The sequence below is a fragment of the Lissotriton helveticus genome, chromosome 12, assembly GCF_964261635.1.
Source record: "Lissotriton helveticus chromosome 12, aLisHel1.1, whole genome shotgun sequence".
NCBI classification, from domain to species: domain Eukaryota; kingdom Metazoa; phylum Chordata; class Amphibia; order Caudata; family Salamandridae; genus Lissotriton; species Lissotriton helveticus.
The window spans coordinates 706,069,942-706,214,120 of NC_136073.1; the positions used below are offsets into that span (position 1 = coordinate 706,069,942).

The following is a 144,179-nucleotide window of genomic DNA, read 5'->3' on the forward strand; positions in this document are numbered from 1 at the left end:
ATAATTGAGGAACATGTGGCACAAGGAAAAGGTAAATAAATACAGGTCAAAAAAGACTATCATCCCTATTCACAAAAGTAGAAATACCGGCAATCGTGCACATTTACTCTTAGACTTTGTAGTAACTTTACTGCTTTTGGCTATTCACCGTTTTCACATGTAAAGTTACAACACAGTGGAAATGTGCATATCCTCGATCCCTGAAACTAGAGGGTGGAGGCAAATTTATAAGTGACTAGTTGCCACTGGTAACCTTTCACACTTATTTCACCAGGGCAGAGTTCTCCTTATGGTATAGTATTGGGGATTGTTATTCTTTAAAATAAGTTAATGAAAATATTTTAATGTATTTTATTTTTTTTTAAACCTAAAAGAAATTGAAAATAAATTCTACAGCAATACTATCTTGAAAGTATGTTAAAATATTTCCTGTAAATATAATAAGCTAATACAAAATTATTTATTTAAATATTTATTTAAAAAATCAACCAGAAAGTAAAATGTATATTTTTATTTAATCTGAATTAAAAATTACTAATTGTTTGTTGTTAAATGTATTTAAATTATAATAACTGTGTAGTTCGTTTATATATATATATATATATATATATATATATATATATATATATATATATAACATACACGTTTCCCACCAGTTCCTCTGAGCTCACAACTGGTGCCTCCAATTAGCGGGGGTGTGACCCATTTCATTCAACAACCAAAAAAGCAACTCGAACACTCCCGGGGCTTTCAACATAACTTTATTGGCCACATACGCGTTTCAGCAATCAGCCTTCATCAGTGTGGCAAAAGTAGATGTTCGACATAGGCAGAACCATGAGAATGTAAGCAATTTAATGTCACAATTGACTATTTTCTATCCAATCAGTAGACAGTAGTTGAGCCAGTAGGCAGATGGTGAACCAACATCTCCGTTTGTTATTTTAAGGACTGTGTGACTTGTATGCCCAATGGAAAATTAGAGATGTCAACAGTGATGTCACTGAGCATGTCACAAGTGATATAATATGTGACGTCATCAGCAGTGCATTGCATGGGCACGAGTTAAAGTTAGGTCTACTGACTATTTCTATGGTTTTGTACGAGTGGAATCTCCAACTAACTATAACGTCCCTGAAACCTATGTTTTTTTCAGTGTGGGGTCCAACTAGCCCACTCAGTACATCCAGTAAGTGCCACAGTGGAGCTTGCCTCTGATTGGCTGCCAACACTTGTAACCAGGAAGTGTTGACAGCCACCTTGTCACTTGGTATGAGGAGAAAGAAAAACGATTAAAAAAGAAGAAAAGGTGGCAGGGTAAAAGCACCCTGACCACATAGGCCTGATCAGAGGGTCCCGCAGGGCCAAAAGAGCATTTTTTTGGGGGCTGTATTTTCACACCCAGCGTGATTCCGGAAGAAAATATTTTAAAAAATGAAGCGCGGGAGCCTCATGTATGTGGCGCTCCAGAAGGTGGCAGATCAAAGGGTCATTAAGGGAACCATTGACTCCCATGCGTGCCACAGGATTAGGATATAAGAGCATGACCAAGGAGATGAGCGCGGTAGGGATTCCCAGTTTGATCAGAGCTTCTTTCAAGAAGGGCCACTCCAAGGGGTCAAACGTCTTTTCGGCATCCAATAGGGTAACTAAAGCAGGTGTTTGGCAGGAGATTCTGTTGACCACTGCAAAGAGATGTGGGTGACATGTTGTTTGAAAGCTTTATAGAAAGCTCTCATAAGGCCATCAAGGCCAGGGCCATTGGACCTGTCTAAAGAGTCGATCACCTGGGTGACCTCCTCGCAAAAAATCATCTTGCAAAAAAATTGTCATTGGCCATCAGTGGGCCAGACCTATGTCGATCTCCACCAAGTATGATGGGATCTCTGGTGCATTGTCAGGAGTGCAGGATGTACAAAGGAGTTCATAATAGCATTGGGACTCTGCCAGAACATCTTCGCCAGCAAAAACAGAGAACTCAGAGACGGTGCGCAATTCATCGACATACCTACCTAGGTGATTAGGGTGGATTATCCACACAAGAGTGCGGTCGGGTGCGCCCCTCACCATAGCACGGAGCCCTAGTGTGTTTCCCTAGATATGCGATTTCCCTATCAGCCAGATCGCGAAATTCAGTCAACAATACTAAACGTCAATGGAGTTGGAGGCCGCCACCTTAGGAGGCACTTAAGTCTATACCTTGGAGGTTTAAAAGCATTGCGGTTGGGAGTGGATATCTCATAGGATACTCGGATGCTTGGATATGCACACCCCATGGATATATGCTTTAAAGGCCTTCCAGAGGGTTGCCTGTGTGGAGACCGTACCCGAGTTCAATGCGAAGTAGTGGACGATGGAATGAAGGAGTTCGCTACAGAACACAGGATCATGTATAGCCTAGTGATGGATACTCAAGGTGCGCTCTGACCTACATCCATAGGGGACCTGTAGGGTTAAGAGAACAGGCTATGATCTGATAGAGTTTGCGGTAGAAGTTTTACCTTTGTAGTCCAGAGTGAAACATTAGCAGACAAGAACCAATAATTTAGCCATGTCAAAATATCATGTGGGGCAGAGTAAAAGGTATAACCAGGTGTGGATGGCTGTTAAGCACATCAGATATCCTGTAGAGCATAAGCGTCTGCAATATAAGGTGGAGTGCTTCCCATGATTGGGGATAACCATTCAGCTGGGTACTAGAGTCAATGCTAGAGTATGTACCATGTTGAAATCCCCACTCAGAAGAGCAAAGTTGGCATCTGCATGTCCCATATGGGCATAAAACTCCTGAAAGAATTGTGGATACTCAGTGTTCGGGGCGTATATGTTGACTAATAGTACTCGTTTGTCAGTGAAGCTGCCGTGTAGGATTAAATAGCATCCATTTGGGTCCGAGTGACATTTATGGAGGGAATAGGGGCTGCTTTTATGCATGAGGGGGCAGAATCCACAGGAATAGGAGCCATGAGAGGAGAAATAGCGGGGTGGGGGCCCCAAGTAGTCGCATATGATTGGGCGCCATTAGGTAGGAGACGTGTTTCCTGAAGGAAGGCTATGTCGTGACAGATATGAGAGGACTTGTTTGCCTTTACGTGGATTATTGATGCCACATATCTTTCATGTAAGGGAAGTAATGTCTATCACCTCTACAGGCCCTTTCTGAGAAGGCATAGAGTAAACAGGTGTTAAAAGAACAGCGCCATGTCATACGCTGGCATATAGTGTACCTGTTGTGCAAAGGGTAACAAACAAATACAAAACTGAAGAGAAAGCAGAAAGGGCCCACACCTATCCCCCCCCCACCCCCACTATATAGGAAAACATCCAATAAAGCCCCGAAAAGGAGAAACAAAGAACTAAACAATCCCAATGAGGCTACTGCAGTGTTCTCCATGGGGGAGAGTTGACGTGTTTGCTTGGTGTGGCCCGTTCCTAGAGGAATGGCTGAAGCAGAAAGGAAGAATCAACCACATATAAACAGCATTTGTATGGAAAAAGAAATATGAAAGGAAATGATGAGCAAAGCATACTGTCTGGGGCAGTCCACATGTGTTATGCAGAAGTAGTCCCTATTTTGAGGGAGAATCCAAATACTGCAGGCCATATCAGCTCTAAGGGGACTAAGGAGCAGGAGTCGGTGATCCAGTACTTTGTAGCGTGTTCTGTCTAGAAGAGGAGGACTTGAAAGCAAAGTGTTTGCAAAAGTCGTTTGCCTCTGCTGGGTTGTCAAGGAGCGAGGCCTCCCATTGACCTCAACTCATAGACAGGCAGGGTAGAGCATATCATATTGAAAGCCCAACTTGCGGAGAGAGTTCTTCACATCGCTGAATTTCCACCAGTTTCAAAACCTTCAAGGTGGGGAGTCATACCCTGGGTAAGGTCCCAGCTTTCTCTTACCTGCTGGTGCTATTTGATGCTAATATGAGTTTTAAACCCCTAGTTGAGGGTAAGACTTGTGATTTGGTCAAGACCACGGGGACTGTAGCTAGCGTTGCACAGAGGTTGGCCTCATGGTGACTGGACCCTCTAGTTAAGTATTTTAAGTCCAAGTGCTTCTCCAAGGAGCTATATGACAGTGATGTATGGGGTTACATGACGGTCGATAAAATTGAACTCACAGAAAATACATTTTAAGGTGTATTCTGCGGGTCAACAAAGTACCCCAGCTTTTTTTGTTCGTCAGGAACTTTATTTTAGATACATTGGTGACCTTGTTGCTCTCAGGCCCTTGCTGTGCTGGATCAAGATATAGACTGGAGAGGGATGCAAAATAAATAGACTGATTTTGTCTGATTGTCTGACCCTTGACAACATGCATCAAATCCCTTGGATTGCTTATATGAAGGCAGCTTTTACCAGCATGGGTTGGGTGAACATATACTGCAGTTATTAGTCCCCGTACCCCCTGGAACTCAAAAGAGGGAGAGACTTGTTTCTCAAAAGTCCCTTATTACAACATGAACACATAGAGCTTGTGAAACCCATTGTATAGGGGCATTTATTTTTAAAAGCTGTTCAGGGTATGGAGCTTTCCTTTCACTCCTATCTAATGAAAGGTATAGATTTTTGTTGGTACGATTCAAGGTTAATGTTAGACCTGTCAGGCCTAGGGTGGTCTTCCCTATTTTTTTTCGCCTTGGCCTCATTTTTCCCACCTACTTTTTGTTGGCCATAGGTCTCTGGGCACCTTCCCATTGTTTCCCAATGTTAAGGTGCAGGTGCTCTCTTCCCCTAAGATGGCTGCCACTGACCCCTGCTACGGCAGCGTGGTCTTTTTAGGTGCACTCTAGTAGCCAGGAGCTAACTGGAACCCTAAACAATGTACCAATGCCAGCCTTCCAGCCTGCCCATAGCTAGAATGAGGGAAGCTCCTGGAACCTTCTAGAACAGGGGAGGTGACACCAACTGCCACTGCCAACTGCCAACTGTCGCTATATAAGGAAAGGGAGGGTAACTTTCCAGTCAGAGCAGAGTAGAGAGTTGGGGCATCACTGACCTGGGGGACCCACGCAGGAGATTTAGCACTGGGAGTGACAGGGCTTAGGTGCTGCCTTCCAAGTAGAGTGAGGAACCCTGACCTAGCCCACTGATCTGGCCCGGCGGGAGGGGAACCCAGGGACCACCTGAAGTGACCTGCTGTAAAGCCTTCAACTCTACCCCCCCTCAAGAAACCAAGGAACTACAAACAAAGGGCGTCAGAACCAACCCGCGCCAAGAAGGTTTCCCGCGCTAATCAGGAATCTTGGGGATCAACCAGGTACTGATCTGCCTGCCAAGCGCTCTCCCCTCTCTGCGCCAACCCCCCCTGACTGAACTGCGAGCCTAAACCTGAAGTGACTTGGGCCACCTGAGAAGCGCTCTTCCCCCCCCTCAGCGCTAGAATGCTGACCTGCCTGATAGCTGCAACGGCTATTTTGCATGTATTATCTATCCAGCGCTCGTCAACTGTGCCCCCACTGGGAAGCGCTGTGAGGCCAGAGCCCCTGTCTTTCACGAAGCGCTGTGAGTCCAGAGCCCCTTTATTTCACGAAGCACTGTGAGGCCAGAGCCCCTTTCTGTCACGAAGCGCTAGAGTTGAGACTGCCCCCTCAGCGCTGCGGAACTCACCGTCGCAGCCTGGCACTCCCTGGGCCGGTGCTGCCTTCATCACCCCCTCAGTGGCCCCCGGGACCAGGAGAGGGCCGCCGCCACATTCCACAAGGCCGCTCCGGGCCCAAAGCCATTGCCTCCCCTGTCACATGGTGAGGGGACGCCTGCCGCGTCACCAGCCGCGCCCCCTCCACCACTTCCTGCTGTCGAGCGTGAGGCCTACACGCCCCCGCAGGCTGCTCTGCAACCGGCATCTGCGGGCGCGCCTCCTCCCTGTCTCCTACGATTGGTCCTGGGCCCAGTGAGACTCGGTAGGTCTGGGACCCGGGGCAGATCCCGCAGCAGCGCTCGACGAGAGCAAGAGATCCTCTCCTGCTTGCTGCACCCGCGGGGCCTCGTGAAGCCCGGCTGCACCTCGCGACTGCCCCTCACAGTGCCAGACCACCGGAGAGCTCCCGAAGGAGCCCGAGCCCTCCTACACCAGTTGACCCGCCGCAAGGGCCCCGGAGGGCCTAAGATAGAATGTCACCCCCAGGGGAGGAGGGCGGAATTCGCCCCTCCCCCGGGGAACATCGTGGTTGGGCCCTGTTGGCCTTAGATGACTCTGGGTGGTGGAGAAGTTCTTGCGAGACTGCCAGGTCTCTGAACTGGGCCAAGACATTGGTTAACCCCTGCCTGGGGTCCAGACGAATGCCAGCTGGTGTAGGCCCTGATGCTTGGGTAATGGTGGTATAAGGAAGTGCTTTTGCTGAATACAGGGGTATCTGTGCCTTAATGAATGCCCAGTTCTCTCACCTAATGAGCTGATGCCCAATCTTCACTGTGATGTCCATTAATACAGAATGAAATGTTTTACTCCTACTTAATGGATGGTTTACTCTTGCCTAAGGCAAAGTTTCCTGGATGCTTTTAGTCACTAAATGAGATGGTTGCTTACATGAAGAAATGGTTATTGATGCTTGATGCAATGTTATTTGAATGTCTTTATAAAGGTTGCCTTGCAGGTGCTGATTAAGAACAAGGTTGTTGCCAAGCCCACGGTTATCTAATATTTAATATTTATTCATTTAAGTATTTATTGCTGAGTGATGAGACACATGTGCTTTTAAGGGAAACTAATAAGTTATTGCTACTGTGAAATTTTGATTGCCCTGATTCTAATCTTATATAAAAGCTTAAAAATTTGAACCAAACGTAACTGGTGTAGTCTATGTCCTTGCCTGCACTTATTGTCTCAGTGGATGCGTGTGCTGTGTAGTCACTTAACACCTGAGCTTTCAGGTGCCTAGCTGCTCATGCCAGGCTACCCCCGGGGAACTGCTGACCTCAGTTCCTACATTTGGTGGCGAGCGGTGGGATCCAGGACCTGTGACTATACAGCACCCTCCAGTGGGACAGAGTGCGCTGCAATTAGACTGGACACCTATCGTGCCTACAACCTTTCTCAATTAACCCCCCCACTGTCTAGCCTGTAGAGTGCGTAGAGACCTGTGTTGACCCAGTATTGTACCCACGTCCTAATATCTTTCCTTGATTTTATCTGGGTCCCCACCTGGCAAAATGGAGCTCCAGCTAGCCGATCTGGAGGAGTACACAGTGGTGCAGCTTAGGGAATTTTGTCAGGGGATGGGGGTGCCGGTTGGGTGGAGAGCCGCAAAGGAAGAACTCCATACCGCCTTGAGGGCATGGGTAAGGGTCCACCCAGAGGAGAGAGGGGATGGGGAACAGGAGGGACAGGTCACTCAAGGGGAGGTGGGCACTCCAGAAGACCCAGGCCTGCTCAACATTGATATGTCTGACAATGTGTTGCCAAGAAGACGTTCCGGGGCAGGGAGTATCTGGGGGGAGTGCGTCATCCCAGGAGTATGAGGACAGGAGGGAGGAGAGGCGATTGAAGTGGGAGCTTGCCAAACTAGAGCACGAGAGGGAAAGAGAAAGGGAAGATAAGAAGCTTGCTTTGGAGGAAAGAAAGATAGCTATGGAAGAAAGGAAGTTGGCGCACAAGCTTCAGCTTAAAGAAATGGAGCTGCGAGCATTGCAATTGGGTGCACCAGGAAGTCCCAATGGTGGCAGCGTACAAGGGGTTCAACAGGAGCCCAGATTTTGGTTACCCAAGGAGGTGATCGCGAGCTACACACAGGGGGATGACATTGCTAGGTGGTTGGAGGCGTATGAAGTGGCCTTGACCGCCCATGGGGTGCCTGAGAAACACTGGGGAGGTGGCCTGTATTGTTATATACCTCCCAACATCAGGGACACCCTCCTGTACTTGGATAAGGCAGACCAGTTCAGGTATTCCCCCATGAAGGAGGCGCTCATTAAAAAGTTTGGCCTCAACCCTGAAAGGTATCTCCAAAAGTTCCGTGGCAGCCATAAGCTGTCCACTGAGAATTGGGTGGATTTCTTTGACTATGCCCGTAAGGCTCTGGATTGTTGGGTGCGTGGCAGCGAGGTGCATAATTATGAGGGCCTGTACAATCTTTTTTTGAGAGAGAACCTCTTGGATAAATGTTTTCCAGAGCTGTGCCAAAATCTGGTGGACCGCAAGCTGACTGATCCCCGTGAGCTTGCGGAGGAGGCGGATACTTGGGTCAGCACCCGGGTGTCACACAAGGCCCCCGGGGGAGATGGCCCAAAAGGCGGACAGGGCGGCCCCCAGAAGAAAGAGGGGGGAGATAAAAAGAAGGAGTTCTCACGAGGCCCACAAACTAGACAGTTTGGGAGAGGAGTAGGTGCCCCACCTCAGTCCAGTTCCCCAAAGCCCACTTACCTTGACAAGAGGCAGCAGCCAAAAGTTGTCCGGTGCTATGAATGCGGGGATGTTGGACACTACAAGGGAGATGCCCAGTGTCACAAACGACCACCAGCCCCCACAGGTGGCAAGAGTCCTGGGGTGGCTAGTTTAGCGCTTGGGATGGAGCTGCCCCTAGATAGGGAGGGGGAGTAGACAGGCCTGACCCTGGTTTCACTTGGGGATAGAGAGATGGTCCCAGTGACGCCCTTACCATGGAATACTGCTAAGTACCAGCAGAGGGTGAAGGTCAATGGGGAGGAGGTGAATGCTCTGAGGGACACAGGTGCCAGCATGACCACCGTAGTGAGGCGGCTGGTGTCCCCTGAGCAAGTACTACCTGATGTGTTCCATCCAGCTGTGTTGGCTGACGGCAGTCTGAGCTACTATCCCGTGGCTCAGGTTCCCTTTGAGTGGGGAGGAGTTCAAGGCCCGTTGAGAGTTGCGATAAGCCCTGCCTTGCCTGTGGACTGTCTGCTAGGAAACGACCTGGAACATACCGCCTGGAAGGAAGTGGAGTTTAAGGCCCACACTGAGATGCTGGGGTCACCAGAGTGGACTTGTGTGGTCACGCGGTCCATGGTTGCCCATCAAGAAACTCAACTCGGGTTGGAGCCTGAGACAATGGCCCAACCCAATGCTGGTCCTGAAGGGGAGAATGGAGTGGAGAACACACCCCGTGTGATAGATGGGGAGCCTGTGGAGGTACCCCCGGAGTCCGTGGAGGTGGATGTTGTTCCCGTGGGGGACTAGCCGACCCTTGCCGAGTGGCATGTGGAAGGAGGGCCTACCCGGGAGGAATTCTGTTGGGCGCAAAAGGAGTGCCCCACGCTTGAAGGCATGCGGCGACAGGCCGAAGCCCAAGTGATTCAACAGGAGACCGGCAGTTTTCACGTGTACTGGGAGAATGGCCTCCTTTACAGTGAGCCTAAGGTTCCGGTGCATGGATCCTCGAGGGCCTTAGTGGTCCCCCAATGCTACCGGGCCTTCTTATTGGAATTGGCGCATGAGATTCCTTTAGCTGGACACCTGGGCCAGGACAAGACCTTTGCGAGGCTAGTCCCACATTTTAATTGGCCCAGGATGAGAGTTGTCTCTGACACCTACTACAAGACCTGCAAGACTTGCCAGGCAAGTGGCAAGATGGGGACCAAAATGAAGGCCCCTTTGGAACCGCTCCCGGTGGTCGGGACCCCTTTTGAGCGGGCCGGTATCGACATCGTTGGGCCGATAGACCCTCCGACCTCTGCGGGACACCGGTTCATCTTGGTGTTAGTGGACCACGCCACTCGGTACCCAGAGGCTATTCCTCTGAGGACCATCACTGCACCTGTGGTGGCGCGGGCCCTGATGGGGATATTTACCAGAGTGGGATTCCCCAAGGTCGTGGTGTCAGACAGGGGCACAAACTTCATGTTGGCCTACATGCAGGCCATGTGGAAGGAGTGCGGAGTGACCTATCGGTTCTCCACTCCTTACCACCCCCAGACTAACGGGCTCGTAGAGCGCTTCAACAAGACCTTGAAGGGTATGATCCGGAGCCTGCCAGAGGAATTGAGGTGAAATGGGACATCCTCCTCCCTCCTTGCCTGCTGTTTTCATACCGCGAGGTACCACAGAAGGGAGTCGGGTTCAGCCCCTTCGAACTGCTCTATGGCCATCCCGTTCGGGGGCCCCTCAGCCTTGTTAAGGAGGGGTGGGAGAAGACTTCGAAGAAGCATCCCCGTGATGTCGTCAGCTACATGCTGGCATTCCGCAGCCAGATGGCCAAGCTGTGGAAGGAAGCATCAGACAACTTGGAGGCTAGCCAAGCCGTCATGAAGGAGTGGTATGACCGCAACACTCGGACGGTGGAGTTGGACGCTGGACAGAAGGTGTGGGTCATGGAGCCTGGGGAGCTTAGTGCCCTCCAGGACCGGTGGACTGGTCCGTACGAGATTGTTGAGCGTCGAGGCCAGACCACCTACGCCGTGGATTTGAAGACCCCCCGTCAGCCCCATCGGGTGCTCCACGTCAACCGCCTGAAGCTAACCCTGGGCGTAGTGGGCGTAGTGGGGCTTCGTGGAGCTACGTGAAGTGGGCGAGAAACTACGCCCACCTCCGCACTCCGCGTAGCCCCACTACGCACCGCAGGCCTCCCTCCCGCCCTCCCTGAATACTTTAAATTAAAAGTGGAAAAGAATTAAAAGGCACTTACCTTGCCCGCCGCTGCCCGCCGCTGCCCGCCGCGTCCCCGGGGCTCGCTATCTTCATGGCTTCCGTCTTGTGTATCTAATGCGCATGCGCGGGCGACCGCGCATGCGCATTTCTCGTGAGAAATGCGCATGCGCGGCCGCTCGCGCATGCGCATTAGATACACAAGACGGAAGCCATGAAGATAGCGAGCCCCGGGGACGCGGCGGGCAGCGGCGGGCAAGGTAAGTGCCTTTTAATTCTTTTCCGCTTTTAATTTAAAGTATTTAGGGAGGGCGGGAGGGAGGCGGGTGGCGGCCAGCTACGCTCCGTCTGCGGAGCGTGCATAGTGCCGGATTCTACGCCTGCTACGCAAAATGCGTAGAAGCCGGCACTACGCACACTCCGTGCACGGAACGTAGCCGCCCGCCCAGGGTTACCTGAAGCATCACCATGAGCGATCAGAGCATGCTATCCTCATGGTGACGGATGGGAGCGAGGAGGAGGAGAGTGAGCCTCTTCCTGACCTTCTGGCGGCCCAGGAGAAGGATGGTTCAGTGGAGGGAGTTGTCCTCTCCCCATCCTTGACCCCAGAGCAACAGAGGGACTGCCGCCTGGTATTGGCGCAGCACGCCTCGTTGTTCTCCCTCATTTACACATCTGTGTACCCATGATGTGGACACAGGGGATAGTCCGCCAGTAAAAACCAAGTCTTACCGGCTGTCCGAGAAAGTGAAGAACAGCATCCAGGGTGAGGTGGCCCAAATGCTGGAGCTGGGGGTGATCGAACCCTCCAGCAGCCCGTGGGCTAGTCCGGTTGTGTTGGTGCCGAAAGCGGCCCCACCGGGCACCACACCAGTACTTCGGTTCTCTGTGGACTATCGGGGATTGAACTTTGTCACCAAGACAGATGCTCACCCGATCCCACGGGCGGATGAGCTGATTGACCGGCTGGGAGCAGCTAAGTACCTCAGCACCATCGACTTGACATCAGGGTACTGGCAGATTGCCATGGCCGATGGAGCGAAGGAGAAGACAGCGTTCTCCACCCCGAGGGCCACTTCCAATTCAGAGTGATGCCCTTCGGGCTCAAGAATGCTCCGGCCACCTTCCAGCGGTTGGTGAACCAGGTGGTGTCTGGCTTGGAGTCCTTCTCAGCGGCGTACCTGGATGACATAGCTGTCTACAGTAGCACCTGGGAAGACCATCTGCAGCATCTCCAGGAGGTGCTGCAGGCTCTGTAACGCGCTGGCCTCACCATCAAGGCTAGCAAGTGCCAGATTGGACAGGGATCTGTCGTGTACCTGGGACACCTGGTGGGCGGGGGTAAGGTGCAACCCCTCCAGGCCAAAATTGAGACCATCATGGCCTGGGAGCCCCCCAAAACCCAAACTGAGGTCCGAGCTTTCCTCGGCATCACGGGATACTACCGCAGGTTCGTCAAGGGATATGGTACCATCGTAGCCCCCTTGACTGAGCTAAAGTCCAAGAAGCAGCCCCGCAATGTGATCTGGACGGCTGCTTGCCAGGAGGCATTCGAAACACTGAAGCGCGCGATGTGCACAGCTCCGGTGCTGGCCACTCCTGACTTCCAGAAAGAATTCATCGTGCAGACGGATGCCTCAGAGCATCTGTGGCCAAATCAAAAAATAAATAAACAAGTACAGTCTCCTGTGCTTGTTTTCTTTAATTCCCTGGGCGGGTAAGGTCCCATGTTTTTGTTTTTTTTACAGAGTTTTATATAGCGCGAACTTGACCCGAATCGGGTATCAAAGCGCTTTACATAGCACCAGTTGTATTACTTGAGGGCACATTAATTTTTGTATATGCATATAGGTCAGAGGTGTACGTGGCCCACTTCCCAAGGATGAGCCAACCCTGATGTCCCCATTTCCCGGGGACCAGCTTTATAAAATATTGAGAGGGCAGCTCATAGGCCCCTTACCGTTTTCAGCCTTGGACTCCATCTTCTGGGGTACAGATAAAGGTAAGAAGGGTGAGGGGGCACGCAGACCCCTCCCCGGGCTGATTCAAGCCCTAGGGACCCCGTTACCAATGGTCTGGCACTGTTACTAATGGGGAGTAACTATACCTTGTGCCCTAAGGCAACTATAACTCACAAGGTCACCATGCACCTCACATTTTACTTTACTCGTGACATCTTCTCTGATATTATTGATAATATCAGTGCAACTTTTGCTGTCAAATTGTTCATGAGATAACAGTTCATGGCGGGGTTGAGTTATAATTACCTTAGGCACAAGTTATAGTTACTTGAGATAACTCTAGCTATAACTGCTGAATTTCTATGGTTTTGAGTGTGGAAAATCTGAACCTAACTGTAACCTCCCTATAACCTTTGGTTTTTAATGAATATATATACCCTAACTACCTTTACCTAAAGCTCTCCCATTTAGTAATAACTATTACCTGTTTTCCAGCCACTCACTCCCATCCCTCCCACGAGTAGTACAAAATTATAGTTGTATGTGTAGGGCAAAGATCTCGTAGTAAAGATAAGAGAGGTGGAGGCAGAGGTCTTCAGACAAAGGTTTTGGGATAAGCATTTTGCAGTATGTTGCAGTTTGTGAATAAGTTCCTGATTGACTCTGTTAATCACATGTATGAAATGTACTTTTTCTTCCAGTTAACACTCATGCAGGAACTAGCCATTGTACATTCTATGTATACTACCATCACTCAAAGGGAGGTGACAATGAGCAACATGTTGGTGACTGCTGACACTCTGGATAGCATCTTGACGGACTCGGTAAGTAACAGGTTCTCACCGACAGATGGTGATCATTCATTCAGTCTTGGAAAACCTCAGAACCTTCAGGGCAAAGCAGAATTACTTCTGATCCTTCAGTCAGAACTTTGGTATTCCAGATAGTTCCATCATGGTCTGCAGCCGGTATGGAAACTAGCAGTGTTGCGATTGAATGGTTAACAGGGTTATACAGATGGCTCTCTCAAAGTATCTGAAAAATTTTGCACAGGATGATTAACTTGTCGCCACAATGGATGTGAGTAGAGAGCCTGGCAGAAGTAGTGCATGGGAGACGCAATGGGGCACAAAAAAACCAAGATATTACTGACATGAAAAAGTCTAATCAGTTACCCAAAGGAAATAGAAGGGATTTTGTTGGAATTGGGGATATCATGGGAATTACAAGAAATATAGCAGCTCTTATAATGAGAACACTGTCTTAGTTTTACAGTGGGTGGGAATGTAGAAATCAACAGAACTATATATCAGAATATTACATATAGAATATCATTTGACAGAGGCAAGATGGCGGCCCCCAGCTCAGTCCTGTGAGCTGGTAGCTCCTGTCCTCCTACACCCGTGAAGAAGATGTACTGTGGATAGTGAGAGGATGAGAGGGTGAAAGTGGGTCTGAGCACTTCCCGAGGTGTGCGAAGCTTAGTCCTTGTACTATTGGCATGTTCAGGTTATCTCAGCAAAATCCGATTTAGATACATTGTAGCCACAAGGGGCCGGGCGTAGACGCCGAGCCGAGAAGCAGCAACTGTTGCAGGCAAAACTACTGGAGAGTCGAGAACAGGATATCGCAGAACACCGAAAATGCCGCCTAAAGGAGCTAGAAGGAAAGCCCAGGCCCTGGCTGATGGTGCTACTGCTGCTGCTACAGTGGCAGCTGTTGGAACTGTCTCCGGAACGGTAGGAAAAACCGCGGAGCTGCTGAGCCGTAAGAAAGCCTCTAATCTCAATGGTAAAACAAATAAAGGCGAGAGCTGTGCCCGTGGTAACTCTACGGGCATGGTCAGTCCCGCAAAATGCACTATCCCGCAAATTTTCTCACAAGGCAAAGGTAGGAAGAGTGGGAAAACGGGGATCCAGGGTGTTCCGAATCCCCAAACAGACAAGCTCCTAGGAACATTGAGTGTTGAAGCTGTTGTTGGTTCCCCCGGTCATCATGAAGGAGAGTTCAGGTGCTCAGCAGATTTCTCTGTATGACGCTGTTGCCTTGGACAATTTAATATCTGGCAGCAATATGGATCTGGCTAATGGCGCTGGTAAAAAGGATGGGTGCAATCCTGCAGGAGTGAACAACAGTGGGGTGAACCCCTGGAACTGGGTTGCCAAGATACTGAACCAGTTGTACCACAGAAGCTTTGTAATGATAATAACATTGTGGTTAGAAGTGAAAATGGCTCGGTTGGCTTGGCTGGGGCTCTTAATAGGACAGAGTCACTCAGTCTAGATTCACTAACGAAGGAGGCGGAGTTGGTGGATCTTGTGGATAAGTTCTTGTCATTATCAGATCATTCGGATATATCCAATGAGGAGATGATGAGAAATGGGAAAACGCATATGGCTCAACATTGGGATGAACTGAGTGAGCATAGTACTACACCCCCTGAGGATACGGAAAGGGATTCATCGGAGGGGAGCCCCCAGACAATGCAGAATAAAAGGGCTTTGACAGAGGAGTCTTGCTACTTTGCCAATTCCTCTTTACCGGTGCAAAAGTCAATGGTTAGAACCCCGGATAAATCTGACCCCTCTGTGGTGCGAAGAACACTAGAGCCATCAGAAGAGGTATCCTTGAGTCTTATATATCGAACAGTGATTACTCACAGGGAGGAAACGCGATTAGAAAGCCAAAGGACACAGAATGTCTGTCGTAAATTACAAAATTCAGTACGGCGTATCGCCAAGACTTGCTCAGAGTTTACTGCAAGAATTACCAAGGCAGAAGCCAGTATTTCTTATTTGGAGGATAAACTAGCTTCACAAAAGACGATGAATGAGACTTTACGTGCAGTGAAGGATGATATGCTATGGAAACTTATTGATTTGGAGAACAGAGCTCGGCGGAACAATCTGCGAGTCTTTCAAATTCCTGAGGGGGTTGAAGGACAGGATCCTTGTAAATTTATTATTGAATTGTTTACTGAGGCGTTTCCAGAATGAACTCAATGGGTCTGGCAGACAGAGGATTCAGAGGGCTCACCGTTTTCCCTTTTCTGTCCGGGCCCGGCCAGGTCAGTCGGCAGAAGTGGCTAAACCAAGGGCCATGCTGATTTAATTTAACAACTTTTTTGGCATGAGAAGCAGTTTCCGATCTGGCCTGTCCCGATAGGAAAAGAGTTGGCAAGGGGGTTGAATTTTTTGTTAGGGCAGATTACGGCCATCAGACGGTAGAGAAACGCTGACAATTACCTCAGTTTATTCTACCATTTCAAACTAAGGGGACCCAAGCTTTCTTACTACAGCCAGCCAAACTTAAAACCATCCATAAAGGGAATACTAGGTTTTTCACCTCTGAAATTTTGGCGAAAGAGTTTCTGCAAACCCTCAAAGAAGGATAAGGAGGGATTAGGCTTATAGAATTATTATCAGATTTGCAGCTTCCTTTTGTGCTCTTATGCCTAATTATTTGCATAACTCTTGTTTATGAAGTTGTATACCCCCCAGCTGTTGATCTGTAGGTTAATGTTTTTTTTGTTAGGTTCAATTGTTGGGGGACTTCACGGGTGTGGGAGGGACTTTTAGGTATAGGGAGCATGTCACCGCTAGGACTAACAGTCCTAAAGCCTCAAGGTAGTGGGGCTGTGGGGTGTGCTGTAGGGGTGGTGTTGGGGGGAGGGTGGTGGAGAGGGTAAAGAGGAGGGCAAAAGTCAAAGAAAAAGGAAGATTCAAAGCAGCAAAGAAAAGTACAGAGGGTTAAAAAGATTTGCGTATAGGCCTGTAGGTATGGCAACCTTGAATTTATGGCAAATTTAGGCCTTCGAATATGGACACTGAATGTGTGAGGGTTAAATAATTATAATAAAAGGCAGAGGGTCTCCAGAGAGCTTCGGGTGATTCAGCCCGATGTGGTGTATCCACATCGGGATGATTTTGGGCCATTGTGGAATGTAGGACGGGGGGTATATTTACCCTCTGTACAATATACGGTTCTAACCTTGATGAAGCCCCAATATTGGAATATTTGAATGGGGAGCTTGCTACATGGCCCATTCTGTTATTCTTGTGTGGGGATCTTAATATAAATTTGACCTCTGACGCTCTTCAAAATTGGAGGCAAAACTATAAAGGTAGGAAACCCCGGATCATCAAGGCTCTATTTCAATTACTAACTGATCATGGGCTATTGGATGTGTTGAACAGCTTGCATAGGCAAGACCCAGGATATATATTTTATTCACAGCCCCACAACAGGCTTGTACATCTTGATTATTGTTTTGTACCTACATCAGTGTTTACTGGGCTGAAAATCTGTGTATACCCAAGGGTGACCTTGGACCATGCACTTGTGGTAGTTGAAATCCCGGCACTTGCTCGGTGTGTAGCCCCGAGAACGTTTACATTTACAGGAAGCATTTGATGGATAAAAAATGTATTGACCACATGACGGTGTGGATAAAGGAATTTTTGCAAATTAATAGACACTCCGCGTCCTGAGGGACTGTATGGGATACATCCAAAGCTGGATTTAGAGGGGAAACACAGAGCCTTGGGTATTTAAAATTTAAATTAGTGAAACAGGCATTGCAGGTTTTTTATGATGAGCTTAAGATTGTCGAAGAGGAATTAGTTAACGGGTTAGCTGCAGGATATAACACCACACCACTTCAGAATAATCTAGCGAGATGTAAGGCCAAAATTAATCTAGAATGGAGCAAGGAGAGCACCATAAAATATCAAACATATAGAAAAGAGTGTCACGAGTATGGCGAGGCCACGGGCCGATGTTTAGCCTAGAAATTGCAAATATAAGAGGACGAATAAAGAATGGATGGGGTTATTGTGTCTGATCCCTAGGAAATTCTTATAGTGTTTCATGATTTTTATACAGAATTATATACAGAGAACGATACTGGGGGCCTTTCTCTGACAGATATGGGACTTCCAGACACTTTATGGGGCCAATTGGCTCAAACGGATGTTGAACCTATTAGGATGGGGGAATTAGAGGAGGCCATAAATTCTCTTGCAGTAGGGAAAGCTGCGGGACCAGACAGACTCCCCTTGGAAGTATTTAAGATCTTTTTTCAGGAGATAAAAAATGATATGCTTAAAGTTTATCAAACTTCACAAAAAGGGGAGATTCCACGAACCTGGTCCGAGGCCAATATTTGTGTGTTGAAGAAAAAGTGGAAACCATCTGAATTACCGGGGTCTTATCATCCAATCTCTCTTCTTAATGCCGACGGTAAAATCTATGCAAAAATCTTGGCCACCAGGTTGGCAAAAATTATACCATCAATAGTATTGTTAAAACAACACAGCTTTATACCTGGGAGAGGGACCGTAGACCATGTGCGTAGAGTAATTACTCTCCAAGATATCGTACAGGTAGAATCTCGAGAACTTGGCCTGATTTTACTCAATGCCGAAAAGGCGCTTGACCGGGTTTTGTGGCATTTCTTCTCATGGGGACTGCAACACATGGGTTTCAGGCAGGGCTATATACGTGCTTTAAACGCCCTTTATCATCTCCCCTCAGTGAAAATTTGCTCAATGGGATATTACTCAGAGACCATCGCGATTTCTAGAGGCACACGACAAGGCTGTCCTTGTTCACCACTTTTATCTGCGCTGTATATTAACCCTTTTATTCTTAGGCTAGAACAAAGTAGAAAGATTTTGCCCTGTAAAGTACAACAAGAACAGTATTCTGTAATGGTTTATGCCAATGATATAGCGATTGTTACTTGTAATCCCTGTCTCGCTATACCTGAAATAGAATCCCTGGCGCAGACTTTTGGGGCACTTTCTGGGTATAAACTTAATACTGCTAAAACACAAATTTTATGTACAAGTCAAGCAATGGATGGGGATGCTATGTGTGTTAAGGAAGCTATCTATCTGGGTATTAAGATCCGTACCTCTGTTAAAGAGATCATTGAGGTTAATTGGGGCGATATTATTTGGGGAGTAAAATGCTCACTTGAAAGGTAGGAGAATCTCCATCTGTCATTAGTGGCAGAGCTAACGTTCTGAAAATGAATGTCTTACCGCAAGTTATGTATTTTTTTAGGGCTGTGCCCCTGGAGGTATCCTATAAGCAAATTCAATATTTACATATTTACAATCTCTCTGTACTAAGTTTATGTGGGCCCCTTGGAAACCTCGTAGGGCTGCTTGATATATGACTCCTTCTTGAGAAAGAGGAGGATGGCCTATCCCTGACTTTGCTTTGTATTACTATTCCTGTATTTTGGTTAATGCACGTATTTTACGTACTGGAGAAGAGATTAGTAATCTGGCCAAAGCCCCCTCAATTTGTCAGATGATTCTAGGGTCAAAGGTCAAGCATTGCCTATTCAAAAGAGTGGACAGCAGTTATTTTAAAAGAACGCACTTCAAGGTATTAAATGCTGTGTTTAAAGTCTGGAAGACTGTACGGAAAAGCTTCGAGATTCCAGTACTTTCCATGTATACCCCCACTAATGCCACAGGAGTGCTGCCCCCGATCTTCTGGGACCAGGTGGCCTTAGGCTTGGGAAGGAAGGGGATTACTTGACTTGGCGACTTATATCATGATGATGGGAGATTACACTTATTTGCGGAGTTGGCGGATAAATTCCATCTACCCACAACTCAATTTTTTAAATACTTACAAGTAAGGGACTTTCTGGGAAAACACCCTATTTGCATTATGAAGTTTAAAATTGTAGAATCTATTAGACAGCAGGGAAACATCGAGCTAATTTATAAAACACTGTTAGAGGGCAGAACGGATGATCTAGAAAAATATAATATGAGATGGAGAACATGGTTGGGGAACCCTGAAATCTCATTGGAAAAATCCATTGATTTGACAGGGAGGATCTTTCCTGCAGCCAGCCTTAAAAGTCATCATTATAAAATGTTATAAAATTTGTATCATACCCCTCTTAAAATGATGAAGTGGGGGGGGGTCAGCATGGTGGGAAGTGTTGCCTCTGTGGAAAGGATAGTGCAGACATTGTGAACGTGTTTTTTGCATGTGCGGTATTGGACACTCTGAAAGAATCTATAGAGAGGTTTTTGTCAGAAATAACCGGAGACTGTGTTAAAATTTCTCAGTCTATGATGTTGCTTGGTATTGGGGAAGATTTCCGCCAGGGGCAGCTACTATATGAACACCGTTATCCTATTTTTATGGCCACGGTGGTTGCTCAGTTGGCAATTGCCTCACTTTAGCTACAGCAAGAGGCTCCGCCCTTTGAGATGTGGCGGGCCAAGTTTCTCAATGAGTACCACATGGAATACAGTTTATATCCTGTTAAAGGATATAGAAAAAGGAGATTAGGGTTAATGATTTGGGGGGTGGAGAGGGAGGGGGAACATGCTTTACGACACGGATGTTACCCCGCAGTACCGTTACAACGCGTATTTCAGAACGCAAGTCGTAACCACGACTTGCGCTGGAGGGCGCTAAAGGACAAGGAATAGTAGATCTACTAGTCCAACACCTTCCCTACTGTACATAGGCTGGTGTTGGCATAGTAAATTAAACTATTCCTAAGTCCGCACCCCTACAGCGCAAGTCGTGGTAACGACTTGCGTTGTAAAAGACGCGTTGTAACGGTACGCGTGGTAATACCACACGTCGTAACACGTACATCCGTGAGGGAGTATATGACGGGGTAATTAAGTCTATTATCTATCATATAGTTTGTACCTCATGTTAACTTGATGTCGAGGGCATTGGTTAGGATTGGGGCTTAAAATGGGCAATGGTGGAAGTCTTGATGTATGTGTTCAGTTATGTATTATTTACTTTGCTGCTATGGAATTCTAATAAAATTTAAAAATAGTCGATCATTTGACATAAAAATCATGTCCTAAATGTGGCAATAATGTTTATGAACAATGTTTAGTACAGAGTAGTATGTCAGTCAATATTCTGACCATGCTATTCAGGTACAACACATTCAATAGAATTTGACAAAGGATGACAGATTTAATAAATTAAGGGCTGTCAGCTGCAACTGTGTCATAACATTATGTCAGATGGACCTATATGATAGATTAGGTGCTAGTTCAGCTGTGTCTGCAGCAAGAAGTTATATTTGATTTCACAGAGTTTGAAATTCAGCCATAGTATTTCTATTTCAATTAACCTGCAAACACTTAACGTAACACTGTATCCATACACATTATTTTTACAATGGTCTTATTAACTAAGTAAGTTTAAGTAAGTCCGTTTTATTTGTAAAGTGCATAGTTAATTAAAACCATTGTACAGATAAAAAAGTAATTAACTATAAAATATGGCATGTTAAAACAGTTTTGTTATGTACACACCGGTTTCTCATGTATTTCCATTAAGAATTCTTTAGGAAGGAGTAAAATGCAATGTGCTGATCTTTTTAACTACCATCTCTGATACTATTGTGGGTGCAGTATTAAATTATTCCCTTTTAAAAGTTTTAGTAAGGAGTTTCTCTGCTGTTAGCACTCAAAAGACAACAGTTAATTTTTTGTTATCTAGTGTTTGAATGTTATGTTTTTTATCATTCCAGGTCCTTTAGTTTGGTGTAGTAGTACTTTAGAGTTGATAGTGATGAATTATTATATTGATATTAGGGTGTGTCCTGAGGAAGAAAGAAATAGTGTGCCTTAAATGGTCTGCCTGTAGAAAATGAGTGTACTGAACATCATTATGCAATGCACATTAGGGTAAGCATGACACTCTCATACTTTTGTAGGGAAATCTGACACCACCAGCTAAACTATAACCTGCATCTACACTGCACTTCCATACCACACCTTCACTACCTACATCGTACATGAAACCTACATCCCAATGTTTACTGTTCTACACTCCTGCATCACAAAAGACATCAGTTTCAACTAGCTAGCATATACTTCTTTCCCTATCACATGCAGCCTAGAGGTCAATTACACTCTTTAAATCAGGAGTCTCAAACCTTCCCTGAGCTACTGTCTAATATAGGAATTTTATAAATGCACACAGAGACCAAATAACTTAAACACTGCCCCTAGAGTACCCTTAAGTTCTTCATTCCAGATACAGGGAGCATAAAGTATTAATAGAACAGGAGCTGTAATGCAAAGGTTTACAATTGGGGTCCCTGAGGATCAGTGTTGTCCCTTTGCTCTTGAAACACCTAAATAGAGAGAATGAGAGATGAGTATAAAAGAGGAAGATAAATAAAACAAAAAGAAAGAATGACAAAATAAAGAAAGAAATCAGGAAAGAAAAACAGAAAGAAAGGAAGAAAGAAAGAAAGAAAGAAAGAAAGAAAGAAAGAAAGAAAGAAAGAAAGAAAGAAAGAAAGAAAGAAAGAAAGAAAGAGAAATATAGGAAAACAAATAACAAAATAAAGGAAAAAAACAACGAGGACAAAATACCCAGAGAAAAGAGTCAAATGCAGGAAATGAAGGAAGAAAGCAATTAAGAAGACATGAAAGACGAAGATACAAACTAGGAAAGGAATGAATGAAAATACAGGAAGAAAGAAGGCATGGTAAAAAAGAAGTACGCGAAAGAATGAAGAGCACAACAGAGAAAGAATAAAGGAAGAAGGTGAGAGAAAGAAAAAGACAGCGAGAAAACAATGGAAGGAAAGAAAGAAAAAAAATAAGAGAAAAAAGTAGAAGAAAAAAGAAGGGAGAAGATCAGGTCAGAGGTGGAATTAAGAAAAGATCCTTGTGGATGAAGAAAGGAGCAAAAGAAAAAAACAGAACAATAAGTAATAACACCAAAAGGAGAAATACAGAAAAAGAATAACAGAGGAGGGAAGATGAAGGCAGGGAAAACAGATAAGACTGAAAAAAAGAAGGGAGAGAAGGAAACAACCAGAGAAAGAAAAACATTTAGAAAGATGGAGATAGGACAAAAGAAAAGAAGGAGAGGGAGGAAAATTAAGTAAGAGTAGAAGAAAGAATAATAAACGAAGAAAAGAGAAAAACAGAAATTGGAGAAAAAAGAAAAAATGAAAGAAGAAAGGAAAGAATTACTGAGAGACACAAGATTGAAAAAGAGAAGAAAGAAATAGTAAGAAAGATATAAAGAACTGGAAAATGGAGGAAAAATTGAAAAAAAGGTAAAATGAGAAAAAAAGAAAGAAAAATATCAATTAGAATATTAAGCCAAAAAGAAAGAGAACTGAAAAAGAATGCACAACAAAGGAGGGAAGGAAAGAGATAGTGTAAACAAATAGGGGGGAAGCGGGAAAGAGGGAAAAATAACGAAAGAGGACAGCAAGAAAGAGAGAGTAAAATACATTGAGAAATGAAAGAGAGACATAAAAGCAAGGAAAACAGAAAGACATGTAAAAAGAGGCTAGAAAGAAGTAGAAAAAGAAGAAATTATTTTCAGAAAAGGGTAGTCTGCATCCTCAAGCACTGTCAGCGTTTGAGTAAATCATAGGAACGGGAGCTGTGTTTGAAATAGCTGTGTTATCAGGTGGGCACCTGTATATTCTCAAGCTTGTTGACAGGCAATTATCATATGTGAGCTACTCAATGGCAGAGTGCGAGCTACTAGTAACATGTGATTGATTAGTTAGAGACCATTGCTTTTAATCCACCAATAGGAAACACGCCACTTCCTACTCTTTAAGTCTCTCTTACTTCTGTACCTACATTCCTCCTCCTTCGGTGCCCTACATTAACACCTGCACCAGACATCCTATAAGTTTTGTATTTTTTTTGAAAACATATTTTATTAGGTTTTCATGCAATGCACAAACAATTCACCGATACATGCAACTTCATTACCTTAGTCTCGCAACACTTGACCAATAATTGTGTCCCCATCCAGATTTTGCCTCGCCCCGCCAAGTCTGTCTTAGTCCATCCATTTGTTCCACATATAGAGTGAGGCCTTTCTAATAGCAAGAGTTATATCCCAGTGAACCCGAGACACAGTTCTACAGGGCTAAATTGTGTTGCTCTTAGCCTATTCAGGCACTTTCAGCCTCCATGTTTCATCATGTATAAAAATGAACAAAATCCCCCCTTCAACTCAAACTCCCCGCCCTCTACCCCCCCGAACCCTACCACCTACCTCCCCTCAGACATGTCGCTTTCCCTAGCCGCGCATGTAATGCTCATAATGTGTTCTGCATACTCCACCCTAGTCCTATGTCAGTAGCCCACATCTCCGCCGGAGGGACACTCCCACTTCCACGCTCGGTCCTCCCATTCTCTCAACTCACTACCTGTTGTTGCAGTCTCATATAATAAAGAGGGCACCAATAGCCGGCGAGGTCAGTCATCATCCTCAGTTGGATTCTTTTGCAAATCCACCAACGCCACACAGGCTCCCGCTGACTCCCAGAATTTGTTGTTGTCAGTCCTCCGAGCTAATTGGAGGCGGAGCGTCCCCTCGCAATCCTCCCACTTAGTAAAGTCACTTAGCCAGCGCGCAACGCTAGGGGCCGTGGACGCCTTCCAATGGCTAGTGATTTCACGCTTGGCTAGAACTAACCCCAGGTCTAGGAACTTACTGGTGGTTTTGTTGCGGGAAGTGTGGGGAAACCAGTGCAACAGGCACACCCCTAGAGTATTCTGCAGGTCCCTCTCCGTCACCTCCGTCAGTTTGGCCAGTACCTCTCCCCAGAATCCACGAAGCAGCGGACAATCCCAGAACATGTGTATGCATACCGCACCCTCCAGTCTGCATCGTGGGCAGGTAGCGTGGGAGCCAAAAAACTCATTAATTTTGTGAGGTGTAAGATATGCCCGATGAAACACATAAAATTGAATAAGTTGGAATCTCGCGTTTCGGGAACATTTCCAGGCCCGTTCCATTAACAATTCACAAGGTTTCTCCTCTATAGGCGTTCCCAGGTCAGTTTCCCACATAATACGCAGTCCCTCCAGAGGTGTCTTCAAGCCCTGCGTCAACCTCCGATACAAGCACGTCACCGCCTTGATCCTACCTACAGAGGTGACCACATATTGGCAGGGAAGTAAGACCCGTGGTTTCTCTAACCCTTTTTTCCAGTGCTTGCGCAGAGCAGCGGTTAATCCCGCGTGCAAGAGAAAGTCCTGAGCAGAAAGTTCGTGCCTCTGCATGAGGTCTTGAAATGGTAAAAGTGCACCATCTTTATACAGATCTCCAATGGAGGAGATCCCCGATTCCTCCCAGTCATGTAGCCGCTGTCAATCTCCTCCATGGGTGAGCTCCTCACAGAACCACACCGGGATCTCAGGGGTATATGCCGGGCTCCCTTTATTGCGTCATATAGCCCTATACCAACATTGCCTCAGGACCCATAGATCCCTGGATACCTCGCGTTCCCGCATCGGGAACGGTAGCAAAATCCGACTCAAGTGACGAAGCTCAAGGTCCCTTCTTCTCTGGTTTGTCTCCATTCCCAGCTTCCCTGCCAGCCGTTGTGTGAGCCATTGGAACTGGGCTGCATTGTAGTAACCCGCAAATCCGGCACTGCAAAGCCTCCCTCCCAACGCGGGAGCATCATGGTCGGCAGAGACACTCTTCTTCGTCCCGTTCCCCACAGGAAGCTCGAAACCATGGAGTTGAATTGGGCAAAGCACTTTCCAGGTATCCAAATCGGCAGGGTAACAAAGTAATAGAGTAAACGGGAGAGGGTTATAATTTTTAATAATGCCACACGCCCCGCAACCGACAAAGGCATGGAGGCCCAGAAGTCAAGGTTACTCCTGGTTGAGCGCAGAGCCCTCCCTATCTTACCCTCAAATAAATCAACTGCCTTGTTGTAAATTCTAACCCCCAGACCATACATCCTCTAATTTATACCTACATACTGACCAACAACTCCTGCACCACCACTGTCACTCTCAATACCCGCCAAATCATAAGTCTCACAAACTTTACTCTATACAGCTTATCTCAAACATAAACACAACATCCCACACCGATACCCATAAAAAATGCAACAATAAAACTGTTCTGCTTTATCTCTGATTCTATTGCAAAATAATGGTATACTTGGTTTTGATTTTTGTAACTATTAAATACATTTTTTGCATATTGTGTTCAGAGGTTTTGAATTGCGAATACATCTAACACACCTTAAACAATAGAAAAACATTAATCTGGTCAAATGGAAAAAGTCATAACATCTCAAATGTTATCCACTCTATTTTTTCTGCACATTGACAGTAAAAGAAAGAGAGGTTTATTTTACAACTAACGACAACAGAAAGCTGTAAATACATAGATCAATTAAAAAGTAAATGAGCATTCATCAAAGTAAATATTTCTTTGTAACAATATGATGCTCAATATATATCTAGGAGAGAAACCGGTGGATTTCAACGCAGGTCTATGATTGTTTCACCTCTTTATATATTTTGCAGAGCCTTTAATAAGACTATAACAAACATTAGGCCCCTGATTTAGAGGTTGGCGTACAGGTTATACCGTTGCAAATATGACGGAGTACCCTGCCCTCCAAGCTTTTGTCCACCTGCCTTATTTACAGGTGGGCAGACTACAACTTTCCAATCAGTGGATTTCTTGATGGCTCAGTCGACCAAAGCCTAGAATCATTTTCTTTTGCCAATCACTGCAAAAAAACTTGTCTGTGAGGGACAGGAAAAAAACAATAATGATCTCCACACCTTGGGAGAAAACTCCCAGAGTGTGGAAGTCATGAATGTTTTGTTTTTCAGAAACTGCCGCTTCATGGGTTTCTGAAAAAAAAAGTTAAATAGTTGGTGAACTGCTGTCAAACCGAGGATGGCCATCCACCAAACCTTTTGTACCTTGATGGAAACAGCTGTGACAGTGGTTCCTTTCAAAGTACAGAGATGATCGCTGGGCAAGAGGTCAGCTTGAAACATAACAACTCAAATACCATTGGGGTGGCGGACGCAATGTCCTCTGACACCCTGGAGGACACTGCTTTGCCTGTAAAATACAAAATCAGGCCCCAAATTCCATATTTTCACTCCTAAAGAACTTCTGAAATATCTTAGCAAAGGTAGCAATATTGTAACACCGAGAATCAGATTCTTCTTTACATTCCACAGGTAGGCAAGGGCTGAGAACACAAAATAGAGTCAATCCGTATATAACAAACTAATAGATTCAAAGGTAAAGCTCTCTCATAGATCTTGATTTGTATTTTGTAGAATGAATTGCCTATTTTAGTACCAGATTTGCACACAGAAATGTGTGTGCAAGTCTGTACTGGTTTGTGTGTGTAGTTGTTTATGTGTGTGAGAAACTGAGAGAAGAGAGAGTAAGAAAGGGGATGAGAGTTCGGGGCTGCACTCATTTAAAATCATGGACTACATTGGCAAAAACCACAGGAGGTAGGTGGTGTTTGTTTTGCAGCAGATTCTGCCAAGGCATGTGCTGGGCCTTTTGTAACAAGCATTGTACTTGCACCCATTTCACCCCCACACTGTGTCAAGACGCATTACACCATTTGCTAGGAGGCTAGGGCCCATACAAATGAGGGAACACTTTTGTCCAGGTCTTTCTGTCAAATTACTAAGCACTGGCAAAGGCAAACTGGATCGCAGAAGATGTCTAACTCTAAGGGAAGCGGTGGAAAGGTAGCACGCCTACCGAGGCACACTTTGGGAGGTGCTACGGAGAGTCTCAGAAACCCAGTCATCCCCATGAAAATGAAGTTAAGTAATATACTCACCTCCAAATGTGTTTAGATATGCTGGCAGTACAAAACAGAACAGCAGCTTGGAAGTGCCACACATCTTTCACTGTTGCACCCTCTCTGGCCTCTGAGACTTCAGGACTTCACTAGCAAGGTCATGTTTTTATCAAGATATACAAGGAGATGAAACAACTGTAGACCTATTTCGTAACACACCACATTGTTATTAGCATGTAGTTAATGTATTATACCATTACAGTACTGTTGATTTATTGACATTGTGCTTTATCATGTATTTCCATGTATTTTTATCTAAGACAGTCCATCCTAATAAGAGTGTTTAAAATACATTTGTGTTAGACTTAAAATAGGTAAAATATTTGTAAATATAATCATTCAGTGTTTTTAAAGCCAGTTTACTTCTTGTTCTGCTCAAAAAGATATTGCAGTCTCTAAGGCCAGTATTGTGTTGAAAAGAGGTTAAATATTTCACAAACTCATACCCCTAGTACATATATTTTATAAGTATAAAACACTAAGGTAATCCAGGTCTAGAGAATAGCCAAATAGAATTAATTATTTCTGATGATATATGCCCCATGCCAATACAGAAAGCGACTGGGTTGAATAGCTCGCACCTCTCAGCCTGTACCAAGCAATACACTTGGTGCACATCCTAAATGGTATCAGTCACTTTTGGATACCTCTGCAGTGCAGAAAGACATTCATTTATAAAAAAAGAAAAGCCTTTTTGATGTGAAATTAAGAAAAGACAAGAATTTCTGATATTTTGATGGACTTATTTATTCATTCATTGGGGGTACCAATATATTTATAATTTTATTATGACCCATTTTTATCCTGTAAACTTTCTTGCTGCTAGGGGTCAAGAAATCTCAGACTACAGCCTTATTTTCAATCTGTTTTGATAACTGCTGGTTATACTTGGTCTATTTCAAGGAGTGATTACATTGTTGTTATTTGCTCCGCTTCTATCTTATTGATAATTGAGTCTTAGGGCCTGATTAGGAGTTTGGAGGACAGGTTTACTCCATAACAAACGTGAGGGATATCCCGACCTCCGTATTACAATTCCATTATATTCTATAGTTGGAACATGTAATATGGCGGACGGGATATCCGTCACGTTTGTGACGGCGTATCCCATCCACCAAACTCATAATCAAGCCGTTATTGATTTGTTCAAGCATCTCCTGTATTCACAATGTTCACTCTATACCTGATCCATGGTACTTAATACTTGTTTTGGATTTGTTTTTCTCCTCTTGTTCGTCACAAATGTTTCAAATTACCAATATTTCCTATTTCTGCATATTTAGGAGAATTCGCCTGAAGTTGAAAGGATGGCTTTAATGTGTCAAATTTCTCTTACCAAGTGGATACCACAGTCAATATCTTCTAAGATTGTAAATCTGTTTACGGTGCCTTCTATTCCAGAGGAGATTGTTTTTTGGGCCATTCATCAAATGACAATTCAATACGGTAATTTGAAAAAATGCTATGTTGTTATCAAACACTGTGCTCTGTGGCAGTCTACCGGATTCTACATTCATTTTAGGTCTGTCTGCAAATAGTTTTATCTGTCTATGGCTCATGTCATCACAACACTCAAATACACAGAGTGGGCTCTGAAGCATGTGGCAACATGTTCTTTCAGTTCCCTTACTCCATTGTTCTTTCAGTTCCCTTACTCCATTGCTTGTTTAAAGTATTTCTACATTTTGTACAAAACCCATAACAGTATGGTGAATTTATGCATTTTACAGTGGTGATTGAGAATGGATCAATCACTAGCATTGCATATACAATGCAAATTGAAAGTGGAAAGAAGCCACAGGGTATATTTAAATTATTTTCTACATATATTTCAAACTGATTGTGGCATTCAGAATAGAGTCCCATGCCCATGCCTTTGCCATTTCAGCCCACATAGTTAAAACAATTAATTTTTTAAGGAAGTGACAATTAATTGGAAGGAAATACAACAGCACCACTATGTGTTGCAACCCCATGTCATAATGGTAATTCAAATAAGCTCCAAAACGATTACTTTCTGTACAGTGCTAATTAAAGAAAGAAGCATCTCCGTGCTAATGCCATCAGAAGGCTTCAAAATATGGAACTCCAGCAAGAGGCCTTAGAAGTGAATGGTTGCATCTTAAATACAGGTCCACTGACAGCCACTTTTGAAAGATGCAAATGTATTGCTGCTATTTTGGTTATTATGTTCAAATGATACATATTGTTTTAGATTTGTTGAAATTTTGTAATTTCACATTTTAGATTCACATTTTAGCACCACATACCAGTACCAGATGTCCCTTACAGGTTTTGTTTCATTATGTCTCTTGAGGAAAAACTGTTAAAAACAGAAACAGCTCTACACCAACCAGCTACTTAACTATTAAGCCTTTATGTGTACAAGGATTTAGAATTTCTGTAAATGCAGCAACTCTGCTATAATGCCGAACTCCTTCATCACCGTCATAAAAAGGTACAAATGAATCCTGGGAAAAGACAATTTGAAACGTTCTTTTCCGCTTATTGCATTACGTTTTATGTTCTGCTGGGTGGAAAATATACAAAGCCATGCATCAAGATTTTTTTACAATATGTTTCATGACCAACACCACCTTTGCAGCACACTCATCATCTTAAGTTGGTATTGGTGTTTAGTTTAATTAATATTGTTTATCCTATTTTCTCTTACAGGACCGGAAATGGAACCATCTCTAGATCTGATTCTCAGAACGCTCTTTCCTGTAATGAAGACTGCTTCTACAATCAACCAGAAATATTGGTTTAGTCTTGGTGTGCACCTGCGCTGGTGGAGGGGTCGCGTTCGGTTTGATGGTTGGGAGAGTGTTGGGAGAGGACACCTTTATTAAGTTCACTTTTGTAACATTTCCTGAGAGCACCCTTCATGCAAAGAGATGCAATTTCTTATGTCTGATTGGTGCAGAGAATAACAGTCCCTATTCATCCCATTGTTTTCAACAACTGATTACTTATCTGCACTAAACTTTCATTTGTGGCACAAATCAGAACTCAACTGCAACAATGGTCTGCATAATGTGTAACTCCACTACTTTCTAGTACATTTGCCAATTGAACTGGCATGCTGAGCTGCTGTGTCAAGTTTGCCATGTAATGACTGGAACACATCTCTAGTCTGTATAGTGCACTTCCGGGAAAAACCCTATTCTTTTCAGTAATAAAAAACGAAGGGCTTGATTTAGAGTTTGGTGGACAAGTTGTATCCTATTGTATGTGTAATAAGAGGGCCGGGCTATCCCATCACGTTTGTGATGGGATACCCATCTGCCACAGCCTGAATCAGGCCTTATGTTGTGAACTTACCTCCCTAGGAAGTAAAGCATTAAAACCTGTAGAAATTGTACATCATTTCCCAGAGGTAATTGTTCACTTCAATGGCACAGACATCTTGTTGCAACCTAGAGCTCGCACAATTGCAAACTAGTCACCGTGTTAAGTAAAGATTTAGACTGGTGCAAATCATGGAGTAAACATATTTTTACCATTTTTGCCTCTTGAAAAATAAAGAATGCAGGAAGAAAGATTTGCTCCCAACTAAACATTTTCCATATTAGGACAGAAAAAGGGGCAATGTGATTTCACACGTTTTGCTATGCTTAATATAGGAAATTGAATGAATCAGTGTTTATTTAGATGTGAGATTAAAACCAGTGTAGTGTCTTCCTGCCTGATTAGCAGAATAGTGCAAAATCATTACACCACTTTTTACTCTGGTGATATCTGAACCAGCACTTCTTTGTTAACCACATGAAATGATTCACAAAATTACTGATAAGGAATGCTCGGTTGCATCATCTTTTATATTTTTACATACTTTTTTTTATTTTGCCAAGAGGGCAAATATCGTCATACAGTAATAAGTTGTGCAAAATCCGATTTCTCCACTCTTATTTCATAAACAACAAAACTGTACAAACTAAATTGCTTTGTTGCTAATTGAATGTAAAAAGTACTCTGGTGACACATATTCTGCCTTTCCTTCATTTTAGTTCAATACAATGAGATGCAGTAATGTGGAATTATTACCATATATTGTCTAGAATGCTTCAAAAGTGCAATAGGATGCATGATCGAAATGGATACCATTACAGTATCTATGAGAGTCAGAGAATACCTATGTGAATTGAGTCTAATACCTGCTAAAAAATAATTTCCTATCAGCAGAAACATTGCACTGTTTTTCCTCAGTATGTCCTATGCACTACCAGACAAGGTGGTACATGTGTAGATTAATGCAACACTTAAGCCTTTGAACTTAACTGTAATTTTTTTATTTTTGTGCAGTCATTGAGATGTTATCAGGCCAGTTTGCTTCCAGTGTAGACACTCCTCTAGTCACACTTTTCTTTGAAGCCTACTCAACCTGTAAGGTATTTCTTCTTGAAACCATCCCCAGTCTGCAGGAGGTGAGTTGGTAAAGTGGGGAAGGAACAGAGTGCAGTGGATGAAGGTTTAGAGCTGTTACGTTTTGTGAGATAACTGATGCATACACATTGACTACCCCTTCCTCTGCCTTTGCATATATACTTCATTTGATGAAATACAAAACAATATGAAATTCATTCTCTTGACCCAGACTTGTGATCTCTATTTATGTAGCTGAATAAAATGTGTAAAAACCTTTATTGTACCCGACCAAGTATCAAATTCCTATCAGGTCAGATATATAAAACAAAATCAAAGCTAAACCATGCTATAATACTTAAGTATTAGGGAACAGTAAGTGTAATAAGTATTTTTGAAAAAGAAAGTGACAGAATTAGATTCTAGGGCAATTTAATAAAATCGCAGCTGCAGTAGTGTATTTTCTATGTCTACCACAACCTGTCCATATATAGGAGGCAGGGGAAATATATTTTTTTTAAAGAGCTGGGCAGAGGGAGAAAATAGAGAGAGTGGGTGGGGAACCCTCATCCAAATAAGACAAGAGCGAAACAAATTCATGGATAACATTTCTATTTTAGAGAATCAGTTTTGTCTATTGGAATATTCTGCCAGTGAAACAAACCACTGCCTTTGCATGACAGAATCACTTCCTAGTGAACAGATGTCAAGTGCAGCTGCCTCTCCGGGGAACCCTCTACTTCCACATGTGGCTCAGCTTTTCTTAGTAGTTAATGTCTAGTGTGTGGAACTGAAAACCTGGTGTAATTTATCTTAACAGGTCTGGGGGCAGGTCATCACCACTCTGGGAAATTTGGCCTCTGTTCTGCCAGAGGAGCAACTAGATAAGGAGCTTCCTTGGTTGGTCAATGAAGTTGAAAGGCTCCAGCCCCAGCTGCCTGCTGATATGGCATTTCGTTTGCTCACGGTGAGTGTGACCTTTATTTGCTGTCCATGCTTGCCACTTCAACCAATCCCAAATGATCCACTCATAAGGAACACTGTATCCCATAATGAGAGATTAGCTGCAATGAAACACTACATTATTGAGAAATGAGGGTTGAATACAGAACTACAGGATTCCATTGGTGAGTTAGTTACACCACAGGTGGAGTTGTGAGATGGTTCAGGCCTCCATCATGTGTACATTGGGCCACCATATTGGCATTCCACTCCCAACAGTACCAATGTTGTGGGTATCAGAAATTTTGGGATGTAGGAAAAATTTATGATTCCAAGTTTGCCCCTTAGATACCCCTGGGAAATAGAACCACCACACCAATTTGGACAGTAATTCCCCACTATTTGACACATTCACGCCTGGTAATTATTTCAGTTTTGAGCTGGTGTATTGTTTTGGATTACAGGGACTATAGTTTTCCAACATTAATTCCAAATACTGAACCAGCTCAATTGTGATTAGTACACAATCCATGAAGGCAGCCAGAGAAGCAAAATGCACATTTGTATTTGTTACATATGAAATCGGGATTAATAAAGGAGAAATGTGTACCGAAGCAATTGTGCTAGAATTTAAATAAACATCAACAGTGCTGAAATGTGCTTCACCTGTTGTTGTGATACTGGGTAAGTAAAATTGGTTATAGAAGTGAAATTGAGCATACTGTTGCTCTATCTTGATGTGTTAATCATAACAAAACAGCAGATCGTCAGTCACTAGAGCCCTGATATAGGTCCCAAGCAGTAATTGGGCTTACTAAAGCCCTAGTGACCTCTTATAACAAACAGTGTGCCATTGCATTTTCTCTAGTCTGAGAGGCTGCTTACACCCTGTGAAATACAAGTAAATTTACAAATGACCTTCACTAAGGAGCCCAATGACTTTGCATTGCACTCCTGGTGACCGAACATACAGGTAAAACAGTGAAGTCTTGAGAGGAGCACTGGAAATTTATCATGTTGGTAATCAATAATGTGTTGGAATTATAGAATACTACTTTTAGTTGCTATAAAAACAAATATTAGCAAAGGAAAGAGTCCGTAGTTAGAGACGTGCGAACTGTATTAGCTGAAAAGGCAAGAGTGACGTAGACCTTGGTGGACACACTATTAGAATCATTACGTCTCCAATCTGCCAATTTTCATTTACACAGAACTATTATTTTTAAGGCTTGAGAATTGTAGATTAATGTTGAGGCCCAAAGTGGAACAGTTTCTGCTAGGTCTGAGCACTTACAGTTAAAAGGACAGGATGTTCAAATTTCCTTACAGGTCCTTCTTTTGACAGTCTCCACTTGTAATAAAAATTTGAATACCAGCTACAAGCATAAAAACATGACCGAATTTTGTTGTATGGCATATTGAACATATACATCATTTGAGGTTGTTCCCCCAATGAGTCTTACAAGCCTTAATTGCAGGTGATCATTCTCCTCATTAGCATCTGTGTAGCTAAATGTGTTCCTAAAACTGCTTTTAGTCGTCACCTATCTTCTGTGTTGCAGCTCCTGCCTCCACGTTGCCTTTGATTCTCATAAGCAAACACTATCCTTTTAGGCTTCTCTGTACTCCCATGGTTCACAGTGTGCAGGGGTGCAAGAGGGACATTGAGCAATCCTGGTCCACAACTGTTAATAGTGAAACAGATGTAGCGGCGCATACATGGATCCAGGTTTTAGAGGAGCACCCCAATTATGTCTGTATTTTACTATCTAACAGGAAAAAAGGGGGAAATGTATTTCCAATAGTGTTCATCCACCCATGCTACATCTAAGTGTGCCCTTTGGCTTGAGGGTGTATTTTGCTGACTTTGGATGAGACTACATTAGTGGAGTGTGGATCACTTGGAGAAGCAGGAAGATAACTAGAGGACCTGTAGGATGAACAGGGAGAAACAGGAGGGTGAAAGGGAGGTCAAACAGAAGAGGAGGACAAGGGAACAAGACTCTCCAAAAAGTTCAGTACAACTGAATGGAGGAGCAGGAGGAGGACCAAGATCACTAGCAGGATTAGGAACACAAGGAACTGGATTTCCAAGATAATGACGAGAAAGCAATAGCAGGAGGACCATGGGAAAAACCTGGAGGATCAGGCAGCCAAAAACCACAGTCGACCAGGATGACTGAGACCCCAAGGACATAAGGCCCAGCATGCCCAAGACAAAGAGGAGGATCAGTAAAACCAGGAGAATAAGTAGAATGAAGTAGACCAGAAGGACCAGAACCAGGAGGCCAAAGAGGAGAAGATGTACAAGTAGCCACTTTATTAAGCGCCATAGAAGCCAGAAACTAGCTGACTCCAAACCCTTTCGGTGATATAACAATGAATTTATGCAAGCAAGAATTGCCCTTGGCAATGCTATCAGGGTTGGGGAAATGGGTACTGTCCGTACTGCAAGATATGAATACATAAAAGCTATCCATAAAGCCAAGTGCCTATGGGATGAGCTTAGATGGCAGGACCTAAAAGAATCTAGTTTGCAAAATAATACCAAATTATTCTGGAATATCATTAAGTGAGGCAGAGGGGGTCAACCTGATCATCCCCTAAGTCATGTCTCTCATGAAGGATGGGTTAATTACTTTAGGCCCCAATATGCGCGTAACCCTTTAGATGATCAAATGGAAGAAGTTAGTTATGTTTTTTATACTGATGAGGCTATTAATGACAAAGAAGTTTGAGCAGCTCTTAGTGCAGTTGCTGGAGGTAGAGCGCCAGGACCCGATGGTGTCCCTGCGGATGTGTTCCTCTACGACAAAATACGATGGGGTAGATACATCTTGTTGATGGCAAATGCAACAGCCCAGGGTGCCCGATCCCGGTTTCCTGGAAAGGGGCCGTGATAATTCCAGTATATACAAAAGGAGATAAAACTCAACCGGGGAATTACAGACCTATCAGCTTGATAGATACGATTCAGAAGGTAGTTGGGAGGTTGATCCTGAACAATATCTTAGACTGGATTGAAGAGAATTGTATATTGTCCCCTTTCCAAGAGGGTTTCCGTAAATACACTAGCACCATTGATCAAGTCATTCATTTTATTCTTTTATAGTGGAAGACTGTGACATTGGGCAAGGGCAGCCTTTACGCTTCCTTTGTTGATCTACGTTCAGCTTTTGACCTTGTCCCCCGTTCCCGGTAATGGGTGACGTTGAGGGAATTAGGACTTTCGGACAACATCCTAACCTTCGTAATGAGGCTACACGTGAGCAATCATGCTAGAATCCGCTGGGGTGGGCAGGGTAGGGTCACCACCAAGTTCTGGTTGAACGAGGGGTACGGCAAGGCTGTGCCATGGCACCAACGTTATTCTCTTTGTATATTAATGGAATAGTGGACCGTTTGTTGCCAGTGAATACAGATGCCCCTTCTCTAGCAGGTGTAAAAATTCCGACTTTAATGTTTGCAGATGACACATTAATTATTTCCAAGACTCCTAATGGCCTCCAGCGAGCTCTATCAATTTTTGAAGATTTTTGTGCTGCTCGAGGCCTGGAAGTGAATGTGTCAAAAATGAAATTAATGGCTTTTAATCCGCATCGAAGTTTTAAGGGGAGGGTTTTTATGAATAAACAAACACTTGAACTGGTCAGGGCTTTTACCTATTTGGGTATACAGTTAAAGAAGAACCTTAAGTGGGACTGCCATATAGATAGCAGCCCTGAAACATCGACAAGTTACGGGAGCTTTAAGTCTGGAGCATAAAAGGTCTCTAACAAAACCAATTAGACCAGTCCTCCAAGTTAATGAATCTAAAGCTGTTAGCTCCGCGCTTTATGGTGCCAAATTATGGGGGTTTGAGAAAGCAGCTCCTTTAACTCTTTCTGAAAATAAGTTCCTCCGTAGCATTACCAATCTCCCACAAAGCACCCCTCTTAAGCCACTTAGATATGATTTGGGTAGGAAAGCTATTATTGATGTCCCCAAGTTGCGTCCGATTTTATATTGGTGCAGGTTGTGAACGACATCTGAACTCTCATCATAAATCTGATGCCTTCCACAAAATCGGTTGGTTAAGAGGTGTTAGGAATAGCCTGATTGGCCTGGCAATGAGAATGCTATGGGAGAACCCATTAGAGGCTTCTTTTCCCTCTGAAAACATCCTAAAAGAAAAGCATTGGGAGTGGGCTGCTTTTAATGCTTGGAGTAACTCTGACTCATCTTCTATGGTGGGAATCTTCTTAGAAACAAAACTCACACCCAGATTAGAATCCTATTGGGATAATATCACCAGGCCGAGAGATAGGAAGCTTTACTTCCAACTCAGGGCAGGCTCCTTACCTTTAAAGTCCCTTATGTCCAGGTGGACTCCCACAAGTGATAACATCTGTCCTGACTGTGGGAGTCATAGCGAAACAGTTGCCCACGTGCTTTTTGCCTGTCCCGCCTATGCACTCCCTAGGCGAGTTTGGCTGGCTCCAGTGTGCAACCTACTTTGCACATTTAGGAGTGCCGAAGCGTAAAGGCTTATGCGCACCAACACTTTACCATTTATCACAATAGCGGTAGCCAAATACCTAGGATGGTCGTGGGCTATAAGGCTGAAACCTAAATCTGGGTAATTCTTTAGTGAGCATTAATTTGAACTTCCCTAGCCTGGCCACTGCATGTGATTGATTATTTTAACTGGGTGTAACTTTTATCTCGTCCATTTGCTCTGAGATCTAAGTTTTATCAAACATTTTAAACTATCCAGCCAAGGCATTTTTAACTGTATCTAAATGTTGTTTGTTTTGTGCTTTTATGAGTATACTTCGAATAAAGCTACTTTGGAATGGAATGGAATGGAGAAGAAGGATGTGCAAGTGGAAAGGGAGGGTCATCAGGAGGACCAGTACCACCAGAACAAGAAGGAAGAAGATGGGCAGGTCAACATGGAGAACCTACACCACTGTGAAGACCCTACACAGAATGAGGAGGAGGAAGATGGCCATGAGGATGAGTAGAAGGGGAGGTGAGGGTCCAGGACAGCCAAGAAGTTTAGAAACTCCAGGACCACCAGAGGATTTGGAAAACTTAAACCAACAGGGGACCAATACCATGTCCAAGAACTAGGAAAACCAAGAGGATCAAGACCAGGAAGAATAGGAAAAGGATTTCTAAGAGGACTAGGAAAATAAGGAGGAAAACCAGGAGGAGGGAGACCAGTAAGAGGAAGAAGACCATGAAGAGAAAGCGGAGGCTAGGAGGTCCAGAACAGCAGCCACCACCATGACCACCATGAAAAACCTGAAGGCCAACACCAGGATTGCTAGGAGTAACAGCACCAGAGGATCCAGAGGACCTTGGAAGAGGATGACCAAGATTAGCTGGACCATGAACATAAGGACAATGAAGATCATGAGGACCAGCAGGACTGGGACCAGAAGAATGAAAAGATTGGAGAACACCAGGGCAAGAGCACCAGAAGAACAACTAGGAGGGACACAGCAATAAGCACCATGGTAAAGATAATCCTTTTAACAGAAGTAGGATCTCAGGAGGATAAGGGCTACTTATGGCCAATGACCAATACCTAGAGACCAGGACCAAGAATATGTAGATGAAGCCTAGTAGGATGATTTTGAGGAAAATATGAGTTGACAGAAGGGAAAGAAGAATAAGAGGATGATCAGGAGGAAGAGACCTAGAAAAAGGAGAACATGAAAATCAATACGAAGATTAGGAGAACTATGAAAAGGAAGACCTTTTAAACCAGGAGCATGAAGAGGAAAACCTATAGGTGGAAGACCAGGAAGAGGAGAATGACCAAGAGGAGTAGAGGGACCAGGGCAACCAGGAAGATCAGGAACACTAGGATTACCAAGTCCACCAAGAGGATACAACTATCAAGGGAATCACAACGGGACACGCATCAGGAGAACTAGGGACAGGAAAAGCAAATGCAGAATGATGATTTGAAAAGGAAAGAGAGATCAACAAAACTGATGGGTACCATTAAGACCAAGACCAGGAGCAGGAAGACCAAGGCCATGAAGGAAGGGACTAAGATGGCCAAGAGGATCTAGACAGTGCCATAAGAAGAAGGAGTAGCAGACAACCAAGAGAACTAGAACCACCAAGAGAACGAGGACAACCATGGCAAGGGCCATCATCAACAGTGGCTAAGAACACAGGGCCTACGATGGCAAGTGAGTCTAGGCTACATGTGTTAGGTCATGCCCCTGTTAAATGCTGAACATGTTCTCTTCTGGTTCCTTGATGGACTAAAATCCAACATCTGACTCCAACAGATAACCTCTACAGAAATCACTACGTGAATCTGAGAGATCTTAAGGCACTGTGAGTCAAGAAAACAGAACAACCAGGAAAGAAAAAATTAGACATAAGCACGGTCATCTGTCAAAATCTACTTGTGGTCATATGTATTTAGAATTAGTACACAAAAGAGCTCATTCGCACACCAACCCACTCTTGCATTCAGACAGAATTTACACTTTGAAGTTTGTAATTCACCACTGACCATCATCATTTGCACAAACTGCCCTTTGGCCTCATCTCAATTTTCTTATCTCCTTGCAGACCCTTGAGTTATGCATCAAGGCAGCTGTTACTAAGAGTTGCAGAGCGCTGAATGGAACTGTGCCAACCGTGCTTGCCGTCTTGCATCACCTGGTAAGTATATACATGAGGACAAACAAAGTATTTCAGTGGGAGGCGACAGATATTTCCTGTGTAACATATTGTAACAAATAAAGTTTCTACCTTAATCCAATTTATAGTAGGAGTGTTTTTAAAGGGCAACATTTGGGAACTCTCTTGCATAAAATATTAAATTATAATCCATAAAAATCCTATATGAACCAATTTGCTTCTAGGATGCAAAGAAAGAAGACAATGGATATAAATCTGTCAGTGTTGAGAGTTCCTCTGCAAGAACCACCCATAAGTCTGCCTCTCGGCAGCTCTGGCTCTGATAATAGGTAACAGAGGAACAGAGTGACAGGGAAAGGGAAGGGATGGGACCCAGGGGGAACACCAAGGATGGAGACCTGAAAGAAAAAAGCTGTACCCAATAACAATGGTTTACAACAGAGACATAATACTAACAAAGCTTATCTCGGAGGTTCAATTGTCCAGTTAGACTTTACCATATAACATACACTGGACTCTTCATGAGTTTCCCAACAACAGTACACCCAATCTTAAATCTATATATTTAATAATAATATGTCTATATCATATACATTTGATTAATGCCATGAATCAAAGGAAAATCAGTATTTTCCCGCTAAGGTTCCTAAAGTCAATATGTGCAGAAACTACCCCACAATTTAGTTCAAATAATCCAAATACACAACATTTCTGGAATATCCTTACAATCCAAACTTGAAGCATTCAAGACTCCAGTCCACAAATAAGAAGGCCCTCTGAAAACAGGTGCACAACTTGACGGCCATAAGCATGAAATTCCAAATAGCAATGCTGGCACGTGGAATCTGGAATGAATGGGAAACAAGCATCTCTGATGAGGACCAAAGTATGAGAACTGAATGCCGGTAAAGAAAAAAAATGAATTGGTACAGCAGAAACAGCAAGTGGCGGTGAGAACAGAAAAAGGCCCTAATGAAGCCACCGACAGAAACACTCGCTCCCCACTCTGCTGACTAGAGACCTGGGACGTAAATGGGCAAAAAGTGAAGCAAAAAAGGCCTGCTCTGAAAAGCATGCAACCCACTATGCTGGCCAGACACCGTAGGACGCAAAAGGGGAACAGCTTTACCGTCCCCAGAGATAAACCAAGATGAAGTGTAACAACAGCCTTCGTCTTGATTACGTTGAATAGCCGCCACTAGTGCCAGCTTTGTTAAAAGCATTGAGTACCACTACCTTCGGCAATCTCGCCAGACTTCTGAGTCTACAAACTATCCAAAAACCATAGGAAACTAAGGCATCCATCTTAGAGTGGTCACTGAGAATTTGCACTTCCACCAATATCGGGCACCCTGAATATGCTGTATTCCACACAATTAATTTTTCTGTAGCGTGGTATGGATCATGGTCCCACAAGTCCTGACAAACTCCTATGCTGTCATTCCCCCACTGGAAGTTATTTGCTGTCTGGATGTATGGGATTGGCTTTCAGATAGCCTAGCTTCTATTATTATTTATTATGGCTTTGTTATTGGCAGATCTGCACACCCTCAAGTGGGGTTTCCGATGAAACAGAAGAGCCACTCAAGTTGTCCACGGCTATTATCCTGTCACTGGGTGAGATGGTCATAAATGTATGTATGTATATATTTGTGATAATGCAAGTATATATTGGCCTTTACTAGGGATCAGGTCCTCTGTAACATTAATTTCTGTACACTGCCCTGCACGTAACTTGATCGTCTTAAAAGCTACTATTGCTTCAGTATTTATCCCCCCCCCAGTACATTGGTTGGCGTGCTACTGGAATATGGTGCCCAGTTTACTATATACAGCTATAGTGGTCACATGAGTACCGTGTGCTCGTAAGATCATTATTAAATGTTGCAGACCATTGATAACATACCTCCTGGACATGCGTTGAAGAATGGCCTTGATGGGCTGCTCCCCAGCGTTGAGTTCCTTCTTGCATAATTTTATGTTGTGTAATTTTTCAATTATGTCTATTTTTTCTTTTCACTTTACTCTTTCAGCCCATTCTCACTCTAGTGAGGTCCATAAATATTTTGAAAGTAGCTTGATGCAGATAGGTGCAGAGTCCCGTGCCACAACATTACAGCTGCTCTGCAAGCTCCTTTCGGAAACTGGTAAGACTGTCAGTGGGTGGGTGGCAGTGTGTAATTTAGGCAGGGAAAATAGTTAAAGGGATATAATGCTTGTCATAGAATCCGGAGCCCTAAGTTGTATTCCCAACTTACTCCCTTACTTGTCCAACATGGTGCAGCTATAAGCAAAATACTTCAATTTTATATTCTTCAGCTACATTAACTGCCAACTTTTCCTGGTAGAGCACTGCAATTTATGAATAAAGCCTTGCTTACATCAACTTCAATTATGTGAATCATGGTGAAGAAATAAAGGAGTGCCACTGTTTTCTTTTCGGTTAATTGTTCCCATTGTGAGCCATTAATGGGACAGGGACACTGTGAAAACCGATCCTGACATAGACACTGGACAGGAACAAAAAGGGAAATAAAATATGGAGCAGGTCGACACAGACACGCTCAGTGGTACATGATGACACAGACATGCACGGCAAAACAGGAAGGCATTGATAGCCCCATGTGGCTCACAGTAAGAGACTCACAAACCAAAACTGAAAGATAAGACCCTCAGGGTGGTAATCACAGTTGATAGTGGAAACTTTACTACTTATGTATTAATCTTGATCTTACTAGACAAAGTCAATATATATGTGTTATGAACATTTGGTGTATGGCTTTATTTAATAGATTCAGAAGGAGCCTTTTATCTGGATGCTGTCCGTCACGTACTTGAGGATGACAATCGCAAGGTACCATCAAGCTATTATACGTGTGGTAAAGCACTTTCATAATTAGCAACTCAATCTAATTAAGTTATGCAGTTTTTGCATAGTGCAGTAGTCCTACTTACATGGACTCAGAGCTGTGGTTTGCACACCACAATCTGTTGACTTTCTCCAAGGCAAGTCTTCAGTGGAGGTGTTGGGTCATGCAACCTCCAGCCATTTCTGTCAGTTCAGTGTGTCTTGTGTTCCATTGTCTCCCTGTCCAAGTGGACATATCCCAGTTTTCCTGCCCTAGTCTGTGTCAATGCATTATTTTCAGTCCCAATCCCAGAGGTTGCTGATCCCTAATTGTTTAATAAGTGTGTGTTAAAAGAAAGTTTGTGTATGCTGTTAACATATTTAGTCTGTATTTCACATTGAGTTGATCTGTAATACCCCTCACTGAGGAGGAGAATGTTGATGATCAAATAAGGGGTTTTGAAGTTCAGAATATTAATATCTCCTCAAATCTTTAACAACCGTGGTGTAGGGTATTTCAAATGTCTCTACCAAGAATAATATTTGGGCTATGTCTCAGCGAAATCTCACCAAACGTGGATCGATAATACAGGATAATATTCAATGTGCACGTTTGAAAAGTCTGATTGTGTTATAAAAGATGTATTTTATGTAGAAATTGGAATATATGTGACTTTCTTGATGCCATGTATGTCCACAATGTGCCTGACTTCAGTGCCATGGAGAAAGCAAGTAACTCCGTATCAGAATCACCATGTTAGCAAGCACAGGACATAGGCACAAAGGAAAATCAACAAAGCTGTTTTCTTTTGATAACGAACAAAAGGCTGTATTGCCATAACTTTGTCTCTAATGGATTCTCTTTGAGAGGTGTATTGGGTTTGTCATTTTTAACCTCAGGGCACGATATAAACCAAGTTATCCTTAGATATTTTTCAGATTAAACCAGGAACATCAGAGACAGGACTCTGCTAGGAATGTTAGAATCACAGAAATCAAGCATGGATGTATCCTTTGGCAGTTGAAGCCATTGTGGCCAGATTGTGCAAATATACCGCGTGCAGAACCATGTTAGGGATGTGAATTTTAACTACTATAGCTGGATACAGGAGACTGTGACTATTTACGGTCTTGAGCCAAAACGACTTCTTGAAAGTGATATGGATCAACCAAACAACAAGGTGTGGGACAATGAACTCTAAGTACTGCAACCCATATGTTATCTGCTGTCCATGTTGTGATGTCTGCTCAATCTTACAGGTGGAGTTAGACAGCGGCCATCATTCTTCCCACAGATGACTCTATTTTTTTTTTAATTCCCTCAGCAGTGGGATCCACAGCCTATTGAATTCTCATTTGCATTTGTGTAATCAATATCAGGTCCTGAGAGCTTTTTTGTTGGATGTAACCTACCTAGGCATATTTTGCAATGTTTTTTTTAATCTTTTATCAGATCTCAGGCACCTATAGAAGGTGTAGCCCACCTGGAATATTTGAATATTCCCTCAATCACACTTCAGTCAGACACTCTGTAAAAACAGTTTAATTAAATTGACTCTAGTTTCATTCTCAGAGTGTCATAATAGCCCTTTTTGCAACATACTTTAAAAGGTTGTATCCAGGTACTGGCTTTCCACACATAACAATGTATATCTGTCTATTCTGTGGACAAAAGGAAGGAGAGAATGCATGTTTTTCTCACACTCCCTTGCTACTTTCTCACTAGAATGTGTGATTTTCTCCTATTCATACACCTAAAGGGTTTCTCACTAACCATGCTTACCTTTTTTCTCAATTACAGGTTATTCTTGCCACTTTAAGTTTAATGTCCAGTTTAACAGCCAAAGGTTTTTATGATGTGAATGGAAGAGCTGTGATGGATTATGTGCTTAAAAAAACCAGCCTCCTTATCAAAGAGCAGGTAAGTGGCAGATGTACATATTTGGGTAGTTGAATGTGTTAGGGAACAGCAACAGTAGTCAGCACACAAGAAATAAGTGGACCTTTTAGCCCCCTTGTGCCCCAATGTAGTTACTTTGCCATATAATATACATCGGCAGTGTCACATATTTGCCCCTGGTGGTGGAATATAGACCTCATGTCCCTCTCATTAGTTCCCATAGTCTCACCTTGACATTCTATGTTCTTCATTTGAGCTTGATGTTCCCTACTTGCACTCCAGTGCGTCTTTCTCCCTCCGTTACTTTTATAGGTGTCCCTTATCCATTTGTCTGCTTACATTTGCACCTGAAATTCAGCAGCTGCCCATCAGTGCCAACACTGTACATGCCTTTTCTTCATGTCTTGTTATTCCAGGGTGCCTATGATGTGAACCAAACCACTCAAGTGAATTTACTTATAGCTTTCACTTCAAGAGTCATTCTTCCAGTACACCCAATCTATGGTTTTTCCATTATTGTGAAAAGTTTAACCTAGTGTACCCTTACTATTGTGGGGTCTGAGTTAGTGATGTCAAATGCAAGTGGAGTCGTTGTCCCGAAGTTTAACTATTGCAGCTGGTTTGATTCAGACTGTGGCACTTCTGGCAATTTTATAACTTTTATCCTGCTCTTATGTTGTGCAAAATCATCCACTGTTGTGAACAACGAGTTTCAGAAAGTGGTCTGATAATATCCTTCAGTTATTCTCTTTCTCCTTCATTGCCCTCCTCTTCCACAGGCCTCATGTATGATTTTGTATTGGGCACTTCTTCTATTTCTTCGCTTTTCTTGGACCATCTCAAGTCCTTTGGGCACTTACAATTTGATCCTATCTCTAGTAGCTGGAGGAAACACCTGTCATCTGACTAGGGGCCAGGAATGGGTGTTGGATAAGTGCTCTTCACTGGTGCTTGTGGGGCTGCAGGTGATATGTGGCAGCATGGGCAATGGCAGGTGGCATGGTGTCTGAAAACTGCAGTATTCTTGGCTTTGTCAGTGTCTCTGGGAGAGTAGGCCACAGTGGTTTATGGTCTCACCAATTCCTCCATAACAGCAGGGGTGCCATGACCTTCTTGATCACTGTGAACCAGGTAGGACTTCCTCATGCTTGGCCAATGCATCCATGTTACAGAGTAGTTGTACCAAGATGCACAACTCAAGTCCATGCTCAGTAATATGTGTGAGGATTGGGCACCACTGATGACGTCTGGTATCCATCTCCTTGGGGCCTGACCATAATCCAGAGTGTCAGCAGTCCATGCTTAGTCTTACTCTTGGGTTCCCATTAAGCTCAACTAATAGATGAGCCAGACACTGTCCATAGTTTTTTTTACCACAGGCCAGAGGCCTGTCCTTATGTTGCATCGCATTGTAACAATGGTGCTTGAATACCTAGATCCCATCTTAGTAACCAGATGCACATGTTGACTGGCATGAGTGCAAAGAAATAAGATGCTCAGACACTGTGAGAATGGGACTAGCTCCATACACGTCTCAACAGCAGTGCTCCCATGCAGTACATAGGCCTACCACACAATCCAGCCTATGTGAGACAACTGGCCTTTAGACTTTGCCGGGGCTAACTGGGAAATTTCTTGGGTGATTGGGCAACAAGGCACATGGGCATTCAGCGAATGCACTGATAAGCTGTGTTTTTCACTGATAACACATTATCAAGTGGGCTCCTTTCTGTTACATACCCCGCTTTATCGTTGAAATGCCTAACAGGGCAAACTACCAAATCCTACACAAAGTAGCACAAACATACTTCAAATCAGTATTTCATATCAACACTGCCTCCCAAAAATGCAGTTCCTGGTTTTGTCTTATTGAGTGTAAGAAGTACCATAATGTAGCACATACTTCCCCATCAAGCAGCAAGGGGAGGGCTCATGGGGCATCACAATCTTTGTAGTGAGCAAGAGAGACTACCTTGTGGTGCCAGAGGTGCAATGTATCAGATGTAGTGCCCAGTGCATCAGAACCTTACATATTATAAGTGAGTCCACTGGAATTTTGACTGTATATGAATGCTATACACTTCTCCGCCAAATGACCATATACGTTTATTCTCTGTAGAGCGGAGCATGGGTGCATAACCTCATTTATACATTTTTATTTACATGTTTGTGGCTAGTGGTTTTAATTTCACATTTGAATTCAAGCCAAGAGGTTCTCGCTGTGCTTACAACCTTGATTTGAAAATTGTGATGTTTTCACTCTCAAATCTCTTGAACCTCCATGAGGAGAGAAAACACAGTGAAAATGATGTGAAAATATATGTTACTTTACTTCTCTTGCTTTTCCACATTTTCACAGGGCACTAGTCACATGGATCCTGATTCTGGTGTTGAAGAAGAGACCATCCACATCCAAATCTCTCAGCTCCTCAAGAAAATTGCATTACGCTATAAAAATACTGACGAGGTAAGTGAGAAGGATGTGAAATAAGGTGGGTCAATAAACCAGAAGTGTACAAAATATAAATTGCAGAATGTCCAAAGACTCCTCAATTCCCAGGTTATCTTCATTATCCTCTATCCTCTAACTCACATAATAGCATGTTTTAGTAAAGCTCTCTCTGCTGCATGTTTGTATGTGGGAAATATGCACATAGTAATCTGAACCATGAATTCATGTTTAAAATGCATTCCTTTTCCACCCAAGTCGTTACCATGATTTGCCTTCGGGAAAGCACTGGAATTTGGAATAGTATTTACTATTCCAACTCCAGTCTGAGCAACTGTAGGGAAAGATTTGGACTTAAAGTACAACATTAGTCCAACAACGCTTTCCTTCTGGGAAGTGGTTGTATTGGCTTGCTTGAAAAAGGAATGCATTGAAAAGATACATTAGGGCACGTACAGCAATTACGAGTCTTGCAGGGCAATGTGTTGGGATCTTAAATACCTTAAAAACATCTTGTCTTCCTGCCAGAAGCTGCCAGAAAGACAGTGGTCAAGTCTTTAATCATGTTTAGACTGTATTACTGCATTGTTCTGTATCTCGGAGTGTCACAGACATGATGAAGAAGACGACAGTGGGTGCAGAATATGGCAGCTTGGCTGCTATTTCATCTGCCTAGACACTCACCATCAGCCCCAGCTCTACCAATGGTGCTCTGGCTTCCGTTAAGGCATTGGGTATATTTCAAAGCCATGTGCTATTGTCGCAAGATTCTCAATCATAAAGGCCCGAAATATCTTCACCTCTGATCACACCTTATCTTCCTAAAAGAAATCTGAGATCAGCTGATGCCTCTCTTGCATCTATCCCCAGAATCAAAAGTGCTCACATTGGAGGCCATTTCTTCAACTACTGGCAGGCAAGATGTGGAACTCCCTACCACTTTGGCTTAGGCAAGAAAAATCTGAAATACGATATCGCAAGGATTTAAAAACATGTTTTTTCACGCTAACTTAGATTAGGGGAATTCATATTCTTACTCTGTATAATAGGACTGATACCCCAGTGCTGGGACACACATCTGACGCAGCTATGTGCTTTATAAATCTCATTATTATTATCATTATTAGTGGTTTGGACCAAGTTGTTAAGGCACAGCGTGATTTGAGACGCGATGTAAAGTCTGTTTCCTCTGCTGCAGGGATAGAGGTCTGCTGTCCCATGCAGTCCTCATTCCCAGCATTTCCAGCATTCATAGAAGATTGTCGAATCCTACCTCATTTTTTTTAATGAGGCAGGAGGTTTTCCAAATTATTCTAAATAGCCACTTTGAAACGAGATTGAATGGCACATCAGTCACATTGCAAAACATAGCTACTCAATCTGCATCTCCTATTTGCTACTTGCCCGATTATAAATCAAGAACCAATATTTCATATCAACAGGGTCGTTCATTCCCAGCCATAGCTTTACACACTCTGGCACATTTATAAAGATAGTTCTCTTTTGTGATTGTTATGAGGATAACAGCAGATAATGAGATAATTTACAAAGCAGCTCACTCACAGGGTTTTTGGAGAATAAATGTTGCACTCATTCTCTGCAAATAATTGCTCGGATATAGAATCACGGATTGTAGCATTGAACAGGGTTGGTGCTACATCAGTGTAATACCAGCAATCTGTCTTGGACCCCATCAGCAAGGAATGGTATCAGGAAGGGAATAATTCAAATATAGCCCCATCGCCAGAAGACCCACCAGAAACCCTCCCACCGGCTAGGACTGTTTATCTCTGGGAATGCAGCCTTATTAAATGCTAATGATACTAATAACACATTCGCTGCTCTTTCTTGCAGGGATTTTGGAAAGAGATTTTGAGCTACATGCTGGAAGATGACTATACTTCATCTGTGCCAGCACTGTGCCAGATGCTACTTGTTGTAGATAAGAAAGCAAGCATCAACTTTCATGAATGTGGTGAGTCTTAAGCATCCTACTCATTGACACAGTGGGATCTACCATTGAAGGTGGTTAATGCTTCCTCCTCCACTCCCCAGATCCCCTCTTACTTTGTCATGATCAGGCATGAGTTTAAGAACCAGTCCATTAGCTCAGGATGTGATGGTTGAGTTACTATAGAACGTGGGTGTCAATATTTCAAATAACATTTATTGCTCTCCTTTTAGAGATATATGTGTCTGTGCTGATGTTGCTGCTCGCTGTGAGCCTTATTCATAAGGAATTAACTAATTGCTGTGCCTCAAGCCATTTGGCTGTGCCACGCTGCGTTAATTCCGAAGCACTGGGATGCTTCATATCTACAAGGATATAATGGATCCCTTTGCTCTCCCAGTGCTGGTACCTAATTAGCTGCCATGCACCTATGAAGGTACCCTTGTACCATGGTGCAAGGGTGGCTGCATCACAGGGATGGTTGTTTTTGTGAAGTAAGGCATATCTTTATTTTTATGCAGTTAGGCATACCTTTGTGCACAAAAACAATCACAATAGGTAATTTCCTCTTCCTAAATGTGCTGCAGTATGCAGTATGCGTAGAAAGAGGTAAACAACGAGGCGAAATAAACATATTTGTTCTTGTTGCACCTCCCTATACCTCCCCCTGGGGAGGTGTAGCATTCTGACACATTTCCAGGTGTACTATTTCTTGTAAATCTGGAAATGCGGCAGAAGCCTTGGGTGTTGCGCAGGAAATCTCACAGCAAAACCCATGGCACAACTGTTCCACACAAAGTGTTGAGTGTAAAGGGGCCATATTTACAAGGGCAATAAAAGCCACGCAGGGTGGCTTTACCTGTCCTTGTAAATATGGAGCAGCAGGTTGCACTGCTGGTGTGTCTCAAAAAGTGATGCACAGGTGGCACAAGGGGCTTGTAAATAGTCCCTATATACTTTTTGTAGTTTGCCAGACATAAAGTGGCTTTCCTGTTTGTTTCAGCTCTTAGTCTGGTTAATGCAATGTACTAACTGTCCCAGGTTTCCACACACCATGAGGCTACTCAGGGCTCTAATGCTCCTCTTCAATCCTTGGAGTATTCTTGCTCTGCATGATGTTACTTCAGTCTAGTATGTTGATCATGCCCTGCTGGGCATGGTACCTATTTATGTGTTGTTACTTTTGCCGACCGCAACAGGGATGTATTTTATTTCTCCATGGAGTTACTTTTAGTTATGATATTTGTCTATGCAATGTTTCTGGTTCAACATTTTGGACTTCAACTCCATACTAAAATGCTAGTTATTGGCCCTCACTTGTAAGCAGGGATGCATGCTCAATGATGGTAAGTGAAAATAAATATTTTGACTGACTCCAAGGTTACGAAGGAGATTCGCATCTGGTGGTGAATACCTGTAATTGCTGTAATTCCAGGGAACCAATTAGCTCTCCCCACTCAACTTTCCAGTGGATGTGTTGATAAAGTGCAAGTGACCTGGTCAGATGGTATCATAGTCTATTTATTTGTCACTCATGTTAGGAGTCCTGAGCAGAATCAAACAGGCACAATATGTGCTCGTTCTTGCTTGCCCCAGGTCGTTAACCTTATTAGAAAATAGATATGCAAGAACATGTTCTGGAGTCCTCTTTTCTTCTGGGGTATCTGCTGTCAGAAAATGGCTCCCATTTTTCCATGGTCCTTCAGGATGTAAAGCACGTCCACGGCTCATGACGCATCCCCTCTTATCCCACTGGAGTCTTCTATCCCTCAATGAAAGCTGTAGCAGGAATCTGTGCATGGCAGCTTAGGTAGCTCCTCCTCCAGCTTTCATTCCTTGACAGCAACCACTAAGGGAGGGAGGAAGAGAATTGCAGCATAGGCTGTCAAGGTACTGTACACCCCTGGGCACTCCTTAGTGGTAAGGGTGCCTTTGCCAGTATTTGCAGGAATTTCAAAGAATCCTCATGACCGCTAGAGGCTCATTGAAATGCCACCCATCATCTTGTTTACAGGTACTACTGGGTGTCTTAAGTGTGTGTGTCAGCCATATGTCTTCCTTTGGCAAGTATTGCTCAGTAATTTATGGATTGAGTATGACATGTCTTCGTTCTTTTGTACCTAAACAGCTAAAGAAATTCCAATACACAGACTCTTCATAAGATTGCTGGTGAGTATCACATTCTACCCCCATCATATTCCACCAGATCCCTCCTCCCAAGTTGTTTGCTGCCATTTCTATGCAACCTACTAATAGAGATCTTAAATTCAACTCAGCTTTTATCCTTTTGAATTTGATGGTTTTATTTCCAGTAAATTGGTTATCAGTACCACATGCTACTTACATTGTACAGAAACAGCCAAAATGTGGTTGGTACTAAGTACTGCATAGAGAACAAGGTAGCATTTCCAGAAGTTTCAAAGGCTAGAGAATAGGAACTCATGAAAGAATCACTTTCTGAATTCTTTGTTGTGGGTTTTCAGGTAATTTCTTCATATCCTCGCTGGGATGTCGAAAGGGGAACTTCAGTCTTGGCTCTTCTCAAGCACCTGATTCCTGCAAATTACCCATTTCTAGCAAAACTCCTCAGAAGGAAGATCCCCCCGCTGATAACATATTTAGAAGGTGAGACGACTCCAAAGCATGAACCAGTGAGCACACAATTTAACAAGTATTAATGGCATTTCAAACAACCATTGACCAATGACAAAGCCATTAAGTCTGGTGTTGGCTGCTAGCTTTTAGACCTTGTCCACTCATGTTTTTTTCACGATTTTTATAAACTTGTATTGTGGGAGGTGATGCCAGGTACATACCAAGGTAAAAATACTGTTTTGGTCTCAAAAGGTCACATTCTTATTGTTGTCCCTGGAACTAAATGAAAATAATTTGTGTGTGGATGTGCTCCTTGTGAAAAAGCAGAACGCCATTGTTCACAGTAAAGTTAGCCAAAGTCAGAATTGGCCCATGATGTATGCTGTGGAGGACAGAAGAGAATGTGAATGATAGGACACGTTAGACCTGCAGATGAGGAGGTCTGGCTGAAGGCTTGTATAAGTAAGCAAAAAAAGAAATAGTCACAGTCTTTCTTTGTAGCTGGCCGATGCCGTACTCCAAACCGAATGAGGCAATAACAGAAACGGAGTCAGGTATCTTCTTGCAAGTTCTGGGTTACTTCCGCGTATAACAGAAAGGCAGTTGACACATTGGTTTGCCGAAAAAATCAGTTTAATGCAAAGCTTCTGCCATGAAGCGCTTCATCTGTCAGACTCAGCCTTGATCACATAAGAATGCGGCATCTTGATTCAGTTTTTTAAAGTACATATGTGCCAAAAAATTCCATAAACATAGAAAACAATATTTCTTCAGTATATCCAAGGTCAACATTATTTTAGAGCACTACCTGTTTTGGCACCTTTTCTTTTATTTCAATTGTGACTTATTGTAACAACTCAGTAGCACCAACTCTTCTAATGACTAAACTTGAAACAAATATCCCTGTTGGCCTCAATATAGAAGAGATTTTGCACACACATTTATAAACACCAAACGCTCTCTCTGCGTTTGTATTAGAAGTAGGTATTAGTCAGGGTATATGGTAGGTTAGATTAGTCTACACGGGCATAACATTGTTTGTGTGATGACTAAGGATGAACAGGGTATTTCACAGCAATTAATATGAAAGAAAATGTTAGAACTCTGGTTCAACCATATGTTGCAGTTAAAAGTAATGTTTAAAATGTTGCATAATTGAATCCTACTATGTGAGAAGTTCACATGGAGGAATATTTAGAAAAGTTGGTGATATTATGTTGTTAATAAATTGATTGATACATATACTCTGTAAGGTTAGACACCCTTGTTTTCTGAAAAACAAGATTTGTATTTCAGCCTGTGTAGCAGATATCATGCGGAAGTGTTTTATTGTGTTTTTAAGGTATAATTAATTGCAAATTATAATGTCACTTATGTGAATTAGTCGGGTAGTTCCTACAAATCTATAAAGGATCTCTACGTTTTAGACAACATAAACTAAGGGATTGGTGTCCAGACTGATTCCAGACACCCCCAAAGGATATGTTAGTATGTAGACCAGCTAGCTCACAGTGCCACTAAAAGCCCCACAACCTTACCAAGGAGAGAATAGTTTCTGGCAACTATCGAACATGAGAACCCTGACCCTCAGGGATCATGGAAACAGTACGATACTTTTTTCTTGGTCACTTGTGCTCACTTTATCTCAGAGAGATACACAGACTAAATGGTGGGGGCGTTTTCAATAAGTATTTATTGAACCAGAGTCATTCTAGCATAAAATACATGTGCTGCAACAACCACGAGACAGAAACAGATATAGACGATTACAAGCACCAATAGAGTAAATACAAAGTAGAAATCTACCATGGTGCTAAAATAGTGAATATATGCAGACACATAAATACATGAAGTCAATAGTGCGTACTCCTACGATGCATACCCTAACTAGATGTACCTAAGTGTACCTAGCATGTATGTTGGTGTATAGCCAAGAACCTCCTAGGAAAGAGCAAACCCCAATACCTGATGTGAGAAAGCAAAGGACCCCATCTTGGTCTTGAGTGGACAACCCACAAGTAAGGTCAGACAACTGCTAACTGGAGTGTCTGCATGCAGGGACTTCAGCGTCTCGTGTCAGCATGTCAGCATAGAATCTTTTTCTCCTCCGGCTTGCCCAGCAAAGATGTTCTACTTATATACCTGAAAGGTACCATCAGGGGTTCTACCTAGATGTGCCATGGTACTGTGGGCATGTCAGCCAAGGATGACGATAGTGGTGACTCTTATACAGAGTTATTATGCACAAGATTGTAATCCTGCTGTGATACTAAGAATCCTCATGCATAATAAATTAGGCCAGTTTTTTTTAAAAACTACACAACATTTATGCAGCACCTAACTAGGTAAAAGGTCAGGGCCAGAACTGTTATGTAGAGCAAGGTAGGACAAATGTCGGTAAAAGCTTGTGCGACTACCTAGGACTATATTGGGGTACATTTGGGTATTATAGCAAATTAAGAAGTGTTATAAAATATTTTGGTCTTTGATATAATAAAGGAATATTTTTCTATGTGTATGTAATTTTAGAGCGCATGTGCTCTTTTTTACTCTGAACCACAACGGCGATCCCCTATGTGATCAAGGCTTCATCTGACGGCTGAAATGCTTATTGGCAGTAGCTCTGTAATGAACTGTTTTTCTGCAAACAAGTGGTGTGGTGACCTTTCTGTTATATAAGAAAGGAAACCAGAATATATAAACCTAAAATTACAACCAGATATAAGGAGCTAAGAGTGACATCAAGGGCACATGAACAACTAATGACCTTGAACTCAATTCCAAGGACAGGCTGAGCCAGCAAACACATTTTGCACACTTTGAATTGTGTGAATCTACTTCTGCTAGTGCTTGGTATGTAAGCACATTGCCTTTGAAATGTTGCTTGCTATTCACTTTTACTTACATATATTTCTTTTTTACCAACTACTATTTCAGCTTCCACGGAAAGAAACTTTGACTTGGCAAAGTGGAAATGCACGCTTGTTTCAGTAAGGATGAATTGCTAATGAATGTCACACATGACGCTTGTCTCTTTGTTTTCCAAAGCCACTCATTCAGCGTGAATATATACAGATATTAAATTCACCCCATCATAGTGCTGTTCTGCTATGAGGTTGCAATATTCTCACCATATCCCTATTATTTCTATGGATTATGATCGTTACTATGATGTTGATTATGATTGGGCACAGAGGGGGAGCAGCTGTACTCGGTACATAACATTTCCCTAATATGCAATATTTACCAGAAGCATTAAAAACCTTATGGGCCCAAGTTGACATTCATAAAACTGGAAATTGCATGCTTACGACACCTAGTCCTACATGTATCAGAGTTTATCTGCATGTTTTACCCAGGTAAATTACAGGCTCTACAGTGATCATTGCATTACTCATAAATCTGACTGTTGTTGCACAGGGCTACAAACGTAGCCCCTTACTGGTAATTGTTTCCTCTGACTCTTTTTTATCCCCCAGGATAATCCTAATAGCACAACGTTCTTCTTTCCCTGGACTGTCACACTATCACTCTTCCCACTGCATTCCACATTATCAGTAAATTCATATTCTGCAATCGGACTGGCACATGATCCATGCTCCCTATCTTCATTTGAATTGTCACTCTGTCACTGTATGTTTTGCCAGGCCATCACACTCCACTGAGCTTCTATTGTGCTCCTGAGATGCAATTGTATGTTCCTTGTGTTCAGTCTTCACCCTTGTTAACACGAAATTTACAGTCTGCCCCCTTGCTGGATACCCAAAATGTTTTTGCATTCTGCTTCTAAGTATGTGATATTGTTGCATAGTCCCAATGTGTTTTCTGTCTGGATGGCTGCACTGTTGCTCTTTTCACAATAATTTGTGGGCAGCATGGTTTTGTTGCATGTGTTTCTGTGTAAATCACGGCCACTGTCAAGGCCTCCTGTTTCTTCTGAGCACTGATATCACACCACACTATTTAAGCATTGCTATATGTGTTCTCTGGTTCTCTGTCCAAATATAATTTCGTCATTACAGAGGTTGTTAGCTGAAGTTTGTATACCCTTATCTTCTCAAAATCACTGCAGACGTCACCCGTGGATACTGCATTTACGTTTCTATTACTGCATTAAAGTCTCTCACTGTTTTCCTTGCAGTTCCTGGGGACTATCCTAAAACAAGCCCCATACAGAGAATGGCATGTCTCTTTCATGGAAGAACTCACCGAACAGATTGACAGTTTTGCCCATCATGTGAATGAGGAGGTTAGTGCTCTCAAGGGTCAGTGTTGAACCATTGGGGAAGTCAATTTAACACAAAGTCGGAGAAGGGTAGAACTGTGTATCCTATTAGTAAAGGTAATTTTTATAATATGGGTACACAGCATTGGGCTTAGCCTGTTGGGAAAATCAGGTGTGGTTCTCCCACTCCCTGGAAGGACTGACCTACTAAGAAGCAGATGGAGATGAACTCCCTGAGGTAATCCTCTCCACTTGAATCAATAAAAGCCACAACATTTCAGGGCTATACTCATTTCCCTAATGGATCTCCTTTAGCCAATAGGTAGTCTTCATGTTAGAGCCAATCCCCATTCAGGGGATGTGAGGCCATATTCATGCAAAAAGCAGTGGAGATATTGTTCCCATCAAAAAAGCAAAGAAGAAAGGAAGGCGGGCAAAGAAGGGGGAGTCTTAAGGATTATTTCTTGGTGCCCTCACACATCACTGAGGATGTAATGCTTCATAGTGGGCTTGCTTCTCATAGGTCCAGCGCTATAATGCCCTACGGGCCCCACGAAGGGTCACTTTAGGGGAAATCTTTTTATTTTTGCTGTCTGATGAGAAGTGCTTGTGTAAGGGCATTTTGAATGTGAGGGGTGGAGTAAATGTGTACAGTGAAGTAAAGGGATACTAAAACTATCTAAGAGATACCGAACTGAACTGTAATGTGATGGTTCCCTTGGTAGGATTGAAAAAATATAATTTGGTGGGGCTAAAACAGGGGCGTGATGTACCCAAGTAGACTAAATCTGTGAGTGTGGTCAGGTTTCGATGGCCTAAAAAGGTTCCACAATGATTCGTCAGGACCAAAAATATGGGGGATAGTCCAACCCCACACCTAAGACATGATATGCTGCTAAGGTATTCCTGTAGAAGAAAATACCTGGTTCAAAATGTTTAGAATTGATCATCTAACCTAGAAAATAAATGAAAAAATAAAGAATACACTCAGTAAACAAATGTTTTGTATGTTTGGTTCAATGTGTCACCAGAATCGATTTTCTAACTCACTGTATCATAGTGTCTCTAAAGGTAGACATGCACATGCTATTTTTGGCGCTGACCAGTCACCACAAGTGAAAGAAGTGAAAAACACACAATTACATATAATATAACAGAATAAGCAAGTGAACATACATGGAACAGACAAAATAAACCAATCTGTGTTTGTGTTACTCAGCGTATCATAACTGATTGGTTGTCCTCCATTGTGAGTGACGGGTCTTACCCTTTGGATCAATTAATTATGCCCTATAGGTCAAAAGCAGAGGGTAGTGCTCAGCTGCTGACAGTGGAAAGAGCTATGATGGTCAGTAAAAAGAAACAGTAAATCAAGGGGACCCAAATGACTTAGTGTTAAAAGAAAAAGAAAAAGTTTTCAAGAGAAGCAACCATACTCACATGGTTTCTGCACGGAGAGCACAAGAGACCTACCCTCCTTTGCTCGCCTGGCTCGAGACTGAGCAGAGGAGAAGACCTGTCATTGAAGGTACGGGCAATTGGTGCGATTGTCCTCAGGTGTGGTGTGGGCAGAAGCTGGAAGGAGTGATGACCTAGTGGACAATGAGGAGAGGAGAGGAGGGGAGGGGCGAGCTTGAGCCAAAAGGAGTGAGCTTCTCACGTGCTGATGTAACAGAGGTATCATGCCTCAGTGGCGCCTACCTCAGAGTGTGCAGTGGTTAAAAGCTGGGCATCCCGAAGTCATCCATGGTTTTTGTAAGGTGGCCTCTAAGTAGTAAACTAAGACAGTTGAATGTTTTGTTAATCAAGGGGAATGGTAAGAGAAAAGTATAGTAAACCTAAGTACTCTTGCATATACAGTGATGGAGAGCAAATCAGGTGCACATAACTCCTATCGATCCCTCATGGTGGAATCTAGGCATATTGGTATCTGTGTTCATGTTGGAAATCTAGGCCACCTCATGTAATAAGTAACACGAGGCGGCCAAGTGGTCTATTCCCAATGGATTAGGATGCTTGGTGAACACTATTGGGAAATGTCAAATGAGGAGAAGAGGAAAGAGAAGAGGTAGGCTGGAGCCAATAGGAGCAAACCCCTCATGTGCTTGTGTAGCAAAAGTATCATCTCTCCGTGGTGGACATCTTGGAGTGTGTAGCGGTCAAATGCAGGCTGACCAAAGTTGTCAATGGTATTAGTAAGGCGGCTTCTGATGGATACAACTGCCAGTGGATTCCTCACCTTCTAAATATCCCCCTGCGTCAGCAACGTTCGGAAAATTCTTTGTAGCTCGCCGGCGTGGACGACGTTACAGGAACGCACGACATCGCAGGCGGCTCCGCTGACGTCACCGACTCCATAAGAGGACTACGCCGGCATGATGACATCAGTTCCCTTTTTTCCACGTCGTCGGCGCAAACGGTTTCGGGGAACCTCTGTAGCTGTTAGTAACTTTGTTACTGTTTTTCTCTGTTTGGGGTCTTCTTGCTTCTTTGTTTCTCGCTGAAGATGTCGTCTAAGAAGACCGGGTTCGAGCCATGTGGGGAGTGCGGCAAGATGATGTCGATTACGGACCCGCGCGAGGATTGTATCTGGTGCCTGAGTTCGGACCACGATGTCAAAGGCTGTTCTTCGTGTAAGAAGATGAACCCGAAGGCTCTTCGAGAGAGGCAAGCAAAACTTCTGGTGGCGAAGTTGAAAGGTAGAAAGGAGAAGAAGACTTCGAGATCGCGTTCGAGTAGGGCGAGGTCGAAGTCGAGGTCGAGGTCGAGGTGCCGCACGGCGTCGCCTTCGAGGTAGTCATCTGGTCATGCTTCGAGGTCAACGAAGAAGAAGCATAAGAATCGAAGGCATGGATCTCGACATCACTCCGGTAAGGACTCAGTCTCCTTCACCTGGTGTTCCAGAAGGTGAGGCTTTGCCCTTGGAGTCGCCAGTGCGTTCTCCGGCATCGGATCCCTCTCCGCGCCGTCCCCGGCTCAAGAGGAAGAAGAGGCTCCATTACTTGAGGGCTCTATGACTCCAGTCCATCCGCCTGTGGAAGAGGAGGCGAATCTGGAACCTCCGAGAGAGCATCCTGTGGGTCCTTACCCACCCTTCCCAGCTCCAGGTCAAGACCCTACCTCGTTTTTAAACGCAATGTATGGAGCCTACTCGAGAGCTTTGTACCCCCTTCGGGTCCCATGGGTCCATTGGCATATAAGTTAGTAGTTCCCCACTCCTATGCTCCAGCTCCTTTTGCCATTTATGCCGGTGCCGGCTCCGCCTTGGCATTTCTCTGCGCCTCCGAGGTCGTCAACGCTGATTCCATCGTCGCCGGCTCCGACTCGACCTCGTGAGCAGCGACCTGGGCTTCCGGATCCGATCTTGACGCCGGCGCCGGCTCCGTCGGAGTCGGTCACGGATCCGACGGCGCAACTCTTGAAGGAGAGATCGAGGTGAGAAGCTCAGCGCCTTATAGAGGAGCAAAGATTTAGAGAGGCTGAGGCTGAGGTGGAAGAAGGTGAGCTTCAGGAGGACTATTTTGATGATTTGAGGGATGCTACTGGTTTGGAGCTTTCCCCTGAATGAGAGCTGTCCTCTGTATCTGATGCCCCTTCAAAGGACATTGCACCATACCATGTGGTCATCAAAAAAGCTGCAGAATTTTTAAATTTGACTTTGCCTACAGCTGAATACAAGTCTAATGTTTTGACTGAGGTCCTCCATTCCCCATCTTCAGTTGTGGAACCATTGCTTCCTTTTAATGAGGCTTTGACTGAGCCTATATTGGAGGTTTGGAACAGGCCTCTTACAGCTCCTGCCGTGGCTAAGGGTGTTGCAAGGAGGTATAGGGTAGCACCTGGTGATCCTGAGTTTCTATCCTCGCATCCTTTGCCTGAAAGTCTGGTTATACAGGCAGCCTGTTCGAAGAAGACTGTTGGTGCTTTCCCTCAAGTGCCTGGGGATAAGGAGTCCAAGAAACAGGATCAGACTGCGAAGAAGATTTTCTCTTCAGCAAGTATGGCTCTAAAATCGACCAATGCCAAATGTCTCTTGGGGAGCTATACACATGCCCTGATGGACTCTGTATGGCAGTTGGCTCCTAAAATTCCTGAGGACAGCAGGAAGGATTTTAATGAGGTGTTTGCCAATACACAGGCGGCTGCATGTCAAGTGATTCAAAGTGGTCTTGACACTGCTGATTCAGTTGCTCACAATATGGGAACTTCTGTTGCCTTGTTGGATTTGCCATTTGATGGTGCTGGACTATTTGGCAAAAAATCTGATGCAGCTTTGGAAAGATTTAAGGACAGTAGGGCTACTGCCAGATCTTTGGGGCTGCAGTCCAGAGGCTCTGCGACTAAGAGGTATAGAGGTTTTGGACGTTTGTCCTTTCGTCCCTACCGTCAAACTCAACAGCAGCAGCAACAGCAAAATCCTACAGGGGCAAACAAAGAGCTCGTCCTCGAGGACGTCAAGCCTCCGCCTCCTCTTCCCAACCCCGTTCACCATCAGCAAAGCACCCCTAGATCCGCCATTCCGGATCATGCGGGTCCTGTAGGGGGTCGGCTTACCCATTTTCTATGGGATTGGGAATCGGTTACATCAGATCTTTGGGTTCTCAATCTTGTAGAGAATGGGTATGCTCTTCCCTTTCGGGAATTTCCTTCAGATTACCCTCCTTGCCAAGGATTTTGCTCAGAGGACCACCTACTTCTCCTGCAGGAGGAAGTCCTGTCACTATTACGAAAGGGTGCGATAGAGGTGGTTCCGGAGCAGGAAAGGGGTCAGGGATGCTACTCCCGGTATTTCCTGATTCCAAAGAAGGGTGGCAGACTTCGTCCAATCTTGGATCTTAGGATATTGAACCTTTACCTGAAAAAGGAGAAGTTCAAGATGCTCACCCTTGCTCAGGTTCTCCAGGCACTGCTGGAAGAGGACTGAATGGTGTCGATCGACTTGCAGGATGCTTATTTCCATATTCCTATCCTGAAGTCACACAGAAAGTATCTCCTTTTCACGGTGGGATCGCAACATTACCAGTTTGCGGTCCTTCCGTTTGGTCTTACTACTGCACCTCGAGTTTTCACCAAGGTGATGGCTGTGGTGGCAGCACATCTCAGAAGGTCGGGGAAACCTGTATTCCCGTATCTGGACGATTGGTTGATCAAAGCAGAATCTCCAGAGACAGTGCTCCATCATCTGCAAGTCACAACTCAGTTGTTGTACAGGTTGGGTTTTTTAATAAATGTACCCAAATCTTACCTGGTGCCCTCCCAGCGCTACCTGTTCATAGGTGCGGTACTGGACACAACTGTATATCGAGCATTCCCTCCACCTCAAAGGATTCTCGACATACATATCACAATGGAGCGGTTGTTCCAGTCCTGAAGGTTCTTTGCCTGCTCGGTCTGATGCCTTCCTGCATTCTGTTGGTCAACCATGCACGCTGGCACATGAGGGCACTCCAGTGGTGTCTCCGCAGGCAGTGGTATCAGCACAACGGAGATCTCAGGGAGTCTGTGAGGATCTCCAGAGAAGCTGCAATGGATGTATTTTGGTGGAGCATGGAAGGCAATCTGTCTCAAGGAAAGCCTTTCCATCTACCTCCATCGGTTGCCACGGTGATAACGGATGCATCCACTCTAGGGTGGGGTGCTCATCTGGCGGATCTGGAGATCAAGGGTCATTGGTCTCCAGAGGAAAGGTTGCTTTACATCAACCTTCTAGAGTTGCGGGCGATACGTCTAGCACTCAAGGCCTTTCTCCCTTCCCTTCGCGGGTGGTCGGTTCAAGTCCTGACGGACAACACCACCGCGATGTGGTATGAAAACAAACAGGGAGGAGTGGGGTCGCAGTGCCTCTGCAGAGAGGCTCTGCGTCTCTGGTCCTGGGGTCAGGACCATCAGATTTGTCTGATGGCAATTCATCTGGCCAGAGTTCTGAACGTGCGTGTAGACAGTCTCAGTCGGCAGTTCTCGGCCGACAATGAGTGGAGGCTTCATCCAGAGGAAGTTTGTCACGTCTTTCGGATGTGGGGAACTCCTCAGGTGGACCTGTTCGCCACTCACGAGAATGCTCACTGCCCGTCATTCAGCAGTCTCCAGTATCCGATGCAGGGAGCTTTGGGGGACGCGTTTCAATTGAGTTGGAGCTCCCAACTCCTTTACGTGTTTCCTCTCATACCCTTGATTCCTCGGGTACTGAGAAAGATTCGCCAAGACCGGGCCCTAGTCATATTGATCACCCCGGATTGGCCAAGAAGGGTGTGGTACACAGATCTTTTCCACCTCTCCTCGTGCCCGCCGCTCCGTCTCCCTCTCAGGGTAGATCTCCTCTCTCAGATGGAGGGGCAGGTTCTACACCCCCACCTCCAGACCTTACACATTCATGCCTGGAGATTGAACGGGGCAACCTGAATTCCTTTTCTCTCCCACATGATGTGGCGGATGTCATTCTATCGGCCAGACGTGACTCCACCAAGTCTATCTATTCTTATAGGTGGTCTCGGTTTGTTTCCTGGTGTGGGGAGAAATCCATCGATCCTTTGAGGGCTCGTTTATCAGCTATACTTCAATTTGCTCTTTCTTTAGCGCAGCAAGGGTTTGCTGTTGCTACAGTCAAAGGTTATCTTTCGGCTTTGTCGGCATTTCTCTGCCTGCCGGATCAGCCGTCCTTATTTAAGTCTCCTGTTATTTTAAGATTTCTAAAGGGCCTTACGAATAAATTTCCTCCTACTCCCTTTATTGTACTTCAATGGGACTTTAATCTGGTGCTTACTGCTTACAGGGTTCTCCTTTCGAACCTTTGCACAAGTGTCCCTTGAGACTTTTGTCTTTTAAGACGGTCTTCCTGGTTGCTATTACCTCGGCAAGGAGGGTAAGTGAGCTTCAATCTCATAGTTTGAAGCCCCCATTCTTGACTATCCATGCTGAACGAATGGTTCTTAGGATCAGAGCTGCTTTTCTGCCTAAGGTGGTAACTCCCTTCCATCTAGGACAGTCTATTACCCTTCCTACCTTCTATCCTCCCCCTCACCCTTCCAAGGAGGAGGAACGGCTTCACCGCCTGGACCCTAAGAGGGCGGTGAGCTTTTATCTTGATAAGACAAAGGACTATCGAGTGGATGACCAGTTGTTTGTTGGATTTGCTGGCTGTAGAAAAGGAAGAGCTGTGCACAAGCGCACATTTTCGAGATGGATTATTCTATGCATCAAGATCTGCTACGCCCTGGCTGGTAAGGAACCTCCAGAGGGCATAAGAGCTCACTCTACTAGAGCAAAGTCATCAACATCTGCTTTGTCTAGGGGTGTTCCTGTAGAGGACATTTGTAGAGAGGCAACTTGGGCCTCCCTGCACACTTTCGCAAAGCATTACTGCTTGGATACCGAAGTGAGGAGGGACGGCCACTTTGCGCTTTCTGTCCTTCAGGACTTTCTGGTATAGAGGAGTGGACACCCTCCTCCGGGAGTGGGGACTGCTGTGGGAATCTATTCACAAGGTGAGGAATCCACTGGCAGATGTATCCATCAGAAGAACAAGTTACTTACCTTCGGTAACGCTATTTCTGGTGAATACAGCATCTGCCTTTGGATTCCACACATGCCCACCCGCCTCCCCGTTGTCCACTCTTCTATACCTGAATTTCTGGTAATGTTTTTTTAATGTATACATGTTATCCTCAAAGGAAGTGTGTTCTTGTACATGATTTACTATGTTATATTCACACTTGACTAGTTTGTACTGTGTATACTGTGTATATATCTATTGTTGTTGGTTCGTCCGTGTGCCTCGAAGGCACGGAAAAAAGGGCGGAACTGATGTCATCACGCCAGCGTAGGCCTATTATGGAGTCGGTGATGTCAGCGGAGCCACGCGTGATGTCGTGCGTTCCTGTGACGCCGTCCACGCCGGCAAGCTACAAAGAATTTTCCGAACGTTGCTGACGCAGGGGGATATTCACAAGGTGAGGAATCCACAGGCAGATACTGTATCCTCCAGAAAAAGCGTTACTGAAGGTAAGTAACTTGTTCATCTCAAACAGTAGACTAAGACAGTTAAATGGTTTCTTATTGGAGGGTACCACCTCATTGGTATCAACAGAATCATTTGTGTTACTGAAGAAGAGACCAATGCCAAGTCGCAAAATGCTTATCATAAGCACTGCTTAGTGTGGTGTCTGGGACTCCATAGCCGGGCATTCCATATGTGACATGGTGTCCCATGTATGAAGAAAATGTCAATCCAGCCATAGTAAGAGAGTATCTGATTTCACAGGGGACTGAATTACACCTCGCACTAGAGGATTTCATCTTTCAAACCTTTGCTGTTGGTGGAGAGGCATAAAATCCACCCTTGCTCCATTCTGAAAAGATTTAAAGGGCTCCATGAATTAATAGCTTCCAAAATTATCTGCCGGAGGTCATCTGGAGAGTGGTTGGAGTTGGAAAACTGATGGCACATTTTTGTAGTGCTGTGTCTGCAGCATATGTTGCTCCAGTGCTCCATTATTCTTGGTTCGATAGCGCTCGAGGTCATTCCCCCGTAATGAAGGCCACAAAGGCAGGTGATCAGGTAAACACAGTTTTTTGTACTGCAGTTACTGTGACTTTTCTGTTTCCAGGCGAATTGGGGACCCACCCTGACCTCTTAGGAATGTTTAGTCAGTGGGCATACCCCGTAGGACCCACAGGGATAGTGCCCTGTGACAGGTGGTAAGGTCCAAAAGGTGTTCTGCATGTGGGACTGTTGAATATGAGGTCTGGTGTTTACCAGGAGGTCCTTCAGTTTCTGGGTACACTTAAAAGCGAATCATGGCTCTGGAATCTCAAGGGGCCCAGTGCGTCATCACTCCTTCCCACGGTCGCATGCACCCCACCCAAGGACAATCACTACAATTACCTGCACCTTAAAAGACGGGTCTTCTCCCCTGCTCAGTCTCAATCCAGATGAACAGAGGATGGTAGGTCTCCTGCGCTCTCTGCACAGAAACCACATGAGTATGGTTGCATCTCTTGAAAACTCTCTGTTTTTCTTTTTTTTCTCACCCTAAGGCATTTTGGTCCCCTTGACTTGCTGTTTCTTTATGTTGACTATCATTGTTCTTTCCACAGTTAGCAGATGAGTGCTACACTCTGCTTTTGACCTATGGGTCACTGATCCAAAGGGTAAGACCCTTCACTCACTCCTGAGGACAACTTGTGATACACTGTGTCACATCAACACAGATTGGTTTTATGTTGTCTGTTACCTGTATGTCCACTTGCCTGTTCTGTTATATTGCATGTTCTAGTGTGTTTTTTACTTCCTTCCCATTGTGGTGACTGATCAGCCATAACAATAGCATGCACATACAGTGTCCCGGAAAAGCGATCCTGGAGACACATTGGCCCATACATGCAAAACATTTGTTTAATGTGTGTTTTCTTCATTTTCTCAATTTTTTTCTAAGTTGGACGATCAATTTTAAACTTTTTGAACAAAGGTATTTTCTTTTAGGGGATTACCTACACTTTATATCACATCTTAGATATGGGGTAGGGTTAGCTCTCCCTTTTTTAGGTCCTGAAGAAGTGGTACAGATACTTTTTGGGCCAACAGGCAAGAAACATGTTGACCTGACCACATTCACAGATTTAGGCTACTTGGATACATTACCTCCCTGTAGTCGCCCGTACCTAATTATGTTTTTTTTAAACCTGCCAAGGAAACCATCAGTTTAAAGTCCAGTTGAATACCTCTTTTTAGTCTCTCTTCATTTCACTATACACATTCACTCAACCTCACACATTCAAAACGCCCTCACACTGGCACTTTCATCAGATGGAAAAAATAAAAAGATCTCTGCTAAAGCGACCCTTCGTGGGGCCCATAGGGCATTGCATTGCCAGCCCTATGAAGAACACCCTTGATGATGAGACATTGCATGCTCATGGATTTGTGAAGGCACCAAGAAAAAATCCTTAGGATTCCCCTTTCTTTGTTCACCTTTCTTTCTACTTTGCTTTCTGAAAGGAGCAGTATTTCCACTGGTTTCTGCATTAGCACTTTCAGGGCCTATGTACTGTACCTTCATTGGCTCACATTACCCCTCACTTCCTTGTTTTGAGTCATATTCAGGGCCATATACAAATCTCTACAATGTCCAGAAAATATAACTATACTATACATAAGATAACAAACATTTCACTCAACTTATTAGGTGCTATTTGAAAGTGGGAGACAAATATGTGTGTAGAGTGAATCAAAGATGAATACTCCAATATAAGTAAGACTTTCATAGAGTGAGCAGGAGATGCTGTTTATTCTTAACTCAGACTGTCTTTAATTCACTCCCATATTAGGGTTTTATTTTCCAGTGCCTTGGTAAGTGCATGGCCAGCTGTGATGATACTGCACTGATCTTACCCTTCCTTCGAAGCATGTTCGAATCTACTTGGTTCATCGCTACGCCTTACCATGCAGTAAGTATCAAGTGCGTTTCTTACAATTATCATAGCTTTATTTCCCTAGGGTATTTCACCCTGTACGACCACAACAAAAACAAGTTGAGAAGGTAGTCATATGGGGCTGTGGAGCCTCTGGATGTACATTGTGTAGGTTTGTAACTTCATTCATAGAGCTTGATGGTAAATTATTGATGACTGGTGAAACATTCCTCACTCAGTACTTCCTCTCACCCAAAAGTGTGATGTTGTACTCCGTGCATAGCCAAATTATAGTATAGTGAAACCCCTCTACAGAGTAGATGAGGACTAAGTTAGCAGAAACTAAATGTAGAGCTCCTTTTTTCAGGTGACTAATAATGCATTTCATCAGGGATAGTTAGGAGCCTCTTTAGGTGATCTCTCTTGATAGAAGCCAGTGTTTGAACAAGATAAATCAAGTTTAATCAATGTAGCAGATAAAGCGGTGAAAGACATAAAGCTATGTGAAGGCTTTGAAATTACTCTCTCAGAAAGGCCTTCAAAATAGACAACAGTAGACATGAGGAAGAAAGGATAAGCATCCCTTCTAAAGAAATCACACTCCTTTGTTGTAAAGAAGGCTTGTGTATTGAATTGTCCTTGCAGTTCCTTTATGTGAAACACCAGAGAGAACAAAGTGACAGAAAACAAATAGTGACGAAACTCTCATCTTATTGTCCAAAGATGCTTTTTAAGTAGCATGGTAAAGGCCCTCCAGCATAGCTGTATAAAGGTATCCTTAAATCATGCTTTCAGGCCACTGAATATATTTGCTTTACTAGTTGACAATCATTCACCAATACCAGCTGTAAACACTGAATGTGAAATCAAGAACCAGCTTTATCCTTTCTTTCTAACATGAAATCTCTTGTACTAAATGTCTGTGTTTGGTTAATGTCTATTGTCTCCCTGAGGCTGTGAGTTGTCTTTCCTTATTTACAGGGCATAGTAATCGGTTTCCAAACATGTGCCAAGGTTCATCCTTTCGCATGCCGGCAGGTACTTGAAGCATACAAGGGTTGTCTTTCTGATATTGAGCTGGTAAGAACCATGCATCTCTTTCTGTCTCATATTTCAAACTTTCCTCAGCAGCGGCGGTTCACATTTATTAAATGTATTTTACAATTAGATAAAAGTTTACGAGAAAGAAAAGCTAAAATATGTCTAAAGACGTAATTCTGAAAACAAAACGGTATCAAATAAATGGCCAGTGCAGCTTCCATTCCTCATGTGTATATAACATTTGTTGAAGAAATTTAGAAATTTGTTTAGAAAATTTATTTTGAAGGGGCTTATGATACCAAATGCAACAATCTATTAAATTTACCATAAAACAAGTCATTCAACCTTTACTTTCTCCTTTGAGTTACTCATGACTTCAGAAGTAATAGAGCACCAACGGAAATGCCAACCTCCAAGACAACTTACATTTAGGAATGTGGGTGTACAATACAAGACCGGGTCTAAGACCAGGCCCTGGACTCAAGGGTGGAGTGGTACTCGATATCCAACAACTGGCCTGGGTAAAGGCTGGGCTCTGTATCTACAGAATACAGTTACATTGAGGAAAGGTATGCGGCTGAGTCCATATTATATAGCACACAGCATTACTGTGTTCTAAACTCCTACTGAAATAGTGACTGGCCCGGGCCAGGAGGCAACCGGCACCAGCACTGGTGAGTTGTGTTACAGGACTACCTCTCCTCTCTGAGGATGGGCTTTCATGAGGCCAATGTGAGCAACCCACCCTGACACATGGGTAAGGCAGTGTGATTGCGTTGTAGGGGCAGAGAACCACACATATCCACTATGCCTAGGACAAGGCCAGGGAGGATCATTGTATTTGGGGGCTGGGTGACACTGAGGCCAGGGTTGATTTAGGCAGCCAGGTAAGGCAATATTCTCTGGATCATTGGTTTTGCAGGGCATTTTCTTCGTGGCGTTCCTGCCGCCTTTGAGGTTGTGTGTGTGTGTGTGTGTGTGTGTGAATAAGAGTTAGGGTAAGGGCAATGGTACACATTAAAGTTAGGTGTAGAGTTAATGTAAGCATAAAGGATAGAGATTGACTTCAGGTTGCGTATATTGTGCCAGTTAAGGAACAGTTCTTGTTTAATGTTAGTCTTAGGGATAACTTTATGGCTAGAGATGAAGTATGGGCATGATACAGGGTTAGGGTAAAGAATTTTGTTCAGCATACTTAGCTGGAATTAACTAGGTTCAGGTCTATGAAAAGTGGTGGGTATATTATCCTCCTAGTGTTAGGGGGTTTGGGTTTCGGTTATAGTACATAATAGTAATAGGCAAGTGATAGTGATAGCATTATGGTTAGGCATAGGATTTTGGATTTGTGTACCTTACAATAAGAATAAAATCCTATAAAATCATTTTCAGATACTTATACTGTCGTGTATTTCTATAGGTTCTGAATCGATCCCCCTATTCCTGACCCTATTCTGGTTAAACTACCTAGCTAGTTAACTAACAGTCAGCCCATGAGGCAAGAAAACCCCCATGATGCAGATACCGTTATCTGACGCAGTCACACTACGGCACAGGAACGTGTTATCTGATTAGGTCATAACGCTTGAGATCTAATTAGACAAGCGACATTCCTCCAGCCCCTGATAAGGCATACGACGTTCTCATAACAAATCAAACCTATGACAACCTGGATAATCCGTGCGGCCATTGTTTTGATTTCACAGAGAACTTTAGTAAAGAATGTGCTAACGAGCAAGTCGTATGACATCTTTATTGACGTACCTATGTCCATCCTTACGTCAATCCCGGCACCTTTAAGGTATAAATATTGCCGACCTTGCCCTATGCAAACACACGCGTGGTGACAAGACGGAGCAGCCATACTTGCCGAAGCCGAGAGCAGAAGCAGACCCCGCTGGCAGCAGCCCCGCCTTCCTGACGCGCTGAGAGACGCGCTGCTATCTCAAGCCGAGAGACCCAGCACCGGCGCTTCCGGGTAGCCCTCGCAGGCAGCCTGGAATATCGAGAGCAGAGAAAGAGATACCATTCCTCATTCATTCTAAATTCCAGGTACAGAACTGAATAACCCCTCACAGAGAATTCTTTAGTTATTCACTTGGCAAAAACAAACTTAACTTAAACTGTAACTTTCTATTCCCGCCCACGCATTAGACTTAGGTCAGGTACACGGGGTAGGCGTATTTAGAAACACCAGTTGAGTACGTTTAGTCAAATGTATATGTGTATGTAAATATATTTTAATCATTTTAAACATCATATGGCTCAGAAACCATATCAATGTTTTTACAGTATTATTTTATACTATTGCTTCTAATTTATGCACTTTACTTAACTATAAGTATTGCAATAATATCGATCCATTTCTCTTGTACGAGAAAAGAGACTGATCAATAAATAACATCTTTTATTGAACACGCCCGTCTCTTCCTTTTCTCTACATTCTGATGAGACTAAGAATGCACGTACTGACTGAGTAAAATAATTGCCTTGTGCTCACACGACTCTCGAGATTGACTCTTGATTAGGGGAGAGCAAAGTTGTCATGTTCTATGGTTGTCAGAAACTAAATCCCTTCTTGTCTAATCAGGGAAGTTAATCCTTCCTTGAACATTCGAGAAAGTTTCTAGCGAACTCTGAGCTTAGCTGGCAAACCCAAAAATTAAGTCTAGTATCGACAGTAGTAGACCTAGTTAACGTCTGGCCTAGGCCTTTACTGCTGTAGGTACTATTCCAATGCGCAGAGCCTATTGGGAAAATAGGAACTACACTACAATACAGCATTAACATTTGAAATATTAGTTTCTCACTTTTCTTTTTGTATTTTTTTCCTCAATATTTAATTTCTAAATTTTAACCTAAATACCACTGGCAGGGGACAAGTGTCTTTTGAGCAGACAGGTGCATGAGGTAGTGCTGCCCAAAAGTTCTTTGACACCATAATTAAACTTGAAGTGAATTATTTATGTCGCCTGCGCCATCACAATTGTCTAGCACAGAAAAAGAATGGTGTTTAAACTTTATCATAACCAACAGCCATTAGACATCCCTCACTTATTTCACAGTACATTGCGTACCAGGGCAAGTGGAAGCTGCACTCAAATAAATGCGCCAATAGCTATGACAAAAAATGTGTTTGTTAAGGCATGAAACCTATGAGCTGCACCCTTTAAATGAAATAAAAATAAGCTGTATAAGTTTATAAATGATATTAAGTGTGATGGATCGATATCTGAAATGTAGGTTTTCGTTTGAAGTTTAGCAGTGCCCAGAAGCTGCATGAAGTCGTCACTAGATGGATGAAATTACTTTTTCCGACAGGTTAAAGATCCGCTTTCTGGCAAAGCTCTTAACTTACAAAAGTGGTTACTTCATAGGTCTTTGCTCTAGACAGCGCGTGTGCGCTGCTCTAACCAGCCTGCCCATAGGCTTCCCTTTAGCTGCCCCAATCGTCACTCCATTCGTCCGTGGCATGAATACATCATGCCTCTTCCTGTATTGAACCTCTGAAAGCACCAGCCAATTACTTATGTGTTAACACAGTGGCCATTTTAGGTACTCATTTTGGGAATACTTTTTCCATTGGTTAGAACTACTGTGCACGGTGGTTACAGGTGCACTCTCTCGTTGATCTTGGAAATGCTTGTTTTTTTATTGTTATTTTGTGCTTTTATCTCAACACATTATTGGCTCAGGTTTGTTTTCCGTTTGTGGTGTTTCCGTTGTTCAGCAGGTGCCCCTTTATGGCCGCTGCTTCATTGATCTAAGGGGTATCGCAAAGAAATTGGAATTTCAACAGCACAATGCCTGTCGTGTAAAAAGCAGTTTTTCTGTAGTGAGGGCATAATTCTGACAATGCCCAATGCTGTGTTGGCTAAAACAGCGCTTCTAAGTTGTGAAAATCAAATAGGAGCGCTCAGTCAGATCACATTGGAAGCAAGCCTGCCTATAGGACCTGTCAGTAAGATCATAGATGGGACCAAGGAAGATGTGAAAACATGGGGTACACGCTGCATAGGGCTGCAGTCTTCTCTGCAGGTTTCGTTCTCACCCAGCAGAAACATTCAGTTTACTCGTATACTTTCTTTCTGCTCTCCTCCTTCTGACTCTGCGCACATGTTCATGTTTAACAGCCTGAACACCGTAATAATAATAATGTATTTTTTCATTTATAGCTCATGTAACTGCATTTTTGTAGTTTCATAGCATTGCCGCACGTCTTGCAGATAATGTTTTTAACAACCCAGGCACAAATAGATATCACATAGGCCGAGGACTTTAAGTGGGCTGGGTCTTGCTGGTGCACCAGCAGTTCTAAAAAGCAAGTGCTGGGACGGGTCCTTAACGGGGTCTCCATTTTTGCCCGCTCCCTCCAGGCAGAAACCTCAGTTTTGTCTGATTCCTCTTTTTTGCTGGAATGTCTGCTCCGATCCCGCTGCTTAAGGAAAGTTCCTTGCTACAGGGAAGCATGGGTCTTTTACTGATTGATTGAAAAAGCTTTATTCGAGTTATACACTCATAAAAGCACAAACATACAATTTAAAATTCATACATTTTAAAATACATAATAATTAAAATTCATGTTTCAGACACATGAGATACATTTTAAACAATTGTGCAAGCTTTGACAAAAAGAGTTTTTAAAATAAATATAAAATTTAGTGCATATTGAAAGATAGAGCCCTCCTCCTAATGGACCATGCCCACCCCAAGTATTTTGCTGTTCCCAGCACTATAGGCATTTCGGTGGAGGTACAAATGATTCTCAACCCCTCAACACCACTTAATACCCCAAGGTTTCTGCAAACTGGGGCTAGCCATACTCTCCTAGAGTTTGCATAGGCCTCACACAGAAATAAGAAGTGTATAATGCTTTCATTTAGGGCACCACATACCGGGCAACACTAGCTATTAGTACTCCTCCATCTGCCCGTCAATGACGTCAATGGGAGAGAACCTGACCTTAGCTGAAAAAATAACTTCCTATCTATCGGGACAGTTATACTGTCCCAATACTGTTCTAGTACAGGTCTCGTTTTTATTTCCATAAATTTACCCCCCATTGTTTCTGCATGTGTACTCCTCCAGAGCTTTTGTTCTATATAATCCCAATATATGGCCTTAATGATGTTTTTGCTTGGGAATACTTCCCCATCCGGATTTTCCCAAAGGTTAGAGAGACCGAGCTCAGCAAGAACCACCCTGAGCGTCTTCAACCATGATATTTTGTGGAATATATCCGATTTAACTAGGGCTAAAAACCCATCGGCATAGTGTCGGATCTCTGGGGTCGTCCACGGTCGTCTCCAATAAAGGATAGGCCTTAATCGGGCGCGGTCACTAACCAGTCTCCTCCCTAGATCCAAGCCAAGTGGTATTAATGGTGTGCTCTGGGGGAGACTCGTTATTCCCCTCAAGAACCTATTCTCTGATATTTGTAGGGCGGGGAGCCTCTCGAAACCCCATACTTCTGCCCCATACAGGGCTGCACCCAGGGCTTTAGCATCATAGACCCTGAGGACCGGTTTTACAGGCCGAATTTTTGATTTCACTTGTTTTGCCCGGAGCGCCCCTGAAATCTGCTGGTGTCTCAGTACCGCCTTCTCAATATGTCGTGACCAACCTGGCTTGCTTGAAATCTCTACCCCTAAGTAAGTAAAAACATTTACTACCTCAAGCTCGATATTATTCAGAGATACCCTTGGTTGGGATCGGCGCCTTTGACCAAAAACCATCAACTTTGTTTTGCTAGCATTAACTTCGAGACCATGTTCCCCGCAAAACATATCAAATATATTCAGGGCGCGCTGGAGTCCTGCAGGGGTCTTGGATACAATAAGGGTATCGTCAGCGAACATCAGGATAGGGACCCTGATGCCCGCTAGCGATGGTGCATCCACACTTGCATCCAACATCCTATCCACAATACCATTGATGAACAGGGAGAAGAGCAGGGGTGCCATTGCACATCCCTGCCGTACACCCCGTCCAACAGGAAAATTAACGGTACATTCCCAATTACTCCCCCACTGGACTTTGGCGAAGTTGCTTTCGTGAAGACGCATTATGAGAGTAAGCAACTCGAGTGGGACCCCTATTTTTTTCAGGACTGCCCAAAGCTTACTCCTTGGCACCAGGTCGAAGGCAGCCCTCAAGTCTACAAATGCGACATAAAGGCTGCCCTCGGCCAGGAGTACAGTCCCCCACCGCAACATGGTAAATCGAAATATTTGGTCAACCGTGCTGGTTGCCCGCCTAAAGCCTGCCTGATAGGGGGAGAGGGCATTGTTCTCGTCTACCCAATCCATAAGTTTGTTGACCACCATCTTTCCAACCACTTTTTGGATAGTGGCAATCAAACTTATCGGCCTGTAATTGGCCGGGAGTGACCGATCGCCCTTCTTATATATTGGTATAATTATTGCCCCCTTCCATATTTCTTGGATTTCAGCCCCTTTGGCTAGAGCATTCCCCAGTGAGGTCACATACCTAGCCCACCGTACCTTGTCGTGCTTAAAAATATCTGAGGGAATCCCATCTAAGCCTGGTGCTTTCCCCCCTTGTAGGGTTGAAATTACCAGTTCTGCTTCTTTGTTTGAAAACAGGTTTCCCTTACAAAATACCACTGAAATCGGTTCTATTGCCACAATATCCCTGTTTTCTGCATACTGGGGTTTAAAATACTCAACCCATGATGCCACATTAATATTATTATCTGCGCTATTAGGGGTACCACCTCGTCCCCACTTCACAATTTGCCAAAAAAGTCTAGAATTTCTTGACCCAGAGGCTTCGAGCAACTCTTCCCAATATTCCTCCTCCCACTTTTTCTTGGCCTTGCGGATACTAACATTATAGTGTTTCCTAGCTACACTAATCAAACCCTTGTCTCTGCTTTTAAGTGCCCTACCCAATTCCAATCTGGATGACCTGCACTGTTTATTGAACCACCTCGCCATTTTAACTGGGGCTTTTCTATTTACCTTATTTAATCTGGTAAAATGTGGTTTTATAAGAGAAAAGAACGTATCGTGTATAGCTGTTATTAAAGAGGATCCAGGTGTTACAGGATTTATTATCTCCATGGCTGCAATTGCTTTATCCACCTCCAAGTCTATGTAGTCCATGGAAGCCACGTTTGCCAACACATTTGGCCATTTAACTCTTCGTGTATCGTTGGCCATAACCGGTACAACTTCGCTAGGCGGCTCTGGATTGTCAGGCGTGACCCTCCACCAGGAATGGGTGACACAAAGGGGATTATGATCACTTTCTAATCTACCCTTAATTTCCATATCACCCACCCCACACCATAAATTAAGGCTACAAATGACATAGTCTATTCTGCTTTTACTATGACCATTGTCAAATGTACAATTGCCTCCCTGGTCGCTCTTTGTCCTTCCATTGAGGGCCCTCAAGCCATATTCCAAACATAACGCATTCAATAGCAAGATATCTTTTGTCCACCGCTTAACTGGTACAAGATTCAGGTTTGGGACACCCCATTGGACGTCTTCTTCCTGCCCTAGTGGATGTTCAGTGTTTTCCAACGGCTCGAAGGTCCTATTAAAGTCGCCAGCCATAACCACTCTATTTCCCAGGGACTGCGATTCTAGGAAGGAGGATAGAGCCTTTAGGGTAGGGGAGTTCCCAGTACTCATACCCCTAGCATAGATATTGTATATGTCTATCACACTCCCCTTATCCGATGATATTCTAAGCAGTTGTATATCCTTGCAACCCAGGTCAAGCACTTTTATTTTGACTTGTAGAGTTTGCTTGATCCAAACTGTTAATCCTCCCATAGGTCTGCCCCTTGGGCCTCTACTCGCTGGTATACAAAAATTTAAATAGCCTGGGAGGAAAATTGGGTCGCAAGCCCATGTCTCCTGGAATAAACACATTTCAAACCCGTTGACAAAATCTATCCAATTTTGTGACAGCAATCTAGTACGCAGCCCTGCGATATTCCACGAAAGGAGCCTCCCCATGGTATTGCTATTACAGCTCCCCATATTGATAACTGGCATAGACGCGTGGTTGATCAAGCTCTCGCAGTTGCATTCCTCTTCCATAACAGTGTCCACACAATTACCAACCCTGCCCTCGGTGACACCCGTGTCTAATGAAAACCTTGATTCACCCACCATATTTCCCCTACATATCATGCTATCCCTTCTCACATTTCCATATTCCATATTGGTGGTCGCTCCATTTGGACTTGTTGTTACATCCCTTGTTATTGCCAGTGATTTCTCTGGGTTATTCTCTCTAGCCACAATGCCCACATTTACAATTGGATCTGCCGGTCTCCGTCAACATCCCCACCTCAAATTTCCCAACCCATCATGAGGATTGCATGGTTGTCCATAACAGACATTTAATTGTGAGATAGGAACATGGGAACGGTTCATCTCTGCCAAAGGAAAAAAACGGAATCTCCCTGGCTCGTTATTCCCACCAAGAAGAGCGTCCACTGGTCTTGGATAAAAAAAAGTGAGGTCCACAATACCAATCCCACCACTACTAGTACTCCAACCAGGTCTCGTGATCAGTCCTACCACCCTCGGGTCTTGGAAGTTAATTATGATACATTCACCCCCCAGTTGTTTCAGGGTACTGCCTATCCAGTTAACCCTTCTAACCCCGATGATCAATCCATCCACTTCCCCAGGTAGAGGTCTGTTAACCCTTAACCAATGCATGACCTTGTTTTTTAGCATTTCATAGGTTTCTCTTTGCCCTAGAAGTAGGGGAGGAACATTGGTAAGGATAGCCACATAGGGGTAGGAATCAGGGGTAAGTTGTATCGGGGGTATCCTAGTCGGAAGTTTTGTCGCATAGGGTATTGGTTGGCTTTGTTCCTGGACAACAGGACATGGTGGGGCAACATTCTTTGGTATCATGGGAGCCCTATTCCCCACTAATATATTACTTCCATCACTTGCAAGGCCACCTCTATTTGGCACTTTTGGAGCATGGGACTTATATGTTCCAACACTATTTTTACCTAGATTTTTATCATTGCTTGCCAAAGGACCATGGCTGGATGTCGAAGTACTTTGCAGGGATAAAGTATTAGTAATAACAGGGGTGGCATTCTTTGGCAAATCTTTTCTACCTTTGACTGCAGTGCTCTGGGGCTTGGTTTTCCCACAATTAGTATTAATTAGAGCAGTTGATTGGTCATTGGTAGTCTTACTACTTTGACCTTTTCCCTGGGAGCTACTCGCAATACTCGCAGTAGGAGGTTGTAAGACAACCGGCGGGGCACCCACATCTCGCTCAACTGATTGTTGGGTGTTCACATTTCCTCCCGTTTTAAGGCAAGACTTAATTAGAGATTTGGTGGAAAAGAAATTATCTAAGCTCGCCTGTTCTAGATGGTCCAATTGTTCCGCCAGCTTTTTAAGTCTATCCTCAAAGGGGTTCAAGAGGGACCTTATTAGTTTCTCCACTTCTAGAATAAATTGTGGCTTGGGTGTTGGTGTCCCAGGGGATGCTATGACAATGGGATCTGGGCCTGATGGTAATGGTACCCCAGGGGATACCATTGTTACGGGATCCAAGCCTAATGAAACAACTCCTCCCTCGCCCGCCGGTAGCCCAATAAGGTTATCCCCAGTAATATGTCGGCTCAGTTTCATATGTTTTTTTGGGGGTTTTAGAAACTGCCCTTTCTTTGCAATAACACCCTTTTCCTTTTTGTACAAGGTTTAGGTTTTATAGTATGTGCTAGAACACTGGGTTGAGTTGTAAGATGTTGCCCAGTGGGTGAGTTGGTTGGAACACCGGGGGACTTTTCAGGCAAAGTAGTGGTTACTATTTCTAAAGGGAAGGTATCCGATGGCTCATTTACTGGGAGTGAAAGATTTGAAATGTCGTGTACCGCAGGGAGCAAGATAGATGATAGGGGGGTTACCAATGAGGGGAAACTTTGGCTTTTGCGTTTTTCAAGAGGGGTTTTCAACAATTCTATGGACAACCTACGCCCTGCAAGTCTTTCTGCCAAGGAGATTTCCCTGTCGATGTCCAGGGGGCAGCCGTTTAAAATAGGTATCTAGGGGGCCCATAACAGCTGCTTCCGCTTCACCCACCAACGGCAGCAAAGTGGATGTATTTGTAGAGCAGGCCATGTAGATAACCCCTAGGCACCTCAATATATAACAACAAGTATAATTACTGTCGCAACTATAATAACTTGCTTACAGTACCAGTGCGGCAAATGTCAATGGGATGGCCCAGCCCGGCCTCCCTCGGCCCCGGACGGCCACAGACGGTCCCGCCCTTGTCCCGGGCTTCTCCCGGCGCGCTCCCGCTTAGCGGGAAATGTAATCAATTTTATACTTGGTGCAGCTAGCCAATTGGTGGAAGGACAGGGGGGTGTGTCCAGCGGGGAGAGCAGCCCAGGTGTGTTCAATGGGCGCGCAGGGGCTCCTGGACACTGGAGTCCCTGCCTACTCGCAGCCCCGCCGACACTCTGCCCTGCCTGCTCCTCCTCAACAGCAACAGCAGACCCACACTGACAGGCGCCTCCAAGCACAAGGCGCTGCGGGACCCACGAAGCGGGTCCGGCGAGGTTCAAAACGCTAGCAGCGCTTGCGGCACTCGGGAACAAGGAATCCTCTGGGATAAGGTCCGAAATCCGATTCCAATGGGGGTCCGAAATGCAGCAACCAGCTTGGCTCAGGGTAAGGGTTCCAGAGATTAGATGCGAGTGCCGGCTTTTTCAAACAATCAGGCGGGGGCGTGTCCAGCGGGGAGAGCAGCCCAGGTGTGTTCAATGGGCGCACAGGGGCTCCTGGACACTGGAGTCCCAGCCTACTCGCAGCCCCGCCGACACTCTGCCCTGCCTGCTCCTCCTCAACAGCAACAGCAGACCCACACTGACAGGCGCCTCCAAGCACACGGCGCTGCGGGACCCGCGAAGCGGGTCCGGCGAGGTTTAAAACGCTAGCAGCGCTTGCAGCACTCGGGAACAAGGAATCCTCTGGGATAAGGTCCGAAATCTGATTCCAATGGGGGTCCGAAATGCAGCAACCAGCTTGGCTCAGGGTAAGGGTTCCAGAGATTAGATGCGAGTGCCGGCTTTTTCAAACAATCAGGCGGGGGGCGTGTCCAGCGGTGAGAGCAGCCAGGTGTGTTCAATGGGCGCGCAGGGGCTCCTGGACACTGGAGTCCCTGCCTACTCGCAGCCCCGCCGACACTCTGCCCTGCCTGCTCCTCCTCAACAGCAACAGCAGACCCACACTGACAGGCGCCTCCAAGCACACGGCGCTGCGGGACCCGCGAAGCGGGTCCGGCGAGGTTCAAAGCGCTAGCAGCGCTTGTAGCACTCGGGAACAAGGAATCCTCTGGGATAAGGTCCGAAATCCGATTCCAATGGGGGCCGAAATGCAGCAACCAGCTTGGCTCAGGGTAAGGGGTCTTTTACCATTGCAACATACTCTGCAGAACAGCAATATAATACAGAGTACATTATTACAGTGTTCACTACAAATTACATTAACTGTCATTGTCCTCTACTAGGGAAGGTTTCTGCCCTTCATGTGCTTGTATACTTCTGCAACTAAGGGAACAAGGAATCCTCTGGGATAAGGTCCGAAATCCGATTCCAATGGGGGTCCGAAACGCAGCAACCAGCTTGGCTCAGGGTAAGGGTTCCAGAGATTAGATGCGAGTGCCGGCTTTTTCAAACAATCAGGCGGGGGGCGTGTCCAGCGGGGAGAGCAGCCCAGGTGTGTTCAATGGGCGCGCAGGGGCTCCTGGACACTGGAGTCCCTGCCTACTCGCAGCCCCGCCGACACTCTGCCCTGCCTGCTCCTCCTCAACAGCAACAGCAGACCCACACTGACAGGCGCCTCCAAGCACACGGCGCTGCGGGACCCGCGAAGCGGGTCCGGCGAGGTTTAAAACGCTAGCAGCGCTTGCAGCACTCGGGAACAAGGAATCCTCTGGGATAAGGTCGAAATCTGATTCCAATGGGGGTCCGAAATGCAGCAACCAGCTTGGCTCAGGGTAAGGGTTCCAGAGATTAGATGCGAGTGCCGGCTTTTTCAAACAATCAGGCGGGGGGCGTGTCCAGCGGGGAGAGCAGCCAGGTGTGTTCAATGGGCGCGCAGGGGCTCCTGGACACTGGAGTCCCTGCCTACTCGCAGCCCCGCCGACACTCTGCCCTGCCTGCTCCTCCTCAACAGCAACAGCAGACCCACACTGACAGGCGCCTCCAAGCACACGGCGTTGCGGGACCCGCGAAGCGGGTCCGGCGAGGTTCAAAACGCTAGCAGCGCTTGTAGCACTCGGGAACAAGGAATCCTCTGGGATAAGGTCCAAAATCCGATTCCAATGGGGGTCCGAAATGCAGCAACCAGCTTGGCTCAGGGTAAGGGGTCTTTTACCATTGCAACATACTCTGCAGAACAGCAATATAATACAGAGTACATTATTACAGTGTTCACTACAAATTACATTAACTGTCATTGTCCTCTACTAGGGAAGGTTTCTGCCCTTCATGTGCTTGTATACTTCTGCAACTAAGGCAACGATTATGCTTACATGATGTTGTTGCACAAAAGGACATATGACTTGCCAGGCCACACAAAGATCAGGTTATGCTTTTTTCTTTCTTTTTTTTCTGGCAGTTTATATAGTGTAAACTTGGCCCTAGGGCACTAAAGGTTTACATGTAAACCATATATTTTTACATGACAACTGTTCTGCAGGAAGAAATGCTTTGAGTGTGTAATCGAGGTATTGAAGCATATCTTTTGTGAAACACCAAGTCTGTTAAAAATAAGTTGTGCAGGAAAAAAAGTTTTGAGAGAAAGGCAAGGGCTTTACTTGGATATCCTGCGTTAAACTCAGGAAAAACAGAAGATGGCCTATTTAAACTAACCTTTTCAAATCCTCCCTTTGATAACCAGCCCCCAGTGAGAGAGAAAAGACTTAAAAGGAAACAAATTATTTGAAAACGGCATGGAAATGTTCACCCTCAGATATAGCCAATGGAAATACACACCATTGACAAAGCTGACAACCTGGGCTTGTTGTATCAGCCTTGTAACTTGCTGTATTATCTATCTGGGTGCAATGACAGCAGCTCCAAACTACTATTGGGGAGGCACACTATATAGAAGCACATATTATTAGCTTACATGTTTTAAGCCACATCCGTAATCTTCTTGCCATACCCCTTTGAGGGACCCACCAGTTTTTTCATAACACTTGAAGCCCTGCATAGACCTTTTGTCGTAGGCCAGGGTTTATTTAATGAAGCATGCTACAAATAGAAACTTGCTACATTTTTTTTTTCTTTCTGAGCATGATGAGCTGCCAACTGTGGTAGACTTTTATGTTTATGGTAATTCAGCATTAGTCGTATCATGTTGGAAATTTGTATAACACGCCCTGGCAGCCGGGGCTGCCGCAAATTGCTGGAATCTTTGTTTCAATTCTTTTGAGGCTAGTCTTGTTCATTATTCTATGATTCTAACTCCTGTGGCCTTGCACCCCTCACACTGCAGTGGAATTGAAAGTGTGAGCATTTAATTGTCCCTTTCCACCGCCCACCCGGGACCTGCAGGTAGGGCCTTTTCCTGCAAAGTGTGGCCCGCACTGAAGTGGTCTCCCACTCCGTGCACTGCCTGGTCAATAAAACATGAACATTGCCTATTTTTCTCAGAAAGTAAATGTAGGTCAAACGGTTAGTATGTGTGTGGAAATGAGTGGCAAACTGTAAGGTACTACACAATAAACATTTTGGTAACTGTCAAAGTCATTTTACACTCATTATCTGATCCAATGAAACCTGTTACATATGTTTCTGTTATTATATTGATTATACCGTAATTGCATGTACATGTGATTTTTCTAGGATTACGTTCGTCGGCATTCTTCCAAGGGCAGGATGACATATTAAACATTTAGTGACACCCATATTTTCTGCATCTACAAATCTGTCAACTGCCCCCACACCGTGGTCAAAACACACACAGCCATTTTGTTTGTCGGGAATGCTGCTACCACAAATTCATAAACTACAATGTCTGCTTGCTCATTCAATCTTGCTCTCTGTCTCACTCTGAGAACACAGAAGAGAACACATATGCGCTTGTGCAGGCAAAGTATTGCAGCACTATTTGGTATCTCTCTGATGGTAAACCACGCAGCTGGATAAAGTCATGTTTTTTACACCTCAGCTCTAGACGGAGCATATGGGCTGTCTCAAACCGAGACATGCTGCATCCACTGGATGGGCTTTAGCCTGCCCATGAGCTTCCCATTTGCTGTCACTATCATCACTCTTCAGTTATATCCACATATTCCAGAGCACATCATGCCACATATTTCCTCTACACAGCTTCACACCATGCCATACAATTCCACAACAAACAATTCCAATCTAACACATCACTCACTCCCTTGCACTATCATCAACCCTGTCATCACTTCCCTACACACCCACTGCCTCTCTCATCTCTCCCTCAGATTCCCAGTACCCCCTCTCATCTTACAATCCCGCTGATCTCTCCCATCCCTCCCTCACGCTCCCTGTCTTCTCTCTATACTGCCTGCTCACATCCGCTACCTTCCTGTACCTCCTCACGCTCTTCACTGGTCCACCTCTCGCTTTCCCCCCTATTATTGGTGCCCCTTCCACTTGTACCTCTATCTCTCTCTCTCTTACTCTCTCTCACTGCTCTCTCTCGCTCTCTCATGCACTCTTCACGCCTCTCTCATACAGTTCACTTGAGTTCTCAAGCACAGTTTCCATACCATGCCTTTTCACAAATTTCTGTCCCTCAAACCCACACTCTCCTCTTATTCTTTAAGTGTTTTACTTTCATGCATACATATTTGCCCCCACTTTATGCATCTATGGCCTCCTCTCCCCTTCTTTCTCACATACACTTTCTGCTCCTCTATCTAAAATTTCTGTCCCTCAAACCCACACTCTCCTCTTATTCTTCAGGTGTTTTCCGCATACACATGTGCTCCCTTTTATGCATCTGTGGTCTGCTCTACCCTTCTTTCTCACATACTCTTTCTGCTCTTCTATCTCAACTTCAATCACCATTTCCTGCACAAACTACCTATCCCTCTCTATCATCCATTTCTATCTATTTTGTGCAGCTCTCACCCCTATCTATTCACAATGCACCGCAATTCCACTACACAAATACACCACACACTTCTACCCCACACAATTTCAAAACTAACAACTTGAATACAACCAACATAATTCCACTGGACACCACATACATCCACTACACTCCAAACCAAAAAACATGAGTAAAAGACACTGTCATTTACGTCTATAGCTCTAACCCGTGCAAATTTGAGACCTATTCTAAAAGCATGCAAGCTAATATATGTGAAGGTCTCTGCTCATTGGCTGGGGGTATGACAATGGTGATTAAGATGATCAGTGGCTAACAAAAGCAAGACAATGAAAGGCTCAGATTAGATGAATAGTTTAGAGGAATGCAACAGCACCAAAAAAGGGGGGAGAAAGGTGTCTTAGAATATGTCAGTCACAACAGCAGTCCCAGCTCTAGCTAGTTACTCTAACACTTTACACTGGTATTGCATGTATGTATGCATAGATATTTCTATAATCTGAACTTCAGAAATATTGGAGTGTTGATAGATGGGCCAGCCCATCAAATAATGAACTCCATTTGGGCAGGGCAGTGGAAGCATGTACTCCACTGACCTGGTAGCCATACAGCTCACCGTATTGAGGGATTTCTGACAGCCTGAAAATCCCATGATAGGTTGTAGGACTTCAGTCAATGATATAATAATAATATTAAAAGTTGGGGAAAAGTCCAGCTGGCGCAACTGCAGGGTCAGCTTTGACAGCGAAGTGAACAGATTGGTTGAGTTTCATTGCTGCAATTTCACCCTGGTTCAAGAGCAGTTATTGCGCAAGAGGAAATTCTTATTGAATTTTCCTGTAGCTGGATAGTAATTTCTTTATTTTTTGAAAATTCTTTTTATTGAGTTTTCAACACATTTAAGATCACACTACTGTATCACTGCATAGCACTCCATCCCATGCCCCCTTGCACAACATCCCATTTAGTTCTGGAATACCATGAAGTAGAAGTCAGTTAAGTCTGCTGCTACCAATCCGGTTCACTATAGATGGATATGTGCCATGGACAACTGTGCACTTTCCACCAAGAACTTCCTATGGGTGGCCAGCTCTGGGTGTTTTGTGCTGTACTTTCCACTGCCTCCAGATTCTATCATACTTTTGTGGTTACCCTCTGGATCTGTACACTGCTTCCGCAGCAAAAGAGCAATTATACCATCCCTCTTGGCTACTTTGAGATTGTGGGGGGCCTGCATCTCCAATGGCCTGCTTTGTGACGTTTAGCAAAACACAACTGGTCCCAATCATCAGTTTTTGTCCCCTTACCCATCCCATCCCAGAAATACTTCCATGATAGCCAACATGGGATTGTGTTCTATCAGAAATCGGCATACCCTTTGTAGGTTAGGGTATAGCAGGATCCAATACACCTGAATCACCTGGCATTTCCATACCACATGCATGAAGGAGCTTCTGGCCTGTCCATAACGAAAATATTCAGGGCAGCTGTCCCTCCCCATCCTTCATAGCCTCTCAGGGGTTTAATATATTCTTTAACCTGGTCTAACCTCAGGTGAGGCAATATTACCCATTTTCGGCTGCCATTGTTTGCCTTAATCCATTTGTCATCATCCAAGGGCTTCAGGTCTGACTCGTATCTTTCCTGCAATTTGTTTAGCCGGTCTGGGACATTTAGCACCAGAATTCTGTATAAGCAAGATCTGCCTTTCCTACCAATAGCTAACATCATGAGTCAGATTTCTAATGGACTGTACTCTTGTGAACACTGTTATGTGGCCCGTGTGCCTAACCAGTGCATGTCCGCACAGTAGGTAAACAAACCACTTTAGCTTCAAGTTGGTCGTAGAACATCATATGGCCAGATGTCTCCCTATTTACAGATCCCAAACTTATCTCAGTACCCTGCAGCCTTACCGTTTCCTTTGGGCATGTACCCATGCACAACAGCTTCTTCCTAGTAGGTAACCTCCAGTTAATCAATGGAATGGCTGGAACAGCTAAAATGGCTGGAATAGTGGGCAGGAGAAACTCCCCATACAGCCAAAACCCTGGTGCTTACCCGGTAAAAGGAGTCTGCTTAAGTTTCGTGGCTGGGTCTCCCCGATCCCCCCGGTCCCCAAAGATCCAGTCATTAACCGCCAGCAGCTGAGCTGAGCTGCCCAGTATTATAGTCTGATGTCTACTGCCCCTAGTCCGCCATCACAAAGGATTGAATGCACTCCTTATGAGAGATTCATGACACCGGTCCTCCCTACTTGTAGCTATTGATGTTGAACTGTAGGGTTGTAAATCAATGGGTAAGGATTTTCTGGAGCTAGTGTGGCAAAACATACAACAGCTGTGGCAATGCCACCATTTTGAAGAGGGCTATACAACCTCATCATGGAAGGAAGCAACAGTGGTCTCAATCTTTAAAGAAAGGTGCAAAACGTGACCTGGCATGCCAAAGGCCCATTTAGTTGATAGATGCCACAGATAAGGTTTTGGGCAGAGTCCTCCTTGCACGCTTGAAAGATTGGGCATCAGAAAATTGGATTCTGTCCAATACTCAATATGGTTTTAGGAGAGGGCGGGGTACAACTGAACAATATCTTAATTCATCTTTAATCATTAATACGCACAGAAGGTCCTTGAAGAGTTCTATCCATCTGGCCTTCATGGACCTATCTGGTGCTTTTGACACTGTCAACCGAGATAAATTATGGGCTATGTTGGAAGGTATGGGTGTGGAAAAAGCGTTAGTAACCCTACTCCCCAGTCATCACTCCGGTACCACAGTCATAGTAAGATATGGCCGTAAAGGGGAAAAAACACATACTTAGATGCCTGTCAGGTTTTAGAACATTACACAGAAAAGGTCAGTAACTTCTCATAATTGGGCAATCTTTTTGCAAACTGTTGAGATGGGAACCTCTTTTAACCATAAGAGCACAGCAGACAAGTAGCGTGATGGATGCACTATTCCGTTTTGCTTCTAAATTGGGGACAACTTTTTGTCTTTATTGCATTGTCCCTAGGGAGCTGGGGGTCTTGTCCTTTTTCCTGTTTGAAAATTAATAAAAGATTTAAACCATACATTGGGACACAAGCCTGTGAAGGAACTAATTACCCTTTATGGCCAAATGTCTCTCTATTGCCAGGTATGGAGCTGGGGTTTGGGGCTACGCTAAAAACCAACAGTTTGTAGGAATCGAAAATAAATTCATGAAAAGATTACTGATGCTCCCAAAAAGTGTTCCTACCTCTTTTGCCATACAGAACTTAACTAGAATTTATGGAAGACTCTTTACTTCTAACGCTCTTTATCTGGGCCTGCCTGAATACCTCCTCCAACGCCTGCAGATCACCCAGAACGCTGCTGCGCGTGCCATCTTTGGCCTTCATCGTCGGACTAGTGCCTCTCATCTTCTTGCATCCCTTCACTGGCTCCCGGTGCGGAAGAGGATACTGTTTAAGACTATGACTCTTGCCCACAAGGCCTTATATGGCACTGGTGCCAAGTATCTTCAGAGGAGGCTGGACTTTTATCGACCGGCACGCTCCCTTAGGTCAGAAACTTTGGCCTTGGCTCGGGTTCCACGTATCAAAAAGGCTCGGCTAGGCGGCCGGTCTTTTAGCTTTCTCGCTCCTAAGCTTTGGAACTCATTGCCGTTGTCTCTGCGGAGCACCTCTAATTTGCTTATTTTCAGGAAAAACTTGAAAACTTGGCTATTTGCCGGATAATTCTCCCCTCTGTGGCCCCTTTTTTTTGTTACTGTTATGTTTTCTGCCCCCCTTTTGGTTTGGAGCTCAAAGCGCCGGGACACTCCTTTGGAGTAGCCGTTGCGCTATATAAGCCCTAATTTAACATAACAATTTAACAGGCCAAGATAGGGACCTCTGAGGATTTAATATTCTCATGTGATGTTAATAAAGATTCCCAAAAATAAGACAATGTTTTAAAGATTCCATGGTTTTAATATTTAGAGAGGATTTACCATGAGATTGGTCTGGAATACTTTATTGAAAACCCTGAATGAATTCCCCTAAATGCCAAAGGAGTTTTCAAGGAGGCATACTGTTCCAGGGGCAATAGGCTTATTAGTTACCAACATGACAATATTGGAGTCCCCTGTTTGCTTCCTGCCCCTGCACAATGTTATCTATTTATTTCTACTAAGTTCCAGTTCTGATTTTATCTAACCAGGTTCTGTTTATGCACTGTGCACTTTGTTGCCGGCATTTCCTCGCCAAGGAGGGTGGTCAAACAAGGTTATGCTCTGCCCATGTGATAATGTCTCAGTTTAAAGAACTATGGACTTTGTATTATTTTGCACATTGCATAAATCAGAGAGAACTAGATTTCTGCTCCCATTACTAAGAAATACTCACTCTTGCTCGTATTGATGGTTTTAACTTCTTACCGTCTTTGGCTACGGCTGAAATCTGTATTGCAGTGGCTAACTACATAAGAGACTCCATTGCGATCAGATAGCCTTAGGAGTAAAATCTGTACGGAGATTTTCCCTTTTTATGATGAATTGTGTATGTATTGTATTTTAATCATATTAATTTGTAAATCTTTTCATGGTTCTCTGAGCTAAAATAAAGTTATTCTTGACTTGACTGGCTCTATACTCCATCTTGATCGGGGGGAGATCTATCTTACCATATTTCCCTTAATTTTGCGTGTCAACGGGGTCATATTCCTGTCCCAGGTTTCCTATGGGTCTCATGTGTTAGAAATTGGGTTTCTGGTTGCCAAAAGAATGCAGCCTGTCCAAGCAGAAGCGGTAATCCTAGTCAGGGTAAGCTCGATCCACACTAAAAGATAACCTCACCCTCTGGTAGCTTGGCACAGAGCAGTGAGGGTTATATAAAGAGGCAACGTGTAAAGTGTTTGTGCATCACACAAACACACAGCAACAGAAAGAATACCCCAAAAAAGACTCCATACAGGTTTAGAAATACTAACACTATTATAAACAAAACAAGACCAAAATGACAAAAATCCAATGTATAGAAGTTGAGATATTAAATGTTAAAGGAATACATGCAGTAAAGTGCTTAGAAGCAAGTAGCATTAAAAAAGTTACTTTACATCGTGCTGGACCGGGTCAAAGTCAACGTTCAGGCTGACCGCGTGGAAGGGCAGGCCAGCTACAGGACCCATGCAGGACCAAGTGATCAAAGTACCTTTCCTGGTCACAAACAGTGAGATGGGTCGATCTGTCCCACGTAGTGATGACGATGTGTTAGTTTGGAAGATGGGTGCTTGAGTCGAGAGGTGTTGAGTGATGTGCCTCACCAGATTCTGCCACACAGTCGAGGGGATGCCTCGATCTCACCAAACTGATGTGGCGGAGATGCACTGTCCGATGCATTAATCTCTAGAGGCAAAGTGCTGGTTCAAATGTGATGTGGCAATTAAACTCCAGCAACAGTGTTGATCGCCGGTTCTATTACACACAGACAGGAGATGCGCCAAATTCCATGTTGCAAGTATCTGGGCCACTTCCAGTAAGCTTCAAACAACAAAAGAGTGTAAATCAACAAATGTATAGAAGCACAAAAGGAGAGAAGATGAGTATGCAAGTCTTATTAGATTTGTATAGGAAGCCCTCACTCACCACCCTGGTTGGTGACATGCTTCATCATCGGGCCCACCGGGAGAAGCCGAATGCCTCCCCGGTGTGTTACAACGCCAGGATTACTGTGGAGCTGGTTAGTTGTGAAGATTATGTAAATGTGAAAAGGGTTTAAAAATGTCCAGATTGTGTCTCACATAAAAACTTTATTCTGTGGCCAATCTGACATATTAAAAGCAATGGGTTTAGGAAACTACCAAGTTAATTGTTTGGCTATTTCCACTTAAAGTGGGGTCAACATGTTTCTGCCCTTGATGTGTGATTTACTGGGCATTCGTCAGGACCATGGGGAGTATGGGCACGCTAAGGCCCACCCTGACCAGAGGACGTGAAAGTTAAAAATCAGTGCAAAATGAACAAACCAACAAGTTGTGGGAAAATTAACTCATAATCAGAGGAACCTGTATAGTTTGAAAAATAAAAGATCCACTCCCCATAGGTCTCGGGAGGGTGGTGGAGGCGAAAATGGCACACTGCCCGCAACGCCTGGCACCCGTTCGATACCTGCGTGTAGCCTCTAACCGGACCACTTCCAGTAAGTTCAGGCACAGGAGCAGGGGTAAGGACTTTGATATCCCTGAGTCTCAAGCAACAGGAGTCAAGCCACAAGCACCTGGAGATCACTTGGCGGTAAGGCAGAGTCAAGCTCTCCTTCAGCAGAGTCCGAGAGCAGCAGACAGCAGGGCAACGCTAGATAGAAGCAGGCCTTTCAAGCTTGTAGTCTAAAAATGAGTCATTTGAGCACCACAACATTCCTCCTGATAGATTCAGATCAAGATCTATAAGTGTCTGATTTTCGGGGTGGGGGTTAAAGACCCAGTACTTATACCCAAAAGTGCCTTTGATGTGAGGGTGTGACTTCAAATCAGCCCTCTGAAGTGCATAGGTTCTCCTTTCAACTCAGTCCTGTCCATCAGGGATAATCTGTCCTTTTTGTGAGGACAGGACACTGCCTATTCAAGTGACGTGTTAGACCCTCCCTTCCACCCCGCCCAAGCAAGGCCATCAGAATGCAGATATATTTAGATGGGTACACAGATCCATCTATACTTTATGTGTTGTGGTGGTCTTGCTTGAATGCACAAAGTGTAGCTGTCACCCACCCCAGACGTATATTAGAGACGGGCTGTCACGCACAAAAAGCAGTAAGTGCAATGTCTACTTTCTAATAGTGCTGTAAATAAATAGAGCCTAAAAAGGGCCTGTTTGACTAGGGCCTGTGCAATGGGTCTTGCATGAGACGTTGTTTGTGATCTAACTCAACCCTAAAGTACCCAACTTTTCCCCCAACAACCCTCTAATCAACACTTCTAAAGAGGAAGCATCTGCCGCCCCAAAAACAAGAATAGGAACAACATACAATACAACATAGTATAGTAAAATAAAGTAATCACCATAGTCTTGTGTAGCAGGGAGTGATTTGCCCCAAGACAGACCCTCTTTACAGATGCAATGTGTCTCTTCTTTGTCTGTGAATGAGAATAAACTTGTAGCTCTACATGGAAGAAAGGAAGGAAAGGGACCAAACTCTATACCACTGAATAACATCTCATCATCCACTGGTAGCGTCCCCTCCCCAATGATCACCAGAGCTCTCTGAGGAGGATGCCCTATGTCTGTCCTCCAGTTGTGACCACAGTTGGCCTCCTATCAGTCTGCTGAGTTTCCTCCTAGAGTGGGATGGTTGACCTCCTTCGGCCTCCCAAATTGTCATTGGTTCCTTAGTTGATATGGGCAGTTATTTCGGTATACAACCTTTACCACGCATTTTTTACCACGCACTACCATTACAACGCGGTTTTGACCACGCATACCATTACAACGCATTGCGCTGGGGGGCGCTCTAGGATAGGGAATAGGTTAATTTACTATCCAATAACCTTCCCTAGTGTCCACGGGGACTGGAGTTGGAATAGTAAATTAAACTATTCACTATCCAGCACCCCAAAGCGCTATGCGTTGTAATGGTATGCGTGGTAAAAACCGCGTTGTAATGGTATGCGTGGTAAAAGTATGCGTTGTAACGTCATACATCCGTTATTTCCTCTCCGCCGCTCAGTCCCAGAGCTCTTCCGGACTCTTAAACAAAATGGTTCTCCACTGATACATTACTTTCAGTTTGGCAGGGTACATCAGCATGTATTGAATGTCCTTAGCCCTAACTTTTCACTTAACCTCTAAGAAAGATATAAGAAGGGGCAGCACTTTACCTGCATAATCGGGGGAGAGCATAACCATAGAGTTGGTGCAATGGACGTTGTTGTGCCTGCCGCAGGATATAGTCTGTCCATAAGGTACAGTATACTGATGGTAATGCCTCTAGGCGGTCTCCCTGGCTGTGGCCTTAGGGCCAATGCCCTGTGCACCCTTTCCAGAATGAAGTAGGAGGATAGCTCACAATCCATGATGCTGGTTCTGAAGTATTCTCTGGGGAATTTCTCTCATGTTGCCCACCCCCTCTTTTCTACTCTGGGCCACCAAATCAGCTCGGCTGTCACAAGCCCATGAGCGGGCTTAAAATGAAAGGTGGTCCCTACCACTCCCCTCCCATGTGGCTGTATCCTCTCCCTAGCGAGTCAAGAGTCAATGCAGAGGTAGAGGTAAGTCGCTGCAGTGAGATTGCAGCTCCAGGTGGTGTCTGTTGGCGCTATGTCCATCTCCCGGCAGGTCGTTGTTTGCCTAATAAGTTTCTCTCATCCCCGACTCCCTACATGGGCTTAGGTTGGCCAAAGGGGACAAGTGTAGTGGGCACTACATGGATGTATGCATCCAAGAAAAGGTGGCCCTATAGTTGGCTCAACCAGGCTGCAGTTTCAGTTCTAGCCACGTGTGGTGACCAGTCCATCTCCTCCACTCTAAGGTGCCCGTTACATTGTTACAGGCCACCACCTGGAAGTGAAAGCAGCAATGTGCCACACCTCAGCCACGCGCCTGTCTTCTCTCACGCTCCTGGAGTCGATGCAGAGAGGGTTTGCCACTGTGGGTTCACAGCTCCAGGTGGTGTTTGCCTCTGGCAGGCCCATCTACAGGTAGGCCGTATGCACACCCAGGCCGTCGATTGCAGAAATTGGCTCTCTCATCCAGGGCTCCCTGGATAGGTTCGGGTGGGCCAAAGGGGGTGATTATAGGGCCACTGCACTGGTGCCTGCAACTGAAAATAGGTCACCTGAAGTTCGGATTCAGCAAGGTTCTAGGAGCTGGCATGTAGCTCGCTCAAAATGCGGCTACCATCTTAGGCTGCTTGGCCGCGTCCCCCAGTAATTTCTTTCTTGATTTCTTTACAATGTAGTGGAGGTGAGTGATCTGTCAATGGTAGGTGAGCCCTTTGGGAGCCAGGATGGTATTTATCAGATAAGGTAGAAACTGTATTGTTTAGAAAGAGCCATACAAGATTTCATAGGTAAAGAGCAGAGTGAGCACTTATGGTAGCAGCACACGTATACACTGCTAAATCACTATTATTCACTGTTACTGCATCTTTGATCCATTACTCACAAAAGCAATATTTCACTCACACATTTGTTCTGCTTTTAGGTGATGAGTACAAGGTGCTAAGGATGTGAAATGCCAAAATAGGAGTGAACATAGTATGCTGTTTCTTGTACATATGTTTTTTATTTGCTTGAGGTGTGCAGCCTTTCATGACTTTCATCTTCAAGACTCATGACAGTCTACATTTGTTTACAACGGTCTTGGTAATGCTGATCTTTTTTTATTATATTTTCAGGATCCAGACAATCTGCTTGAAGAAGTACCACCACCAGAATACAGGGATGACTTCCACATCCCCAACTTTTCACCTGAGAAACATGTGAGTTTTCTTTAAAATACAATACCATCATGTTCATGTGCCTTCTCTCTCAAATTCTGTTTCTTCCATACCATCTTCACAAACAAAGTACATCCACATGATATCACACAAATAACTTCCCATGGAAACTATACTCCATTTTCAGAAACACAAGGAATTCTTTACGTTATTAACAAGGAGTGAATGGTGTAGCAACTCAATCCGTCTCTCATCCACTGGTTCCCTTAGAGAGCTAGAGCTGATTTCTTAACTTCAAAGCTGGTTTTAGTGTACAGTGTAAATGTACAGAGGTGGAATTTATCTCCTGAAGGAAAAAGAGATTATTTAAAACAATGACCCTTCTGACTACTAGACTAACCTCTTCTGTGAAACAAAATACACTGGGGTTGATCCAATTTGTGGGCGAGCAAGGATCTATGGGCTAAAAATTCCCTTTCACAATAGGAGCAAATTTAGCTTTTTCTATCCTCACTTCTAGACTAGACAAAGAATTGGCTGGCCTTGGCTTTAATCAATGGAGAAAAAAGCTCCTATTCCTTGGGGTCAACCACTTACTGGCAATGCCCACAATATGCGTTTTTTGAGAAAAATAAGTCAACTGTTATACATGTTGTCATGTCTAAATAGCCTTCTTGTTTCCATTCTCTCTATCTACCAGCTTGAGGACATGATCAAAATGATGAAAAGCACTCTCAGGTTGTGCGAGTTCATACTTTCTAAGTAGGCTGAGGTAAGATTTTGATGCTGTTTTCCTGTCAATGTGAGTGAGAGTGTGAGTACTATCAGACTAAAAGGATCAGACAACAAACCATCACTTATCGATGGGGGTCACTGGAATGTAATGTAAATGTAGGGTGGATTTGTAGAGAGCTGCTTGTCACCCGTGAGGGTCTCCAGGCACTTCTTCCATACAATAATGGGTTTACTATACTTGCCAAACAATCCACCCTATGCTACATAGTTTACAGTTTTTTTTACAAATAAATGTTTTGCTAGTTTAGAAGGATCAAAAATTACACATGGTGTTGCTCTGTGGCAAACGTTAACTACTCACCTGAATTTATCACCCATGTGGTATACTGGTACTAGAGAGGCAAAACATTTTGCGAGAACAGCATTAATATTTTATAAAACAGCAAAATAGTATTGTCACAGAATGTACTACATTATGCTGCATAATTTGCACTGTGTTCCATAATTTGGCCTTCCTATGTGTCTCATGAATAACAATATTGTGGGACACTAATGTCATTGATAAAAAAATCAAGAGACAAAATATCAAAATGTAAGTATGTAAAGATTTTCTGTACCTAATTCAACATATGTGTACCAAAATACATATACATATATCTTTATTTATTTGGAGTTAAGAATGGCAAATGTATATGTCCCTTTGTGCATTTACCCTTTAATATTTTGTCCCTCGATATTTTGTCCACAGTATTACTGTGCCACGATATTCTTGTACTAGACGTTTAAGAGTTCAATCGGCCCTTCTTAGTCTCATAATTCCAGAGCCACTTATAATATAAGGCCTTTGGTTACTGTTTTAAATTACATTACAGTTATGAGGGTTGAAAAGGAACAAAATACATAGGTTTTCAAGAGCCTAGTGAAATATGTAACCAACAATGGAACTAGCGAGACTGAGCGATCACATCCCATTGGTGCTGAAGGAGGAGAGATTTCGGGGTAGGGTTGTCCAAAGCACTCATCATCATAAAAGAAACACCTCTATTTTTGGGAAGATTGGGTGTAAAACCTTTTAGAAGAGAACTACTTTACCAATTCAGAGATTCATCATGTGAGAATAGAGCCACCAAGAGCTTGGCTGTAATTCCTCTATGGATGCTTTGTGATTGCACAGAAGAGCAAAATAATTCTGCAAATTTGGTACAGATGCGAAAGGGGGGGCCCATGAGTAAGGATCGTTATCTGCCCCCTTGAGTCCGCCCAACACTGTCATGGAAACATGGACCAACTGACCTCTAGTTGGCAGTCCCGACCGCCTAATTATGATGCAACCACACATGGTACGGTCACATACTTACATTTCCCTATGGGAGCATGTGTTATGGCTATAAATCAGCTGTATCACAAGCTCCCATAGAGAAATGGGAGGCTGTGTTCCTCCCTGCACCACGTGGCAGGCACCTCAAGGTACCTGCCACACAGTGCTGGGATCAACGTGCCCCATTGGACCCCAACCGGAGGCCACAACAGAAGGGGCCCTACTTGAGGCCCCCAAACACGCTTTCCAACAGGCTTTCCATGTCGGAAGCCGGCCAGGAAAGTCTGCCCCGGAAACCGTGCATCATAATTAGGTCTAACGGTTTTATGGTATTTATTATTTGAACATTTCCATCTGTATTTGTCCATATTTCTTTTTTGGCCAGCTTATTGGTATTTATTCATATTTAATTTGTGTTGTTTAAATAGATGAGGTGATAACTCGTGTATTTCTGCATTTAATTAACAGATAAATGTGGACTCATACTTAAATGCCTGTCAGGTTTTAGCACATTACACAGTAAAAAATATAAACATAATAAACCCACATTAAAGAAATAGTGTAATAACACATATACATGTTGAGATATGCAGTCATTTAAGGACATATCATTGAGTTTTGTAGCTCCCCTTGCTGTCATTATGTACAGCTACTGGCCTGAAAGTGATTAATCTCAGCATGATGAATCACTCAAAAGAAGCTAAATTTTCTGTATTTTTCCACTTTCAAAAATAAATACAGACAGGGGAGACAGTGTTTTCTGTCTGTGTTTATCTGCAAAAATCAGACAAAGCGGAAATCAGGGAACCCTAATAATAATATGGACGGTATAAAAATGCGTCCATATGAATTACGGGCCAGACTCCGACAGGCCGACGGGCTCCTTGAGCCTGTTGGAAGCCAGCTGGAATGACTGGCCAGTTTCATTTCCGACAACCGAAATTGTATTTAGGGGGTCAATAGTGAAACCAACCATCTCGGTCGGAAAGCTTCCGTTTCGACCGAGATCGTAATCGACCCCTAGGACTGACATTTATCTGGCCTGTTTCACATTGTTAAAAATAATCTGTATGATTCCAAAACAACAGGGTGTGACACTGGAGAAGACAAGAGGCACCTGCTGGAGTACAATATTGTATGGCAGCACATTTTCATAAACTGCCTTACCTCTTGTCGTATTTGAAGAGTCACAATCTCTTCAGTGCTGACTCCCCCGTCACCTTGGTTAACGTTATTCAAATTATTTGCAAGCCAAAGTTGAACACAGAGCAAAATATATTTTATGAGCTACTGGTGCCTCCATTGCTTGCTGGACTGTGAGGATGGGCAATTGCTTACTTGACCTATCTGACCTTGTACTTTTCAACTTTCAGGTTTCAACCTACTTACCATTTCTTTGGCCTTTGATTCGACCACTGCGACTGATACCACTGACAAAATGTATTGAGGATCCCTAACCATCTCCCTTTCTCATAAACATTCATTGCTGAAACACAATATCCCACCAGAGGACATCCAGAGAACCATTAGAAATCCTTGAACAGTAAAGCTACACCAGCCATAGAGAAACATGAAGATTTGACTTTTGTGATTTGGCGAAGGACGACAACCGCATCTCAGGAGTATGGCTGAGGATCACTTCGAATGATAACGAAGGACTACTTCCCCGTGGTCTGATGCTCCTACATCAAATCATTCACCAATATCATCCATGACATGTTAGTTCATAATAACTTGAGCAATATTAAGCAGTTGTTCAATAGTCACTGTACAGCCATGTTGAATTTTAAATTGCTTACTATTTGTAATGTAAATCTTACTGTTTAACATGTTTGTATTGCAAATGCTCTTGTGCAAACTCTCGGAATGTGAACATTGTACATTATTTTATGTAATTTAATTTAATTTAAGGGCCCTTGGCAGTAAACAAAAATGTTTTAAAAATTAAATCACTCTTGTCTTTAATGATGACTCTCATACATTCTTGGCTACATGACTGGCATAATCCTTCAAGACAGAGTTTCAAAACTAAGAAGGTGTGGGGCATGTTGCATCACAATGCGTCACTCTTGAAAAATCACTCTCAGCAATGTTTTTCTATGCAGAATTTAGGATTTGGATGGAACATGCTTCTTCAATCACATTCAAAAGTTTGAAACAAAGAAACCCACTGGTCTTTGTCTATTAGTTCGCTTGGCTCAGATCTGTGCAAGGGAAGCAATATGAAAAAAACAATTCTGTTCATTAGACTAATTTGTAGGCCTGGGCGGTAAACTCTGCTACCCTTGAGGAGTTTGTGGGACACCCCCGCGCCGCACGGCCACCAGCTGCTGCGTGTGCCCCCTGCCTGCCCTCTGCCTCGCTGCTGCCTCGTTTGCCGGTTGCCGGCTGCCTCCGCTGCGGGGATTGTTTTGCCTGGTTTTGTCGAGTATTTGTGCCTGTTTTGTTTAACATCGTGTATCTTCTTTTTTTCCCTTGTTTTGTCGTAGATTTGTGCCTGTCTTGTTTAACTCCGTGTAACTTCATTTTTTACCCCTTTTTTCCCTTGTTTTGTCGTAGATTTGTGCCTGTTTTGTTTAATTACATTTTGCCCGTGTTTTTGGCTCTCCTTCCTTGTTGTCCGCCGCCCTCCGCCCTCCCTTCCCGCCACCGCCGCTTGTCCCCGCCCCTTTTTTCTCTTCTGTAACCCTCCCCGCTCCCGCCTCCCAGCTGCTCCGACCACCCGCGCACTTGGCCTAAATGGCGACCGTGCGACGCAGGTGAGTGTGTCCCACTTGTGGGACACCCCCGCGCCGCACGGCCACCAGCTGCTGCGTGTGCCCCCTGCCTGCCCTCTGCCTCGCTGCTGCCTCGTTTGCCGGTTGCCGGCTGCCTCCGCTGCGGGGATTGTTTTGCCTGGTTTTGTCGAGTATTTGTGCCTGTTTTGTTTAACATCGTGTATCTTCTTTTTTTCCCTTGTTTTGTCGTAGATTTGTGCCTGTCTTGTTTAACTCCGTGTAACTTCATTTTTTTCCCCTTTTTTCCCTTGTTTTGTCGTAGATTTGTGCCTGTTTTGTTTAATTACATTTTGCCCGTGTTTTTGGCTCTCCTTCCTTGTTGTCCGCCGCCCTCCGCCCTCCCTTCCCGCCACCGCCGCTTGTCCCCGCCCCTTTTTTCTCTTCTGTAACCCTCCCCGCTCCCGCCTCCCAGCTGCTCCGCCCACCCGCGCACTTGGCCTTAAATGGCGACCGTGCGACGCAGGTGAGTGTGACCCACTTGTGGGACACCCCCGCGCCGCACGGCCACCAGCTGCTGCGTGTGCCCCCTGCCTGCCCTCTGCCTCGCTGCTGCCTCGTTTGCCGGTTGCCGGCTGCCTCCGCTGCGGGGATTGTTTTGCCTGGTTTTGCCGAGTATTTGTGCCTGTTTTGTTTAACATCGTGTATCTTCTTTTTTTCCCTTGTTTTGTCGTAGATTTGTGCCTGTTTTGTTTAATTACATTTTGCCCGTGTTTTTGGCTCTCCTTCCTTGTTGTCCGCCGCCCTCCGCCCTCCCTTCCCGCCACCGCCGCTTGTCCCCGCCCCTTTTTTCTCTTCTGTAACCCTCCCCGCTCCCGCCTCCCAGCTGCTCCGCCCACCCGCGCACTTGGCCTTAAATGGCGACCGTGCGACGCAGGTGAGTGTGACCCACTTGTGGGACACCCCCGCGCCGCACGGCCACCAGCTGCTGCGTGTGCCCCCTGCCTGCCCTCTGCCTCGCTGCTGCCTCGTTTGCCGGTTGCCGGCTGCCTCCGCTGCGGGGATTGTTTTGCCTGGTTTTGCCGAGTATTTGTGCCTGTTTTGTTTAACATCGTGTATCTTCTTTTTTTCCCTTGTTTTGTCGTAGATTTGTGCCTGTTTTGTTTAATTACATTTTGCCCGTGTTTTTGGCTCTCCTTCCTTGTTGTCCGCCGCCCTCCGCCCTCCCTTCCCGCCACCGCCGCTTGTCCCCGCCCCTTTTTTCTCTTCTGTAACCCTCCCCGCTCCCGCCTCCCAGCTGCTCCGCCCACCCGCGCACTTCGCCTTAAATGGCGACCGTGCGAACGCGCAGCGGTCACGCGCAGCGGGCGCGCCGATTGTGCGCCGAAGGCGCGCCAAAGGTAAGCCCGTCTGCGCCCGTCCACGACCGGATCGCGACCAGCGCCAGGACCCCTGGACCTCGAAGATCCAGACCGACCCGCAGGACGTACTCAGCCGCCACCCTCAGCGCACTCAACACCGGCCGACGCCCAGAGTGCCACCAAGCCACACCACGACGCACCCAGGGACCCTTCAGCTGCCACGCCTGCAAGTTCTCCTGCATCCGGACCTGCCTCGCACCAACACCCGCCAAGTCGAACTCCAGCAGCACCCACCTCAAGTGCATCCTGCTCAACACCCGCTCCGTCCACAGACACGCCATCAAACTCTGGAACCTCCTAGACGCCACAGCCCCTGACGTTGCCTTCCTCACGGAGACCTGGATGAACACCTCCTCAGCTCCAGACATCGCCATCGCTATCCCAGAGGGCTACAAGATCGTCCGGAGGGACCGAAACGCCAACCAGATGGGAGGAGGCATCGCCATCGTCCACAGGAGCACCATCCGCCTCACGACCAGCACCGACAACACCCTGACCAGCGCCGAACACCTGCATTTCCAGATCCACACCAACCCGAACACCACCCTCAGAGGCACCCTGATCTACCGACCCCCTGGACCACGCACACAATTCAGCGAGGACATCGCCGACTTCGTCAGCCCGCATGCCCTCCCCTCCGCTGACTACATCCTCCTGGGGGACCTCAACTTCCACCTGGAGAACAACAACGACCGCAACACCAGCACCCTGCTCGACAACCTCGCCAACCTGGGACTCAAGCAACTGGTGTCCACCCCCACCCATCTCGCCGGACACACACTCGACGCAGTCTTCTCGTCCAGCACAGACATCGACTTCAGCCACGCCACTGAGCTTCAATGGACGGACCACAGCTGCGTCCACTTCACCTTCAAGAGAACGACGACTCACCACCACCAGCAACAGGCGGCCCGCAGAAGCTGGAACAAGATCACAGCACACCAGCTCGCCACCTCCCTGGGCCAGCACCCTCCTGCCAGCTCAGCGAACCCCAGCCAGGCCGCCGACAACCTCACGACGTGGATCAGCAACTGCGCGGACGAACTCGCCCCACTGAGGACCCCGCCTAGCAGACCCGGCAGCAAGAAGGCCCCATGGTTCACCGATGAACTCAAGAGCTCCAAGAAGAACTGCCGAGCCCTCGAGAAAGTCTGGAGAAGGGAACCGACACCGGACAACAGGACCTCCTTCAAAATTGCCACCCGGAAACACCACCAGCTGATCCGCGCCGCCAAGAAAACAGCATTCAAGGACCGGTTGGACAACAACGCACACAACTGCAAGGAACTCTTCAACATCGTGAAAGAGCTTTCCAACCCCAGCGCAGGAAACAACGACATCACCCCATCGCAAGACCTCTGCAACTCCCTCGCTTCATACTTCCACAACAAGATCACGGACATACACAACAGCTTCAACAACCAACCAACGCACACCATGACCGAACAACCACCCCCCACCACCACCCTCCACGCCTGGACCCCGATCAGCACCGAAGACACCATCCGCACGATGAACTCCATCCACTCCGGTTCACCGACCGACCCCTGCCCTCACCACGTCTTCAACAAGGCCGACGCCGTCATCGCACCCCACCTGCGAGACATCATCAACACATCCTTCGACACCACCATCTTCCCGGAGAGCTGGAAACACGCCGAACTCAGCGCTCTACTCAAGAAACCAACAGCGGACCCCACCGACCTCAAGAATTACCGCCCCATCTCGCTCCTCCCGTTTCCAGCCAAAGTCATCGAGAAGACCGTCAACAAACAGATGGCCGCCTTCCTCGAGACGAACGGATCCCTCGACCCCTCACAGTCCGGCTTCCGAGCCAACCACAGCACCGAGACCGCCCTCATCGCCGCCACCGATGACATCCGAGCCCTGATGGACAATGGAGAAACAGCGGCCCTCATCCTCCTAGACCTCTCCGCGGCATTCGACACGGTCTGCCACCGCACCCTAGTACGGCGCCTCAGCAACATCGGAATCCAGGACAAGGCGCTGGAATGGATCATCTCCTTCCTCGACGGAAGAACACAGAGAGTCCGCCTACCACCGTACAAGTCAGAGGCCTCCGACGTCATCTGCGGCGTCCCCAAAGGATCATCTCTGAGCCCCACCCTCTTCAACGTCTACATGAGCCCCCTCGCGGCCATCGTACGCAAACACAACCTCAGCATAATCTCCTACGCCGACGACACCCAGCTGATCCTCTCCCTGACCCACGAACCCGCCGCCGCCAGAGCCAACCTGCACGAAGGGATGAAAGAGGTAGCCGAGTGGATGACGACCAGCCGCCTGAAACTGAACTCGGACAAGACGGAGGTCCTCATCCTGGGCTCCTCACCCTCCGCCTGGGACGACTCCTGGTGGCCTCCCGCCCTGGGCACCGCACCCAAACCGACAGACCATGCACGAAACCTGGGCTTCATCCTGGACTCCTCCCTCTCCATGACCAGGCAAGTCAACAAAGTCTCCTCGGCGTGCTTCAACATCCTACGCATGCTACGGAAGATCTTCTGGTGGATCCCCACCGAGACCAGGAAGACTGTCACCCAGGCCCTCGTCACCAGCCGACTGGACTACGGCAACGCCCTCTACGCCGGTACCACCGCCAAGCTCCAGAAGAGACTCCAGCGGATCCAGAACGCCTCAGCCAGACTCATCCTCGACATCCCACGAACCAGCCACATCTCCGGACATCTGAGAGACCTTCACTGGCTCCCCGTCAACAAAAGAATCACCTTCCGCCTCCTCACCCACGCACACAAAGCCCTACACGACCAAGGCCCGAGCTACCTCAACAGCCGAGTCAACTTCTATGCTCCGAAACGCCACCTCCGATCAGCCAACCACGCCCTCGCCGCCGTCCCTAGCATCCGAAGAGCGACGACAGGAGGAAGGTCCTTCTCCTACCTGGCCGCCAAGACCTGGAACTCCCTCCCTCCCGACCTGCGCCTGACCCAAGACCACCTCTCCTTCAGGAAAAAGCTGAAGACCTGGCTGTTCGAGCAGTAGCGGCACCCCAGCCCCCCCCCCCCCCCAGCGCCTTGAGACCCTACGGGTATGTAGCGCGCTCTATAAGTGCCATTGATTAATTGTGGACTTTTTCTAACTCTGCACTCCGCATGGTCCGCAGAGCTTCTAAAAACTCCGCATATTGGTGTGCAGCAGATTCTTTCCTCTCTCATGGCTCGCCAATATTGAGTTAGCAAGAGAGAGCTAGGAAAATCCAATGCTAGACTATCTCCTGGCGAGATTTCTCATTGCGAAGGGTCGCGGTAGGTCATTACTGCTCATGTTGAGAAACATGCCACTTGGATTGAGGAAGCTGCCACTTGAGTAGAACATCTCAAGTGGCAGAAGGATGCACCCTTTTGAGCTATAAATCAGCAGTGCAACTTACCTCACTCCATCGCGTGCGGAACTCCATGGAGAGTTTTTTGGTCACTCCGCAAACTCTGGCCAGGCCTCCTACTTTGTCCCTTGTTTACGAAAACGCTTATGCCAGCCATTAAGAATCTAGGAAACCGCATTTACACAAACCACTATAAAAATAAATTCCATGTTGATCACATTTAGGAATCTTCTTTGACTATTCTCAACGATCATCGTAATTTGGGGTGTTCAACGGACAAATACAATCTTACTGTTTAAACATACATCTTTCTTAAAGAAATAAATAAAGGACAAAACTAAAAAAAGTGAATCTGTGCACAAGCCCCTAACTTGCATGTGAACTTTACCCCAAATTATTTTTTCTACTCCTGACTCATTCTAAGAAGGAAGATATATATACCTCAGGGTCACATGACTTCTCTGTCACAGGTCAGAGACGAGATAATTAGAAAACAAACCCCTGCCACTGTGTGTCTCAAAATGTCCTTTGTGAGAGAGAATTTGCTTGTTGTTTAGCAAAAGTAGGAGGGATGGGATCAGATAAGCAGGATGAGGGTTTGGTGCTTTTTATGGCAGGCTTAATACTGCAATCTCTGGAGGGATTTCTTTCCTCATGATGCCCCTTATTACTTTGTCTTTACTTGATACATGAAAACTCATGTCATATGGTATAGTGCCTCACCAAAGGCGTTTACTAACTGACTCTTGGGGTACAAGTCTTGAAGGCCTAAGGAGATTTGATTGTGTGAAAATTGTCATAACAATATGATAGTGCTACGTTTATTCACTTAATCTCCCTGTGCATTAAAAAATGAATGTGTCCCTCTGTAATGCAGCTGGTGTTCATGTGAGGAGCTCTGATACCTTTGGGTCAAGTGTGCCCTATATAAAACTGAAAAGAAAGTGCTTCACCCAACAACAGGTTGCCAGGCTCACTCACCAAACATTGGGTTTTCATGCTGTTCAAATAGGAAACAGCCATAACCGGGCGAAAGTACAATATAACGCTTTCTCTCCTAAGGAGAGGGAGAAAGGCTTTCTAGAGAACTGGGAGCAGTACTTGTTCAAAGGACATCCCATCTGATGAGGTAGAGGCCATTCTTGGGTCATAAAAAGGAGTGCAGGTGGTTTTACATAGCTTTGCTGATCTGACAACAATGGTAGGCTTGAATTCACTAACAAAATATAATATTTAGTATTTTTATTCTTTTATCCCAAATTTATTGTGACATTGTTAGTACTGATCTTGTTGAGATGACTGTTGTAATACTTAGATAATACTAGAGGATAGGATTTAATAAAAAAAACATTATATTAATTATCTATTGCCTGTATAATGAATTGAGTAGACACAATTGGGGTAGGCACATCATGGTTCCTCCAACTACTCTGTTAGGTGTGCTCACAAATGGGCTTTCTTCTAATGTGTATGGTCCTCGGGGACGGGTATGAGATGACTGTGTGCTTTCCCTTACCTGCAGTAACGCACACATATTCCTACAGCTCTGGGAACTAGCAAAACCTAGCCAGGTGTGCCTTTAGAAAGGAGTGATATGAACCAGTTGGACCCTATACTGGCCAGTTCACTGGTTGCTACAAATTAAACATTTGAGTGACATACTAATGTGTTTGGAAGACCCATGTGTACTTATAAATCTTCCATAGAATCAAGTCCCCTTATCCCTTAGGGCTTTTTAAGTGTAACAGATACAAAAGAAACCTGAGATAAGAACCAGTACCTGAATGTTACTAAATTGTGGCTGATGAAGTAAATATTCCACAGAAAATGCATCCTGTGGTTACTATCTACTTGACAGGGAATAGAGATCCTGCTGACAGAAGAAGAGGTCTCATTCATTATAGGGACATCTTCACTCGTTAAATCTATCATTAATGAGTAGCTGTAGCTGCAGCTGACAGTAATACCTGATGAAAAAAAATCACTTGCTATTACACCTGCCCAAAATCATCCTTACTGAAGCAAAGAGCTTCTCTTAGCATATTCAGAGCTTACAAAGTAATACCAGGGAGGGTTACCACATATCATGGAGCCAGTGTGGGTGAGTCTATTAATGCTAGCAGTCAGCAATGACCAGCTTTAGTGGAATACACCTCTCACCTAGCAAGAGACCAACAGTAATTAGTGGTCAGCAAGAACATTCTACAAGAGGTTATAAATGTTTACTGACAGCTGAGACCATATGTATTCATGAACTAAGACTGCAGCAGGCCTACTTCACTTGTTACTCCTACCCCGATTAATTCATTGACTATAACGGTTACAGGGTACAATGAGATTTTCTGGAGTCACAAACTCAATTACAAAGAGTACCTGGGGCATCGGCATGCACCAGTTTACAGCTGCACTGCATACAGACAATCAATCGTCTCAGTAGAAAATCCAGTAATCTTATGAGTAATCCTTTTCATCTATTTTTATCTGTGTTCAATTTAAAGTTCAGACAGAAAGAATGTGATTGAAAATCTTTCAATGCTCCAAGAATGCCCATCTGGGCTTTGTCCAACAGCTCCGTGTATCACATTTCAATTTGAGTAACCAGATTTAAAGTCCACCCAATGCATTTTGGGCTACATGCCCTTCGTCAGGGGTAACTGGAAATTTAGAACAACCCATCAGGAACCATGTATAAATTGTTAGACTCTTCAAAATTAATGCAAAATGTTATGCATATTGTACTCAAACATATATTTTATCAATATATGTGTGCCTATTATCAATTACTTAAAATTGAAAATTAGTGAAAAATTACCCATGCTGTTCATATATGCATATGTGCCTTTACACCGCAAAATGAATAAAGCACCAAAAAGTGAATGAAACAAAAAGTGAATAAACCCTGTGTTAAAATCAAACACTATTTATAAAAAACCTAACCCAAACACCCAGCTCAAGAATTCTATGAACGTTGTTTTTAGTCATCTCTGACTCAGCCTTACAACCTTCAGTGAAGCCGCTTGTTAAATAGTACATGCCTGTAACGCATTGAAAGAATAACCTTTGGGCCACAAGCGCAGAACGAACCACAGTCAACTCTCAAGCTGTGTGAAAAAGGCTGCTTTATTGAAAACAGGTGCATCTTTCAAAAAACATAACCTTGGCCTTTGCCTCCCAAAACTAAACCTCTCTATACATGCTTCATCTACGTATCCCCCTCGACCACCCCTAAGGTTTCCACTCCCTTCTCCTGTCTTTGCAACTATTTAGCAACCCCAACTCAGTCTAGAACGGTTGTCCCTTTAAACCCTGTAACCTCTTCTCCACCTGTCAAAAGATCTACCTAACTAAGTATCTGTATTTTAATACTTTATTCGATAAAAGGTTTATCATAAAAGTAGATACAGTTTCATCATAAAAGAATAACATTCATATTAATCATATTTCATAATACAGAGAGAAAGAATGTGTTAAAATACAGTATCAGTATATACAATTAAAAGGCCATAGGACATAAAGTGCAGTGATATTCATTTCTTAAACAGCCAAATTGATTAATCTTAGTTTTCTACCCCATTTTCGATTGCATAAGCTTTGAGCGTATCTGCCAGGCTCTCCCCAGATACTTTGCAACTCCGCAAACGACCATCATAGATGTTGTGTCCGTTCTCAGAATGCGAAGGGCCATCGTGCAGTGCCTCACTCCTAGTTCCCTACATACCGGTTTTAACCATCTTTTCCTGACCCCCCTATAGGCACTGCAGGCAAACAGGAAGTGTGCTAAGGACTCGGTGGGGTTTGCACATCCCGGAAAAGTAGCTTGGTGGGACAAGGGGGATTTCCAGCGCTTAGTAAATTCATTCAGGGGGAGTGTCCCATACCTCAATTTTAGAAAGAGAGTTCTGTCCCTGGGTATTTTAATGAAATCTAAAAAGGGTTCCAGCTTCCTCACCGGTTTGTGCTCTAAGAACTGATCAGTTAAAGTACCCCAACTGGTGTCTTTTAGATCCTTAGCCTGCACCCATTCCCAGTAGATTTTCTTAACCGTTTCTTTCGGGGCGGGGGGGGACTGGGATAGCCACGCTTCACTCAACCCCAGATTGTTAACCAAGTGCCTCAATTTGTTCAGCCATACGATCTTCTTTGAACTAATTAAAGTGATAAGTTCGTCAAAGACTGCTGCTTAGCTTGCCAACTCCGGTGTCCTTCTCAGGCGCACCCAATATAATAATGGGCGAAGGCAGACTATGTCTTTGATTGATCGTCGACCCATGTCATGAAGAAGTGGTTTTAAGGGGGTAGAGAATGGGAGACCGACTAGGTCTCTCAAAAACGTATTCTCAGCTTTAACTAGCTCTGCAGTCTTATCAAAACCCCATAATTCTGACTCGTAGACTGTAGCGGCCAATGCCTTCCCATCATAGACGGCTAAAGCAGGGGCGATGGGTCTACTAAAAGAGGCTCGATGATCTCTTGAAATGGCTCCCGACACTCTTTTAAGATTTAAAAGCATTTTGGCCACATGGGTGTCCCATTTCATTCTATAATTGACCCTTACTCCCAAGTAGTCAAAAGCATCCACCTCCTCTAGCATTGATCCATTGAGGGCAACGTTAATCTTCCTGGATTTTTTGGTCTGGGACAATACCATCAGTTTTGTTTTGGTAGTATTGATGATTAGTCCACGTTCTTCACAGAACAGGCTAAACCTGTCTAGAAGTTTCTGAGGACCAGAGGGAGTTTTGGACATCAGGAGGGTATCGTCTGCGAAAAGGAGGGTCGGTATCTTTTCACCCGCCAGGGTGGGGGCATTGGCTGGATCCTCTCTCAAATGGTCTGCCACCCCATTTACAAAGAGGGAGAACAGAGTCGGGGCCATCACTCAGCCCTGACGGACCCCCCTGTTCACTGGTATCCTCTTAGTCAGTTCGCCCTGACTCCCCCATCTAATTCTTGCATAGGTGCCCTCATGTAATCTTTTTATCAACTCGAAGAGGTATCGTGGGAGACCCATGTCCTGAAGCACTTGCCAAAGTTTGGCACGGGGCACAAGGTCGAAGGCGGTTTTCAGATCTATGAAGGCTAGATATAGGGAGCCTTTCCCGATGGACACAGTTTTCCAGTATGTCGCAGAAAATCTGAAAACCTGGTCCATCGTACCCACCTTCTGCCTGAACCCCGATTGTAAATGCGTTAGGATGTTTCCCTCCTCTAGCCAGGACACCATTCTAGGGATGAGAACCCTGCCAACCACCTTCTGTATTACATCAATTAGACTTATAGGTCTGTAGTTGGCAGGGTCCTCTTTGGCCCACTTCTTGTATATTGTGACCACTTCTGCTCCTTTCCATGACTCAGGGACTGGGTGGCCCTGGGCCAGAAGGTTCAACAGGAGAAGGATAAAATTAGCCCATAGAGTGGGATCATGTAGGAGTAAATCACCTGGCAGGCCATCCGGGCCAGCGGCCTTCCCGGGCGCTATGTTTTTAATGGCCAATTGAACCTCAAGAAGTGTAAAAGGATCTACTGGTTTAATCCAATTCTAGTTCTGATTCGGCATCTAGCAATTGCTCTGAATCAGCCTCACAGCAATAAAGGGTCGAAAAATGGGAGTACCATTGCTGTTCAGTTATATGATTTGGGACAGACCCTGCTCCCCTTCTAGTGAGTTTGTTTATTAAGTCCCAAAATAAAGTAGAATCTTTTACAGAGGCCGCCCTTTTGAGTTCCTGCCAGTGGTCTTCCTCCCATGCCCCTTTTGCTAGTTCTATGGTACTGGTATATTCCTTTCTGGCCAACTTTACGGCTATAGGATCTTTTTTGCGGAGAGCTAGTGAAATTGCCTTTCTCTTTTTCCTACAATCAGCTGTAAACCATAAATTACCACTTTTAACTAGTTTGTTTTTATACCCTCTAGCAACCTTGACCATAAAATATGAACCTAAATTTACTATAAGATCCCCATAGATTCTACTAAGATCTGGTCCGTTTCCTTCATCCCGCACAGCATTGAGCGCGGAGAGTTCCGCACTCTTGATGCAACCAAGACGCCTATGCTAGTCAGGATATTCTCTTGGCATGCCACCTTATCCCATTTTAATCTGCGGTTGGAATTAGATGGAACTACTTCTTTTGTAAATAATGGACCACTTGTTGTCTTCCTCTTGCGGTCCCATCTGAATTCCATGCAGAGGGGGTTGTGGTCACTATCCGGCATCTGCTTGACCTCCATATCAGCCACATTCCCCCATAATCTTGTGTCCAGGAGAATGTAATCAATACGCGAGGGGCGCTAAGTCTATTAAAAGTCATGGCCCCATTTGGATCCGAGGGCGTTCTACCATTTAGTGCACGTAAATTATATTCCAATGTTAGAGCATTGATCTGTAATGCCCTAGCCGACCACCTCTTGATTGGTCTTGGACTCAACGCAGGAATAGAATGTTTCAAGTCTTCTTCACTGGACCCCAATAGGTCTTCCTCACTTAGGGGTTCATACGTGCAGTTCAGTTCACCTCCCACAATTATGTTGGATCGTGGGGGGATACCTGATAGGGCCAATTCTAATAATGAAATTGTAACCGAGTTTTTAGCCCCCGGGGTTCCTCTAGCATATACATTGAACAGCTCTACTCTATTACCGTTCAAGGGTCCTTTAAAGGATAGATGTAAAATATCTTCAGAATTGGAGTTATGAACAATGATATCCCAGTTCAATGATACCTTAACCCAAATATGGAGTCCCCCCGAAGGCTTACCGCAGGAATAAAAAAGGTGGAGTACCCTATCTTATAAAGGGAGGTCGTGCTCCAGGTCTCCTGGAACATGCGCACCTCGTAGTTGTCAATAAATTAATTCCATTCTGGAATGGCCAGTTTCTTTTTGAGGCCTGCAATATTCCAGGAGAGAATCCGGATCACCCCTAGATTACCTTACCCTCCCGTGTATAACTCCCTTCTCTCCTGATTCAATAATTCCCTTACAGGCGAGCTAAAAGATGCATTAATTGCACCAGAAGTATTCTCCATAACACCCATATTGGGACTGAGTTCCGGAAAAATGCTACAATTATCTTCGGATAGTCAATCTACTCTATTTAGATCTGAGTAGTCATTAACCCCCACTACGGACCAGGAGGGCAGGCATCTGATCTGGATATTGGAATATTTAGGAGGGCAAGTCTGAAACTCAAGGGCCACTAAAATCTCTGCCAGTGCTTCGTTGCATAGTTGGATTTCGATGCAGTCTGTGTGCGAGCTATGCAGCGACAATCTCTTGACGCTAGTCATATCCTCCCTGATGATGGATCTGCATCCCCTCACATGTCAGAGCCAGTTTCATACCCAGAGTTCGTATTTGGTTTTGGGACCCCGGTCATATAAACTATTGCACTAGAGTTTCTTTTGGCATTATCTAGCAGAGAAGTGTTTAGATCAGCCCTAGGCATTCCGTTACTAACGGACCTAGTGTCATTAAAAGATGATGTACTCAGATGGCTTATTTCCAGATACTGTACCCCGTGTTCTCATAATTTTAGCATATGACCTGAAACTAAGACTATGACGTCCAGCTGAAAAGTCCCTATCATGTGGCATTTGATCCAGGGACCCTTTCTTTAGATGCCCTCCGTCTGACAAAAAACTAGGATTTAGAGGTTCTATTGGGTTGCGTAGTGTCAATACTGTTGCAGGTGTAACAGTTTGCGGGGTTTTTGCCCTATCGGTGTTTCCCTTCTGGGATAACGCCTCCAACATTTTTTTTATGGAGAGCATATCCCTCTCTAAATTCTCTAATTTCTTAAGAAGAACTCTATTAGCAGCAAGCGCCTCGCGCAGCCCCCTGGGAAGTGTAGTCATGGGGGCTGCGAGCGCAGGTGTGGGAGCTCAGAGTCCGGGGCAGAGAGCAAGGCAGCAAGGCAGCCGGGTGGACCCCTGGAGCCGTTCCCCTCACGGCGGCAGCAAAAGCAGGAGGTGAGGCTGGTGCTGGAAAGCGCGTCCCGCGCTGCGGGAGGGCCGGACCGGATTTAAATGCCACCGGCGCCCTCCTGATGATGGTAGCAGCACGCGCCTCACGCAGCCCCCTGGGAAGTGTAGTCACGGGGGCTGCGAGCGCAGGTGCGGGAGCTCAGAGTCCGGGGCAGAGAGCAAGGCAGCAAGGCAGGCGAGTGGACCCCTGGAGCCGTTCCCCTCACGGCAGCAGCAAAAGCAGGAGGTGAGGCTGGTGCTGGAAAGCGCGTCCCCCCTAAGTATCTCCTATCCTACTCTTATTACCTGCTCCTGGAGTAACTTATTCCCAACTATAAAGTGAACTGTAAAATTGAACAGAACTAGCTTCCAGACGCCATGAACCTGCTTCAAGTGACAACCAATTACAATGCATTTTCACTCCCCCGATGCACCTGTACCCAACAAATTCGGCCATCCATCCCATAATAACCAAAATAACCCCCCCATCTTACCTTCTAAAGGGTCGGTAGGAGGGGATCGGAAACTGTCCCTAACTGCCGGCTGCCATGTCACCTTACAAAATGGTAACACAGCCTCTAAAATTTCCAGCTAAACACCCAAGCACATAGCCCAAGTGCAGCCCATAGAGAGACCAATTTGTCGCAGGCTGCACCAATGGCCCAAAAACCCTGGGGGTGCGAGCCTCCCCAAAGCCCCATTGGGCCACCTGCCCCAAAAGGACCACAATCAAATTTCAAGATGTGTGAAAAAGGACACTTTATTGAAAACAGGTGCATCTTACAAAAAATATAACCTTGTCCTATGCCTCACAAGACTAAACCCCGCTATAAATCTTTCATCTACATATCCTCCACCCCACCCCTAAAGTTTCCCCGCCCTTCTCCTTTCTTTGCAACTATTTAACAACCCCAACTAAGTCAATAACTGGTGACCCTTTAAATCCTGTAACATCTTCTCTACCTGTCTAAATATCTACCTAACTAAGTATATCCTACCCTTATTATCTGCGCCTGGAGTAACCTGTTCCCAACCATAAAGTGAACAGGAAAACTGTACAGAACCAGCTACTAGACGCCACTCAGAAACAGTCCCTATAACTTTCCTGCCAACCCCCCCCCATCACCTAGGCTATTCTTGGGTATCTTCGTATGTATAGTGCTTTGTCTAAAACTTCCTTTATTTGTATATCAGGTAAATTTCCATCCCGTAGTGAGACAAATGAACGCCATCAACCCTGAAAAAGTACACTGCAGCATATCTTAGTTCTGGTTGTTCCACTCTACCGAAACCTGACTCACCACAAAAGACCCTCATGTCCCTGTTTATCTTCCTCCTGGCTTTATCAATGGCGGCACCCTCCATTGTCTTCCAGGGATGAATTCAGTCCAAACGACAAAGCATCCCGACTACTGCTTCCTAATCTCCCTCAAGTCCCTTTTCATTTGCTTTAGTAGGGCCAAACCCTTGCAAACCACTAAATCATTCTCCCCAAATTAATTATTAGAACATTTGTGCATCAATTTATTCAAACTGGGATTGAGCTTGTGCCAGGGCAAACCCCCTTTCCCATCCCAAATTATTTTAAACAAGGCAGGTTCCAATCCTAAGTTAACACCTTTCCCTTTTTGAAGCTAGTGTCTCTCTGCCAAATTGACGAATAAATGCCCGACTATGCAAATGGCTAGCGCCTCCGACTCTGGCCCTGCTATTGCACCTGAAAAGACACATGTCCATGTTTGTAATACGTACCCCCATCGATCGGGACATATCAAAGCCTCTTCATTGGCCCCTAGTAATACTGTCTTCAACACACCCCTTTGGTCCGTCTTCAAGTGCGTGAGGAGGATCATGACCGCTTCACTCCGTGTACTTCCCTCAATGAAGGTCTGCAATCCATTTCCTCCCCAACAACTCTGATACTCTGAATGCTCTGAAATGCAGCCATTACATTAAGGCAGCAAATAAATCTGCTTCCTGTAAGCTAATGCATATCCTGGGTAGCTCCTCTATCATCCTGCCTAATAATGCTTTTGACACCGGCATCCTGGCCCGCTGTCCTTTCCCTGCTTGCCTGGCCCTACCTTTCAGCATACACTTTCCTAATTCACCTGCCGAAGGGGCATATCCCCACCACAACTTGTCCATGAGTGCTATCCCCGCTAGCTTGGCAGCAACAGTGAAATTCACCAAACCCCTATCAGAGACATAATGAACTGTATGACATCCTCCTCTCCGGCCCAAGTCCCTGTCCTCCTCCTTGCCCCTCCTGTTATAAAGGCCTGCCAGATCCTGGCCATATGCCCGTCTCGTAGAAACTCCTAATGGCCCTACCATCAGTTGCAGCATCCAGCGTCTTCTGAAACTCCATCTCCGTGGCCAGTCCATGGAACCTCCCCCACTGTGAACGAGACAAAGCATCTGCAATGTCATTGTCCACTCCCGGGATGTGCTTCGGCCGCAACTGTTTATCACACTTCAGACAACTTAGAATGAATACTCTCATCAACTTCAGGACCTGCTCATCTCTTGCTGACTGCTTGTTGACCACCTGCACCACTGCCATGTTAACCACCCCAAAAATGAACTTTCTATGCGCTAGGCTCTGCATCCACACTGTGATCGCTATGACTAAAGGAAACATCTCCAAGAAAGCAATACTCCTGCTCCCATTCTTCCATTGTTGCGGGTGTACCGCTGGGCACCACCTGCCCTGCCAGTACATCCCAAACAGGCTTGGTTATCTCAAATAGCCTCTGAGAGGGTGCTTTTGCCTTTAAAACATATGGGGTGCAAACATTGTTCATGGGTGAAAGGTGAGATGTGGATCCTCTGGGTTCTTTTTGTGAAGAAGGAGATGATCAATCTGAGCGCGTCCCCTTAGATGCCGATATGTTAGATCCTTTCAATCAGAGTGTGGTGGCATACGGTGTAGAAGGCTCCTGAGAGGTCGAGGAGGATCAAAGCAGCTGTTTCTCCAAAGTTGAGGAGGGTTCGTATGTCATCAGTGCTTGCGATTGTGCTGTGATTGCTGCGGAAGCCAGATTGGGAGGAGTCGAGTAGCAGGTGTGTCAAGAGTTGATTGTTGATAATCCTTTCCAGTACCTTCACTGGGAATGGGATGGGAGAGATTGTCCAGAGGTTTTTGAGTTTGCTGGGGTCAGCGGAGGGTTTTTTGAGTAGTGGTCTGACATCTGCGTGTTTCCAGGTGTCGGGAAATGTTGCGGAAGTGATAGAGCTATTGAGTAAGATGGTGAGTTCCTGGCTAAACCTTTGGTTTATGAGGTTGATGGTTTGGTGCAGGCATGGGTCTGTAGGAGCTCCTGAGTGGATGGATTTCATGGTGGAGGTGGTGTCATGGGTTGAGAGGATATTCCAGATGGTCAGTGTGTGTCAGTTACGGTGGTGTTGTATCTGTCAAGGAAGTCCGTAGGTGTGGGTTGGGGTTTGAAGTTCCTGTATAAGGTTGCGATCTTGTCAATGAAGAAGTGGTCGAGGTTGTTGCACAACTCCTGTGATGGTGTGAGGTTGTTTTTGCTGGCAGACAGGTAAGAGAATTCCATAATAATGTTGAAAGATTCCTTGGTGTTGTTGATGCTGGTTTCCATGTGTGCGGAAAGAGCTGTCTCCTTTGTTGCCCCCAGCAGGTGGTGGTAGAGGTTGAGGGAGGGCTTGAAGGCTGCCCTGTCCGAGGTGTCCTTGAACCATCTTCTCTCCAACTGTTTGCTGTCTTATTTCACTGTCCTGACTTCTTGGATGTACCATCTGGCCATTTTGGAGGATTTTCTCTGGATGTTGCTCTTGAGAGGGATGATTCTGTCTGTGGAATTTGTGATCCATGCATTAAAGTTTTTCACTCACTGTGCGAGGTTGGTGTCGGTAGTAAGCTTGGAGGTGTTGAGGGCATTTGCACCTCGGGTCTCAGAGATTTTGTTCTACCTCCAGTGGGTGGTGTTGGTCATCTTGGGGGTGATGGTGCGGGGGCTGGAGATGCTGAAGTGGATGATGGAGTGAGCGGTCCATGTGAATTCTATGACGTGGCTGTATTTGATACGGTTGCTGAAGGTGAAAATTTGGTCTAGTGTGTGTCCAGCAGTGTGTGTAGGGTGGTGGACAATCTGGGTCAATCTGAGGCTGCTCATATTTCGGGGGGTGCAGTGTTTTTGTCATTGGAGTCGTGGAAATTTAGGTCGCTGAAGAAGAGGGGTTCATTGTAGTCGGCGATGGTGCTGCAGAAACTGGAGGAAGGGCCATGGGTCAGAATGTGAGGGTACCTCTGATAGTTGTCTTGTCATCCATGTGGAGCATGAAATTGAGATGTTCCATGGGAGTGGTGGTGTTGTCGGTGGTGCTAGTACACTGTATGGTTTTGTTGTGGATAATGGATGCCCAGTGTGAGGGTGGCGATGAGGTCCCATAATTCAAAAGAATGCTTGCATAGTAAGCGTGGGTTGAGAAGGGCACATGCGAGTTGGTGTTTTGTACAGGTGGTGTCTGTGATGTGTTCGGGGTAGGGCTGGTTGGTGTGCTGGTCCTTTTGCCGTGGCTGGTAAAGTAGCAGTGGGTGCACATGAAAAGTCCAAGTTCTAACATAGAAATCTAAACAGTTCATACAATTGAGAGCAAACAAATAATACAAAGTTGTGAAAGCAATAATCGCTGTGTGCTGAGACTCATAGAACTAATCTATGCCGCTCCTCTGAGAAAGGTATAATATAGTTCTAAAATGAAAGTTAGGGCATTAGCCCTCATTGAATAAGTGGTGGGTACAATTCTTATTTGTACTCTTTTAAGTCCATCAATTTGTTCTCAAGTAACTGTGGTAAGGTGGATCGTGGATAGTACCCAATGAAATTCTCCCTGGGTGACATTACATTTCTATCTTTGTTGTTCCTCAGACAGACCAAGGCTGTGAGTGCCAGTAGAACATGAGACCTTATTGAATGTTGTGTTTCCTACCAACCCAACAAGTGAGATCACAGTTGCTCTGCCTCAGCCCAGTTGATGTTGCCTCAGATCAAGCCTTCTGCATGTGGTGCACCTGCCCCTTTCTGACGAAGACAGGCAGCACCACCATCAACGATGAGGAGTTTGCACTCTGCTCTCTGGTTGTGTTCCATTGAATTTTCACTGGGGCAATCTTTCTCGGACCCAAACACAACCCAGTCACCCAAACAACCAGCCCACCATATGTCGCAGCAGTGACCAGGAGATAGAGACTGAGGCCACCACTGATTCTGGAGAGTGGTCTGACCTAGTGCTAAGCTGCCTAGGGCACTTTCAGATAAGGCTGTCAAATGTGATCACGATTTTCTCAGTCCAATTAATCACAGGCTCTATATCTTCATGGGAGGGATACCACAAAATACATTTGTGGTATCCCTGGGCATGTCTCAGCTACAGGAGATAATTTCCTGGACACAAAGCAGTAATGCTGGGGTCTCGAAACCTCTCCACACAGCCTGAGGTGCAGATACATCTCTGTTTAGCAGCACAAAGCTCCAAGCTGTTCCACTCCCAGTTCCTCACAGTTCACTCCTTATAGGTATGATCTTCTTCAGGAAAGAGTACCTCTAGCACCCTTCCTCAGCAGTCTGCCAGCTGCATTCTTCAAGGCAGACTCCAGCATCTCTTTTCCTGACAGATCACAGAGCACCAATTTCCATATTTCCACACATGACAAAGGGTAGCTGGCATTCAGCAGCCCCAACCTTCAAGTAAAAAATAATTTTTGGGGTGCAGAAAAGATGTGCATACCCATGCGGCCTGGGTTTCAAGAAAGAGGTCCAATCAGGCGTAAGACTTATGAGCTATCAAGTAATGTGTATAGTCTCTAGCACGGTGGTGGTGGCTCCGCCATACGTCCCTGATCCCACAATCCTCCTACCACTCCCTACCACTCCCTGACATAGATCCTGCCCCCCCATCCTCGGGTTAGAGCGGTCCATCCTTGCATCCATGACCAAATTTAAATTGCCACCCACCACAACCAAGGAGTCGGGCGTGTGGAGAACCTCGGCCAGGGCCTCAGTCAGGAACTTCTCCTGATGTTCGTTTGGGAAATAGATTGAGGCTATTGTGAGGTTGTAGGTGCTGATTTGTAGCCTCATGGGAAAGAGGTGCCCCTTAATCTCTGTCATTGAGCCCTCTATGGAACCTCTAAAGCGTTTGAAAAACAGGATGGCCACCGCACCCTTCTTACTCTTCCCTGAATACCAGAACTGCAAGGGTAACCCCCTGGATTGCATACGGTGTCTATCTTTGTGAAGCAGGTGGGTTTCTTGAAGTAAAAATATATCCTCCTCCGAATGCTCGAGTAAGGAGAGCACTGCCCTCCGCTTGGTAGGATTGATAAGGCCTCCGACATTATAGCTGACTACCTTAACTTCCATCAGCTTGTAAAGAACCATGGGGATATATGTCTTATGCTATGGAGCCGAGAAAGGGGGACAGACCATGGAAGGGACCACACAGACAGATGTGACTGGATGGACCCTCCCAAAAGGGCCACAAGTAAAAAGCTCACCGGAGAGAGGACCCCCATCCAATAAAAATATAAACAAACCAGAAAACAATAAACCACCAGCAAAGGCATACACACAAAGTCCATCTCCACTTTGCTGCCACTTGATGATCGGCAGGCTTTGGCAAACAGTTTTTCCTTGTGCTGGCAGGTCACATCCTATATTCAGGGTTGCTATATTTACTTCAGAATATATTAGGTTACTTGATAGGCATCTCGAGTAACACATCACTTTCTTTGCTCACTGATTAACCAGTTCTATTTTGATGGGGCAGTGGCTAGAGAGGCTACCATGTAAGCAGCACCCACCTCTGATAATTCAAGAGAATGCTCTAGAGTGAGCATAGCCAGTAGTGTCATTTTCACTTGGTGTAGAATTCTCTCCTTAGTTTTTGCGATTAGCAGACCTGGATTATTTCAGCTCGAATTTCTTCATCTGTGTGGTCTAGCTCAGGTGTGCTGGCAGGTTTGCAGAGGCGAGCATAGAATGAGATTATAGTTTTGTCCAGACCTTGCTTAGTTTGACAATGAACCTCTCGCAGTCAGATTTTGACTGTGTGCTGTGCTGCCCATTTATGGCTGCTATTAGGCATTATAATTATTCCCCAGCGTTTGTTTGGAAGAGTGAAGAACATTTGTGCATTTCTTCCCCACCAGGTGAAGTGGGATAGGCCTTTTGGTGGTAGAATAGACCTATTGGATAGATCTTTCTCTTTATTAGCCGACAGGTAATTTTTAAAATGAGCTATCGAGATGTTCCAGCAGGAGAGTATGTCAAAAGGCTGGATCATCATATCTGCACTGTTCAACATGATTTCAATTCTGGAGTGCCAATTGTTGGCTGAAGTACATGAGAAGACAATAGAAATGCTCCCTATTTTGGTCTTGGGTGTCATGACTGAGACTCGTCCCTCGAGAATGTCTCTCAGTGCTTGTTTTACTAGCTTTGAGCAAGTCACATCAGTCGTAAAAGAAGCAAAAACTCAAACAGTAGCAAGAAACACAGCCAAAAACAAGTATTAGATTCTCCTTGTTTGTACCTGTTCCCAGTGTTACTTCCGGTTCTATGATCGGAGAACAATTGGCCCAGCTGCAGTCTCACCTAGGGAAAACAGATGTTCATCACATATCAGATAGTGAGATGAGTAGAGGAGAAAAGCCAAGTGTAGCTGAGAATCACTGGGGCATCCAGTACCTCCTCTCCCCTTATAGGGAAAATCAGACATGACTGCTGGTTGTGCCTTGGCACTTCTGATGTGTTAGCCTCATCCCCTTTGCTTTGATTGCTGCTGTTATCATTCACCAATGGCGTTTTCCATCTTCACAGGAAAGCCCGGTCCAGCCATGTAATCTGAGTGGGACTCCCAATCCAAGTACAAAAAATTAGCAAATGGTGGTGTTCTGCGCCTAGAATGAGCGAGCACCCACAAGGTCAATTTGGTATCCTTATCTACAGCTTAGGGTTCTATTACTTTACCATGGTCATGGGTTTCATAGGTTGACAGCATATCACAGCACAAGATCACACAGGTTCTTAGTCTAAGCTTGCACATGCAGAATTCCACACATGCCCATAAATTTGTTTTAAACATATGTTGTTGCACAGAGACCATTTTGAGTGGGCTCTTAATGTGCCAGTATCCTTGTAAGTAAGACCCCTCTCAACTGTAGACCTATGTACATAATAGTTGTCCAACAAGGGGCAGACCTCTACAGACCTACGACAAACAGAAGAAGGTGGTACGAGCTCTCTTTTCTTTGGGAGGTATGCAGAGGGATGCCCAGAGGGAAGTTGAGAAGGCAGACAAGATGTCAGGTAGTGGTTTAATAAATCTGATGGACCCCACATTTTGTTTAATAAATTGGAACTGAAAGTGGTCAGATGAGCTGATCCTCTCCCTTCCCTTGTAAGAATGCATTTTCACTGCTAACCGCCACTGACAAGCTCTTACCATACTATGTATGTACACTTGCACGCCCTTTAAAGAGACGTTTCTGATGCTACATCACCTCAGGAGACTAGTATAGGAAGTGGATTATTATTTGAGGAGGGGAGCTGCCCATTTCAAGGAATAATGACAATAACTGGCTAGGGTAAACCATAAAGTCCCTAAATAAACCTGAACTCAACCTCCTGGTAGTTGTGGCACAGAGCAGGCAGGCATACCTTAGGGTAATGTGTAAAGTACTTATGCAGTGCCAAAACAGGAGAACCAGAAGAGGTCATGAAGCCTCGCTGTGACCACAGACATCGTAAGTCATCCACACTCTGAACCCATAGTAAATGTCAGAGTAAATGGTGACTCGTGAACCTTCTGAATTACAGCAAGATCTTGTCAGGGCAATCAGTTTGGCTACTTGTGGAGAACTTACATGGCACAGGTAGGACGCTTCCAAGACTCCACTCAGAGTACATACACCATAAGCGGCTCTTAAGATACCATGTCGGTCTCTTAGGCAGGACCCATCAACAAAAAGAGTGCGGTCAGATTCGGGAAGAGGTACATCTAGTTTGTCAGGTCTCGGTTTTGTGCAAAAACTTGGTAATGCTAGCACAGTTGTGGTAAAATTTGCCCTCATCATCTCCCTCTGGATTCGGCAAAAGATAAGATGGGTTTAGTGTGTTACATCTCTTGATGGAAACATTTTCTGCTGCCAAAATGATTCTCTCATAGTGAGTTAAGAGGCAATTTGTCAAATGCTATGTGTGGGAATGGGTCATGATGTTCTCGATCGGGGTTCACCGCTACAACCACTATGAGACAACTGTTGTGGAAAATGTGAAATATGAAAACATAGCGAAACAACAAACACCAGCAGAAAGCATTGCACAATCATACATAGTGAGAGAACAGTGTGGGCCAAAATGTTGTACAGACAAGAGAGAGGCGAAGAGTTTGGGAAACAGCCATAACAACGCATGCCTTACATCACATTCCTTTACAATGCGGTTGTTACAACAACCGCGTTGTTACAACGTGAACCATTACATCGCAAGTTGTTTCAACGACTTGCTGTAGGGGGCGCACTGGTTTTGGATTTAGAATCCAACACCTTCCCTGCTGTTGCACAAACTGAAGTAGGAATAGTAAATAATACAATTCCTAAGTCCAGCCCGCCCCCACAGCAAGTCGTTGAAATGACTAGTGATGTGATAGTTGGTGTGGTAACAACGCGGTTGTTGTAACAACCGCGTTGTAAAGGCATGCGATGTAACGCATGCGAAGTAAAAGAATATATTCGAAGAGTTCACATGAGGACATCATAAAATAAATAACTTGAAAGCTATGCAGTTAAAAGGCAACTCGTGTTTAACAAGCTTAAAAACTGTATGGCTTTAGCACATTGGTTTATTGGCACTTATTTTGGGTTTCCAAATAGATTGAAGCTTGACTAGACAGTAAGAGCAGGAGATAAAATTACTTTAAAAAAAATACTAAGGTCTTAGGGGCACGATGATAAAGCACACATACCACTAAAATTGTATTTACCACAAATATACATGCATTCAAGAATGAAGACTGGTTAGTTTGTTAAGCATTGTTGGAAACTGCAATAAAGACTGGGTAGAGGATTAGTTTTGAGTTTGAGGTTACGGGGCCACGTGCATTTTAATGCTTTCTACTTTCAATCTGTAACTACTAAGTCAATTATTATTTTCTGGTCTGTAATAAAGTACTTTCTTATTTTGTATATACGAAGCTGACTGTGAAACAGCAAATTGAGACCGGCTGCCTGCCTGTGTGAGGAGGGCCGATTTCCAGGTCACAACAGTAAAAAGCTGTCTTTACATTGCAAAAGAGGAGTCTGTCTTTTTTAATTTTGTTAAGTTTTAAAGTCACCCTGCAACAGTTAGCAAGCCAGCCTGGAAGTCCCGCTTGCCCTCACCTGACTGCTAAAGCCGTAAGACCACCTACCCTTGCTGCATAGATTATTGCACACCTTTTGATAAGGAAAGCAGCCACTGTGTTCTCTGAATTTCTGGCTGTACATGGGGGACTGGTAGGATCCAGAGATTGCCATCTTTTTAACGTGAGAACAATGCAGACAATGATCCTTGTTTCTGTATATATTGTATCCGTAGTTTCCCTTGGCAATAGTAAACACAGATGTAGATATAGGAGATATAAGGTTATAAGAGACATAAGAGTATTGCATGTAAGATTGTGTACATGTGTTGCACAATGTCAGGAAAGTCGCTACATAACTGGTTACCTTGTTAGTCCCAATATAAAGTCGGAATTGGTCAATATGAGAAATTTGAAATTGGAAGGTGCCAATATGTGTTCCAATGTTTGACATACAGGGACAGATGCAAAGCTGATGTAGCCACACTTTACCTCCAGGTACGATCTGAACACACAAATTACTGCCCTGGACCTTATGTCCAGAAGTCATTCGAAAGAGAGACATGGTTTGAAAAGATTATCCTCTCTGAGCACAGAGGCAAATGACTTGTGGTTGCCAGGTGTATTTATCATTAAGAGTACAATAATGCTGATTAACATTTAGAAGTAGTTGAAGTGTTCATATTTCCTATGCTAATGGTGAGTGCGTGTGTGTGTATATAAATAAAATGTGGCCTCAGTATGATGTTGTGTAATGCTGCATAATGTTATTTTCATGTGTATTGCACAATTGATAAAGGCAAAGTTGATGAATGTTCTTGTTTTTTTAAAACGTGTGTAAGTTTTAAAGTAAGAGTAATATTTGATCAGAAAGATAAAAAAATTACATTGTAGAAGAATTTGAAATACGAATAATCATGGAGACTCCCTTAGTGCATATAGAAAAGATATTTCCAAATGATCAGAGAAAATTGCAAAAATATTATTTAGAACGGTTTAAAGCCTCCCAGAAGCATACAAATCCCAGGCCAAAAAGAAGGGAGACTTGACGACAAAATACTAGAGCATATTGGTACACATCTCAGAAGTAAATATGCAGGAGCCAAATTACAGAAGTGAGAAGCCACTTTAGCTTTATGGCAAGATTTTTTTGAGAAGCCTAAGAACCCCTCGAAAGTTGATATCCATAGTACCCCGTCTATTCCTCCACCCCTACATGATCCTATGAACACCTCTCCCAAGGTACCTGCTATTTATTCACTGGTACAGCTCCAGGAAACCTCAGTGGTATTTGAGAACCCCGACATTGAGACCCCTTTACAATCTCTAAAAGTTACCTCTAATGTTACTCTACAAATGCCAAAGCAAAAACATGCAAGTATATCTAGGCAGCAAGTAAGGGTAGGTGACTACCAGTTTTCAGGACACCTAGAAATACATTTAACATACATTTAGATCCAGTTTCTCCCCAGGAAGACAGAAGCGAACAGCAAAGACCATGAGATAGTGATGACCAGTTACATGTTTCATCAGCAACATTGCTTTTGTTGCACAGAAGAGACACAAAAGGAAGGGCAGTTAGGAAGCAGATGTCCACCCACAGAAAAGAGATGGAGATGATGTTTGATATAGTGACTAGTGTAAAGGGCTGTAGGTAAGGTTGAATGGGCAGTATCCCAAGAAAGGAATAGGACTGAAGGTAGTCTACTTACTTGGCAGAAGGGGAACGTTATAGTTTCACCATAAAGTGTTTAAGAATGGATATCACGAAGCGAGAGTAGAAGAGAGGCAAGGGAAGTGAGGATAGAGGGATATCACAATAATTTTTCAGGACAGATTCAGGGAAGACTTGGGCGAATAACAAATGGAAGAGTATATACTTAAGCGTGTGGATAGCATGGATGAAATGCTTCAACCACCAAAGGCTAGGCACCTTACCTATGATGTTAATATTCAAGAAAAAACCATTATCGATTTGGATCACACAAAGAGTGCAAGGCCATTGCCTAATCATCTTGATATTAAAAAAGGAGTGCAGAAAATGCTTTCTAGAGTTAGGAAAACTTGAGCAACAGAGCTCGAGCGATTGCAGTTTCAGGGAATACAAGGCCACCCAGACCTCAGGATGGAATCTTGTGAGGCCATTGCAGGATTGACACTACATGATAGACCAGTACAGCAAATTAATTTTCAATCAGTTTTGCACAGCATAGATCTCACCCCTAGTGAGATAGTCGCTGAAGGAGAAGAAAATAGCTGGCACAGTGGTGTGCCATATGGGGATAATTTAGTAGATGGGACTGAAAGGTTAGCCTCACAGATGAATCCATGACCACAGAAGGGAAGGCTTTTTGATCCATATGATATGGCGAATGCTGAGGATTGCATTCTTTTTAGTGAGGGAGATCTAGAATGGGATTATCCCTACATGCTGAAATGTTCCTTTGTATGTCAGAAATATGCTAGACACCACTATCCCCAGCGTTCTACCACTCCCTTACAGATGCGCCCTGATAAGCAGGGGACCTGGGGCACCTAGTTATGTTCCTTGGACCCAAGAAATGACTACCGCTGCTTATAGAGGGGGCAGGGAAATGGATTTGAGCTTTCGAACAGCAAACTGGAGGTATCACCTTGGAAGTAGGGTGCATAAAGTGTCTTCTTAACTCGCTTATAGAAGATGAGACAGACATTGATTTTCGAAAAGCTGAAATGAGAAACGTTGCCCTCACTGACACCAGATATGATTGGTCTCCATTTGATTTGGTTAGAACAGTGGTTTTGGATCAGCTGAGGAAAGTGTATCCTGATAGGCCAGACATTAGATCTCTCATGGCTCAATCAATGTAGCAAAATGAGCATCCCGCGCAGTTCCTTGATAGGATGAAAGAAAAATGGACAAACAAGCGGTGACATAAAAATCAGCAGCTAAATTAGTGCATCAAAAGTTGGCAAAGAAAGGAGCAATAGAAGGAGCTTAAGTGGCAGTCACGACTCAGATGACTGCAATATCTGTGGGATTGGTCCCAGTGACTACTCGACAACAGTACCCTCAACAACAGGATAATGTAAGGATAAAGGGAAGTATTAGAGGAGGACAAGGAGGAATAGGAAGAGGTAGGCTACGGCATCAAAGGATGGATCAAGTAGGTCAATATTGTCAGAGGTATGGACATTTCATTAGAGACTTCAGAACTAAGAGATGGGATGAACAAAATGGAAGAGCAGAAGTTTACAATCAGCCAGGAACCTCAATAGTACAGCCACAGCCAAATCTGCAAATCATATATGTGCCTCAGACGCCATCACAAAATATGCAGCCACCAGTAATGCTTCAAGCACAACAGGTACCGCCTTAGCAAAATTACCAAACACTCCCAATGGTGACTCCACCTCAACGTGAACAAGGAGGTGTCATTATGAGAGGAGGGAATCCTTTCCAGATTAATTCTGTGTGAGGAAATACACAAGGAAGGTAACCACAGAGTATTTATATGTGTCCATTATTGTCAGTGACATACATCCCAGATGGGGAACCCACTGTGACAGTAGCTCTCAATGTCAAAAGGTATGTATTACTCATAGATACAGGAGCAACAAGATCCTGTATTAGAGAGGGAGACCCTCTGATTTCCAACAGCTCATTGGACGCTCAAGAATTCTCTGGGGAAGTATTGAGGGTTCCTTTACTAAACCAGTTGAGGTGGAAGTAGGAGGGAGGTACATTAATGGCTGTTTACTGTTATCGCCAGCTGCCCTAGCCAATTTTTTAGGGAGAAATCTTAAGGCCAAGTTAAATATGACTATTCATTTTGAATCTGATGGTACCATGAATTGTTCTACCCCTGGAGTGCTACCTTCCAGGATCATAAAACAGTAGGGTCCTACTGGTACGTGAGCAATGACAAATGCAACATTTAATTAGCACTTAAGGCGAACACCTATCACTCTTGAAATTGCTAGGGGAGAATGTACATTGATTCTACACCTCCCGCATCACATGGAGCGCTTGCACCATTGTGAGGTTGCCCTACATTTCATCGCACTTCTCTCTGTCCTGATGAAGACTGGTATGCTAGGATCTAAGTCACCTTGTGCAATAGTCGGGTCTAAACGTTGACTTTTTTAGACTAACAAGCCGGGACTGATTATTGAACAAGGAGAAATAAGAGACCGTACTAAATCCTGTAGACAGGCTACCTTTGTATTATTCCTTCCTTCACCTTCTCCATATCACTGCGCACTTGAGCACCATCTGAAACACATCTTTTCTTTTTGGAGCAACCGTTATACAATAAATTTCATGTATTGCTTTGCTGAATTATAACTAATGAATCTTGACACAAAAACTGAATCCCATTGTTTGACTCCTCATTAAGTGCATTTCATTTATGTTGTTGCCTTTGTGTTTGAATTTGTTTTGTGCTCAACTAAAGCTCAAATTAAATGTTGTATTTGTCATTGCTCATGTACCAGTAGGACCATACTGTTTTACATACCACATGTTACCCAGGTCCTATGAGTTTTGTATGGGTTAGCCCAGTACCTTTCAGGATCATGGCATTAACAGTAGATTCCTCTACCAAAGGTCAGATCAGAGAATGACCTGTAGATATGGATGCATTACTATGGCAGTATATACAATCATAGCAGAGACACAAGAGTTACCTAAAGAATTTCTATTTTGGCAACACTGGCAAGACTCTTAGATGCCTAATGCTGAATTAATACTGCAAATAGAGGCTTTAGAGGTGATACCAACTTATGGCGCTCTAACAGCCAGTGACCATAATCATGTCTTATGGGTATGTGTTATCTTCATTGAAGCAGGAAAAATGGATGACCAACTGTTTTGTGATGATTCCATGAAAACAGTTGTCATCTTTCAAAATGACATACCATTGAGGACAGTATTAGAAGTAAGGATGCCCACACCAGGTAGAGTTTTTGGTTCTGTTAGGGAAGCAGATCTGTCCCATGTACCAGACACCTTGTGGACTAATAGTCCAGATGATGTAGTCTTATTCGTACTGCTTCACCATTCAGAATTACATTAAAGGAATGTGCTACCTTTCCTAGCGTGAGGAAGTATACTTTTTCTAAGGAGGCAAATAGGGGGCGTGGCCAAGATGGCATTGTGAGCATACGTGCTTTGTAACTGTTCCGCTCCGGCCCTGGACTTTTGCACCTACATCGCTGAATCCCGGGGTCCTGGGTGGGCCCATCTGCTGCAGCTGCGCACTGAATATTCTCCGCCAAATTGGACGGCCCGGAGGGGTTTTTGGAGGACGTTGCGGGGGCTTGGACGAAGCACCAGCGCTAATGAGCCGGCTCGCCTGGACCTGAGTGAGCGGGTGGCTGCACCCTCCGCTGTGGCTCATTGGGTTGCGAATGGCGTGGGAATAGGGAGCTGAGGCCCAGCCGACGTTCAGGCCTGCTAGCTGGCCCCCATCCATATCTCACGCGGCGGCCCGCGGAGGATGGGTCGTCGTCGGAACAACCACCTGCATCTGCATTGCCACCGACATTCTCCTGCAGGGCCTAGAGGCGTCAGAGAGGCGGCGGTGCCTGGCCTTCCTTGCTGGTCTTTGAAGGTATGGCGGATCCTCCTGGAGGTAGCGGTCCCCCCCTCTCATTACCGCACATCTGGCAGCTTGGCTCCATGGCCCCCAGGGGGGGCGGCGCTGTGCTCCCTCTAAAGACACTCCCAAGTCCATCAGCAGTGGGAGGCCCGACCGGAGGCCGGCCCCCTCATTCAAGATGGCTCTTTACCTCGCCGTGACTACACCAGGCGGCCTGGGGGCTATAACAGGACTGTGGCCCCGCCCCTCCCCCCTTTGTCTTGGCCCTTACTGCCAGAGAACGGTGCTAGTTAGTGAATCGTGCTGAGGGCCTGGGGAGGGCTGACTTAGTGGCCGACAGTATTCAGCGGCAGTGTGTGGCAGGATGGCATGGGGCCGAGCTTGGAAGTGCCCCGGCGGTGGGACCGGACTCTGAGGGGACCTAATGCTTCACTGGCTCCTAACGCCTTATCTGAGGTCCAGGCTGTTGCACCCTCCCACTGCCTGTGGTGACTCAGGGGGTTCTCCTTTTGGGGCTCCCCTTGAAAACAGATCCTTTGCGGGTCCCTGCTGGTGAGCTCTGTGCTGGCAATTTCTTCTGGTGCCTCACAGGTCGGAACGCTCCATGCTCCCTTTGGACTAATTACCTGTCCGTCGCCCTTGCGCCCTCGGAGCCCACCTCAGCCTCCAAGATGACCACTGCCTGGGCTAAGAAGGAGCATACGATCAAGGACATGCTTGCTAAACCCCCACCCCAAGAGCGCTCTCTACGAAACCTTCGGCCCCGGAGGGAGGCTTAGATGGGGAATCCCCCTTCACTCGCTCCTGTATGGATGCACTTTTCCTGTCGCTGAAGGAGGACCACCAGCAGATCAAGAACGACCTGGCTAAGTACTTGCAGGCTGTCCCGCAGGATGTCTCAGAGATTGGGGACTGAGTGGACTCCTTGGAATCCAACGACACTGATAGGGGTGAAGAAATTGAGTTCTCCGCCAAGAAATAATTTGCCTTTCTGATAGATAGATTGATTTACAGGCACATGCTGAAGACCTGGAGAACAGGTCAGACGCAACAATGTGAGGGTTCAGAATGTGCTGATCTCAGTGGAGGCAGGAAATGTTGAGGAGTTCGTCTAGGCCCTCTACGCACAGATCTTGGAGGATGTACCCGTCTCTGAGATACGCCTTGACGGTGTGCACCGGGTCGGGCTCCCCCGTGCCTCCAACAGGCCCCCGCCGAACATCCTGGCCTGTGTCCACAGCTTCCCCATGAAGGAACATATTCTACGAACTGTCCGGGGGTCCGATACCATTAGCTTTCGGGGTCACTCCCTCCAACTGTTTCAAGACCTCTCTGGTGTAACCATCCAGAAGCGGCGACAATTCTGCCCAGTGACATTGCATCTTCGCAGCCTTGGCATCCCCTATTCTTGGGGCTACCCTTTCCATCTACTTTTCTACTGAGAACCAAGCTCAGACTTGCCAGAACCTTTCGCACCAAGCCGCATATGCCCTCCTTAAGATCGCACAGCCAGAATCTCAAGCTGGGAGCTTGGATGAGCCAGGGGCGGGAGGTGGGTGCTGGGAGACGCAGCGGGGAACACGGAGGGGCAAGAAACTTTCAAAGTCTAGCCCAAGGTCATCATCCAAGAACGCAAGGCAGTCTTGGAGAGCATTACTGGAAGGTCCTTGGTGGGAAGGACAGACTGATCCTACATGGCCCATTTCCAGGGCCTCGGAGGCCTGTTGGTTGCAGTTTGGGCCTCAGGGCAGAGCAGCGTTCGGACTGACTATGGCCATGATCGACCCCATCCGGACCTTTCCTCATTGGTGGTAGGGGACCCCTTTCCAGGGCCAATCCCCCCAGAGGTTCTATTTTTGCTTACTGTTTGGTCATGTTTGTGGGGGTTCTTTTTATGTCTTTTGTTTCCACACCAAGTACTTCTGCACCGAGCACTGATGCTTGACACACCTACGGACACCTCAGGTTACGCTCTGTGGGTTTCAGGGTACTCATGGGGTACCTTTGCTGAGAGGGCAGACTGAGGGCTAGGCCCCTTGACATGGTATACTCTCTTTCTCCTAGTATGGCGCCCCGTGGTTGGCTGAAAGTTCTCTCCCTTGACGTAAAGTGCCTAAACAATCCGGGTAAATGGAGGGCCATCCTCCGGTTTCTAGAAAATTCAGGAGCAGATATCTGTCTCTTGCCAAAGACTCACCTCCTGACCGGGGACGCACACTGGCTTAAATCCAGGAAATTCCCGCAACAATTCTTTTCCTCCTCTGGCCATAAGAAGGCCGGGGTGGCTATCCTTTTTTCGCACTCCTTTAGGGGTTCCATTGGTCCAAAACTGGCAAAACTCAAGGGTCGCCTTTTGGCATTTGACATTGGGCACCATATATACCCCGAACGAGGAGCAGGAACGTTTTATTTGGGACGCTCTGGCTTATTCACTGCTTTCGCATGACCGCCTCATACTAATAGGTGGCGACCTCAATCTGGTCATGGACAACCTCATGGGCCGTTCGCCCTACATGGAGGGCGGGGCGGGGGCCTTCTGGAACGCAGGCATTTCTTGGTTGAAGGCAGCTGGACTTGTAGACCTCTGAAGGGTTCACCACCCAAACTCTAGGGACTTTACTTTCTTCTCTCATGCACACAGGACCTACACTAGAATTGATTACTGCATGGGCTCTCAGGACTTCCTTAGGCTTTCTACTTCAGTGAAATTGATCCGCACACCCTCTCTGACCACTCCGCGCTTGTTTAGGAGTTCGGACCCCCCTTCCACCAACAGGCTAGAAGACAGTGGCGCTTACAGGAGACCTTGTTAAGCAAACCAGAGACCCAGGGGAAGATCAGGAAACTTATCACTGACTATCTAGCCACTAATGACAACCCAGAAGTTCCTCTGGCTGTTGTTTGGGACGTAATTAAGGCTGTTGTCAGGGGAGAATTTATCTCCTTGGCAGCTGCTGACAATAAGGACCGGAAATGGAAACGAGGGTACTCCAATCTAAAGTTAAGGAGTTGGAGGGGATTCATCGTCGCACAGGGACCCCTAGAGTGTGGCGCCAATTGGAAGCTGCCAGGAAACAGTTGGCGGGGTTGGACTTAGACAGGGCAGAATTCAGCTTGCTTCACCTCAAGCATTTGTATTATCTTAGTGGTAACAAAAGTGTAGGCTCTTGGCTGCTAAATTGCATGCCCAATGCTTAGCTAACATAATATGAACGTTACTGACTGAGAGGGGTACTGACCTTACAGAGGACGATTCCATTGCTGAGCACTTTAGACTCTTTTATTCCTCCCTATACATTGCACAGACCACCTCATCCAACGATATTACTGACTATCTGCTTACCTCTACTGTTACTAAGCTCACTGATGACTTGGCGTCATCACTCGACTTTCCTGTTAGAGAGGGGGAAGCCTTTTCGGCATTAGCCAGACAGAAGCTGCTGAAGTCCCCTAGCCGAAATGGGTTTCCCGCCGGGTTTTATAAGACATTCTGCCCTGACCTTGCCCCAATCCTGACCAACTTTTTAAATTTCATAACTGACTCTGGCTCTCTTCCAGAGTCCCTGCTGGATGCTCCCATAACCATTATCCCAAAGCCAGGGAAAGACCCCACACTTTGTGCGAACTATCATCCAATGTTGCTCCTTATCTCTGACTCTAAACTCTTCACAGGAATACTGACATCTTGCCTTAACCTTCTCATGCAGTGCCTCATACACCCCGTTCAAGCCGGGTTTGTTCCACACAGACTCTGCACAGACAACACCAAAATACTTTTACATGCCATCGACAAAGATCACCATCAGTATGTTGCTTACAGTGGATGCGGAAAAGGCCTTTGATCGGGTCCACTGCCCTTTTTTTACTGTACACTGGAGCATTTTGGTTTTGGGTAATGCTTTCGGTCCTTGGTTTTAGTGCTTATAAGGCACCACAGGCGTCTGTGAGAGTCAATGGGTGAGTTCTGAAAAGTTCCTTATTGGTAGAGGCACTAGGCAGGGCTGTCCCCTATCGCGCTTTTTGTTTGCTTTATACATGGAGCCATTTGCCCAGCACATCAGAGACCATAGCCAGATTAAGGGGATGCCCATGGAGGGGGGAGCACCACATTAGCCTATACGCGGAATATGTTATGGTAATGCTGAACTCTAGTCCAAAGAGCTTCTCTGGGTGTCATAACATGTCACAGAATACCCTCTGCATGCAAGCTTGACTGCAAACAGTGCACTTACCTGCAAACACATGCCATAACATTCTTACTTTTATGGGCCGGAGGGAGTTCCACTCTTTGGACTGAAGCTCTTCATCTCTGAATATCACAAGTTAAAAACTCTAAGAAAAATGGAAGTTAAGGAAAGAGTTCAAGGGCAGCCAAAAAATGACACTTAATCTCTGCAAAGCACATGAGAAACAATGAGCACACTGCTTATTGCAGAGAACTGATTTGGGTTTATGCCTCTCTGGTGCCTGTTACTATCTTTGCATCTGCGTGACCGAGACCCAGTCCTATCTGTGACCCAGCAGTCACAATATGGGTAAGCCCAGGGAAACTGTGCCCAACAAGGTAGAAGAAATATGAAAGGGGTGGTAACGTGTTACGAGTGTACAGGCATCGATTCTGGCTCATTCTGAGAAAGTAGAAGAGGGGTTGGCAAATCCAGTAGTGTTTTTGTTGAGCATCATCCAGCAGTGTTACCACTAATGCCCCCTCTATGGACCCATGCCTTGCTCATTTGGGTCGGACTAGAGCTGACAATTTGTTTATTCTCTTTGACATTGTGTGTACACCTGATATCTCTCCAAGAAGTGTCTCACAGCAAACAAGGAAGACTAGCAGCTCCGCGTGGGAGATAATTAACAATCTTACCATTATTTACCCCCAGCCTGTTTCCTGTATGCGGCAATAATGACTAATGTACCCCCTTTTCCCCAGGAGTAGCTGAGTCATCTAACCAACTATGGTCCTCTATTGGTTACAATCTAAGTGTCTCTTTCCAACAGTGAGGGAGGACCTAATAATTATGACCAGAAGGGTTGGGTGGATTGGACCTAATAGGAAAAGTATCGAGGGGGGCTGTGTTACTATAAATGTTAAAGACCCCCATGTAGCAGGTGAGAATCTATCTAGGTCTCCATGCCTAGTAACAATCCTAATAACATAGCTCTTCTGCTCTGGGGTATTTCTATCACCACATGCATCACTCTTGCAGGATGCCAGCCCCCGCTCCACCTTCCCAATTTCCAGCGGCTGATTGTCAACCTGCGGTTCCTCATCCAAAAGATTTATGGCACTAAGCGAGTTATAGGTAATAGAATGACATAACATCATTGGGGATTCAACCAATCAGGGGGAATGGGGTAACCAGACAGTAGTTAAAACAATTAATTACTAAGGACATTACTATGTGTAATTTATTTAACTAATCTCTGATTTCTCTCCCTATATATCTTTTCTATTCTCACGAGCACAATCCATTTCCACACTCCCCCTGGATCAACCCACTTTTCTCTTTTGGAACGTTCCTGACAGTGATCTGTTATAATAACTGTGAGATTAAACAGTCACTATTGAAGCTATTTAGGGTGCTTGTGTGTCTTTTTGAGGATATGCTTAATTGAATTGAGGAACTACTGAGGTACACTTATGATGTAACTTGAGTTCTATGTGTACCATGTTCATGGAGTTTGACTTAATGAATACCTTCCTAAGGAAATTAGTCTAGCATCCCCACTACCAGCATCAGTGGGACATAAAGGAGTATCTTTTTTACATCATGGAACATATTTGGTTTTAAAAACAAGCTAGATACCCCAGGCTGAGTCTATAGTACCTCCACTTCTCATGTGATTTGTCTTCAGGAAACCTGGGATGTAGTCCCCTACTACGTGGAAGGATTCTCTTCTATTTGTAAGCCTGCTGCTCCATCATTATCAGGTTGGCCAAAAGGTGGTCTTTAAATTCCATTTTCAAATGTGTTACTTGCTGTTATTAGGAGGTCCTTTACTGCCTCACCCTATTACAAGCTTGTTTGACTGTCCTTTTCAGGCAGATCTCACCTGGTTTTAATTAATTTTTATAATACTATTTTTGATTCCACATGTAGTGAGGTTGTTACTTCTTTAGAGGCGGATTTAGATATATTTTTACAAACCAGTTCTTCAAATTGTTTTGTTTTATTAATAGGGGATTTTAATATACAGACATGTATGCTTGCTGCTAAATTGGCGTGTGGTATAAGCCGTAAGCAGGTGACGGAGTCCCTCACTTTTCACTTAACTCCTATGGGTACTCTCTTAAATCCCTAATTTTTAAGTACGATTGATTATTACTGGAGAAAATTACAGAGGAAATGAAACGCCGACTCACACGTATACGCTGAATATGTTGCTCTGACCGGTTTGATGCTGATCGTACTTTTAACACATAATTAGGAAAGGCCACACACCTTTATGGCTAAGTCGACATAGTGCAAAATCACGACAACTGGAATTTTCCCTATTTTAGGAATTTGAAAACTACTAATTGGCTTTACGCTATAATCCTACAAGAATTAGACGAAGTCTGTGGTTGTTACCACGAAAGACGAAACACGTGTTGGCTAGGTTTGGAGTTGAAGATCACCATTGAATAAAGATATTAAATGAAGAATATGAGAAGATTGCGACGACTTTGATTTATTTGTAACATTGATTGGTATTGGAATTTAGTTCAGGATATACCTGTTTGTTTTTAAATAAATTACCAGATCCCTTCGTTTATTGGTAGAGGAGCCAGAATGACTTTTGATCATTTTAGTCTTCCTTTCAACCAGGAACCTTGTTATCGATCATGGAATAATACCAAGTGCACTAAGTGACTATAAGCCGCTAGTTGTCTCTTGTTATTGTAGACTAAAAAGCAGAGGGTTAGCTCCAAGACTGCTAACATGGATGCCATAAGTAGACGGGGATAGATCCTCCAGCTGTGCTCCAGAAGCTGTTAATTACTAATGAAGCAGAGTTTAAGTATTGCCTGGGTGACAAGGTAGATATGTTACTCATTTTTGCATTTGAAGCTATTACTAGGCCACTTAATGCTTTCTTAACCCAAAAGCCTAGACACCCGGCCCATAGCAAAGCATGATTGGTTTCATCATTCATACATTCAGGATGCTAAAGTGCTACGGACAGCACTGTATAGCTCACCAAGGGAGCAAACTGTCTTCAAAATAATTAGGAAGAACTACAACTCAGCTTCAGGCAATAGTAAGTAGGCTCTCAGGGTAAAGACTTGGGCAAATTTAACCCAGGCAATCGAGGCCAATGATACCACTCTGTTTTGGAATACTGTTAATGCCCCATTGCTGAAAGGTGAAACAGTTCCAGAGCTCACTCTGCATGTCCCCCCCCTATACATGGGTTGAGCATTATTCAGACATTTTTGGCTCTCTAGCGAGTGACACAGAGCCGATCGGCAGCTGAGTTGTTAAGAGTCCTCTAGGAACATCCCTGGAGAAAGTTATTTTGGCCTTCGACCACAGTGCAGGGGTAAATTGCCCGGGACAGATGGTTTTCTGGTTGATGCCTTCAAGGCTCTGGGAGAACTCTGGGCCCTCATTTTCTTGACATAGTTGCAGAGAGTATGATGTCCCCTAGCTGCGCTGACTCTATTATAGTGTCCATCTTTAGGAAGGGGGATAGATCAGATCTGAAGTGCTTCCTCGTTATTTCATTACTGGATTCTCCAGCCAAACTAATCAGCAGGGCTCTCCTACAAAAATTGGAGCAGTGGGCCACCGATAACTCCATCCTGTCAGGAGCCCAGTGTGGTTTTAAGAAAGGGTTGGGGGACCTTAAAACAGTGTGCCAACCTGGACCTTCTTTTCTGGAAATCTACAAAGGTCAAAGCTGGCTCACTATCTTTATTTTTGCTGACCTCAATAGTGCCTTTGATTTGATAGATTTGGCTCAAGCTGGGAATGTACTCACTCCTTTAAAGTCAAGAAGGGAATAAGGAAGGGTTATGTTCTTGCTTGTTTCTTTTTGCCCTTTACATCAATGGGGTTGATGATGCTCTCAGGGCTCTGCAGGCCAACGCGCCTACTGTCGCCCGCCGGTTGGTCCCTGTGGAACTTTCCACCAGTGGCACAGTTTTGATGGCAAGAACACTGTCGACCTGCACAGACTATGGACACCTTTGTCGATTTGATGGAGAGGAGGAAATTGAACGTGTACGAGAACATATGGTAAAAAGACCTAGAGGCCCAGAAGCATCTATATCACAGATTCCCTGATTACAAGGATCAATACATTCAATTATTTGGGTATATCGCTTGCCAGCAATGGCTCATGGGTCAATCACATACAAACTGGTAGGCTAAAAATAAGTGGGGTCTGCATGGGTGTCTTTAGATCTTCAAGGAATCTCAGTAGTCATCCTACTAGAGAAATGATAAATATATATGAAGCCAAAGCACTGGCTGATGGCTTGTATGGAGGAGGCATCTGAGGATATGTTCTGAGTGGCTCTTTACAGACAGAGGAGAATGCCTTCCTCGAGCATCTGCTAAGAATCCCTACCTATGTCTCAACATACATTACCCATAATGAGGTGGGACTTAGCTATCTAGAGCATTTACTCTTACTAAAGCAGATCTTGCTTTGGCGGTCAATTTGAGCTAAGCCTGAAATGACCTTTACTAGATCTATCATCATGGACTGTCATACACTTGACCATGTTTTGAACATTCCTTGGCTCTTCTATATTAATGATGTGCTAAAGAAGTTGCATGACTCCCTCATAATTCAATCCCCATCCAGTGTGATGGACCTGCATAAAAGTGATTTTAAAGACCTTTTTTAGGCTCCAGATTTGGAAATAGGGCACTGGTGGAGGGTAGTAAACCTATGGTCAACCTATACATGTCAATTTAATCCGTGGAAGGCTTCCAACTGTATTAGTCTATGGGCTTGCGTTCTTACCAGGCTTCGAAAATCGAATTGTGCACTTTCTAGTCCCCTTTCCAGTAATGAAACAATGACCTAGCGATGTGACCCCCATGCCCATGTGATGGCACTTCAAAGCTGAGCACTAAGCCAAATCCAAATCCAAAAATTCTTTATTTCGGCCATATAGACCATAAAAGATGCAGTACAAAACAACACATACAGTAAAGTACATTTTTTTTAAAATACATATTATAACACCACTAGCCCAGCGGGGAAATAGTAAAAACACTAAAAAGTTCAAGAGGCTTCAGCGTTTTTTTTCTTTCTGATCAACCATATAGCCATAAGAAATTTGGAAACAGCGAACACAATATGGCCCAGAGTACTGGTTTTCAGAATCCTGTATGCCTGTGCATACTCTCTGAACCCTAGGTTCTTGCATAATGGCGCTATCCAATGTTTCCTAGGCCTTTTGTAAGCAGGGCACACAAACAAAATGTGAAGATCATCTTTCAAGTGGGTGTTACGGCAAGGACAGGTTTTCTCGTCCGCGTTGGACCACTTGCATGTAAAAGAGTTAATGGGGAGTGTGCCATGCCTCCATTGGACAAACAGTTTCCTCGCCAGGATAGGGAAGATAAAATCCATAAAAGGTTCAAAAACATAAGAATTTTTGGGTTCTAAAAATCGCAAGGTAAGGGTGCCGCTGTTTTGAGCATCCATCAAGTGTGCAAGGGACCTATCCTTAAAACTTTTTGACAGGGCTTTGCGCGAGATTGCTTGGCAGCCTCGCGCTGGGTCCTCCCAGAGGTCGCGGAGATTCATGGCAATCAGTTCGTTTTTCACAGAGGCAAGCCAGGGGATTTTGCCGCTGCAGTTGAAGCTCATGACGTGGGTAAGATCCTCCCTATAATGATGAAGTTCGTTCGTAGACCAGAGCCTGTGCCAGAACTTCACTGGCTTTGACACAAGCTCCTCTGCAATAGGGGGGAGGCCCAAGTCCATTCTCAGGGGCAGAAGTGGCGTGGCACGTGGGAGAGCCAATAGGCGCCTTAAAAAACTGTTTTCAACTGTTGATAAGTCCTTCACCGCTTTGTGCCCCCACAATTCACTGCCATAGATGGCCGCTGCCTTGGCCTGGGACCTATAAGTTTCAAGTGCCGGACTTATAGGCTTGAAGGAAGAAGTATTGGCCACCTTCAAAATTGCACCCGACAGTTGGGACAGTTTAACCCTTGATCGTACTATCTGGCGGTCCCAAGATAAGTTTTCCTGCAATGTTACCCCCAGATATATGAAGGTAGACACCCTCTCGAGGCTAACAGTCCCTAGGGTGGGATTAGGCCTGGTTTTAATAGGTGGATTAAAGATCATAAACTTGGTCTTCTCTGTGTTCACCTCCAACCCGTGCTGACAACAGAAAAGACCAAATCCATCCAGGATCCTCTGGATCCCCATGGGAGATTTGGAAAGGAGGAGGGTATCATCGGCAAACATAATTGCCGGTACCCTCCTTCCTGCCAAACATGGGGCGTCGTTGTTCTTGACATTTTCCAGGTGGGAGATGACATTATTGATGAATAAACAGAACAGGGTTGGTGCCAGGACACAACCCTGCCTCACCCCTCGACGGACGGGGAAGCTGGATGATAAATTGCCATCTCTCCCACACCTGACCTGCGCATAGTTGTTCTCATGCAGCCTAACTAAGATGTTAAGTAGCTGGGGAGGAACTCCTAGCTTTTCCAGCACCTCCCACAGTTTCCTGCGCGGGACTAGGTCAAAGGCTGGCCTCAGATCCACGAAGACCATGTACAATCTTCCCCCCTCGATCTTCACCGTCTTCCAGTAGAGGAGGACGAGGCGGAAGATCTGGTCCATGGTCGACGTGTTCTTCCTGAAGCCAGCCTGCAAGGGACTCATGATGTCATTATCCTCTACCCAGTCTAATAGATGGTTCAAAATAAGACGTGCAAAAAGCTTTTGGGGGACATCTATAAGGCTAATTGGCCTGTAGTTTGCCGGATTCAGAGGGGACCCCTTCTTGTGGATCGGCACTATTTCAGCCCCTAACCAGGAGGGAGGAACCGCCATACCTCCTAATATAGCATTAAAAAGAATAAGAAGGTACGGGCCCCAGATGTCGGGATGGTGTCTAAACAGATCACCGGGTAGCTTGTCCAGCCCCGGTGCCTTCCCCAGCGCCAGGCGCTCCAGTGCTGTCTTCACCTCACCTAAGGAAAATTCCAGGGCCATATCTGGAGGGCAGGGGAACTCCGCTGCCATCCCTTCGGGCCATAGAGTGGTTTCTTGGTACAATGCTCCGAAGTGAGCCTCCCAGATAGAGGGGGCAATATTGGGTTCTACTGCGGATGTAAGCTCCCCTGTTCCGTTGTTAACCGAGGCCCAGAATTTCCTAGAGTCTTTAGATTTCAGGGCTTCAATCAGTTCGTGCCAGTAGAGGTGTACCAAGTCGCAGTACGAGTGACTTTCCTTCTTGAGGGCACCACCGGGTTGAAAGCATCTGCAAGGTCCCTGACCAAAGCCTGATGGATGCCAGAAAGTCTCTCATTATAATCAGAGGGTCTTGGTTGGTCGACGAGAGCATCCACCTCCTGGAACATGGGGAGTGCTATGCCATATAGCTTGTTAATAGCATGTTCATTATTAACCAACTTCCCCCATTTCACCCGACGCCTACTTGTAGTGAGGAGTATATCCCCCTGGTCACCTCCGGCGTCAGTAGTTGTCGGCCCTGCTGCAGGGGCTGGGTGCTGAATCTCCAGCAAGAGGGAATTGTGGTCACTGTCTGTTCTCGGTACCACTTTAAAGTCTTGAACTTTAGACCACAGGGAGATATCAATGAAAATGTAATCCAGCCTTGACTCATGCCCCTTTCTATTGAATGTACACACCGATGGAGTATCGGAAGGGGTGCGCCCATTGCACGCCCTCAGTGCAAAGTTCAGAGTGAGGGAGGTAAGTTGTATTGCCAACGGAGACCAAGCTTTGGGGTGAGGTGAGGAGGAGGGTGGAACTCCCCAATGATCATCCTCGGCTGTGAAGGGACCCTCCATTAGACCCTCCAGTGGTTCAAAGTGGCAATTGAAATCCCCTCCCATCACTATTTTCAGGTCAGCTGGTAGTTGACCTAGAAAGGATGAGAGTTCGACTAGGGTAGAAGATTCATTGCCCACAGCGACTGGTCGTGAATAAACATTAACAATGGCCCAGGTCCTTTTACCGGGCCAACTGAGGAGCACACACTGAATGTCCTGAGAGAGTGTGTCCATCCTTTCCACCTGACACCCAATGTGGCTCGCCACCCAGATTGCTAGACCACCCGAAGGTCTCCCCCTCCCATTCCACTTTGCCGGGATTTCAGAAATATCATACCCCCTCCTAGACTGCGGTTCCCTTGCCCACGTCTCCTGGAGGAGGAGGATATCACTTTTGTTGACCAGGGTTTCCCACTCCGAAGTGCCCACCTTATTCATAATGCCTGCCACATTCCACGAAATAATACTCAACCCTGAGCCTTGAGGTTGCAAACCTACTTCACTTAGTGCGGGCAAGATGTTGTGTGTGTGCTTTGCCGGAACACCCAACCCGGTTATGGTGGGCGACGGGGTGGGTAGTGCAACAAGCTCCTCCGATTGCAGTGTAACAGCAGTGCGTGTGCCTGATAGTTCCTCAACTTGCACTTGGATACCTCCCAAGAAGGTCCCCCCCTCATTGAAAGAAACCTGGATGTTTGTGTCATTTGCGGGATGAGGTATACCCTCCCCCCTGGCTAAAACCCCAAGGGGAGATTTTGCAGAGTGTTTTGGTATGTCTCCCCGTTGTGGTCAATCTACTAGGTCCAGGCAGGAAAATCTGTTCTGGTGAATGAAGTTGCCAAGAGCGGGAATTGTGTTGTGCTTGGGTCTGTACCGTGAACCATCAATTGCGAAGCCCACTCTAGTCCAGCTCTGTTCCCTCCCCATAGCTAAATTAGAGACATTTGGATAAAAGTCTGAGAGGGATACTAGATCTATATTGGACTTATCCGGCCTTATCAGCCAGTTGCAGATATAAGGGGCAACCAGTGGGCTTTTAAAACTGATTATAATACAGTCCCCTGCCCTATTCTTGGGGGTGACTCCGATCCATGGGATCCTTCTAACCATCAGCACATCTCCTTTGATGTTAGGGGGGAGGGGCCTGTTAATATTGAGCCAGCTAATTACCTTATTACGAAGTGAGTCCTGTGGCTCTCTAGTATCACCAGTGAGCTCAGGAACTCCCACCATAATCGCTGTATAGGGCACTGCCTCAGGGGGCAGATTAACCGCCCTGCGCCTAGTATTAGGACTAATAGAGTGACCAGTATGTTCATTAGTATCACACCCCACACTCCTTGGTTGGGGTGGTGTCGGTGGCTTAGATCTTCTAGGTGCAGGGACAGGGGGCCTGCGGGTTTGTGAAGGGGGGAGTAGGGGGACATGACTATCTATAATACTATGTTGTGCCCCAGTCTGGGCCTGTGTGCATGTTTCAACAGTGGGAGGTCCGTTCCCCACAGGTTTTCGGGGAGCCATCTGTGCGCTTGGGCCCAACCCCCCGCTAGAAGTGTTTCTATTGTGTGCATTTTCTATAGCTATAAGTCTAGCGTCTATAGAGTCCAATTTTACAGATAGCGGTTCCAATAAGTTCTTGAGGATGACCGTAAGTGAACTAATTAGAGCATCTGTGAGATTAGGTGGGGATCCGCCAAATATAAATGGCCCTGTGCACCCTGGTACAGCTGTGACAAAAGGCGAACCTAATTGACCAGACCCGATACCCAGGGCAATGCTATCAGGAGATGCCGAAATATCCGTGCTGGCATCCAGTATTGGAGTGGTTATGTCCACTTTAGCCCTTTTTGCCCCTGTTAGCTCCCTTGACCTTTTCCTTTTCGGCGGATGGACCATTCTACTACCTCCAATGACTCGGTCATTTCCACACAATTCACATAGGGAGTGGTCTCCACTACCCCGGAGGGACGCAGGGACTCACTATCCCTTGGTAGGGTTGTCGGGGTCCTGAGTTGTTGGAGGACTGACTCAATTGTCTCATCAATGCTGTCCAAGAGTGATAAATGGGTATTATGGAGGGGTATTGGAGTGCTGACATCAATTGAAGAGGAATCCGAAAGGCCCACAGACACATTTTCAATGTTCACCTCTGGCAGAGTGTCTGGCACTGTGTGACCTTTCTTGACCGCAGCACTGGCCTTGGTGAAAAAAATTTCAAGTGTATTAGAGCACTGTTGGGCAGACTTACTCCTGGATACTCTGGAAGCCATAGGGAAGGTGCGATCAGGAAGAGCAGGCTTAAGAAGGCAAGGGCAAAGACTTGGGACAGGCAAGACGTCAGAGGGGGGGCCCGGTCCGGTCTCTCCCGGCCTCTAACGGCCTACAACGGCCCGCTCTTTGCCCGGTCTTCGCCCCGGAGATCGTCCCGCGCGCGTCCCGCGATGCGCGTAACCAAGGGCTCTTATGAATGGCAGGGGGGCGTGGCACTGGGAGGGGGCGCGGCGCGGGCGGGAAGAGGAACCAGCTGGCGGTGTTCTGCAAGAATGCTGGTCCTCGCAGTCCCGCTTGCCGTGCCTCTCACCTCCACTGCGGCCAGCCTCCGGTAACGCTGTCAGTCCGCCCAAGGCTCCAGGAAGGTAGGGGCTGAAGGAGCTACTCCTGTAGCATGCTAAGGCTTTCCCAAGAAGAAGACTGTCTCGAGCGGCTCCCGCGGAGCGGGGGCGGCGAGAGGTGAAATGCGATCAGGCGGGGGGCGTGGCACTGGGAGGGGGCGCGGCGCGGGCGGGAAGAGGAACCAGCTGGCGGTGTTCTGCAAGAATGCTGGTCCTCGCAGTCCCGCTCGCCGTGCCTCTCACCTCCACTGCGGCCAGCCTCCGGTAACGCTGTCAGTCTGCCCAAGGCTCCAGGAAGGTAGGGGCTGAAGGAGCTACTCCTGTAGCATGCTAAGGCTTTCCCAAGTAGAAGACTGTCTCGAGCGGCTCCCGCGGAGCGGGGGCCGCGAGAGGTGAAATGCGATCAGGCGGGGGGCGTGGCACTGGGAGGGGGCGCGGCGCGGGCGGGAAGAGGAACCAGCTGGCGGTGTTCTGCAAGAATGCTGGTCCTCGCAGTCCCGCTCGCCGTGCCTCTCACCTCCACTGCGGCCAGCCTCCGGTAACGCTGTCAGTCCGCCCAAGGCTCCAGGAAGGTAGGGGCTGAAGGAGCTACTCCTGTAGCATGCTAAGGCTTTCCCAAGTAGAAGACTGTCTCGAGCGGCACTAAGCACTTTATTCTTTTTTGATGTTTTATGATGGACTGCAATGATTTTATCTGAAACCACTTTTCATTGCAAATAATGCCAGGTACCACAAAGCTGCACTAAAATTCCTACATGCCTTGACGGACTCTTTTTTATTTTCTAGTATTGCTTCATTTATATGGGCTGAAGTACAAATTAGGAAAAGCATTTATTTTCTAGCTTAATACGGAGCATACTCATTTAACGTATTTTATTATATTTTAGAAGCATATGATGAACTGAAGACACACTGTCAAGAATCGTCCTTCTAGGGACCATTAACTGAAGTTCTGGGGGCCCTCCAAATCTGCTGCCTATCAATCAATCAATTATTTGTATAGCACGGCTAATCCCTCTGGGAGGTATCCAGGTGCTGTGCTGAAGGTATACGGTGAAGACCCAAGTCTTGTGTTCCTTCCTGAAGTGGTTCTGCGAGGGAGAAGTGCGGAGGTGGGGGGTGTTCCAGGCTTTGGCGGAGAGATGGGAGAAGGAGTGCCCTTCAGAGTGGCGGATATGCTGTGTCTGAGTGAGCGCAAGGTGTGTCGAGCGGGGGTTTCTGGGGGTTGGTTGACGATCAGGCGGTGGTTCATGTAGTCTGGTCCTTGGTTGTGGAGGGCTTTGTATGCGTGGGTCAGGAGTTTGAACTGGCATCTCTTCTGGATGGGGAGCCAGTGAAGGTCTTTTGATGCTGGGTGATAAGTGCCGTCTTGAGCAGGTTGAGGAGCAGTCTGGCTGCTGCATTCTGGATTTTCTGGAGTCTTTGTATGAGTTGGGTGGAGGTGCCGGCATAGAGTGTGTTGCTGTAGTCAAACTGGCTGGTGAGGAGGGCCTGCGTCACAGTTTTCCTCATGCTGATGGGGATCCATCTGAAGATTTTGTGGAGCATGCCGTTCATATAGAAGAAGGCCAAGGTCATGGTGTTGACCTGATGTTTCACTGAGAGTTTGCTCTCCATTACAATGCCGAGGTTTCAAGCATGGTCTTTCGGTGTAGGGATGGGTCCGAGCTCCGTTGGTCGCCAGGAGTCATTCCAAAAGGGCAGTATGGTTGCCAAAGATCAGAACCTCCTTCTGTGCATGTTGAGTTTCAGACAGTTGCGACAATCTTCATGCAGTTGTGCCAGTTGGTTTTTGTCAAGGTTGGGTTTGTTGAGAGTGAGAGGAGGAGTTGAGTGTCGTTGGCGTAGGAGAGGATGTTGATGTGCAATCTGACAATACCTGCAAGTGGAGTCATAAAGATGTTTAAGAGGGTAGGGCTGAGCTGAGGGATGAGCATTGGGGGACTCCGCAGATGGTGTGCTTGGGTTGCGAGGTGAAGGGAGGGATGTAATGTATGTTGTATGCATCCCCTGTATTGTTCTAATTATTGAGAATTGTAGTAGTATTGAAGTATGCACTGTATTTTATTACCACAAAGCAATGGTCCGGGCATTAGTTAATAGCCTTTTATTAATAATGTTGTAATATTGTTCTTTTATGGTCAACTTGTTTGCCCTAAATAAAGCCTTTAAACAAAACAGAGTCTCCTGGGCATACACAACACCTGCTTCCCCTGGAAAAATGGCCTCCGGGCAGCAATTTGCCTTTAGTGGTACAGGCTACAAAGAAGGCACAGCAAGGGCTCTGGCTGGGCTACGAATATTACAAGTAGCACATCTGTATTAACTGAAACACCTTAAGCCAGGTAACAGGAATAAGTGCTTAACACCTTGCAGGAAAGCAGTAGTTCACACAGTTTGAAAGGTCTTATAATACAGTGTGAGACCTAAACCACAAACTGCACCATAGAAAAGTCAAAAAGAGAGGTTAGAGAAAATGAAGGAATAGATTCTGTGAAGGATTTCCATTGTTTGAAGTCTGTGGTTTAAATGGCAGTTGCAATGTGTGAATTGTAAATGTTTTTGCTATAAATGATTAGTAAACAAAAGACAAAAACACAATAAAAGCCTCACTGTCTTGATGTAGAATGAGGTTCCCTAGTACTTGTGTGGTAGAGGAGTAGAGTACAGAATGTTTAAATCTCAAACAAAATCGACTTAAAACACTTATTCTATAAAACTATGGGAGCATGAGCTGCACACTATTACTATTCTAATGTATGTACTTGTTTTTTTAAGAGGAATTGTGTGCCATCAAGGGTAGTCTCAAACCAATGGACAACACAAAATGCAGAATTGGAATGGTTAAAAAGAGTTACATGAAAAAAGTGATTCAAACACATTCAAAAGAATGGACAACAGCTTGAGGAATATCTATTCTATTAATGGACATGAAGAAAGATCTAAGCTTGAGTAAATGCTTTTTACCTTTCAGCGTTAACTTACATACAGAATATGAGTATATTCAATTTCCACTGGAACGAACATGCTGTATATGAGGTGTGAAGCAGCAGCAGTTCCCCATTAACAGTGTTAACCATTCTCATCCCTTCAGGTCAATCAACCTTCCCGCTGATTCGTAGGGTATTTTGAGAGAAAGCATCGATATGGCTTAGTGAGCTAACCACCGTTGCTAGCAACTGTTTGAATCCTGATAAAGCCAAGTAAGCCGTTCATACTTCCTAGTTCTAAGAGAAATTCTCCACTCAATGTCAAGTGCGAAAAGGGTTGTACTTGGCCTACTGTCCAGAGCCATAGAAGGATTATCTCTAGGACACCAGTTGCAAATGACCTCAACCACCATGGTTGGGGCCCAGTAACTCCTGTCTACCCTGGGGACCTTGAATGGGGACTGACAACCTGACTCAGATACTAATTGTCTTTCATGCACCTCCCCAAGATTTTCCCCGGGAAAGCTTTCTTCACATGGACAGGAAAAAAACTTTCTTGGGCATGTATATTGACCATGATTAGATCTTGCTTCCTTTTGAGAGGATTGGAACTCCCAACCATTAGGTTGTCACTGCACTAGCTTTGCTAGAACTGAAAACTCTACAAGACTCGGTATGAATTTAGTAAATGTAGGCAACATACAGAGGAAATAAAATTATCTTGGAATTCATCGGTATGGCATTGACACCATCACGATCATCATCTTTATTTCGGCTCAAAAGAGCCATAAAAGTACACAATAACACAGCACATACAAAGGAAAAATAATAAAATAAACACATGATAAGAACATACAATTCTAACTTTCTTGGGCATGTATATTGACCATGATTAGATCTTGCTCCCTTTTGAGAGGGTTGGAACTCCCAACCATTAGGTTGTCACTGCACTAGCTTTGCTAGAACTGAAAACTCTACGAGACTCCGTATGAATTTAGTAAATGTAGGCAACATACAGAGGAAATACAATTATCTTGGAATTCATCGGTATGGTATTGACACCATCACGATCATCATCTTTATTTCGGCTCAAAAGAGCCATAAAAGTACACAATAACACAGCACATACAAAGGAAAAATAATAAAATAAACACATGATAAGAACATACAATTCTCATAAAAAAAGAAACATTCAGCAGCAGCCAACATTCCTGAGCGAAGTTATAAAAACCTTCATAAAAACATAATTAGGATCACAAAGTTTGCAATTAATAAAAGGAAACATAGAGATACCCCCTTGTCCTAACAGCATCACAGATTGGCACCCTCCAACAGTAGCCTAAACTAAGCTCTCAGTGGCCCAACTGTGCTATCGGGCAGCTAATGTAAAAATATGAATTTGGGTTCCCCTCATATCACTAGGTTTTACAAGTGTGTTAAAGTGCACAGTGTAAAAAGGTAGTAAAAGTTTAACCAATATAGTCTAGTATTTACAGGTCACAGCTCTAAAAGGCGCTTGCCCCAACAACTTTTTGTGTAATATATCACATTGAATGGAAAAAGTTGGAATCTGAATATACAACACTGGGCCTAGCATGTGACTAACAGATTCTTAAAGGTAAATGTCAGTCCTCTAAGTGGAAGAGCTGGCAAAGAGCGATGATCCAACGTGTGCGCTGCTTAGCATAAACAATACAAGAGAATAAGACATATTCTTCATTTTCAATATTTGGACATCCCAGAGGGCATAAATTATTGTTGGCCATAGCAGAGATTTTATTCCATGTGCCAGTAAAGACAGCCAGTGGGAGTATTCCAAGTCTGAACTTAATAAACAAAGATCTCACTGAAGAGACACTCAGAAAATCCATAACATCTTCAAAGTGGGACTCACACTTGGTGGATAAATAAAGATCAGATAAACTACCTGCAGGAACAATGGAAATCCTATTGCAGAAAACGATGTTCCAATAACATGATTTAACAATTTCATGGGCATTCTTGGGCATGGAAGAAGAATTCTGACAGTATGCAGAAAGGCAACGCTTGAACAGCCAGGTTTTGATGTAAAATGTAAATGTAAATGTAAATGTAAATGTAGTATACTTGTAAAGCGCACAGCTGCCCCAGCAA

General features: G+C 45.0%; 1 protein-coding gene across 1 annotated transcript; it reads left to right on the forward strand.

Annotated features, from left to right (window-relative positions):
• The first annotated feature begins 30,788 nt into the window (after positions 1-30,788).
• LOC144798101 (maestro heat-like repeat-containing protein family member 2A) lies at positions 30,789-91,108 on the forward strand. The gene is made up of 15 exons (XM_078668864.1): positions 30,789-32,489; positions 39,047-39,139; positions 40,657-40,735; positions 41,152-41,265; positions 41,911-41,972; positions 43,768-43,887; positions 46,226-46,333; positions 48,170-48,290; positions 50,395-50,435; positions 50,750-50,891; positions 53,799-53,851; positions 55,003-55,110; positions 65,410-65,529; positions 66,475-66,573; positions 91,010-91,108. The coding sequence occupies exons 1-15, from the start codon at positions 32,469-32,471 to the stop codon at positions 91,106-91,108; spliced, it is 1,380 nt and encodes a 459-aa protein (XP_078524990.1). The 5' UTR covers positions 30,789-32,468.
• Positions 91,109-144,179: the final 53,071 nt, after the last annotated feature.

What these genes read in the sequence shown, in the direction of transcription:
- LOC144798101 (XM_078668864.1), top strand. Translation starts at nt 32,469, where the DNA reads ATGGCATTTCGTTTGCTCACG. An exon ending in GACTCTTCATAAGATTGCTG is followed by an intron (nt 50,436 to 50,749) that starts GTGAGTATCACA and finishes GTGGGTTTTCAG; the next exon opens with GTAATTTCTTCATATCCTCG. An exon ending in GGAAATGCACGCTTGTTTCA is followed by an intron (nt 53,852 to 55,002) that starts GTAAGGATGAAT and finishes TTTTCCTTGCAG; the next exon opens with TTCCTGGGGACTATCCTAAA.